This window comes from Castanea sativa, chromosome 1 (genome assembly GCF_040712315.1).
Source record: "Castanea sativa cultivar Marrone di Chiusa Pesio chromosome 1, ASM4071231v1".
Lineage (NCBI taxonomy): Eukaryota > Viridiplantae > Streptophyta > Magnoliopsida > Fagales > Fagaceae > Castanea > Castanea sativa.
In genome coordinates this window covers 2406707-2527614 of record NC_134013.1, presented here as the reverse complement: position 1 = coordinate 2527614, position 120908 = coordinate 2406707, and the positions used below count along the sequence as shown (strand labels likewise).

Genomic DNA, 120908 nt, shown 5'->3' with positions numbered 1-120908 from the left:
TTAAATGGGTATAATCCTTTTCTTAATATGCACGTTTGACTAGTCATGAAAAAATCACGGAAACGAGTAGGCTAGAGACTTAGATCAATTTGAAGCAAACTCAATTTCTTGGAATTTTCTTAGACAGTTATGGAATATTACTTTTTTTATTATATAATTTTATATCATATTAGTTTTTTTAATGTTATTTCATATTAGTTAAGTATACACTTTACATGAAACTTCTAAAAAAGTATTGAATAACGTGTACATAACTATCTTTGTCATATCATGTCATGTAAATTATTTTAAAGGAATAATTTTAATAATATAATATAAACACTTTTTTACTTTAATCAATCTTTTCTTAAAATCTTTTCAAATTTTATTTTGGATTTATTATAGTCTAATATAGTCTAAGAGCTGTTTATCCAAAACAAAAGGTTTAAGAGCTTTATATCTCAATTACTTTCAACTATTGCTCTCCAATCCCAATTGTAATCCACACGAAGATCAATGAAACTCTAACTAACCATATCCTTTCATCTTTTCCTGCAATTACCAAAGGCAAATAAGTTGTCTTCATGTCAAACAAGGTGCACAGCATTTGACCCTCTTTGGTGTTTAATACTCTTATCTATTAGAGAAATGACGCATGGTTGCTCTCCAAGTAAGGCCTCGATTGGATGATCAAACGTGTTAATTCAATAAAATCAGCAAAATGTTTATTAAATAAATCAAAAGATATGTTGCAAAATTTCACTAAATTGAAAAATCAAAAGTGATCTTCATTGTTGGATTGCATTGCTCTCTAACTATTTGTTTGTATTTCTTGTTCTTTTGTTCATTATAAAATGGTTTGCTTGTAGTGAATGCTTATTACTTCATTTCTAACCAACAATTTAGATCACTTTTCTCATAAGATAACCATAAAGACAAAAATTGACAAATTTTTTTTTTTTTTTCTTCTAGGAAGACTTGAAGAATAACGCTATGTCGCTATCTTTGGAGGACTTTGACTTAGAGCTTTTTTACAATATTATCTTTGGTCTTTGACAATTGACATGACTACAAATTGGTCTTTGGAGTTGGACTTCTAATTTTGAATGATTAACTCCTCGTACGCTAAGTTTGTAAACACATCCAACCTTTTGCTAGTATTTAAAATAACAAACAAAAACAAAAACTAATTAAGATCGATCCAATCTGCATTTGAGCTGGTGAGTATAACAATTTTTTTTTTCACATAGACTATGGTCTTGCTATCGGGTGTTATTAGAACAATTATTAATAAATTATTTTAAGAAAGTTTAATACAACTTTTATGAAAAGTATAAAAAATCATTCAAAAAAATTACTTTTTTTTATTTAACCATAAATTATTTTTAAAAATAATTTTTAAACTAATACTTAAGGCATGTATTAACATTTCTCATAAATTATTTCAAAAATATATAAATCTATAATAGGTCACATAAAACCTCTGCTTCGCCAGACTACTTTGTGACCCGAAATCATCAAAGTGGTGCTGCAAGCCTATTTGCAAAGGCAGCATTAAGGTGAGTTAGCTTACACTACTAGCTGGCAAGTGGTCAATTCCTGGGCATTCTTGTTGTTCAGTTGACTCACCTACTCCACAGGAAACTACATTAGCTACTACTTTTCCCTCCACAAGTCACCACAAAGTCCAAAACTCCTCTAGATATTTAGGGCTGGTTGTTTTTGACTATTTTCACATCATTTTTTTACCCATCTTTACTTCCACAATACTTAAAAAATTATTAAAACAATATTACCAAACATACTCTTCTTTCCAAGCATTCATACGGATTAAGAATCCGCAATTTGATGACCCAATTAATGCTTCAACATTGACAAGTTTGTAGTTTTGTTACTTTTGTAGCTATGTATGGCCATAATAATTATAGGATAACTTATTTCAAACTTTAGGATGTATTTGTTTGAAGGTGAAATAGAGTAGATAAAAAAATTTGGATAGAAAATGAGAAAAACTTTTTTTTGAAATGTGTTTGATTAAGTGGGAAGGAAAGAAAATAAATGATGGGCTCAAGTGTTTTCTTTCCGAACCCACTAAAAAATTTTCTCTCTAAAATACTGAGAGAAAAAACTTTATGAAATAAGTTTCCAAAAATAATCTTGGAAACCACCACCAAGCCTACAGCATGTTGGCTTCTTCTTCTTTTTTTACTTTTGATTTTTTTTCTTTCTGCTACTAACGTGTGTTGGCTTCCTCTCTTCTCTCTTTTTTTTTTTTTTTTTTTGGGTACAGTGGTACCAACGTGTTGGCTTTGTTTTTTTCTATTTTTTCTTTCTCTGACTAACGTGTGTTGGCTTCCTCTTTTTTTTTTTTTAATTTGCTTTGCTTGCTTTTGTCTGGACATGTTGGCTCTTTTTCTTCTTCTTTTTTATTATTATTATTTTTTGGACGTGTAGATTTCTTTTCTTTTTTTTTCTTTTTTTTCAGTGCTCGTATGTTTATTTTCTCATTAATTTTGGTTAGTTTTTGTTTTTGTAAATTTATATAAATTTTATTTTCAATCAAACAAAAAAGTTTTCCATCCTTCCACTTTTCATTAATTTACTTATGCGGCAAAATGGTTATGTTATTTTCACATGAACCTACTATTTTTTCTTTATCACTTTCACATTAATCTATCATTTTTTTAATCTTTGCAGCTCGTTGCCAGCCATGAGAGTAATGACAAAGTGTGTGGAATAAGTTATGATCCTAAAATTATAAATAATGCTAGGGACAAACCTCTTCACACACTCATATCTATACCCTTGTGTGTCAACTTTTGATTAAATTTTAGCACTTTCACATGGATCAAGGATCCACCATATGTACTTGAAGATACTGGAATGCAATCAATAGTTGACACATGGGCAGAGTGTGTATTTGAGTGTGGGAAGCAGTGTATTCCTAGCACTAGTCTAAAATTATTGTTGAAGTGGACCAAGGATTTTGCTTTATCAAACAAAACTCCTCATATTTTTATAAATATCCACAAACCCCCTAATATTAAGATATATAGATACTTTCACTGTATGTGAAGTCTGCGGACCGATAACCATGTAAGATTCACTGTGAAAAGGAAATATACATATATTTGATGTTATAAGATACACTCTCCCTAAGTTACTCATTAATAAGAAAAATAACTCAAGTGGGACTTATCATTCATGTGTCTACCATAGATTCCAAGAAATGAACAACAAAAGAAGATAGAAGAATAATTAAAAGTAAGGGGGAGAGAGACAGAGAGGGCATCCAAACAATTTTGCAAAATTCCTTCCATTCTTTTGTATTGATCCCTTAAGTACCAGCTGTTACAGGTTTGACTATGGTACATGTTAAGTTGTTAACATATTACATTAAAAGAATAAGCAGTTTACTCTATTTTACTGGTACAATTCGTGGGGCATACTGAATCTTATACCACAAAAACAAAAACTTAAAAAGTAATTCATCCTGCAGTTTGTAACATTGCTACGTCCAGCCTCTAAAATGAAGAAAGGAACCCGGTTTGATCAATTGATTGAATGTAACTCTGTGCAGCTCCATTATGCAAAAAAGTGCAGTTACATGAATATGCTTTCAATTGTTTGTATCTTTGTACTCACATTCAAGATGCACAAAACTTAGAGATGGTTATGTAGAAGAATGTTTCACTTCTGAAAAGCAGATCAATGACCCTCTTGTGCTAAAACGCCAGCTCCATTGAGCAACAGCATAATTCAGAATTTCTATAGTTTCTGTCGTACGCGTATTTGTTGACTCAGTTCCCAGTGGAAGTAAACCTCTTGGAAATTAAGGTAATCAAATCTGAAGGGAAGGTACCGCTGTGTAAAATAAGATATACAATAAATGCTATATATGCAACTGTGCCAGTCGCGACCGCCAAACCAAATAGTAGTCCGGTAACTTCAGATACAAAAAAATCAATCAACAGATACCCATTGATCATCATTACCAATGCCGCCACACTCCAAGCCACCCTCTGCAACATTAATTGACAATATATTAGAAAATAAAGTTACGTAGGGAATTATTATCATTTGGAAGTCAATTAACCGAATGATAGACAAAGCCCTCAACTCCAATAGTTTAAAAGAAAAACTTCAACGCACCCATAACTCAAGTTTACTAGCATGCTATCCATGCAACATGAGCAGAGACTAGTTGGGGGGGAGGGGGGGGGGGGGGGGAATGTCAAGCATCTTTATCTACTTGATGAGTGAATTGAATCATATAATTTTAACTGAACAAACAACACGAACAGGGTAAATATTTCAAAATGCTTTTATTGGAAACTAAATGACTAGTCAAGCATGGAGATAAAGGTTTTATTAATCACTGGATATCTTGAATGTTTCAGTTTATCCAGCTAAAGCTAATCTAAATCATTAAAGAGACAAAATTGCAGCCTCTGCTTTTTGTTAGCTCCCTTCCTTTGACTGCCTTTATTGCAACCTTTTATTTTTCCGTTGATTCCTCACAGGCATATAAATGATCAGCCTATAGACGAAGAACCTATCTGGAAACTCCAAATCTCAACAGAGTCAGTTGTTTCCCTAATGGTTTATGATTAAAATATAAATTCCAAAAGCCAATATGGAGAGGAATACAGTTAGACATTAGCATTACCACAAGAAAAACAAAATCTACTACGCAAGAAAAATAGCTTCTGTAAATCCTAGAGTATGAGGGCTTAAACTACATAACTCTAAACAGTTTCTTGCTAAATATTAAAATATTTCAGCAGCTACATACCATCTGGACCAACACATCTTACAACAAAAACTCAAAAATTAATTGATATTTACATGACATGAATATTACACACATGTACTTCATAGATAAAGGACCGAAGTCAACACCACAATATACAACATCAATGATATTATCTTTCTGTGATCTATAAATTACTGAGTTTTGGTTTTAGCCAACCACCACACCAACTCACTAAGAAACACATGGTTGACTTAAAGAAAATTCAGGGGAGGAAAAGAAAAGGAATCTAGCACCAGAAACAAAACAACACAAGGCCACCTAACCCAAGAAAAAATATTGAACATGCTCAAACACACATACAGCTATATATAAATCTGGGTAGTATGAAACCACAAGCTTAAAGATAACAGAAGTAAAAGTATATACTTCATATTATTGCCTCTCTAAATCTCTCTAACACAGTCCTGGATAATGATCGTTAAATATTTTCTTCCTTTTTTATTTATTTTTTATTTTTAATGGGGGCGCAGGGGGAAGTCACTAAAGGAAAAGCATAAGCAAATGAGTTGCTGATGTATATATCTGTGGCCACATAAGCAAATGAGTTGCTGATGTATATATCTGTGGCCAATAGAGATGTGCGTAGACAATGAAAGGGCCAAGTTTAAGATAAAAACCTAAATGACATTGAGAATCTGAATACAAATTAATCTGATGAATATATACATTTTTTTTTTGGGAAACCAGATCATTATGTGAAGCAAGTCCAAGAATGATCAAGCGCATAGCCAAAAACCAATAACAATTGATGGCTGATAATTTTGACATGTGAAGTAATTTCATCATGCTTCTCCCTTTGTTAATATTTTTTCCATACATGAAAGTTGACCCATATAACCACAAGGTGACAAGGTTGCATGCAAGTAATGGACTAAAAGATGCCTGTCCTTTATGCCCATCCTAAAACCCTTGACCTAGGATTCATTGTTCATAACCACAAGTCTACAAGTTTACAGGCTAGACAAAAAACAGATGGCTGTCAACACAAAGTGAAAAATATTATGCCCAAAATGACAGAGTAGTAAAGTTCACAACTTACCTCAAGAACAGGCCCAATTTTGAAGACCCCCATGACCTGCTCCTTGGCCACCAAGGTAAGAAGGGGAATAAGCGCAAAAGGAATCTGTATTGACTGAAGCACATTAAGCCATTCATTCAGAATATCCAATGAAGCTTCAGATGTTTTAAATACAAGAGCTACGGCTATAGTTGGCACAATTGCAAAACTCCGTGTAATCACTGCCCTCAGCCATTTCTTGAGACGAAGGTTGAGAAAGCCTCCCATGATAAACTGTCCAGCATAAGTGCCAGTTATCGTGCTACTCTGTCCAGCCGCCAATAAACCAATACCCCAGATATAAAGAATCGGGAAGACTCCTCCTCCATACTTATCTTCAAGATATTGCCCTGCATTTATTAGTCCTATACTATTGGCTTGTTTACTGCCATAAAATCCCTTAGCAAAAACCGTTGTCACAAACAAATTGATGATGAAGGAGATTGAAAGTGCAACCGAAGACTCAATTGAGTAGTAGTTGAGTGCTTCTTGAACCCGGCCTTTCTTGTTCGGATCAATCTTCCTTGACTGTACCAATGCAGAGTGTAAGAATACATTGTGAGGCATTATGACACAACCCACAACTCCCACAGCCTGCCTAATTGTATTTGAGCTGAGTCTTGGCACCAAAATACCTACAAGGAGGATCGAGTTCAGTTACACCTATGGTTCCAACCAATGACGAAACTTATAAAACAAACAGCAGATATCCAATTAAATAAACTTTTTTACCCATAAGAAGATCTTTTCCACTAGGCTTTGTTTCTCCAAACATCCAGGCAAATGACACACCCATAGTTGCAATGAGAACTGCAAAAAGAGCTTCCAACTTCCTCACTCCATAGTTCTCAAGAAACAAAAAGATGAAGCTGTCCATGTGAGAAAGCAGGGGCAAATAATGATCCCCAGTTAATAAGCAATCAATTAAATTCAAAATTCAAAATCTACCACCTAGTTTTTTCTACATAAAGCTTGTAAATTGATGTAACAATGAATTTGATTAGCAAGACAATAAATGCATGAAATTACGTTTTTTAGATTGGTTATACATTAATCTACAGTACTCCTAGCATCACTAGATAATAAAGAAATCAAACTTACTTCACACTAATGTCTTGACACATGAAAAAACAAGTTCAGTCTAGGCCTAGGCCTTTGATGCATCTTGAGTCTTGACACTAGAGGTATCTAAATAGAGACATACTTTAGCAAAGGTGTTATTCCAAACTCCCAATAACACACAGCAAAAGCATCCTAGCTGAGACCTTTTAGTACAACCTAAAAAGCAAGGTGCCTGCCGCTGCCTGACTAAAAAGCAAGGTGCAAAATATGTGCCAAAGCAACCAGTGCATTGGGCATCACAGTTAACCATTTTTGGTCATGGGTCACTGTCCCTACAAGTCCAATGCATTGAAACACTGGACTAGGCCTTACCCAACCACACCCCATTTACATTCCAAGAAACTTCATAGCTATTTCTTTTTTCTTTTTTCTTAAAAAAATTAATTAATTAAACGTGGCAAACCCATAACAACAGGAATTAAACTCAAAAAACAAAAACAAAAACAAAAAAAAGAGAGAAAAAATAGTAAATACCAATCAGAGGCTGTAATTAGAACACCAGCCCAAATGGGCAAATACCCATTGCTTAAAATCTGAATAGCAATAGCACTCCCAATAACTTCTTGAATATCAGCTCCAATCAGTGCCAGCTCAGCCATGACCCACAACAGATACCCGGCCCAACCCGGATACTCTTCCCTACAAAGCTCTGCCAGGTGTCGACCCGTGGCAACTCCAAGTCGGGCCGACAAGAGCTGGATCATGAGGCCCATAATCGTGGCCCACAAAAGCAACCAAAGCAACGAGTACCCAGCTATAGCCCCAGCTTGCAAATCTCCCTCCAGATTTCCCGGATCCAAAAAAGCTATGCTCATCAAAAACCCAGGTCCAGTAAACATCCACAGCTTCTTCCATGAGAATGGCGGTGTCACCGCTAAATCCTCGCCGTCCGATTCTTCCGCCTCCTCGCCGATCAGGATTTTCTCTTCGTATTCATCGGACTCATGAGACTCCGATAGCAGCCGGTTCGTCTCTTCGTCGTTTTTAGAGTCTTCCTTGTCGTCCAGCTTTTCGACGTTCATGTTCTGTCGTTATCGGGAGATTTTGTGTTTGTTTTATTTATGTACAGAGGTTTTGGTTTGGGCCTTGGGGAAGCTAAGGTAAGGGACGAAGTTGTTTGTTTTGTTGATTTGAGGATGATGATGAGTCGTCGGATTCGTGGAGGTTTATGTTTTATTCTGGCCACTAAGAGGGTGACACGTCAGATTTGGGTGCGTGGCTTCACCGTCATTTTTACGGTGTAGAAATGGAGCACTTTTTTGTTTTTTGTCTTTTGATAATAGAAATGGAGCACTTTTATTTGTGGGATTGTGCGATCTGAGATGGATTTGGTGAAAGTGGGATTCAACAGTTGACTTAGCAAAGACAAATTAACAGTTGGTTATGTTGTCTATTTTTGTTAGTAATGTCTGGGATTCACATCCTCTAGAGCTCTTAGGGTACTTTATTAGTAGAGTTCATTAAATCATAATCACTCTTTAATGATTTAATGGTTTAGATTCTGCCATGTCAGCATTTCATTAATAATATTCTTAAAATAATAAAATAATGTTGTAAACAAAACAATTAAGATGATTGTTAATGAAATGCTGACATGGCAGAATCTAGACCATTAAATCATTAAAGAGTGGTTAAGATTTAATGAACTCTACTTGGTAGAGTACCCTAAGAACTCTAGAGGATCTGAATCCGTTTGTTTGCCCATTCATTTTTAACTATTTCATTAAATATTAGTTCTAGAAAGTTACAGGATGTAATAATTTCATTTATATATATATATATATATATATATATATATATATATATATGTATAAGCATTTAATTAAAAAATACATTTCCATCCATATGAAAAAATTCTATGATAATATTTGTGTGGGGCAAAAAGATCCTGGTGGGAACGTGGGCCTTTTGGGCCGTGTTAAGGCGCCGACTGCAGGGTAAGAAATTGTTAGTCTTATGGGTCGGCCCGTACGCCGAGGATCCGAGGATCCGGAGGATGAACTTACCCTCGGATGAACACCGAAGAACTCGGGATTTCATAGTGAAGATTAGGGGATGACACGGTTAAGGCCAATGGTAAAAGGGGTGAACCCTAGAACGCCCCGAAGCACGGTGTTGAAGAAAAGTCAAAGATAAAGGCCGCTACCTCCACATTAAAGACCCCGCATCTACCACCTTGGCCGCATTTATGGGGATGTGACACCTGAACATTGGAAGAGATACTTCTGGTCAATATTCAAAGGCACTGAGTAAAGAAATATATAGTTTAAGGGGAGGTGAGGCAACACGTGTACAAAGCATTCAAAAGAGTAGTATTTAAAGGGCAATTTAAGACGGAAAAGGGGGAGAACTTTTGTAACCTAAAAAGAAAAAAGACAAAGAGAGAGATATAATATAAGAACAGCCTCTCGGCTTACGTCCGAGGAAGCCTATTTACAATATTCCTTCTTGTTTCCAAGTACGCTGGCAGTCTTTGGTTTGTCATTTAAGTCCCACCCATTTCTAACCTAGGTTTCAAGCCCACACTCTACAAATCGTATTGTTTAAGGCTCATTGGGCCTGAGCCCATAACTGTTCTTGGGTCCAGGTGCAATTGTGCACTTACAATTGGCGCCGTCTGTGGGAACCTAGTCTAGAAGAGGTAGGGATATTATGGCAGGCTTAGGCTCTCACCATGCAGAGTCACAAGGATCACAACCGGAAGATCATTTCGAACGTCTTGAACATCGTAGGGATCGTGAGGGAAGCGTCCATACAGAATACCCAGGGGCTAGCCATACTCATGGAGGGGGTAGCACTACCCACGATGAGGGTTCTAAATCCATGCAGAAGGAAATCAATCGTTTAAAGAGGAAGTTACGCCGTGCTAAACGTAAGGTTTCCCCGTCCTCATCTAGTTCTTCTTCAGAGAAAGATAGGGGACTCGGTTACAGTTCAAGGTCATATTCCCCCACCAGCGCAACATCCTCTCGTGAGGAGAATGACCAGCCAACCCGCAGACGTAAGAAGCTTCGTTCTAGGGGCTTAGGCAACGATACCATGAGTAGGGCGTTGCACCAACTCTCTAAATCTCCGTTTTCACGGAGGATTGAAAGGGGGAGGCTTCCCAGGAGGTTCACACAGCCCACGTTTACCATCTATAATGGCCGGACTGATCCGGTGGAGCACGTGAGTCACTTCAACCAAAGGATGGCAGTGCACTCTCACAACGAGACTCTAATGTGTAAAGTCTTCCCCTCCAGCTTGGGACCTGTGGCTATGAGATGGTTTAACGGTCTTAAATCGGGGTCTGTAGGCTCGTTTGGGGAACTGACTAGGGCATTTGCTTCGCGGTTCATTACGTGTAGCAGAGTCCCTCGGCCATTGGACTCGTTGCTATCCATGGTTATGAAGGAAGGGGAGACACTGAAAGCATACTCCGACAGATACTGGGAGATGTTTAATGAAATAGATGGCGACTTTGATGAGGTGGCGCTTAATACCTTTAAAGTGGGCCTCCCTACTGATCACGACCTGAGAAAGTCTTTGACGAAAAAGCCCGTCCGCAGCGTACGCCGTCTTATGGATCGTATTGATGAATATAAAAGGGTAGAGGAAGACCAGCAGCAGGGGAAAGGAAAGGAGAAGGTTATCCCACAGGAGAGAAGGGATTTCAGGTCGGATAGATATCACAACAACAAGCCGAGGAGGGATTACTTCGGACAATCCGGCTCGGCAGCACCCCAGGCTGTAAATACTGTGTTCCGAGAACCAGTGCATCAGTTATTAGAAAAAGTTCGTAAGGAGCCCTTCTTCAGATGGCCCGGCAAAATTGCAGGTGACCCTGCGAGAAGAAATCAAAACCTTTTCTGTCAGTACCATCAGGATGTGGGCCACACTACCGAGAACTGTCGGACCCTGTGGAACCATTTAGAACAGCTCGTCAGTGAGGGAAAGTTAAAGCAGCACTTGTGTCAGCCCACTGGGCAGGTCAGTCAAGTTGGTTCAAACAACCAGAGGAACAGTTCATCTCGGCCAACATTGGGAACGATTAATGTTATCTTCGCTGCACCTGGTAGGACCGGCTCAGGTCCCACTAGGGTTATGACGGTTTCCCATCCGCAGGCCGAGGATGTGGGTAGTAGGCCGAAGAGATTAAAGAGCACTTTACCTGTCTTGGGTTTCTCCGAGGAGGATAAAGTAGGGACTATCCAGCCCCATGACGATGCTCTTGTGGTTACCCTCAGGATAGGGAATTATGATGTGAGAAGAGTGGTGATAGATCAAGGCAGCGGTGCAGATATCATGTACCCTGATCTATTTAAAGGGCTGAGGTTGGAGTTGGAAGATTTAACTCCTTATGACTCCCCACTTATAAGCTTCGAAGGAAGGGCCGTTGTGCCGAAGGGGCATATCCGTTTACCCGTTCAATTCGGCACAGAAACGGTTGAGGTAGATTTCATCGTGGTTGACGCGTATTCTCCATATACAGCCATCCTCGCCAGGCCATGGTTGCACGCCTTGGGAGCTGTCTCCTCTACTTTACATGTTAAGGTGAAATTCCCCTCGGGGGAGCATGTTGAGGAAATCCTCAGCAGCCAGGTAGTGGCTAGGCAATGCATATCGGCTACGGTGCTTCGTCAGTCAGAAATTGAGTCATCAACCTTGCCCATCCAGGAGTCATAGCAATTAACAGCTCCGGAGGCACCTGGAGCGATGACAGAAGATGAGGCTGTTTGTGAGGAGTTAGAGAAGTTTGTAATAACAGATGATCCAGAGAGGTTCTTCCAAGTTGGCATACGATTGCCACACCAAGAGAAGATGGAGTTGTTGAAATTTCTGAAGGATAATTTAGATGTCTTTGCGTGGGACCCCTATGAGGCTCCGGGCGTAGACCCGAACTTTATTTGTCATCATTTAAACGTCAATCCGGCCATTGTTCCAAGGAGGCAGCCACCTCGGCGATCTTCCCGAGAACATTCTGAAGCTGTGAAGGAAGAGGTTCTTAAACTCAAAAGGGCGGGGGCTATCAAAGAAGTTTTCTACCCTGAATGGTTAGCTCATACTGTTGTTGTTAAGAAGAAGAACGGCAAGTGGAGAGTATGTGTGGACTTTACTGATTTAAACAAGGCCTGTCCTAAAGATTCGTTCCCAATGCCACGGATTGATCAACTGGTAGATGCTACTGTCGGACATCCTCGGATGAGTTTTTTGGATGCCTTCCAGGGTTACCACCAAATTCCCTTGGCGTTAGAAGATCAGGAGAAGACTGCTTTCATTACTCCAACCGGGAATTATCATTATAAGGTCATGCCATTCGGGTTAAAAAATGCTGGGGCTACTTACCAAAGAATGATGACCCGAATGTTTGAACAGCAATTGGGGAAAACCATAGAAGTATACGTGGATGACATGGTGGTGAAGAGTAAGACAATACCTTCGCACATGACAGATTTGGCCAACACCTTCCAGATGTTAAGGAAATATAAGTTGCGCCTTAACGCCTCCAAGTGTTCTTTTGGTGTGGGGTCTGGAAAATTCTTGGGATATATGATTACTCATAGGGGGATAGAGGTAAACCCAGTGCAGGTTAAGGCTATTCAGAATTTGCAGCCGCCTCGGAACCCAAAAGAGATTCAAAAATTGACCGGAATGATTGCTGCGCTGAATAGATTTATTTCTCGGTCAGCTGACCGGTGCCGTCCTTTCTTTCAGTTGTTGAACAAGTGGAAAGGGTTTCAGTGGACCGAGGACTGCGAGGTAGCTTTCCAACAGCTTAAGCAATATCTTTCTCGGCCACCCATCTTATCTCGCCCTGAGGTGGACGAGGTTTTATTCGCTTATGTGGCCGTGGCTATTCATGCGGTGAGTTTAGTCCTTATAAGGAATGAAAATGGAGTGCAGAGACCGATTTACTACGTTAGTAAGTCCTTGAATGAGGCCGAGGTGCGCTATTTGCCCTTGGAAAAAGCGCTTCTGGCAGTAGTCCACGCCACGCGCAAACTTCCTCACTATTTCCAGTCTCATACTGTGGTTGTTTTGACCCAGTTGCCTCTCAAGGCTGTGTTGCGCAGTGCTGATTATTCTGGCAGAGTGGCAAAATGGGGAACCATTTTGGGAGCCTTTGATGTTAAATACAAGCCTCGCACCTCGGTGAAGGGTCAAGTCCTCGCTGATTTGGTGGCAGAGTTTGCTGAACCATTGTTAGAAGAAACTTCAAAGGAAGCACACATCGGTGAAAAATCAGTTGGTGTGATCACAGCCGTACCGCCCTCGGCCTGGAAAGTTTATGTGGATGGGGCTGCTAATCATAAAGGGTCTGGTGTTGGACTTGTTCTAATGTCCCCTGAAGGAATTGTCTTTGAAAAATCTTTGAGATTGGCCTTCTCGGCTACTAATAATGAGGCCGAGTATGAAGCAGTCTTGGTAGGCATGCAAATGGTACATAAGATGGGTGGCAAGGAAATCCATGTGTTCTCGGACTCTCTGTTAGTGGTCGGCCAAGTCATGGGGACCATGGAGGCTAGAGACCCCAGAATGAAGGACTATTTGGCCCAGGTTAAACGTCAGCAAGCTGAATTCGACTCCTTTGCCTTAGCTCATGTCTCTAGGAGTGGAAACACTCATGCAGATTCTTCGGCTACATTGGCCACATCCTTGGCTCAAGGTCTACCAAGGGTTATTCTCGTTGAGGATCTGGTAGAACCTTCTCTTGTAACTGCTAATGCACCTCGCATCCATCTAATAAGGCCTGGTCCTAGCTGGATGGATTCGATCATATCTTTTCTTAAAAATGACATCCTTCCTGAAGACAAGGTCGAAGTAGAAAAGGTACGTCGAAAGGCGCCGCGTTTCTGGTTGTCCGAGGACCAGAAGTTATACAAACGATCCTTTTCAGGACCGTATTTGTTGTGTGTACACCCTGAATCAACAGAATCATTACTGGAGGAATTGCATGAAGGAATTTGTGGGAGTCACACTGGGGGAAGGTCCTTAGCCCATAGAGCCCTGACTCAGGGTTATTGGTGGCCCAATATGCAGAGGGAGGCTCAGGACTATTCCAGAAAATGTGATCAATGTCAAAGGTTCGCCCCTAATATCCATCAACCTGGAGGGGTTCTTAACCCTCTCTCCAGCCCTTGGCCTTTCGCACAATGGGGCCTGGACATTGTAGGGCCATTTCCGAGAGCTGCTGGCAACAAAAGATGGCTGCTCGTAGGGACAGACTACTTCACTAAATGGGTTGAAGCTGAGCCCTTAGCCAATATCCGAGATGTTGATTCCAAGAAATTTATATGGAAAAATATTGTTACTAGATTTGGTATACCGCATACACTTGTCTCAGACAATGGCGTTCAATTTGACAGCAACGCCTTTAGGCAGTACTGTGGTAACATGGGCATCACAAATAGATACTCTACACGCTTATCCTCGAGGAAATGGGCAGGCCGAGGCCGTTAACAAGGTCATAGTCAACGGGCTCAAGAAGAGGTTGGATGATGCGAAAGGCAAATGGGTAGAAGAGCTCCCTCATGTCCTGTGGATATACCGGACCACACCGCGCAGGTCCACTGGAGAAACACCATTCTCTATGACTTATGGAGCCGAGGCGGTGATACCACTAGAATCTGGTTTTCCTACTCTAAAGACAAGTTCTTTTAGCCCAGAGAATAACCAGGGACTTCTAGAGAAAGATCTTGATTTACTTGAGGAACGGCGTGAGGCAGCTATGGTCCAATTGGCTTATTATCAGCAGAAGCTAAAACGAGGATATGATGCCCACGTGAAGCTAAGGCCACTTGCACCTGGTGATCTTGTATTAAGGAAAGTTGTAGGCACTTCTAAGAACCCAGCATGGGGTAAGCTAGGACCTAACTGGGAAGGCCCCTATCGCATTGTTTCAATAGCAGGCATAGGGTCGTATAGGCTAGCTGACCTAGACGAACGAATTGTACCACGTCCATGGAATGTAAATAATCTTAGAAGGTATTATTATTAATCAAATAAGCTTTTGTCAATTAATATTTCAAAGTTATGGCTAGCTCTCATATTTGAAGTTACAATTTTTAAGAGTCAAACAGAAACTTGGTGAAGTGCAGTCCTCGGACCACAAACCTTGTGGAAATTGATGTCTTGTCATTTGTTAAACAGAACCTTAGTTATGCCGGGTCTTCGGACCTCCTACTTTGGGAAAATTAACATTTGAAGTTACAATTTTTAAGAATCAAACAGAAACTTGGTTAAGTGCAGTCCTCGGACCACAAACCTTGTGGAAATTGATGTCTTGTCATTTGTTAAACAGAACCTTAGTTATGCCGGGTCTTCGGACCTCCTACTTTGGGAAAATTAACATTTGAAGTTACAATTTTTAAGAATCAAACAGAAACTTGGTTAAGTGCAGTCCTCGGACCACAAACCTTGTGGAAATTGATGTCTTGTCATTTGTTAAACAGAACCTTAGTTATGCGGTGAGATAGGACCTCGTACTTAGGGAAAATAGAGATTTGAAGTTAAAATTTTTAAGAATCAAACGAAACTTGGTTAAGTGCAGTCCTCGGACCACAAACCTTGTGGAAATTGATGTCTTGTCATTTGTTAAACAGAACCTTAGTTATGCCGGGTCTTCGGACCTCCTACTTTGGGAAAATTAACATTTGAAGTTACAATTTTTAAGAATCAAACAGAAACTTGGTTAAGTGCAGTCCTCGGACCACAAACCTTGTGGAAATTGATGTCTTGTCATTTGTTAAACAGAACCTTAGTTATGCCGGGTCTTCGGACCTCCTACTTTGGGAAAATTAACATTTGAAGCTATAATTTTTAAGAATTAAACGTAAAATTGGTTAAGTCATATCTTCGGACCACCATTTTGATCAAGGTTATCTCCTTATCATGTCTGGATGTTAATGCGTTACTGTTTATTAAACTCGGACCATAAGTTTCATATCTTTAAGTATTAAGCAATTTTTTGTGTAAGGAATGGTCCTCGGATCTTACATCCTACTAGAAACAGTGTTATGCATTATAAGGGTTTAATCGTTATATGAATTCTTCTTCTCTTTTTAATCAAGGCATTGTTTAGATATATTAACCATGTCACCTTTTATTAAATCTTTAATGATGTGTATAAGATTATGTGAAAGTTATGATTGTGCAATCCATGGAGTTAGATTTGTTTACTCTGAGAAATTCTGGTTATGTGCTAATGGCAATCTTTATAACAAATACAAAAAAAAATAAGGTAAATTATAACAGATACAACCCAAGTGGAAAGCAAATGAAATTGTTCTTCATTAATCAATTAAATATGCATTACATAGATAGTTCAAAAGTAGAAAAAGCGAAGCCCTAAGCTAAGTCCTAAGCTGTTGGAGGAGGATCTTGCTGAGAGGTACTAGTGCCCTCGGTCTTTCTCAACTCCAGCTCAAAAGGAGTCATAACCTGCTTTCCTTTATCTGCTGTCTTTGTTGGAACGACGTTGGGTTCCACTGTTTGGCTTAAATCCTTCTCTGCATCCCCTCCTCCTTCCTTCTCTTTGTTGGAACCAGAAGGTTCTGTAGGATCAGGAATTTGCTGTAGGACCACTGGGGGTAAAGCAGGAAGAGTTGTCTCAGGGGTAGGAGCAGCAACAGGAGCCTCTTCAATCTCCTGTATTTCTAGGGGAAGCCAAACGTTCTCGGACTTCCTCAAATCCGAAGATTGGGGAACTCCTGCTGCGTTTAAAGCTTCCCCCCATACTTTTTGACAGTATTCGCGGCATAAAGCCGCGAACTCCTCTGTCAGCTGCTCCTCGGTGGTTGCTACCCCTTCATCGAAACTTGCCTGCTTGGCAGCTTGAAGAGAGAGTTGGAAGGAGCTAGCTTCTTCCTTCATCAGCGCCAGTTGCTTCTTCAGATCCGAGCACTCCCTTTGAGCTTGGGAGAGCTCTTCATCTCTTTCACGAAGGAGCTTGCACTGTCCTTCTATCTGGGTCTTCATAGTCTTCAAGTTTGACTCGACCCCGTTTTTCTCTCTCCTCAGATCTGCTACCTCCGAGGTCAGCTTTTCGTTCTCGGCAAGGGCTGTACCCAAGGACTTCTCAGTCTCCATCCTAATTTCGAGTTCAGTTCTGGCTACTTTCCGAGCGTCTTCAATAAACTTTTCAGCTACAAAGACCTCCTGAATAGCGTGTAACAAAGTATGATGGAGTTAGGAATAATAAAAAATAAACTTACCTATAAATATTATTAAAAGTGGAATCTACCTAAAAAGGAGAAAAACTTACCAGCGCTAAGTCTCTTTTCAGTGAGAGAAATAGTTGTGGCTGGCCCATCTTTTCCAAAGTCTCCATGTCTTTGGGCAGCAGAAGAGGGCGTTCCAAGACCTCGGCCAGGTGGTGGGCATGGCCTTGTTGAACCGCCCTTATACTGGACTGGCAGGAGATGGGTGCGCCGTCCAGCCTTAGGTCGGGGGACCAGGTGGTCGGTGTTCGGCGCACTACAGCCTCATCCCTGATTTCCCCGAGTTCAACTGAACGGGCTCTACCCTTGCCCTTGTCCAGCTTCTGCTGCTGGACCGGTGGGAGTTGTTGGCGTGGTTTCTTGGGGTCTTTATTAATTGTCCCCTCATTATCCCCTTTTCTCTTCTTCTTGGGATCCTCGGCTGGCAGTTTTGGCTCAGCTGGAGGAGGAGGAGGAGGTAAAGCTGGGGGAACTTGGGATGTCCCCGTTTTCTTCTTCTCTGCAACCTTAGCAGCCCTATTGGTTAGGAGACCCTCCATTCTTCCCATGTCTTCTTCAGATTCGTCCTCGGGAAGGGCAACTACAAACCCTGCGATTCCAGAGGCCTCGGTGGCTTCTTCCTCCTCGTCGGAAAGTACTACAAACTGGTTTCCGCGAGGTCTCTCGGTGTCTTCGAGATGGAATTGATCTATCTCGTCGTCGAGTGTGTGTGAAGAAGACACCTGTTCTTCTGGAATGACAGCTGTTTGTGAATGCACGGCAAGGGGGATTGCTGCTATAGGCTGGTTGTACAAAACGGTGTTGGGAGCGTCTGGGAGGTCGCGGTCGTCCAGAAAGTGGGGCCGAGCTACGTTTATCCTTTTTCGTCTTCGGTCGCCCGCAATTATGGCGTCCTCTATCTCCTGGAAGTCTTTGGAAAGGGGAGTGTACCCTAGAATAAGGTGAGCAGCCCGGAGTTGTAGGTCTTCACTAACGAACACCTCGGAGCGAAGTACCCGGTTTAGATCTGCGATGTTACAGTGACTCAGACGAGGACGCACGTGTTGCTTATCTGCAGAAAAGACATCAAAACAAACAAATTTGGTCAGATTTACATAGATGTTTAACAAATTTAAGCAAGTACGAATATGCATTTCGGTGTGTGCTAGAAGAAGTTGTGTTGTGGGAAGATTAATCCTATGGCGTCGCACCTGGATCCCCCCACTGAACTGGGCAGTGGAGGCCGTCGTGCCAGTTCCCAGACACGATCAAGTAGTCGTCCTTCATGCCTTTGTTTGATTTGGGCAGACAGGAAATTAGCCTAACGGTGCTGGACCGAGATTTAATATAATAACCTACCTTAGAAAGTTTATGGGACTCATATAGGAACACGACATCGTGCCATGTGAGGTTTAAACCCATCTGCTCGTTTAGAGCATCTACACTACCTAGAACTCTGAAAACGTTTGGGAGGCATTGATCGGGACACAACCGATGGTTGCGGAGGTACTCCCTAGTTACAGGTTTCATTGGTAGGGTCATCCCACCCTCTATAAAGGCTATCGTAGGAATGATAACCTCTCCCTCTTTCCTAGAACCGGCCACGGCTGTTGCCGGGCAGTATTTTAACCCTACGTCGCTGGGAATATGGTACTTAGCCCTAAAGCCCTCCATCCCAGCGGCGGTATCAACTAGACACTTAAACTTACCCATTAGAAAAGAACGAAAAGTCAAACTCTAAAAGGGAGAGTGTTTGTAGTGACAGCCGAGGACAAATATCGAGGAGAAAAAGGTTAAGAATAGGAGCAAGAACTTACAAGGTTGAAGGTGTGCAAGTCTTCACGTTTTTCTGCAAAGTAAGGTATGATGGCTGATGTCTTGATGGGATTACCCCCTGAAGAATTAAATGAAGGCGCAGGTTCCCGAAGCGTCACGACGTGCGAAAAGGCGGCCTCAAAATTATGTTTGTCCCGCCTAAAATTTCGTGGAGTAATGAGGGCCGTTGGATGTCCATCTCACCGTTGAACGTGAGGGTCAAAATGTAACTGGCAGTAATAAATACGCGCGTTGTTCAAAATAAAACCGCCAAATGGTATTTTCTGGGACACGAAACGATTTCCACACGTGCCATTATTCGCAAAGTGAGTAGAGTAGGTTCTCGACGGATCAAAACCCTATTTTTCTCCTCGGACGTTGAAAATTAGAGTTTTGAGGGGCTATTGTGTGGGGCAAAAAGATCCTGGTGGGAACGTGGGCCTTTTGGGCCGTGTTAAGGAAGGCCGACTTGACCCTGGGGTAAGAAATTGTTAGTGCTATGGGTCGGCCCGTACGCCGAGGATCCGAGGATCCAGCCGAGGGTGAACTTACCCTCGGATGAACACCGAAGAACTCGGGATTTCATAGTGAAGATTAGGGGATGACACAGTTAAGGCCAATGGTAAAAAGGGGTGAACCCTAGAACGCCCCAGAAGCACCGGTGTTGAAGAAAAGTCAAAGATAAAGGCTGCTACCTCCACATTAAAGACCCTGCATCTACCACCTTGGCCGCATTTATGGGGAAGTGACACCTGAACAGTGGAAGAGAAACTTCTGGTCACTATTCAAAGGCACTGAGAAAAGAAATATATAGTTTAAGGGGGAGGTGAGGCAACACGTGTACAAAGCATTCAAAAGAGTAGTATTTAAAGGGCAATTTAAGACAGAAAAGGGGGGAGAACTTTTTGTAACCTAAAAAGAAAAAAGACAAAGAGAGAGATATAATATAAGAACAGCTCTCGGCTTACGTCCGAGGAAGCCTATTTACAATATTCCTTCTTGTTTCCAAGTACTGGCAGTCTTTGGTTTGTCATTTAAGTCCCACCCATTTCTAACCTAGGTTTCAAGCCCACACTCTACAAATCGTATTGTTTAAGGCTCATTGGGCCTGAGCCCATAACTGTTCTTGGGTCCAGGTGCAATTGTGCACTTACAACACTAGTTTTTAAGTAAAATTTGCAATATTTTTAACAATTCGTTGAATTCTCATAAATTAAACTAACTTGAAGTTCACGAGACAAGAATTTTCGTTATTGGTCTATATATATCTTTTTTAACTTACGGATTATATTTGTTAAAAGGTAAGGCAATAAATGGTTTTAAGAAAATAAATTGTCTTACTAAAAAACTTTATTTATTAAAATGTGAGATAAAGCATGACTTTAAATTGGGAGCGATAAAAGGGAGTGATGTGGGATTTCCACTAGATAAAAAGGGTGTATTATTATAACACCATTTCCACAGGAAAATACTTAAATTTGAAAGAATTACAAACCTACTTCACAAATGTTTTTATCTAATATATATATATATATATAGAGAGAGAGAGAGAGAGAGAGAGAGAGAGAGAGAAAATTGCAAGTTGCAACAATATCTCAACTTCAATTAAAATGATTGTGGTGTCCAGTGTCCACTACCTAGTATCTACTAATTCAATATATTAAAATTTAAAAAAAAAATCTTTGCACAGTAATGAGAATAAGATCCACTATCTCATCAAAAAAAAAAAAAAAAAAAGAATAAGATCCACTAAAAAAGTAAAAATGCCAAACAAACTAATTTGGAATGGCTTTTCGGCTTTGTATATTGACCATAAGAGAGCCCATGACCACTTTATTTATTCAGTTTTTTTTTTTTTTTAAAATAATGATGGGTGGCAATATGTGACACTTGCTAGCACAAACACTATTTTTTTAAGGAAAAACAAATAAATAAACCTAGTAATAAAACAACCGCAAATTTTTGCATATGCCAAAAGGCAAAATGTACCAACATGGGCACATGGCTTTCAAATGAAAATTCGTTCCTATGGCCTTTGTTTTTTTAAGTGCCATATGGCATTACATATTGATTTACAGTCCAAACTTGCCTTATCTCGAACCATTGCCATTGGATTAAAAGGGAATTTGATGGAATACTACTATTATTATATTCTTTCTCTTTATGCCCTTAGCTTTCTAGAATTTGTCATTTCCAAATTTCAATTGAGTTTTAATACTCTGTAAATTGCAATTACTTATCAATTATTTTACGAATAAAGTTTGTTGAGGTCCAAAATATCATAAGCATCGTGTAAAGGCCCAAAACATCATAAACATTGAAATTTAAAACCCGTTTGAACCCTCAAAGAAAAGGCAAGGACCAATCGGCGAATCAAGACCCACATAAAATAAGTAAGAGGAGGTCCAAACACATGAATGGGCAAGCTTTAGGCCTTAGAAGATAAAGGGAAAAGAAAAATGAAGCTCAGCTCAGCCTTTGCGAGGGAAATTTCCTAGGGAGCCTAGAAAGGGATTGGACCAGAATACCTTATGACTCCCAGAAACCTAGGATCCTCGGGATGTGCAGAAATAGACTAGCTGGGATGAGGACAGCTCAAGGGAGCATGCTCATGGACACAAAGAACAAAAATGGGTATTACCCATCAGCCGCCCATGGTTTAGAAAAAATACTGATGACTTAGGAATTAGCACTTCATGAAAAGAAGCCTAGTACCTTGGGGAACACAAAAAGGAGGACCATGAAGGAAGGTAGCTGGGGATCTTTCAGCCTGACAGAGGGGAATCTGCCCATTTACAAAAAATGACAAAAGGTAAAGCAGCTTAAAAGGTGGGTCTAAAAAACAACATTTAGAAGTTTTGGGAAAATAAGATTGAAAGTCAGCTCTTAAGATCTCCCAAAAAGGGAAGGTCAACTGAGGACTTTGGGGGGGCTTAAAAGGGGAAAATAATAAGAAAATAAAGAAGGGACCGGCCACCAATGTTATTGACGCAACATTGGTTCTAGTACACAGGGTAACAAATGGAGGGAATTAGTGGTTCAACAAAAACCCTAGGGAGGTACTACAAAAAGGGGATGGAGCCAATAGTAAAAACCATTCAGCAATAGAGAATCAGAGCAAAAGGCTCCTTGGAAAAACTTCTTTAAAAATCAAAAAATGAGAAAAGGGGGAAAACATTGTGAGGGATCTTAAGACAGACACTAGAGGATACACTTGGATTCAAAAGGATTCAAACCTCATAAGTCTTAGAAGCCTACAAAGAGCTATCTAAGTCTGTGACTTTTGAACTTATTTGGACCTTGTGACATATCCCAGTAGAGAAAATGCCCAATGTACTAAAACCCAAAAAATAATGAAATATTACTTATCATTCGGAGGATCCCTAATGTCTTATATACCTTTTATTATTCCTTTACTGTTCCTTGCTGTACAATATGTATATATTTTGTATGTGTAAGTGTGTATGTGTTGTAGAAATCATGTTTTGTGCATAACTTAGTTTGTAATTAGCCCAATACAACTGCGGTGAATCAAGCTCAGTCCACCAAACCACAAACATAAGGCCCAGGATCCTTGTTCCTACTTGGGCATGGGTATTGTCAAAAAAAAAAGAATTCACAAAGTTAAACGGTTTGGTTAACAGGTGCCCTGAGAGCATTTGTTAATGAACCAATTTATGAAAGTTTTGATACTACTTTTATAAAAAATAAAATTGTCAAAAAATTTAATTACTTTTTTCAGTTTTCATAAAATTTTCTATAAATATTTTGTAGACTAATATTCTCAGGATATCTATTAACTTTTTGCAAAATTAAAATGTTACCTTGTGGATATGTTAACCTGTTTTTTCCCCGACAATTTTTGTGATAAGCTCAAAACAAACCGGCCCAACAATATTGTAGCACAATGTGCCTCAAGGCCTAAACAAGGAAAGTTGAACGCCACGCCCTTTAAGATTGCTAGCCGAATGGACCCAACCCATATGGCAAAGTCCGTTTGGAAAATTGGGGGTGTGGTTTGGACTTTGGAGGACAAGAGGGGATTTTTCTTCATCTATTTTTTGGAGATCAATGGTCATATCACAAGTGCAAGTGAGCTTGGGAGTGCTTGCAAAACCCATGAGCCCATGGATAGTGCCTTGTGCACCCCTTCATCAATAGCTCAATATGTCTCAAATGTTTGTTCTTTCACCATTAATATCAACTCTCGTTATCATACAAATTCAGTAGCTTTGAAAATGTGTTAATTCTTCCGTAACAACAAACCAAACAGGATTAAGTTAGCCAAATTACCGTGGCCATTATGAAAACAAAGTATATTGTTTCCCCCAAATCCCATTGCTCAAAGCTTAAAATCCATTTATTAAAGCTAGCCCCCACTTCTTGTTAAAGGGTTCTTCAAAAAAAAAAAAAAAAAATTGAACCATTAATAAGTTTATCTCCTACCCTTCAAACAATAGTTAATCTAACACAATATAAAGTATTTGCATGTCACATTTCATAAATGTTAGAATGAGTTTTCACTTTTCATTGTATCTGGTAGTACGAAAGAATATTAATCTAAAACCTCTTGTTAGTCAAGTACTAATATATAAATTCAAGCTTGTTTAACAAGAAAGTGAACAAAATTTAAACATGTAATGAATTTGAATTTCATTCATGTTTGAAATTTAAATAAAATAAACTTTTTTTTTTTTTGATAACCGGTCAGAAACTTTTATTAAGCTTAGTAAAATAAATTAATATTAAAAGTTTATAATAATTGAGTTATTATCAGAGCAGACTTCGTAAGTTGAAACCGTCTTAAAAAAAAAAGTATTTATTTAATATCACCAAAATTTAAAACTTAATAATATTTTTTATATAAACAAACAAAATCTAAAACTTAATATATTAGAGAATATTTCAGAAGTTCAGAAAATAACTAAAATTTTAAATTTCAACTAATGAGTAATGTCATTGTAAAAAAAAAAAAAAAATTGTTAAACCAACAAAATTGACAATATATATACACATATATAGTGACTTTTTAACTTATAAATTAGATTTTCTTCTCAATAATAATAATACTACAAAATTTGTGAGGATAAATTGGCTGAAACTGAAATTAGCTCTCTTTCTCTCCTCAGACTCAAAAGTCCAGTCCAACCCTGAACAGAGACAAAAACCATGGGTATGGGCGGGACGACCTTACAGACCCTGAAGCTCGCTTCAATCCCTTCATTCTCTTCTTCGCGCTTCGTTTTCAAACCACTTCCCAAAACCCTAACCTTCTTAGCTCCTTCCCGCCGTGGCCGTACACAGAGACCTCCATTTCCACTCCTCGCCAGAGCTCTCTCAGCCGCACCTGCAGTCCAAACCGCTTCAGATGAAACCGGTGATTCACATTTTGCGCTATTCTTTGAGTTCCAACTTTTTTTTTTTTTTTTTTTAAATTTAAATTTTTGGTTTTTGATTTTGGTGATGAATGATGAAGCTGTGAAGCCTCAGTGGAAAGCAGCGATAGACTTCAAGTGGATAAGGGAGAACAAAGAAGCAGTAGCTTTAAACATAGAGAAGAGGAACTCCAATGCTAATTTGGAAACTGTGCTTCAACTGTATGACAAAATGACCCATCTTCAAAAGGTTGTAATTTTATACTCTCTTGTTTATGCTAATAACCATAATCAAACTTTGTGCATTGATTTTCTGTTTGAATTTTGGAAAATTCAATTTTATATTGACAATTCACTAGTTGTTAGTATGTGTGTCAATTTGTGCATGTATGTATATGTAAGTCTTTTCATTGATTAAGTTACACACGCACCCAATGGGTCTTGAATGAAGGCTATTGTATGAAGGCTGTTAGTAGAGAAAAAAACAAAAACAAAAAAGCATGGGAGAGAATCTTATGATGAGAACTTTTTTGGGTAAAGTTTAGGTGTAGTTCCTTTGGCATTGTATTGTGCATTCTCCAGATAGATTCAACCATGTATCCTTAGAAGCTGTAATTATACATAATGAAGTGCATTGGCTAATCTACGTATTTGAATCTAATTCGGGAACTTATAAAGAACTGTACTTTAAGTTTTGCCTTAAAAAAAAAAAAAAAAAAATTCCCTGGCTTTAGAAGATGTCGGCTTGATGTGAAATATATTTTGAAGTACAAATGGGCGGTGCGTTGAGCAACAAAATGCAAAGGTTCTTTGTTTAGATTACATCTAAAAATAAAATATGGTGTAAAAACAGAGAGCAAATTGTTTTCTTCTCAATTTTTGAGCTAATTGTCACTCACAGATAGCAGGAAGTTGAGCGGCTTCGTGGGGAAAGGAATGTGGTGGCAAACAAGATGAAAGGGAAATTGGAACCAGCTGAGCGTCAAAGACTCATAGAAGAAGGTATATGGTGGGGATATTATATTATGCATATATCATTTCCCTGATTTTGAAATGTGTTTCTCATACTGCTTTTATTTATGTATTTAGGAAAGAATCTGAAGGAAGGGCTTGTCACCTTGGAAGAAGACCTTCTTAAACTTACTGATGAGCTTCAGCAGGAAGCTCAGTGTATTCCGAATATGACTCATCCGGATGTTCCGATTGGAGGGGAGGAGTCTTCGGTGATAAGAAAGATGGTACCTTGTTTTTTTTGAGTCATTCTCTTTCTGACAAGGGATGCATGTTGTAGTCCAGTTTTATACAGTTTTTTTTTGTTTTTGTTTTTTTTTTTTTTAAATTTTCTATGTGCTTTTGTAGGTAGGTAGCCCGCGCAAATTCAGCTTCCCTGTCAAGGATCACCTTCAACTTGGAAAAGAACTTGATCTTTTAGATTTCGATGCTGCTGCAGAGGTACTCTTTCTGTTTAATCTAAGGTATTAAAAGTGTCCCTTAGTTTCTCCCTACAGGGTTTGTATCATAACTTTTAAGGGTTTTCTATTAGTAGGGTAGAGGTCTTACATATCTGGAAGTTGTGTTTGTTATGTAATCTAACAGGTTGATAAATCTGCAATACTTGGATATTCAGAAGATTTTACTCATAATTTTGGTTGTTGCGTCAAATCTAAAATTTTGAATTCCAAATAAATAGATTTGGTAACTTTTAACTCGAACTCAACAATTGACTGCTTTCCTTTCTAATGGGTATCCTTTTTTCTGGTTGTGCATATAGGTCAGTGGGTCAAAATTCTACTACCTGAAGAATGAAGCGGTTATGTTAGAGATGGGCCTCATTAACTGGACACTCTCGGAAGTCATGAAGAAGGGCTTCACACCCTTGACAACTCCAGAGATTGTAAGATCCTCTGTTGTTGAAAAATGCGGTTTTCAGCCTCGTGGAGCAAATACCCAGGTTTTTGAAATTCTTGCTTTTTATCTCTCTCGTCCAGATATGAAAATGCTGCCATAGTGTGTAGGAAAGGACATTATGTTCACTGTCATTGATGTATAAATTTGCTAATTATCTTGTTAAACATGTATCAGGTTTATTCTATTGAGGGTAGTGACCAGTGCCTCATCGGCACTGCAGAGATTCCAGTGGGGGGAATTCATATGGATTCTATTGTTGCTGAGTCATTGTTACCATTGAAGTATGTGGCATTTTCCCATTGCTTCCGAACTGAAGCAGGTGCTGCAGGCACAGCAACAAGGTAAATTATTAGTGTCATCCTTTTTTCTTCTATGATTAGCTACCTTTCACTATTTCCAATACACTTGAATAATGGTTCTACCAAATCATGTAATGCTAAATCCTCAATCAAATGCAAATTTCCTGACAATGATATGATAATTTAGTTGTTTCATAAAATTTTGAGCACATGACACTTGTACCATTTGAGATTGAAATGTGATCTCATATTTAGTTAATATTCCCTACTAATTGCATCACACTGGTTTGTTCAACGTGCTGCTGATATTATAGATCCTTGAGTATCCAAATATGCTGGCATGAAAAGTATGATTTTGTTTTTTACCTTTTCTTCCATCCAATGCTGAAGAGATAGGCTTTATGTGAAACGTGAACATCAAAATCATGTCAATAAGAATGCCTGGTTTTTCAACTGTAGAATCGGGTGTCGTCTTGGTGTGGCAGCTACTGCCCTTCTGCATGACAAACATGCATTCTTTGTCTAAATCTCTTCATGGTAGGGTTGAGAAGGCATTGGGTTTGGCTGACCATGATCATTTTTTATGAAGGCATCAGGGTTTGTTTACTGTAGAACAAAATTTAACATTGGAAAACTTTGAATGACTAAACAAAAGACGTGTTCCACAATAAGTATATATGACTTAGAGATTTGGCCTGTTAGTTTACTATGTCATCAAATAAACTTGTAATTTTTAGTGAGTCTTGTGTAAGTCCAAAATCATTTATTATCCTGATTAGTGCTTGAAAATCTACCACCTTGGCTCCTTACTGTGGTAAGTCATTTAACCATAAATGCATGCATGTGACCACTATAGTGCTTGGGAAACACTGTTGGTGGTCTTTGCTCAGGTACAAGTTGTTCACGTTATGATTGCTATTAGTCTTGTTTGTCTAGTTTAAACCTGTGGCACTAAATAAACTTCATGCATATTATGATAAAACGGGTGGAGATACTGCGCAGGGGTCTTTATCGAGTCCACCAATTCAGCAAGGTGGAGATGTTTGTCTTATGCCAATCAGAGGAAAGCGAATTCTACCATGAGGAGCTCATTAAAATTGAAGAAGACCTCTTCTCATCACTTGGATTGCATTATAAGTGAGGACATTCCTCAGCCTTTTATTGAGTTGTGTGCTGGTTGTTGTTCTAGTAATGTTAATCTTGAGTTTCTTGGCAGAACTTTGGATATGGCTTCAGTGGATTTAGGTGCACCAGCATATCGTAAATTTGATGTGGAGGCGTGGATGCCTGGTTTAGAACGATTTGGCGAGGTATTTCTATGGGATTTACTCCCTTTCTCTCTCTCTCTCAAATGGGCTACTGTTGGTTATACATGGGCACAAATTTTGCTTTCAAAATGTCGTTGCTTCTTGAGATATGCAAGAATATAATGTTGTCTATTCAGACAAGGGTACCATTCTATTAGCCATTCTTGAAATATTAAACCCCATTTGTAAATATTTTGACAGATATCAAGTGCATCAAATTGTACAGACTATCAAAGTCGTCGACTGGGGATCCGATATCGTCCATCAGAACCATCATCAACTAATTCTAAAAAGGGTAAAGGAAGCCTTCCTCCACCAAAGTTTGTTCACACACTAAATGCGACTGCCTGTGCAATACCACGGATGATTGTTTGCTTGCTTGAGAATTACCAGCAAGAAGATGGCTCTGTTATTATTCCCGAGCCATTGAGGCCCTTCATGGGTGGGCTTCAGATTATAGCTCCTAAATCCAGATAGGCCGAGGGAACAGTTATTTTTATTTATTTATTATGTATTATAGTTGCAGCATCTCGCTTTACCAATAAATTTTGAGTTAAAAAATGCAGGCAGTAAAAAAGGGGGAAAAAGAAAATGGTAAAGAAATGCTTCTTATCTGAGCTTGGCAACTTGGAGGCAACAAAGTGCATTTGGTTTAGCTTTTTTTAGCTTGTTTATTTTATTTGGTTATGTAGCCTCACTTTATTTGGTATAACTGTATACACCCCATTTTTTCATTTCCCCATTTTCGTTTTTGGAAAGTTTGCTGCATACAAAAACTATTTGTTGCAGAATGCATGAGTTTACTTGTAGTAGTAGTCATGAATTATTGGGAGACCTGCTTTATGAATTTATAACTATCGTGACTAGTGCTTACAGACATATTCATTATTATTGACGGTGAGTTTTCAGGATATTTAGTTGGGCCCCAAATAGCAATCAAATCATGGGTGCTGGTTTGATGAGGGGGCTATAGCAAACGAATTCGACCTGGCCCAGGGTGGATATATGTGTGATGGTTTAGTTTACCTGTCATGGTTGTTGTGAATCATTGGTAAATTTTTCCTCGGAAGTGGTCATGACTCATGACTAAAGCTGGTAAAGTCTTGATTGTTGAATGAGGATTTCACGTTAAGCCCCCAACAATAAATATTGAACCAAATTTCAAGAAAAAGACAGTATAATTTACTCAAAATTATCATGGTTTTTGTACCGACCGAGAATAGCAGGCCGACCCCTGAATTGCTAGGCCCATCCATTGGAATAATCTCGGCCCAGTTCAGCTCATATAGCTGAGCTGTGTGGAGCTAGCCGAGTAGATAAGGAAGTACTCAAGACATGCCCAAAACAAGAGATAATGCCTTGGGGGAATTTGTCGTCAAGCAATAATCGGTGTTAGACATGAGTTACTAGGAGGTCATGTCAATAGCAGGAGGTGGGTCTCCTTTGACAAGTGATATGATACGGAGAGACCCACTGACATGCTAAATATTCTCTCATCATGACAAACCCATTGAGAGAATGATATAAATAGGGGAGGAGAGGTAGGAAGAAAGGGTTGGAAAAATGAGAGAGAGAGATACGAGAAAAGTGAGGAGAAACATATCTCAGGGAGAAGAAAATTCTGTTCAAATTTCAGAGATTGGGCTTGACTTCTTGGTAGCCTTCACGGCTAAGCCAAGATCAACGTAGTTTAATGCCAAATTAAAGCTAGTACTCTATTAGTGACATAACCAAACACTTTTTGGATCTCTCATTGTGAGATAAGCCCAACCCAAAATATAAATAAATTGGGGGTCCAGACCCAACAGCTCGAGGTTATTAGGAACGGACCACTACAGTTTCATTTATTAATAATATTTATTTGGTCCATTGAGGTGATAGCTCTAAAAAATGTGATTAAGATTTAAGAGTATATACCAAAAATATGTGCGAGAGACATAGATTGTAACAGTAAGTTAGCTTGATATGTGAGAATATGGTATGCCAATTTGATGAACAAAGCCCTTGGCTTGCAGTCTAGCTGCACACTTCTTGTTATACTGAGAAGGCACAAAAGCATTGAATATTCTTTCATTCTAATTAAAAATGATTGCACACATGTTTGCAATTACACACTTGCTGAAATAGTAACTTAGAAGTCCATAAACCCAAAGAAAAGTACAGCGTCACAATGTTTCCAATCAACACAAATTTAAAAAGTAAACAGATTTTCAAGACTGCCACCGTCCTATTAACTTACATTTAGAGTTTCTTATACTACAATACAACTCGTAATAACTGAAACTCACAATATAAGTATATACATGAAGACAAAAATCTCTTCAAGCTCTCCTTAGCCTTATAGAGTCCTTAATACAAAGTCCACATTGTATTAACTATTGCTTTTGAAATATGAAGCAACTCTTCACATCAAAGAAAATAATACCCTGCTAGTGAAATCAGTCCATTTACACAAGTTTGAAGTAATAAAAATGGCCTAAGTATTTTAGAGGTCCTTTTGAGATAAACCTTAAGAGCATTGTTGCATTTTTGGGTGGAGGGGAGGAATGGAACCCTCTGGCCTTGGCTTGTAAGGAGAAATAAGGGACTTTTTTCCATCTTAATGAGGGAGCATTGACAACCCTTCGTTTTGCTTGTATTAGTTTTTGTATTAAATTAAATTTCAATATTAGAATTAAATTTCAGAGGATTAATTCGAAATAATTTGAATTGAACCTCACAAATTATAAAAAAAAATAAAATAACATTACAAGATTGTAGTTGATTAATATACAGATAAACTACCAATTCAACATGATAAATCACTACTAGTAATTTAGAAAACAAAAATTAACAAAATCAAAGTTGTCTTACCCATCTAAGCTAAATTTGTCCATATTTTAAAGTTATCAAACACCTATTAACAAATAACTATTGGCATATATAATATACCCTAGGGTAACATGTAAATGCATGACATATAAATCTACTCTAAGATGACATGTATAATCTATCTTAAGATGGTAAACAATTTTTTTTAGACAGCAAGATCAAAGGGCATAGCTAATTATGTGATCACATGACATTTACTAGGAACATAAGTTGCATAGGAAAATAAGTAAAACTTACTTCACTTCATAGCATTGCATTGCTTTCATTGCATAGAAATGCAATTCTGCAAATCATTTTCCCAAAGTATTTATCTTATGCAAAAAGACACAAAAATATCAAGGAACACAAATGTTAAACTCCTATAAAGTGTGAAAATAATATTATTTGATAGTCTTATTATTTTTATAGAGAAAATTTTATTTCGGAACAAGATGAGATTATAATTGCATTCTTGTGGCCTTTAGGGCTTTTGTGCAAAGTTTGAAAATTTTAGGGGTTGAAAAGTAATTTAGTGAAAGTTTGGGGTTGAAAGTGTGCTTTGGAAAATTTTTGGGATGTTGTGGGATTGAGAATGTATTTTGTGAAAGTTGGAGGGCATCTTGATAATTTTATGTAAATTTTGGGGTTAAAAATGAAAATTTAGAAAGTTTAGGGTAAAAAGTAATTATGAAAAGTGGGCGGATGGGTTTCTATGGGCCGAAAAAGAGGAATTGGGGGATTTGGAGTTGGGCTGCAAGGTTTAAAGGCATGGGGCTTTGGGTTTGGTTTAGTGTAAATTGGAGCAGTTGACTTGGGTCAAAATGTTCATGCTTAAGTGAATTTCAGACTGGGCCTAGTTTAAACAAGCATGGACTGGGCTTGGCTGGGGGAGCTATATTGGGTCCACAAGTTGACCAAATTCGGCCCGGTCCACTCTAGACTCTCTAAAGACATCTCCCCCACCAATTATAACTTAGGAATCTCTAATAGAGTAATAAAATCCTGCCACCTCTCATGTTTTTTATTTTCTTGATTTTTTATTTATCTTTTTAACTTCTATTCAAATCTTAAATCCCTCATTGTGACACGAACCTCACCTAGCCTAGACCTCCATGGTCGAAAGCTTCAAGCCATGCCTCTTTCACTCATTGCCACCACCAGCCACTGCTAGGGGTGGCTTCTCTATGTTCTCTCGAGTCTTCTGTTTCTCACTCTAGACTGTGCCTCCTCATTCTCATCTTAATTCCCTTTAGAGTTTAGACCTCTTCGCTCAAAATAATTTTGTATGTGCCCAAAAAAAACCTCTAAGATATACTGCTCCCATAACTTTCTTTCTCCCTCGAAAAGAAATAAGGTAATTAGAAACATGTGAATTGATCTACCAATGATATAAATAACATTTAGCATGCAACTATCTGAAGGAAAAAAGTTATGGCCTGTTTGGATGTTTAAAAAAGGAGGGAGAGTAGAGTAGAGGGAAGGGGAGTAATTTAATTACCTTGTTTGAGAGTTTTTTAAGGAAGGAAGGGGAGGGGTTTGGAGGGGTTTGAAGGGGTTTCAACTACCTCCAACCCCCTCATTTTTAATTCCCCCAAATTGGAGAGATTTGGAGGGAGAGTAGAGCACATAAAATTATTGATAAAGTAAATTACCTAATTTACCCTTATTATATTTATAAAATTACAATGTTAAAAACAAGGGGAAGGGCTAATTACTCCCTTCCCCCTTACTAATTATAAAAACATCCAAACAAGGTGGAGGGTAATCATTCTCCTCTACTCTCCTCCCCACTACTCCCCTCCCCTCTACTCCCCTCTACTCTCCTCCTTCTCTAAACTCCCAAACAGGCCATTAAAGAAAATTATAGGCAGAAAAAAACAGTCAATAAAGATACAAACGAATAATATTTTATGGAAGTTAAGATATTAATTATATTATGGAAGTTAAGATATTAATTATATTATGATAAAATGAAAAAAGAAGAAGAAGAAGAAGATAAATGTAGATCCCTATTTGTCAAAATTAAAGTTTAGAGTTGAATTAAGTTATGATTTTACATTCAAACTTCAATCTATTAGGGATGTGACAATTTTGTCTCGCCCTACTTAACCTGCCCTTCCCCGCTTTGCCCCGCACGAGTTTTTCTCGCCCCGTAAAGGGGATGAGGCAGGGATGGGGCGAGATTTAAACCCTTCACCACAAGGTGAGGTAGGGATAGATTTAGCATTTTTAGACCCATCTTGCCTTGCCTCGCCTCGCCTCGCCTTGTGTTGATAAGGGTTACAATTGTACAATTTTCATACTCTAAAATCCTACTATTTAAACAAACATATCAATATTAGCTTATTTTATTCTACCCAACGTGGATCGATCTCTAGCTCTATTTTGTTATGTGTTATACTATGATATTTTTGTTTTTGTTGTGATATTGTCTTATCAAACACTTGGATAATATTATTCAGTTTTTGCTAAAATTTAATTTGATTTGATAAGATAAATTTAGTTGTAATTTTAAGAATATTTTTATTAATGAAACAAGTTTTATTAAAAAAAATTGTAATAGTTATGAGGCAAATTAATAAAAAGTAGAGTTTTATGGGTTGAGGCGGAGCTTCACGGGGCCCTAATGGGGTAAGAAATTTTTTTCCGTTATGCAGGGATGGGGCAAGACAAAACCATGAGAGGTGGGGGCAAAGACCCCATTTTGGGCCCAGCCTGGCCTGCCTCATTGCCAACCCTACAATCTATAGCTATTTAGCTATATATTTGGGAGATTCTAAAAAGAAAACTATATACATGGTACTTGGAAGTTTTTTTTTTTAGTTCATTAATAATAAAGATAATTATTTATGTGAAAAAGACCAAATAAGCCCACACATGTGTAGAAAGGCCAAACTTGCTTCAAACTCCAAAGGACCAAACTGTAGTTTTGAGCACAAATAAAAAAAATAAATTTATCCCAAAAGCCCAAAATGGTGATTTTTGGCTAAAGAAACGCCTTATTGGGGTTGAATTGAATCAAATTTTCCCCCATTTCCTAATTTTCCTTTTTAGGCTTCCCCAAATCACGCTGCTTGCAATCCTTATCAGTTATCGAACAACCATTCAGTTAAGCAATCTCAATATCACATAAAATATAAATTCTAATTTCCCCTAAGCCATTTCCTTATTCCTCAAACCAATTTGGGGACCCATTTCCATGGATCATTTGCAATTTATTCATGAAAATTCACGTTCGTTGTTGGGCTTGCATATCATAGCTCATGCGCAACCATTAGATGATCAGCCTTTTGAAGCACGATAGATGTATGAATACTTCTCAGATAAGTGGAGCAGTAGTTTGTATGAGATTGCTGTTCCAAATCTTCTATCTATTTGGTCTCCAACAAAAGAAACCCAAGAAGCTAAAACTAGTGATCCAAGATTGCTCTCCCCTATCCTCCAACTTAAAACTGGACTAACTGGTGGGATATACCCCAAAGATATGTCTTGTGTTCATTTGGGGTCTCATTTGTATTTCCTCAGCTGTCAATTCGTTCTTGATAACCCACCCTAAGAAGTCTATTATTTTGATTTGCTCATGTTTAGCAAATTTAGACTTTTGGATGAATAATTTGAGGAATTTCTGAGGGAGGCTAATCCGATGAAGTGCGGAAAACCTGAAACCCAAACATTTGTGACTGATGAAAAATTATTGCAATAACTTTAAAAAAAAAATTGTTGCAATAAATTGATACCAATTATTTTTGCAATCTATTGCAATGAAAATTTCGAACTATTAGCTTATTGCAACGAAGTTATCATTGTAATAATTTGATATTAATTCTATTACAAAATATTCCAATGACAAAAACGAATATATCATTACAATAACTTGGTATCAATTATTTGATAATCTAATGCAATGACAAAATGAAATAATTATCTATTACAATAAAAATATCATTGTAATAATTTAATCTGGCCTATTTTGGTAAATTATTTGCAATTTATTGTAATAAAATTCGTGAAATAATAGCCTATAGCTACAACATATTCAAAATAGTAAATCATTTACTGCAACAATATATTTATCATTGCATCAAAATTATCATTAAAATATTTGAAATTTACTGCAACAAAAGTTTTTGTTGCACAAACTTATTATCTAAAATTTTATTGCAGTACCTCATATCAACAATTGTAACAATTCTAATGTTATAGCAATGATTTTTTCCATTGCAATAACCATCTTATCTTGCAGTGTCATAAGATTCTCTCCCATGCTTTTTTTCTCTACTAATAGCCTTCAAACAATAACCAATACATGAAAAACTTGTACTTAACAAACCCTATAAAAAATGGCTTCTTGAGCAAATTCCAACTTCATTTGCTCATCCTTGAGAACTTTGATTGCCACATCTTGATTAAGATAGCTACATTTATACATGTATCTATCCGCATCAATCCAATCATTTTTTAATGGTAAATAAAGACAATCAATAGCTATATAGGAAACATCAAATCACTAATGCCCCACATTGAAGAGATAGGGCAAAGACTGGGTCTAGTGCCCCAAGTGAAGTAGGCATTGGTTGGATTGAAACTTAATAGGAACCTTAGATAGAGACTCTATTCCACCTACACCTCCCATTCTACTTGAGATCTCATGAAAGTTGTGATTATCAAGCAATCTTTCTATCGGCTAAACCTTCTCTTCCTCTTCTTCCCCTTCTTCTCCCTCTACCTCTACCTCCACTAATGGCAGTGAAGATATTGTCCCTACTATAAGGTGGCAACATCCATAGGGAGTATCATCTTTCTATCGGCTAAACTTTTAAGTTACTATTGCAACAATGTTAACTTGTAGATGCAATATTTTGTCTAATACTACTATACATATTTTGTTGTATTAACACTTAATATAATAGAATTTTTTTGGTTTAGTTTGATGTGAGCTTTTTTTTTTTAGTAAAGCTTAGGTGTGGTTCCTTTGGTATTGTATCTTATGTTCTTTGTTAGATCCAACCATGTGGCCTTAGAAGGTAATTATACATAAAGAAGTGCATTGGCTAATTCACATATTTGAATTTAAATTTGGAAACTTATGGTGAATCTATGGTCTGGGAAGCGTGGGTCCGGCAATTTGGTCGCTACACCTATGTCGAACACTAGGGGACACAGCGTGTGGCCTGGACCCGGCTGCAGACGCGTCCCAAATGATTTTTTTTAATCCTCTGGCTCATCTCGTTCTTAGCCCACTTCTTCTTCCTTTTTTTTCTTCTTCTTATTCTTTCTCCTTTTCTTCTTCTTTCCTTTTTTCCCTCTCTCTAAAATGGGCTACTGCTAGTTATATATGGCACATATTTCACTTTCAAATTGTCTTTGCTTTTTAAGATATGCAAGAATATGTACTTGCCTGTTCAGACAAGGAGTACCATTAAAAAGAAGGCTTGATTATGAACACCCACCTTTTAAACCGGCGATTCACATTTTGCATAGTGTAATAGCCCTAGAATTTTACCTTCCTAAGATAAAACCATTTTGATTATGAACCCTCGCCTATTAAAAACTGTTCAATATATAGCAAACCAATTGGAGCTCTAATTTTCTTAATGTCATATGTAAGACTTCGAACAGACGAAAGATGCTTATACTGTCCATTCAATGATGATTACTATTTAGTATTTACCATCAAACAAAGATACAAATGCGTTCCATTTTTGTGTAGGAGAAATTGATCCTAAGTCCCTTATTCAAATGCAGTTATGAACATACACTACAAAAAACGCGAGCTATAGCCGCGTTTTTTGGCCGCGTTTATAAAAAAAAGCAGCTATAGCTGATCTATAGCCGCGTTTTTAAGAAACGCAGCTATAGACATAATCTATAGCTGCGTTTTTCGAAAACGCGGCTATAGGTCCTCCTCTAGCTGCGTTTTCAAACGCAGCTTCAGCCGAATAATTTTTTTTTAAAAGTGGGGCCTGGAGCTGCGTTTAAAAACGCAGCCAGAGGGGGACCTATAGCCGCGTTTTTTAAAAACGCGGCTATAGGTCCCTTCTGGCTTGGAGCTGCGCTTAGAAAAGCAGCCATAGGGGACCTATAGCCGCGTTTTTAAAAAACGCGGCTATAAGTCCCCCTCAGCCGAATTAATTTTCTTAATTTTAAAGACTTGGAGTTTGCAGCCAGTGGGGGCCTATTGCCGCGTTTTCCAAAAACGCGGCTATAGGCCCCCCTCTGGCTGTGCTTTTAGAAACGCGGCTCAAAAAAAAAAAAAAAAAAAAAAAAATTCTCACGTGCCCCTTCCTTTCCCACCTGCATCCTCACCTACCCACTCTCAATATAAGTGCCTTTTTTTTTTTTTTTTTTTCTTTTCTTACTTCATTCTTCACGCTTCACCCAGGTTCTTCTCTCTTTCCCTTTTTTTTCTTTTTTTTTTTTTTCCTTTCTTCACTAAATCTTCAGGTTGTTTTTTTTTTTTTCCCTTTTCTTTCTTCCTTCTTCACTAACTCTTCAGGTTCTTCTTCTTCTTTTTTTTTTTTTTCCTTTTTCTTTCTTCCTTCATTTTTCCAACGTAACTCTTTTTTTTTTTTTTTTTTTTTCTTTGTTTCTTTGGAGTCCCTGCATCTTTTTTTCACAACTCTTTTTTGTTTTTTTTTTCTTTGTTTCTTTCTAGCTACTTCTTCTTTTTTTCTTCATCTCAGTCACTCATTTTTCTATAGATCTAGTTTTTTTTTTTTTTTGTTATTTTATGTTTAGTTAGTAAGAAAATGGAGAAAATGCTAAAAATTTTGAATTTGTGCTATTGTGTCCCTGATATTGTGTTTATGTTTAAATGGGTTTGTGTTTCTGAGCTTGTACTTGAATGGTTTTAGTGTTATATTTTGGAGCAAATTGTGGTTGTATTGTTAGTATGTTGTGTTTGATTTTGAATTTTTTAGGTGTGTTTGTATTGTGAGTATGTTGTGTTTGATTTTGAAATTTTTGGGTTTGTATTTGATTTTGAATTTTCTGGGTTTCCTTTTAATTTTGAATTTTATTTTTGGTTTGAATTTTGAATTTCTTGGGAAAAAAAACATCCCGAATTTTTATTTTTTTTTGTTTTTTAAAAAACCTATAGCCGCGTTTTTCAAAAACGCGGCTATAGGTCTCAGACTATAGCCGTGGGTAAACAACGCGGCTTTAGGTCCAATCTTTAGCCGCGGTTGTAAAAACGCGGCTATAGACCCACAGGGGCTGTTGCTGCGCTGCTTAGGCCGCGTTTACAAACGCGGCTCTAGAAAACGCGGCTATAGGCTATAGCCGCGTTTTTGGGGTCTATAGCTGCGTTTTTGAAACGCGGCTTTAGACCCCGTTTTTTGTAGTGATATGGTGGATGTTTTTGTCTAAACTGTGGTTTTTGGCTCACACCTCTTTGTTTCAATAAAAAAGATTTTTTTTTTTTTTTTGAGAAACACACACACACACACATAGGGAAATGGGGATGAGATAAAAAAATACACCCACACGCCAACACCAAAACTGCATGTGACAGTTAGTGTCGCGGAGCAAGTGATAAACCCCTTTTTAATATCACACTTTACCGATGTAGGATGATTCAACAACACTGAGTATCTTTTTTTTTGAGAAAAAGATCTCTTGATTATAAAAAATAATAAATAAAAAAGAAAAAAAGAACTTTGTTATGCCATCCTTTTCCCCTACTTTTGTTTATTTAAAATGACACGTTTGGATTGAACAATTGATTCATTGATTTTTTTAATTTGTATAAAATACCTCATTATAAAGTGTCATTTATCTCAAAAATAACCATTATGCAAAAGGGTCACCATAAAAACTGAAAGCTAGCAGATGTTTTAGTATTAAATTGTTCCAAGAAATAAGTCCCCTCCCTGCACTGGTACTGCTACTTGGCAAAGGCTATTTACTTCCTCTATAATTTGAGTTTGCTCAAATTAACTCTTTGAATAGGATATGTATATGCCTCGTAATTGATTTGCTGACCCAAGCTACTTAATTTTGTGAGAGTGGTGATCAGATCAACCTGAAAGAGAAACAATTTGCATTCATGAGAAGTAAGAAGTTCCATCAATCTTGCTCAATTTCAAACAAAAAGTTGACAGATCTTTTTTGGCAATAGCACAATCAATATGGTATAAAATGTTTTGATTTTTCTTCCAAGTTATAATTAGGATAACTAAATTAACAGCATAAAGTTAAGACCTTTATATTGCCCTTTTGGTAAGGTGTGTTAAGAAAATGTTACTAACCTCATAATCTGTCTCAGATACTGTTTCTCGACTACGTTGATATTTCTGAACCCACGGAGAAACATCTGGATCGGTGGCCAATAATGCCTCAGTGGCAGCCTGATCTGGACCCAGGAATGCAGACATCACAGCTAACTGGACAGACAACAAAACAAACATCCGTGAATACTAATGACTATCAAATGGAACAGACTTACTCAAGGTTTCTTTAGCTTGAATATAAAGATACCCCAAATTTTATTTTTGTTATATGTTTCATTTTCAGCCATGACTGCACTTTGCCATTTGATTTGTTTATTGAAAGGAAAGGTTATATTAATGTCATCTATATATATCTAAAAGCTGAAGCGTAGCATTTATTATTACTACGTTCTAGTTAAGTCACATCAACGTTCACGTCATTATCTTTTTTCTTTCCAATTTTCCTAAAATTGTTTTTAACATTTATTTTTTTAATATTTACATTTCTCCAACCTTTCTCCCTCCCTTACCTTTTCATCTTCCCACTACTTCTCCAACCTTTCTCTTTCCCTTACTTTTTCATCTCTCCACCACCCTCTAAATTAATACCATTCTTCCTCTTTCCCTTCATCTTCATTTATTTTTGTCTCTTCTTATTCACACACTCTTACTATAAATCTGTCACTATCTCTACCATTCTATGCATAGTTTTTTCTCACAAAAAAAAAAGGTTGTCTCTCTCTCTCTCTCTTTCTCTCAATTTTTATTTTTATCTCTTCTTATTCAGACACTCTTACTATAAATTTGTCACTATCTCTACCATTCTATGCAAAGTTTTTTCTCACAAAAAAAAAGTTGTTTCTCTCTCTCTCTCTCAATTTTTTGGTGGATTTTTTATTTTTCTTGCATCTTTGCTTTAGATTGATATATTTATTTTATTTTATTTAAAAGTCTACTTTGGGTTAATATGATTAGTTTAGTTTTTTAAATTGTTTTTGTTTTTTTGCTCTCTTTGATTGTTAAATGTTATCATATTGCATTATAAAAAATTAAATATAGCATATAAAAATATAATGTTATTTTATTACATAGCATGATTTGGATAATTTGGTATTTATTCTATTACCTTGCATGATTTTTTATAGTGCTCAATTTAGATGTTAAACTAGGAGACTTTAATAATTTTTGTTTATTTTTTAATCCTTTGTAGTGAACAAAGTACTCTTAATAGTTGTATTAAAAGTACTCTATAATGTCATTTATTTAGATAAAAGCAAAGGTTAGTCAAACGAAAATAAGTAGATGGGTGACAAATTTTAGCTTTTGCAATTTCATTTTAATTATCATTATTATTTTATAACAATACATAGATAGAAATTTAATTCTTAGATTTAGCTAATAATTATTTGATAATATGTTTTGGATGGACGAAATTATAATATCTGCAAAGAAAATAACTTTAATAGATTATCGACAACAATTTGATTTCCTAATTGGTCCAATTAATCATTGCTAAGTTCTATTAATTTTTTTAGTTACGTTTTACGGTGTTTTGGATTGTAGACAGAAAAATTAAGATTTGAAAAAGTTTATTTAAAACTAAAAGAATAATTTCCAAATTTTATATTCTTTTTAATGATTCACAAAATGTTATAAATAACTTTTACTAAAAAATGAATATTTTCGTTAACTTGCCTTTTGAATTTTTGAGAAAAATTGTATTGTTTTCATTTTGGTACTACAAAAATTATATTTATGATTTTTTCTATAATAAAAAAAAAATGATTACGAAACTCTTTATTAAATTAGTTTAAATTGCAAAAAAAAATTAATAAAACCACAATCAAAATAATTATTATGCGCAACGCGCAGATTTGCGGCCAGTTTGTATTATAAAGAAAGTACAATGCATCCAAAATATGAGTCTTAACATGGAACGAACAACAATTCGTTCCATAGAAGATAAAAATCCCTACAATTAGTAGTAGTAGGTTTGGGTTCCAACATAGCTTACACCATGAAATCAGCTAAGAATCTTACTCTCAATTTGAATTTAACACATTTGGCCGTGGTTGCATTTTTGAGATGCTATGTTTTGGGTCACAAGTAATAAGTACAAATAATTATTTGGTAAAGAAATTGAGACCTGAAATACAATTGCAGCAGCAAAAAGTAGTATAGTTGAAAAAATACCTGGCGAGGACCAAAGCCAATAGCTACGAACTTGTCTTTCATTTCCTTCACACTTGCGTTCACCCATAGGGGAACCCTCCCTTCTGGATCTGGTTCTTGGGTGTCTACCCTTCCAAATTGCTTGTCAAACAAGCCCCACTGTACCCAATAACATTTGTATAATAGCATCAAATACAGATCCAATATTTTCTACTAAATGTCCTATTTGTCAATTAAAATTTAGCCATGATGATTGCTTTTACCTAACCAATTAAAGCAATTACAACCGAGAACAAATATTGCAGAAAAAATTTAAGATATTGAAAGAGTAGGAGAAAATTCCAACAAGCCCATTACCAACTTAGGGCTGAGAGAGAGAGAGAGAGAGTGGCAGTAAGTTAGCTTGATGTGTAATAATATGGCGAGTCAATCAGTGAACAAAGTCTTGGGTGCAGGCTTCTTAGTTGTACTGAACAGACACTAAAAAATTGAACATTCTTTCATTTTAATTATTAAGTGCAAGTCAGATTGTGTCTTCCATCTTGAAAAAATCAGAGTGATTGAAAAAGTATTGCTATTACACACTTACTGAAATAGAAACTTATAAGTCCATAAACCAAAAATAAAACACTTTCAAATTTAGAAAAATTAAAAAAATAAACAGATTTTCATGAGTGTCACCACAGCTTTTTTTTTTGGCTGGAATATTAACCACTTCGTAAGGCTGAAAATAGGCCATGAATGCATAGTATCTGGTTAAAGCTTAAAAAATGTCGTTAGTAATTGTTTGAGGACTACAATCTGATGTTGAGGGCATCTGGAAAAAGCAACTGAATTTCAAGAGTGTCACCACAGCTTTGAGCAATATGTAGTGCACGATGATATGGATGACATTGAGTACACCAGCAATGACACAGCAAGAAATGAGAAACAGACCTGTCCATTTGAACCATATGCAGTGTATACCAATCTCCCTTTCTCCTCATTCCCACCACATTTACGAATGGCAGAAGCTAGAAATGTGGACTTGAGGACACCTTGTGCTACATCAAATGAAGGTATCTGAGTCAGGAGCATCCACACACATGCAGACTGCATTCTTCATATTAGCTCATGCTAGACAGAAACAATGAATAAATGTTCAAAAACCTATTTTATTGTTCATTCTACAGGACACTGTACAACTAATACATGGTATGTCGATCTTCAAGTCTATGGTTCATAGTTCAAACTTGTAGATATTTAGAATGTAGAACCTGCATATTGGATGAGATCTGCGTAGGAAATGGGTCCACCCTTGGAATATGAATCTATCTCTTTCTTTGCGTCATCTAACAAATTCAAAGCAGCAGAAATCCCCTTGTTTTCAGGCCTTTTTAACTCTGAACTTCAGGCAAGAAAAAAGTGGAGAATAAAATTAATGTAATTTTTCAAGAAGCTAAACCAATAACACTTAAAGTGAATAAAAGGAAAATTTAGAATGGTTAAGTCATAAAAATAACAAAGAATCCAAAAGTGTTTAAAATTCCCTTTAACAACTTATATCCACCTTTTAAAAATAAATAAATAAGACTTTCCATCCACATCACATCTCAGCTCTAAAGGCCTTTGAGACTTCAATAACTGGGTAAATCAGTGGATTGGCACTTAAGAGGCTCCAGAAATGACAAAGAGTAAGCAGTAAAAAACAGTGTATATTTTCAGCTAACAGGTAGGTTTCAAGAGACCATAAATTTCCGATTCTTCAGTGGGAAATCATACTTATACTGGTTTAAGCTTGCATATAGGAAGTATCCACACTGCATTTTACCTGGGAAGCACGGGTGTGGTGTTTGGGCCGCCACACCAGCGTCCAACGCAACGCGACGTGAGGACGCACAGGCGAGGCTGCTGCTTGCGCGTTCGTGCCGCGTCGGACATTCAAAAAATATTTTTTTCAGCGCGATACGGCGCCGATTTGGGCCGACGCGCCCGAAATCGGGCCGATTCGGCCCAAATCGGTTTGTATCGGGCACAACACCGATACCGGCAAAATTGACCGATACCAGAGAAATCAGCCGATATGGCCGAAATTCAAAAAAAAAAAAAAAAACAGGTGCGAAACGCACCGTTTAACTTGACCGAAAAAAAAAAGGTGCAAATGCACTGTTTGGAAAAAACACCAAAACCCTATAACACATACATACACTCTCATTTCTCTTCAATTTTCACTCAGTCCATGCTTCTGCTCCATAGCTCTCAGCCAACCCAGCCCTCTCCCTCTTCATTTTTCTTGCGTCTCTCTCCCACTCTTTGCCTTTACTCTTCAGCTAGGCTCTCTCCCATTCTCTGTCTTCACTCTTCAGCTGTGCTAGGCTCTCTCCCACTCTCTGCCTTCAGCTGTGCTAGGCTCTCTCCCATTCTCTGCCTTCACTTTTTGAACATCATGGAAAGTTTATATAATGGAGTTATATTCTAGTTATTATTTACTATTGCTCTTAAATTTGGTATATGCTTATATAATGTGAAAAAAGTATGTTTAGTAATATATTAAAAATATAAATAAAAATATTTTTAATAATTTTTTAATCGCCGCACCTCGCTGCACCCGCACCCTACTTTTTCAAAAATTGCCGAGTCTCACACCCGCTCCCACACCCACACCCGAATCCCGAAACGCACCCGTGCTTCATAGCATTTTACTTTTTAGATTACAGGATTATACTTCGACATAAAATAGATAGTGCAATAAGTTGTACCTGAAGCGTATGGATCCATTTGCACCCCCAGATTTTGTAGCCTATAAATAAATCAGAATTACATCAGTACTGTCCTTTCCTCTTTTATTTGTAAAGGACTTATCCAGCATCCATGTAAAGAACTAAGGATTTTTTCTGACCTTATCATAAGTCATTGCATCATTCAGTGCCAAAGTTAATAAGGATGGAATAAGCTCAGCATTTCCCTGATACAACAACAGATATAACAAGTGATAAAATTCTAAAAAGGTATTATGACAGCGTCATCTTCAATCTATACCTAAATAAACATAACTACATCTTAGCAGTGCTTACATTTATAGCCGTAAAAAGTGTCCCCTTGAGACTTGCTGTAAAGAAGGAGATGTGAACATGGATCAGTAGCTCATTTCAGCATGAAAAGTAGTGTTTGATGAACTCACAAAGAAATTCAGAACGCTGTTTCCGTTGTATCAAATCAGCGGCACTAGCTTTTTCAACAAACAATCCTGAGCTTGCCATTAGTTCCTAAAAGGAAATCACTACTGTCAGAAACTCATCAAAACATCATTCTAGGTCAAAGTTTTGTATATCTACTTAAGTATGTGTTTTTGTGTTTGTGCAAATACATGATTCAACCAAGAGAAGAGTATTCAGATAATTGAAAGCTATTAGAAATTTAGAATCACCATTGTTTTGGGTAATGTCATTTTTTTTCAACTGCAATTTATTGAAGGGATAAGGCTTTATTGAATTGAGTGAAATTTCTAAAATAATATAGAGAAAGTTCCATTCTTCTTGTTAGATTTAATAAATTAGCAGTGAAAGTAAGTGGCCTCTAGCCGGCTTTATGGAATAATTTACCAGAGTTTGCTGGCTTGCACAACTAACCATCCTGTGAACTTGCCAAGAGCCTTGTGGTTTAGTGGCATTTTCCAGTTTCCTCTGTTTGGAGAACTTGGATTCGAATCCCCCCTCCCTCATGTGAAAAATAGAAGATCTTGTGAAGCCACTAGTAACACCACATCTTATAACATTTGAAAATGGTCAATTTAACCATTTTAGCAAGGTGGCATACTTCATGCAATCCACAATTTTCATTTTTTATGATTAAAAACCTCTTCAAATCAGGGGCACTTCGTATAACAACCCTTAAGTATACTCCATATACACATATATTGGGTGATCCTGAGACTCAAACTGGAGACCTCATGGGGGTTTCCCATGAGGCCAACCAATTGAACTAATCCGTGCAGGCTGCAATCCACAACCATGTAAGTATCATAGATAATTTTCATACTCTTAATGATCTCTTTTGTTAAGCTTACATTCAATGAAAGATGAAAATTTTCACTCAACCAATAATTGGGTACATGAAGTCAAAAAGCTTATATTTTTTGAGTGTTACTTGAAATTAGTAATCAAATAGACAAAGTTCATTCAATTACCACTATTTCAAAAACCAGAGCCAAAAAAGTGAAACTGGTAAAACAGAATTTATGATTCAAGTACAGAAGCAATGCTCTCACCATGCCAATGGTAACACCAGCACATTTAAGAATGTCCCTTCGACAAATCCGATCCTCATGCTCAGCAGTAGCATCAATTTCCATTTTATTACAACGAACTGTAACCTGATATTTCTTTACAATTAAAATAAGCAAGCACAATTGTAGTATCAAACAATTTGACACACACACACACACTTGACATAGCTATGTAACAACAATATATGATATAACTGTAACCCATTTCTCGTATAAATGAAAATGATGGAATAATAAACTCAAACACACTAAAAAACAATGTGGTAAGTACTTTCTGTTTTATAAACAATCACTTTCAGATAGGCATGGAAAACTCACTGCATGAGATGGGAATCTGTTGGTTGCAGTTGTAGTGAGAGATGGGACAGGAACAAGTGCAAGCAAAGGAGAGATAGTTGAGAGAAATGAGACCCCCATGTTGCCTTTAATTCTAATCTGATCTTCTGAGACAATTCTAGCTTCTAGGCACAGTTTTATAATATACGTGAATGGGTTTTTGGTTAGTTATAGTTAATTTGTGTAGATAGCGCAAGTGAGTTCATGATATACGTTATACTATCTTTGTTGTCCAACTTAGCTGTCAATACCTATGTAGGATCACGAAATTTCTTATCGTTTTCTCTTTAACTGTGAAATAGTGTTTTATAGCTATTAACTTATAAAATTCCAACTCTGAATTTTATAGAGCTTTTCTAGAAGATTCAAATTTCAGTATTTCCTTGTAAAGCTCTTTTTAGCTTTAAAAACTCACAGGTTAAGCTCTGCTTTATGCAGAGTTTATATGTATTAGTATTTTTTAAAACTTCAATTTGTCCAGGTACAATTGTATTTTTATCCACATTTATGACTGACCTGTTTTTCACCCAGAAATAATTTGGCAGCAGACTCGAACGCCCTCCATGAATAACCAACAATAGGGCCGGAGCCAGAGCTTTAAGTTAAGGGGAGGCTTTACTGTGGGTTGTGTGTAGCGATTTTAAATTTTGACTTTGTTACTATGGAGTTTTTTTTTTTTTTTTTTTTAGGAAGAACAAAATTATTTTTGTTTAAAATTTTTTAAATGATAGGGTTTTTTATTTTAAATAAAATTGATTAATTGAGCTTAATTTTTTTTTTAAGTTTTACTATTGGTAATTTTTGTTGTTGAGCTATTTTTTTGGAGCTTGTATATTTTGTTTAAGATTTTAGATTTATAAATTTTTTTATAGCTACTAAAATGAGGAAAATACTAGTACTATAAAATTTTTTTTATAAATTATTGATGTAATAAGTGGTTACTAGTAAGTAAAAAAATGATGTGAGTCTATGTGTGAACCAATAAGAATTTGCTACTAAAATAGTTTGTAAAAAAATTTGTAAGTATAACATTACTCTTAAAAGAATCAATAATATTATTTAAAGGAAAAAAAAAAGTACTTTTATATAACAAAATTGTTAAAATTAGTATATATATATATATATATATATATGTATGTATATATATAATAATAATAATAATAATAATAATAATAATAATAATTTAAAAAAAAAATAGGGGGCCATTGCCCCCTAGCCCAAAGCTAGCTACCTCCTTGCCGACAATGAGAAATTAACCATGACCAAATCAGATGCAGAATGGATTGAGCTTGACATGAATTGAAATAACCAAGATCATAGTAAATGACAACTATTAATTAATGATGGGTGGGGGCCAAAAGATTACTATTGTGACTAGAGGCCAATGCACCAGTGACTAGAGGATACCAGCAGTAGAACGGTGGCTCAAGGATTGAATATGCATGTAAAGACAAACATTGACAATAACAATGGACAACGACGAATAGTGGATTGTCGGCAACAACTCCAATGACTAAGAGAGTGGCATGGTTGGCCGAAGATATCATAAAAATAAAATGACACAGGAGACAAAAGATATTGATGAAGGAAAGTGTTGCGGTTAGTACTGATTAAAGAAATAGAGAATACAAAATTTTCATTTAGAGACTATATATAGCAAAATTTTAATTTGGAGACTATAATATCTTTGATGTGATTATATAGTTTTTTTATTTATATAAACTAATGTTAAGTTCTTTGAAAAAAATTCAAGGGCCATCTTTCTGTGACGATTACTGGGGATTCAAGTCAGTCTAGCATAACTAGAGAACATATTAAACAATGAAAAGAAAAATAAAATCTTAGTAATAATCATTGCTTCAGTTCAACTGGAGAACATGTTAAGTGTTTTTTTTTTTGTTGCTGCCGACGACCTGGCCGTGGATGTGGAAAAGCCGTGGAGGAGATAGAGAGAGAAACGTGCAAAGATAAAGAGAAAGAGACATGTAGTGGAGAGAGAAAATCAACCGTATAAATTTTTTTGGGTTTAGAAATAAATATGGAATGTATTAAATAAGGGATAATAAATGAGATTAATTATAATATTAACATTAATAAAAATATTTTTCTAACCGTTAAATCTACTTAAATCCAATGGTTTAAAAAATAACTCATCTCATATATACAAAAATAATCACAGTAATAGCAGTTTAAAGATATACAAAAATAAGATAAGCAAACAAAATTCAACGATAATATATATTTTTTAACAATTTACTAGCTATGAATGAGAGAGAGAATTATTAATAATCTATATATTACTAAAAGCGAAAGCGTAGCGTTTAATACTGCTGCGCTTACATTGAGTCACGTTTGCGTCCACATCATTATCTTTTTTCTTTCCATTTTCTTATAATTATTTTTAATATATTTTTATTTCATATTTACACTTCTCCAACCTTTCTCCCTCCCTTACCTTTTCATCTCTCCACTACTTCTCCAACCTTTCTTCTTCCCTCACATTCTCATCTCCCCACTACCCTCTACATTAATATCATTCTTCATCTTTTCCTTCATCTTCCTCTATTTTTGTCCATTCTTATTCACACACTCTTACTATAAATTTGTCACTATCTTTTTCATTATATGCATAGTTTTCCCTTACAAAAAAAGTTCTCTCTCTCTCTCTCTCTCTCTCACACACACACACACACACACACACACAATTTTTGGGTGGATTTTTATTTTTCTTGCATCTTTGCTTTAGGTTGATAATTTTTTATATTCTTTAATCTACTTTAGGTTAATGCAATTCAGTTTTGTTTTTTTTTAATTGTTTTTTTTTCTCTCTCTTTGATTGTTAAATGTTATCCTATTGCGTTATAAATGATTAAATATAGCATATAAAAATATAATATTATTCTACTACATAGCATGATTTGGATAATTTAATTTGGTAGTTATTGTAATTTGATAGCATGATTTTTATAGGGCTCAATTTAGATGTTAAACTATGAGACTTTAATCATTTTTGTTTATTTTTTAATCATTTGTGGTGGATAAAGTACTCTTAATAATTATATTAGAAGTACTCTATAATGCCATTTATTTAGAGAAAAGCAAAGGTTGGCTAAACAAAAATTATTGGATGAGAAACAAATTTTATCTTTCTCAATTAATCATATTTATTTATTTTTTAATCATTTGTGGTGGACAAAGTGCTCTTAATAATTGTATTAGAAGTACTCTATAATGCCATTTATTTAGAGAAAAGCAAAGGTTGGCTAAACAAAAATTATTAGATGAGAAAAAAATTTTATCTTTCGCAATTTTACTTTTATTATTATTATTATTTTATAACAATGTAAATATAGAAATTTAATTCTTAAATTTTACTAATAATTGTTTATTTGATAATCTGTTTTGGGTGGACAAAATTACAATTTCTACAAAGAAAATAACCTTAATAGATTATAAACAACAAATTATTTTCCTAATTGGTCCAATTAATCATAGTTAAGTTTTATTAATTTTTTTTAGTTACTTTTTTCAGTGTTTTGGATTGTAGGCAAAAAAAATAAGTTCGAGAAAGTTTGTTTAAAACTAAAAGAATAATTTTCAAATTTTATATTCTTTTTAATGATTCACAAAATTTTATAAATAACTTTTATTACAAAATAAATATTTTCGTTAACTTACCTTTTGAATTTCTGAGAAAAATTGTATTTTTTTTTCATTTTAGTACAACAAAAATTATTAAATTTATGATTTATTATTGCTCCTATATTACATTTATGATTATTCTTATAATAAATAAAAATACAATTACAAAATACATTAGTCTTTATTAAATTAGTTTAAATTGTATAAAAAAATTTAATAAAACCACTATAAAAATAATTATTATGCGTAACATACAGGTTCGTGGCGAGTAGCAACATAATAAAAAACTTTCTTTTATTTTTATTTTGTTATGAGATTAAAAGTTCACATATTAATTTGTAAAATTTATACAATAAAATTTGTAACGTTCTAAATATTGGTTCTAAAAAATTCTTTTGCTTTTAATTTTTTTTATGTGGTTTTTGCTTTTAATTACTGCTATGCTTATGCCAATAGCGGCAAATAAAAATACTACAAGTAAAGGAATATATATATATATATATATATTTTTTTTTTTTTTCTTTTCGTGGTAATAGCTTTTTTTCTCAACCTTTGTTCATGGGTTTAGACCTACATTGCTGGAACATTTGCACCTTGTTTCGTGTTGGACACAATTCCACACTATTTCCACACGCACAAGCACAAGCACAAGCACAATATCTCACTTGCACAAGAGAACTATGTGATAAAATTGGGACGAGGTACACGCATGTTATATAGATTATAGATAAGACCCAAGTCCAAATTAAGTCCCATATACTAAAAAAGTTACACTGCTTTATAAAGAACTCGTTCCAATCCAATGTGGGGTTCACATAAGAATCAAAATGTTAGGAACACACCCACACCAATACAAAAAAAAACTTGCATTTGTTGGAAAACAAGGCACATATCAGGGAACTAGAATTTCTTCTTAAAGGGGCCAAAGTTAACTAAGTTATGTTTCAAATGCGAAACAAACACTTAAAATTTGTCCCGGGCCACGATTGCTTATTTTTCTGGTGCCAATTAGAATAGAAAAAAAAATTGAAATCACTGATGGCAAGTGATAGATCGAGGCATTAATACTTTGTTTTCGTTTGCTGAATTCTTTTCAATGAAGAGTTGTAAAATAAACATAAATTCAAAGCTAAGTATGTAAACTGAACAGATATAAAGGTTTCTGGGAATGCCCCTATTTTGTTTGGATGGCATTATGGCCTCTCTCTAGCTACGAAGAACCAGCATGTTTAGAGGGTATTTAAATTACTAATAATCAAACCAAAGCAAGCATTCATGGACATCATAAAAATAGAAGATGTGTTAATTATATTAATAATAATAGAAGAATACATCTATGTTGTTCATTGTAGATACATTTTGGTCATTTGGTCATATATACGACTAATGACTAAAAGTAGATAGGAAGGTATCAGCCAACTTCTGACCCAATAGAACCTGAGACGCAGTATCCAAGTGCAGCTTGTCCGTGTTAAAGTGGGATCCCTTAGCATCAATGCACTTGACATTGTTAAGATTTATGCTCAGCTGAGCCTCTCTTACAGTTTCCATTAAGGCTGGGCCTTCTGCTGATGCAATCGCAACCTGCATACAGAAATACCATGCACAAACACACTTTTCTTAAGAATTTTTTCTAAACATTATTTAGTACTATTAAAGTAACCATAAAAGAAAATTAACTAACAATGAGTATAAAGGAAACAAAAAAAAATTTAAACTTGTTTCACAATTGTTGATATATCCTGTGAATGGTGCATTATAGTAATGAATTTATATAAAAGTGATGTTACTTTGATAATAATTTATCATTTTTATTAATATCTGTGAAAAAAGGTTATGCAAAAAGATTATGAAAAAGATCGTCTCTAATATTGTTTTTAACAAAAAGTCAATCGTAATAGTACTAGTTTTCTATTTCTATTGTGTTACTTTATAATTGCAGAAACAAAGATTTTGTTGAACAATTAAATATTTTCCATCACATGACTCAAAGGTCTACTCATAACAAAATAAATTGTAACTCTCAAACAAACACAATAGACCCTTCTGTAATGACTCTTGAGGAAAAAAAAAACATTTGAATAAAATACTACCTAGAGGTGTATTTCAAATGAATTTATTTTATGGTTTATATTAAATATTAATAAGCAATATATCCAATGTTACGCGACAAAAATTACATTATTAGATATAAAAAATAAAAATATGAATCGTGAAATTGTGAGGGTTCTTGTTCTTGAACTACGAAACACAACTAATTGAATGCTTAATAAGAACTTTTTGAACCAGAGTTGAAGTAAGAGGAATGAAAAACAAAACATTCTGAATTTTCAAAAGAATATAGTGTCTGAATATTGAATTAAGCTAAATTCAATTAAAGAAAAAACCATACCATGATTATGGGGAGGTCAGGAGAGTTCAGATCACGTCGAAAATCTTGGAACAATTTCTCCAATCTGCTCTTGTATGACTCTGCATCCGCTTTTTTATTTGTATCGCTCTCACCTTGATACCAAATAAGTGCTTGAATTTTCCCTCCACTTTGCAACGAGGCCTTTGTCCTCTCCACCAACCTTTTGTACCATCTAGTCCCCAAAGCCCATTGCTTGATCTTGGTTGCTCCTTTTGCACAAGGAACCAGACCAATCACCCCAAAGCTCGGGTCCTTGGCCAAGATTGCATTAGCAAAAGGCAATCCGGGTCCAATGCCTACAGTCTTATTATAGTCAATTTCCACATGAAGAGGCTCATGAGCTTGCACCCAACTCTTGTTTAAAGTTAGTTGGAGAATGTTTGGATTGGGATTGCTTTCAAAAGGGATTTTACCATCCCATTTCGGCGTGTTTAGACCTCCACGTCCAGCCATGTTGCTTTGCCCCGCTAAGATAAATATGTTCTTAGGTTTAACTTCTTCGGGGTAAACAGACCCAGCAAGAGCGACGAAGAAGAAGAGAAGCATCCCCTTGCTCATCTTGGAGGCAATAGGTTGCAATGGGGAAATATCCTTTGGATTCTATCTCTCTCGGGATGTCTCTTGAGCCATGTTGCAAGAAAGATAGTTTCTATTTATATGGCAGCAAATTTGTTTTTAGTTGCAATTTACAGTCTAGAGAATTTATTTTGAGCCAAACCTCTCTAACCATCTAAACAGACTACTTTTCAATCAAGCATTTTAAATGTCCCTTCCCTTTATTTCTGTGTAATAACACGACATGTTTTAAAAAGGAAAATACTAATTAAAGCCATTGTGTCAATGTGTTACTAAGATAAATATGATTGGTGCCACTTCAATAACAATATACTAACTAAATATTTAATTTTTTTATGATTAGTGACGCATTAATTATTAAATTTATTTAATAAAAAATATAATATCCATAACATCAATATTTTAAAGAATGAAGATATAGCTTAATTAGTATTCATTTTCAGGCTCATGTTGGTAACCAAGAAAACAAACTAGATAGCTATCAGTTATCAATCAAGAATTTTGCACAAAATTTTCTGTTGATGTCCTCCTCAACTATTATGCAAGAAAATAATTGTTATAAAGAAGAGGTTAAGAATACTAAGGTGCTTCATGCTTACCTGTTAAAATGACTTACTGATTTGTATTTACTATTTAGATGTGATTTATTGTAGCATTTTTTTTGAACCTCAGCTTTGTAACTAATGGAACAAACTAGTTTTCAATTAAGAATTTTGGCGGAATACAGCATATTTTAACTAAAATGCCAAATGTATGGTTTTAAAAAATGATCTATGAAGAAATTTGTAATTACTAATTACCTCTTGGTCACATTTCTGCCCATTCACCACATTTTTCCCCCTATCGTGCATAGATGCATTTTAAGAAAGAGACTCGTGACTTTGGGTATTAACATTGTTTTTTTTAATGAAATTAAAATACTATTATGATTAAAACTTTTTTTTTTTGAGGGTGTATAATGATTAAAACTTAATTACCAAATGTTCTCAAAAAAATCATAACGACTTTCATTAATTATTTTAATTGTCTATTATAAAATATTGGCTTTGATAAAATAAAATAAAAAATAAAAAACTTTTCTTACACAATGCACTTTGGTACGTAACTTAAAAATAATTTTTGTTTTTTCATCTTTACTATTTATTTTATAGTTAAATTTCAATTATATATTTAGAGTATCTTTTATGGTTTATATCATAGTTACCATAACTGACCAGACTAAAAACCTGGTTCACCGATTCATTGTCTTAATCTATGATTCATTAGCTGAACTTGTAGATCCAATAATTAATTAATATTTTTTATATATAGTTATAAAAATAGTTAGAAGACAAAAAAGAAAAAGAAAAAGAAAAGTATCAAAGAAAAAAAAAAGGAATTTGATAATGAACTCTATAAATAAAGAAGTTATAATATAAGGTTAAAAAAAAATCACATGACATATATTAACAAAATATGATCCAAAAACACCCTCATCCAAACAGGCTCTAAATAACTACCACTCCTTTTTTATTAAAAAAAAAAAAAAAAACTTTGTGAATTTGAATACTATAGCTGAATGGATAGATATAGATGTTACTACTTCGAACCATAAGTCTTTGTTAATTAATCCGAATGAGATGGATTGCAAGCAACAGAGGCCTTCTCGGTTTGAGTAGATGTGGATGAGTGAACCGGGGTATGGAGCAACAATTAAAGCGGTATGGCAGCAGGCAGGGGCTGATCCAAGGGGTAAGAAAGTGATAAAAAAAAATTGACAACTGTGGGAAAAGATTGACCAAATGGAGCATGACAGGTTTCCAAAATGTGAGAAGAGAGCTGAAGCAAAAAAAGAAAAAAACTTGCCCAGGCCAAGAGACTAGCATGTAGTGGGGGGTCGGTGACTTTGATGAAAAAATTGGAGAAAGAGATAAACAAATTCCTTGATAAAGAAGAACAGATGTGGGGGCAGTAGGCAAAAGTGCAGTGGCTGAAAGATGGGGATAGGAATATGAGGTTTTTTCATAGTAAAGCTTCACAGAGAGGGAGGAAAAATTATATTAAGGGGTTGTATAATAATAATGGCCAATGGTGCACTAATCCTAGCCAAGTGGAGGACATTGTTCTAGAGTTTTATCAAGCTCTTTTCACTTCCCAAAGGCCGGATAACTTTGATGAGATTTTGGCACACATACCTCGGGTTGTAACAGCCGAGATGAACAATGATTTGTTGGCTGAATTTAAAGCAGATGAAGTAGAGACCGCCCTTAAGTAGATAGCCCCTTTGAAATCACCTGGACCAGATGTAATGTCACCCATTTTTTTACCAACATTACTGGTCCTTGGTGGGTAGCAATGTGGTTGATAATACTCTATATTTCCTAAATTCGATTAATCTCCCTGCATCTTTGTGTCATTCATTTATAACTTTGATCCCTAAAGTTAATAACTCTGAATATATTTCACAATATCGCCCTATTAGTCTTAGCAATGTATTGTATAGAAATTTTTCCAAAGTGTTGGCTAACAGGTTGAAGGAAGTTCTACCCCACTTAGTGTCGGAACAACAAAGTGCTTTTGTGAAGGATAGGTTGATTTCTAATAATATTATGGTGGCTTTTGAAACCCTCCATTATATAAATAACCATAGTTCGAGGGAGACGGGGTATATGGCACTTATATTAGACATGAGCAAGGCATATGATAGGGTGAAGTGGCTGTATATGAAGAAACTGATGAAGAAGATGGGTTTTGGAGACACTAGGATAAATATGATGATGCAATGTATTTCCAAAGCTATCTATTCTGTCTTAATTAATGGGGAGTCACATGGTCACATCACACAAGAGGGCTGCGCCAAGGAGATCCTTTGTCTCCATATTTATTCTTATTATGCATGGAAGGCTTCCATGGTTTATTGAGAAAAGCAGAAGAGAATGGAGAAATAAAGGGTGTCTCTATTTGTCGAAGTGCACCAAAACTAACACACTTATTTATTTATTTTTTTTGTTGTGCAGATGACAGCCTTATTTTTTGCAGGGCAAAAATAAATGAGTGTGAGAAGCTTTTGGAGATCTTAGCCACTTATGAATGAGCATTCGGGCAAAAAATAAATAAAGATAAAACAACTCCATGTTTTAGTAAGTCCACTCCCTAACAAGTGCAAGCTTCAATTCAAGAGGCCCATGGAGTACCTGTGGTTAAACAATACGAGAAGTACTTGGGATTACCAAGTTTCATAGGGCGAAAAAAGGACAGCTTTGACAATATCAAGCAAAGAGTGTGGAAAAAGCTTCAAGGATGGGAAGACAAACTCCTATCAAAAGCGGGGAGAGAAATACTAATTAAAGCAGTGGCTCAAGCACTACCCACATACACTATGTCATGTTTCAAACTACCGGTAACTCTTTTTTCATGACATTGAAGCTCTCATTCGAAGATTCTTTTGGGGGCAGTGAGGAGATAGTTTAAAGGTGCATTGGGTAAGGTGGGAAGAACTGTGTAAGCCAAAAGAACAAGGAGGGATGGGCTTCAAGGATTTGTCATGCTTCAATGATGTATTGCTCGTTAAACAAACTTGGCAACTCCTACATGATAAATCCACATTGTTTTTCTGGATTTTTAAAGTGAGTTTTTTCCTACATTGTTCGATCATGGAAGCCATTTGTCCAAGCTCGGCATCCTATGCATGGAAGAGCATTATAAAGGGAAGAGATGTGATTAAGCATGGAGCAGTTTAGAGAATTGGTGATGGGAAGTCAGTTCATATTTAGGAGAATAGGTGGCTGCCCCAAAAACATTCACCACTAGTTTTATCTCCACAGGTAGGCGGGCTGGCTGAAGCTAAAGTCAATAATTTGATAGATGGAGATAGAAGATGCTCGAGGACGAAATTAATCGATGAAACATTGCTGGAATTTGAGGCAGATATGGTGAAAAGCATACCCCTCTGCCTTACTGAGCAGCCCGATGAATTAATTTTGCCTCACAGTGCTAATGGTAAGTACACAGTCAAGACGGGCTATCGTTTTTTGCAGACAAAGTACTAGAATCAACAATCGATACAGTCCGAACCTCTGATGCTCGAGCCACTGTGGAAAGAGATATGGAACCTCAATGTACCAATCAAAGTGAAGAATTTAATTTGGCAACCTTCAAAAAACTCCCTCCCTACAAAGCAGAACTTAGTCAGAAGAAAAATTCTTAACGAGGACTATTGTGATCACTGTCAAACGCAACATGAAGACACCCTCGATGCCCTCTACCTCTGCCCGAAATTAAAGGAAATTTGGCTCTCAATACAAGCATGGAATCAACGCAGGCTACAGCAAACGATGAGTTTTGTTGATCTCATGAGAGGTATTATGGCGAAGAATAGGGACCCGAACTTGTTTGCTATGGTAGTGTGGGTTGTATGGAAGAGAAGGAATGACATGGGGGTGGGGAAAAGCTACGAAAATCTCCCAAACCTTGTGCAGTAAGCTCACAACAGGTTAAGGTATTATCATAACAAGCAGTTACAAGTAAAGGAATCCCAGTACCTTATACCAACCTACAGTTGAACCCTTACCCCAATACCCAATTGGACTTGTTTTGTAGTGAGAATCTCTCCTTTTAATGCACAGCTCCCAGTACATGACTAACCAATAGAGCGCAGATTCCAGTATGCCACTTGATCACCAACTTCAGAAGGATGTTAGCTACAAAGTTTTTCAGTTCATCACACGATGAAAATCACGAAATTGCTTAGTCACAAAACCCTACAGTGTACAAATACAGCAGCTTCTTCAAGATGAACTAGGGCAAACTAGGTTTTCGATCACAATTTGCATGAACAACACTTTACTTCATACTTGTGCAACTGTGCAACTTGTGACGGCTCTTAAAATAAATCTTTATATATGTTTAGTGTTGTGAGAAAAGAAGGCCCAAACATACATTCATGGATTGGAATGAAATCAGATATGAAAAATTGATTTTGATAAATCTTAAAAGACACCCTATCTATCGAGCAGCTGTCGAGCCATGAGCTAAAACAACTTTTTAAGCCTCGATAGATACTAGCTATCAAGCTTTAAAATCCAACACTTCTTCATTTGATTCTTGGACAGACTTGCATGGCTTTAACACTTAAACTTGAAACCTTATTTCTTGAAGCATTAAACGCATCTTAGATCTACCCAATTACAAGTAAAGTGCGTTTTGTTAAAGGATTAGTCAATTACATAAAATATTGACATATGTTCCTAACATTATTCACATATGTCCTAACAACAGCGAAGGGCAAGTGATGGTGTCCTTGGCGCAGCGAATCCCCTTGCCTAATACAACCATAGAAGTTAAGGCGCTGACAGCAAGGCATGCAATGGAGTTGGCTTTGGAAACTGGTCTCAATAAGGAGTTTTGGAGGGTGATTCACTGATCCTCATGAACGCTCTACAATCTAATTCGTATAACTTTTCACATTATGGTCACATTGTCAATGATATACATCACTTAGCCTCTTAATTCTCCATTGTTTCTTATTCTCATGTAACGAGGCATTGTTATAATGTAGCTCACTCACTTGCGAGACGAGCAATTTCTTTTTCTTCATTACAAGTTTGGATGGAAGATGTACCACTAGAGATTGCAAATGTACTTCAAGCTGATTTTCATTGCCATAGTTAATAAAAGTTTGTGAGGTAGATTCTCAAAAAAAAAAAAATAATAATAAAATAATGGATAGATTAGACTTGAGGGGAAAAAAAGTGAACATTTAAAAAAAAAAATAATCTTTATTGACTTAAAAGCTCTTATAAAGACATAATAAATTCTTTTAAAATTTGTCTTTTTTTCTATTATGATTAGTGTAACTACTAACTATCAAATTATTTTAAAAAAACTATTATTAATAAAAAAATATATTAAGAAAAAAAAAACTAAAAACTCTAGAGTTACGGAAAATTTCATATAAAAATAGCACTGTCCTTATTTCTCACCCTTGTGCATTTGACTGCTTTTTTAATTACATAGTAAAAATTTCAAAAACTTAATTTTGCTGTGTATCTCAATCAAATGTGCTGGAAATTCCGGCTGTTTAATTTATAAGGGCCTAGAGAACTTGGGTGTAAAAATAAGTTAATAAACTTTTATGGGCTTGGACGAAATAAGGCCCAATACCTCGCCCAATACTTTAGTTGGATTCTAATATAGATATCCAGAAATCATGTGATGGGGGTTGAGGCCGAATGACAAATTTTCTGTACCATGCTTGCGTTATACATTAGAGTTGGGCCTATCTATATTGTCTATTGCAATGTAATTTCTAGGGCTACTTAGGTTGCGGTTGGGAATTGCGTTTCTTGTGTTGCGTTTTTTGCGTTTTTTTTTTTTTTTTTTTTTAAGACAGCGCTTCTGATTCTGTTCATTGTCCATGAATAGTAATATTAGCTTATGAACAGTACCAAGCGCGTAAACAGTAACTTTATTATCATTTTTTTTATTGTTTTCAGTTTTTAGCAAAATAAGCGGTATTCAAACGGACACTTAAGCAGAAATGTACATGTTCAAGTTTAGATATGTTCATAGTAAAAGTGCGATAGACTAGAATTGTATGACTAATTGTATTTAGAGCTTTTATTATTATTGACGATAGAGTATTGTTCTTTCTTAAGTAGACCACCTCCTTGCCAAATTTAATTTGCAATTAAAAAAAAAGTAATATTTACTTGGAAATTATTAGATGCTCTCGGAGTCCGGTGATGTAGTACCATGTTATTGTATTCTAGAAATAACTAATAATTACTTAATTTGTACTATTTTTTATTATTTAAATTTCGTTGATTACAAGGGAGCTTTCCACCAATGGTGAAACTCTTTTTTCTTTTTCTTTTTTTCTTTTTTGGCCATATCAACCTTTTGTTTTGTAAAAGAACGGTATTAGGGATATTGGAAACTTTACTGCATAAACTTTATAAATTAAGATGACATCAGTCATTATAAAAATTATTCATATATTTATTTATTATGCTGTTGAAGTGACATAAATCATATTTATTATCATATTAATTTGTAAATATATGTTGTTATGTAAATATATGTTTCAGTAAAATTTGCAGTAGTTAGTCAATTTCAAGTAACTACTTTAATCTGTAATTCGATTCAGTGGTCTCGGCTAATTGCAGTAGTAAGGCTGTGGTGGCCGTGCTTGGGCAATCCATCTTCCAATTTTCTTTCTTCTGCTTCATATTTTTCAGTGTTTCTGCTGGTTTTCTCCCCAAGTTCCCATCTATATAAATAACAAAGTTTTTAATTTTTAAAAAACAAATTAATTTATGCTGTTTGTGACAAAAATTGTGCTTGTAAGTTACTGTACAAATAAAATTAGGACCCAAAATCCTACTCTTTCATGATAGAGAAGAAGTACCATAATGGTTTTGGGACCTCATGCACGGTATCCATTCGTTTAAACTTACACTGGATGGCAATAATAGATGCGGCTTAATTGTCATGCATTGCACGGTATCACTCTTTTTACGGCTAGGGTTAGCAAAGATATTTTGTCAAAATATATAACGTAGTCTGATTCTAGGAGTCTTTTGGGTAAATATTGCTAAAAGTGAAGTTTTTTGGGGTTATAGTCATTGTTCCAAGTTATTTGGGAAAATGAGGAGAGAGAGTGAATTTTGGCAACAGTGTTGCCGAAATTCGAAGAAAAGTATGAAAGAGAAAATCGAAACTGAGGAGAGAGAAATTTTGGAATTTCGGCAACAGTGTTGCCGAAATTCCTTATGCCTAGCCCTGCCCGCTTCACTGAGTGCCCATGCGCAAGTGCCCAAAAGGAAAAAATAAAAAAAGTTTGTGGCAATCCCATTGCTAAAAATGGAGGGTAAAGAAAAAAAAAAAGAATTATGGCAATGGGATTGTCGAAATAGGGGGGAAAGAAAAAAAAAAATTTTGTGGCAATGAGATTCTCGAAATAGGGGGGAAAGGAACAAAAAAAAAATTATGGCAATGAGATTGCCGAAATAGGGGGGAAAGAGAAAAAAAAAAGAAAAAAAGAAGAGAATTATGGCAATGGGATTGCCGAAATAGGGGGAAAAAAAAAAGAATTGTGGCCATGGTGTTGCCGAAATAGGGGAAAGAAAAAAAAATTGTGGCAATGCAATTGCCGAAAATGGGAAAAAATTAAAAAAAAAAAAGGAAAATCAATTGTGGCAATGGCATTGCCGGAAGGGTAAACGACAAACTCAAGTACACTGAGTGTTTGATTCTTGTCTTGTCCGTCTGTCTGAAACATATTTAAGTACTGTTTGATTCTTATTCAAAGTACATAGATTCTAAAACATACATGAAAGAAAGTTATAAAAGAGAAAAAATGATTGATGTGTACCGTAAATAAAAAATAAAATAAAAATTGAGATTTTTGTAGAGATTCTTTGCAGTGGCATTGCCGAAATAAAAGGAAAAAAAAAAAAAAAAAACGTACACAACATTTTTATTTTTACAATAAATTATAGGTGGTTAGTTGTTGTTGGTTCAAATTTAAACCTAACGCTAAGATACTTTTTTGCCCTAACAATAACAACTAGTAACAACCTGACACTTATAATTTGTTTTGAAGATATTCACCTCTTCCTCTCATTCTTATTTTCTGCCTAAAATGATTTCATTCGTCCTTCCCAATAAAACCATATCACGCCTAAAATTTGGTTTCAGAGATTCTTTTTACTTTTTATCCCTCCTCCCTGTAACAAGTCTCCTCATCTTTTTGGCTTTTTGTTTTTTTATGAATTGTGTTGTGACAAGTCTCCTCATCTTTTTGGCTTTTTGTTTTTTTATGAATTGTGTTGTGACAAGTCTCCTCATCTTTTTGGCTTTTTGTTTTTTTATGAACTGTGTTGTATTTGGTAAATTTTTATTAGTACAATTTAAAGTACATAGATATTCTTATTCAGATTCTTATCCATGCATGGGAGAAATTTATGGAAGAAAAAATGAATGATGTGCACGGTGTAAACAACAAAAAAACAAAAAAACTAAGGATTTTGCAGAGATTCTTTGCATGCAGAGATTTATAAATGATTGATTTGCACTGTAAACAAAAAAAAAGAAAGACACTTTGAGATTTTTTGCAGAGATGGTCCTTGTTATATTTGGTCAATTTCTATTAGTACAGTTTAAAATCTAAGAATTTAACTTATACGAAACTTGTATCTTATTTAAACAGCACCAATATTACTTTAGTTTTCACGTTTCTTATTTTCCACTCTTTTCCCCATAAAAATTATACCAGCTTTCTTCTTCACTTTTATTCCCCTCATAATTCTATCAAGGATTTTCAATTTCCTTTTTAGGCTTCCCCAAATCACCCCTCTAGCAATTCTTATTAGCTATCGAACACCCATCTAGTTAAGCAATCACATTATCGCATAAAATATTGATTCTAATTTCCCCTAAGCCATTTCCTTACTCCTCAAACCAATATGGAGACCCATGTTCATGGATCATTTGCAATTTATTCATGAAAATCCATGTTCGTTGTTGAACTTGCATATCATAGCTCATGCGCACAACCATTAGATGATCAGTCATTTGAAGCACAATAGATGTATGTATACTTCTCAGATAAGTGAAGCAGTAATTTGTATGAGATCAATGTTTCGGATCTTCTATCTATTTGGTCTCCAACAAAAGAAACCCAAGGAGTTAAAACTAGTGATTAAAGACTACTCTCCCCTATCCTTCGACTTAAAACTGGACTAACTGGCGAGATATACCCCAAAGGTATGTCTTGTGTTCATTTGAGGTCTCATTTGTATTTAATTCAATCTTGATGACCCACCCTGAGAAGTCTATTCTTTTGATTTTCCCATGTTCAACAAATTTAGACTTTTACATGAACAATTTGAAGAACTTCTGAGGCAGGCTAATCCGATGAAGTGCGGAAAACCTGAAACCCAGGCATTTGTGATTGATGACATGATTTATGTGCTTTGAAGCATTGTTAAGAACTAGGATGTCAAAAGGTCTACATTATTTGAAGTTTGCAATGTCATATGGGATATATGGAGTGTCTTAAAAATCCTTCTATTGGCAATGTGGAAACTAGATGAGTAGGACATGTTGTTGTGGGAAGGAAGGCTGTTTTTGTAGCTTTGGAGCTGGGAAGAAAACGAATCTATCGTTTTGATCTTGACACAGTTTAATGGAATAACAGAGTTAGTTACCTTAACTATATTGATAGTCACTACTCTAGCAATACTAATTGGTTCTTGAACAAGAGTGAGTTCGTAAATGATATTCTCTATGGATGTTGCCACCTTACAGTAGGGGCAATAACTCCTCTGCCATTAGTGGAGGTAGAGGTAAAGGTAGAGGTAGAAGAGGAAGAGAAGGTTCAGCCGATAGAAAGATTTCTTGATAATCACATCTTTCATGAGATCTTAGGTAGAATGAAGGTGAGGTTGGAATAGAGTCTCTGTTTAAGATTCCTATTCAGTTTTAATCCAACCAATGCTTACTTCACTTTGCCCTATCTTTTGAATGTGGAGATTGGTGACTTGATATTTGAAATTTCAGTATTTTATTCCTATATAGCTATTGGTTTTCTATATTTACCATTAAAGAATGATTGGATTGATGTGGATAGATACATGTATAAAGGTAGCTATCTTAATTAAGATGTGGCAATCAAAGTTCTTAAGGATGAAGTTGGAATTTGCTTAAAAAGCCATTTTTTATGTGGTTTTTTAATTACAGATTTTCATATTGGTTATTGTATAAAGGCTATTAGTAGAAAAGAAAAAAAAAATAGAATCATTGCAATAGTTGATATAAGGTACTACAATAAAATTTTAGGTAATAGGTTTGTGCAACACAAACTTTTGTTGCAATAAATTCTAAATATTTTATTGATAATTTTGATGCAATAATACATATATTTTTGCAATAAACAATTTGCTATTTAGAATATGTTGTAGGTATAGGCTATTATTTCATGAATTTTATTACAATAAATTGCAAAAAATGAACCAAAATAAGTCGGATTAAATCATTGCAATAATATTTTCACTGTAATAGATAATTATTTCATTTTGTCATTGTAATAGATTATGAAATAAATTATACCAAGTTATTGTAATGATATAGTCATTACAGTTCCATGTTTGTCATTACAATAGATTGTAAAAGAATTAACATCAAATTTTTACAATGATAACTTCGTTGCAATAAGCTAATAGTTCGAAATTTTCATTACAATAGATTGCAAAAATAATTGGTATCAATTTATTGCAAGTTTCTTTTTTCATTTTAAATTATTGCAATAATTTTTCCTAATATATTAAAGCTTCTATTCCAACTGAAAATTATAAATTATTGCAAGTTATTATTGTTGATGCAATCATTTAAAACATTTAAGTTACAATTGCAACAATTTTAACTTGTAGATGCGATATTTTGTCTAATACTACTATACATGTATCTTATGTTCTTTGATAGATCCAACCATGTGGCCTTAGAAGGTAATTATACATAAGGAAGTGCATTGGCTAATCTACATATTTGAATTTAAATTCGGGAACTTATGGTGAACTTATGGCCTGGGAAGCATGGGTCCAGCAATTTGGTTGGACATTAGGGGACGCAACTGCAGGCGCGTCCCAAATGATTATTATTATTATTTTTAATCCTATGACTCATCTCATTCTTAGCCCACTTCTTCCTTTTTTTTTTCTTCTTCTTCCTCTTTTTCCCTCTCTCTAAAATGGGCTACTGCTGGTTATATACGACACAGATTTCACTTTCAAATTTTCATTGCTTGTTGAGATATGTAAGAATATGTAATTGTCTATTCAGACAAGGAATACCATAAAGAAGGAGGCTTGATTATGAACACTTGCCTTTTAAACTGGTGATTCACATTTTGCATGGTGTAATAGCCCTAGAATTTTACCTTCCTAAGATAAAACCATTTTGATTATGAACCTCCATCTTTTAAAAACTGTTCAACATATTTTTTACCAAACAGAAATTAGCAAACCAGTTGGAGCTCTAATTTTCTTAATGTCATATGTAAGACTTTGAACAGACAAAAGATGCTTATACTATCCATTCAATGATGATTACTATTTAGAATTCACCATCAGACAAATATACGTATGCATTCCTTTTTTGTGTAAGAGAAATTGATCCAAGTCCCCTGTTCAACTTCAATTATGAAGTATGAACATATAGTGGCTGTTCATGTCTATACTGTGTTTTTTGGTTTACACCAGCTTGTTTCAATAAAAAATATCTCTTGATTATAAAAAATAATAAATAAAAAGGAAAAAAGAACTTTGTTATGCCATCCTTTTTCCCTGCTTTTGTTTATTGAAAATGGCACGTTTGGATTGAACAATTGATTCACTGCTTTTTTTTACTTGTATAAAATACCTCATTATAAAGAGTCCGTTTGGATAGAACTTATTGCTGAAAACTGAAAACTAAAAACACTGTAGCAAAATAATTTTTTAATGTATAAAAAAACACTGTTCACTCTTTTTTTTTAACTGTTTATATGCCTTGGTGCACTGTTCATGTCCCATGAACAGTGCACCAAGCGCTGGTCTTTAAAAAAAAAAAAAAAAAAAACGCAAACGCAAGGCAAAACGGGGATCCAAACGGGCAAAAAGTTTCATTAATCTCAAAAACAACCATCCTGCAAAAGGGTCACCTTAAAATCTGAAAGCTAGCAAATGTTTCAGGATTAAATTGTTCTAAGAAATAAGTCCCCTCCTTACAGTGCTGCTGCTGCTTGGCAAAGGATATTTACTTCCTCTATAATTTGAGTTTGCTCAAATCAACTCTTTGAACAGGATATGAATATGCCTCGTAGTTGATTTGCTGACCCAAGCTACTTAATTTTGTGAGAGTGGTGATCAGATCAACCTGAAAGAGAAACCATTTGCATTCATGGGAAGTAAGAAGTTACATCAATCTTGCTCAATTTCAAACAAAAAGCTCACAGATCTATTTTGGCAATGTCACTATCAATATGGTGTAAAATGTTTTGATTTTTCTTCCAATCAGGATAACTAAATTAACAGCATAAAGTTAAGTCCTTTATATTGCCCTTTTGGTAAGGCGTGTTAAGAAAATGTTACTAACCTCATAATCTGTCTCAGATACTGTTTCTCGACTACGTTGATATTTCTGAACCCACGGAGAAACATCTGGATCAGTGGCCAATAATGCCTCAGTGGCAGCCTGATCTGGACCCAAGAATGCAGACATCACAGCTAGCTAGACAGACAAAAAAAGAGACATCAGTGAATACTAATGACTATCTAATGGAACAGGCTTACTCAAGGTTGCTTTAGCTTGAATAAAAAGATACCCCAAATTTTATTTTTGTTATATGTTTCATTTTCAGCCCTTGACTGCGCTTGCCATTTGATTTGTTTATTAAAAGGAAAGGTTATATTAATGTCATTTGTATTAAAAAGAAAGTACAATGCATCCAAAATATGAGTCTTAACATGGAACGAACAACAATTCATTCCATAGAAGATGAAAATCCCTACAAGTAGTAGTAGTAGGTTTGGGTTCCAACATAGCTTACACCATGAAATCAGCAAAGAATCTTACTCTCAATTTGAAATACATTTGGCTGTCGTTGCATTTTTGAGATGCTATGTTTTGGGTCACAAGTAATAACTAATAAGTACAAATAATTATTTGGTAAAGAAATTAAAACCTGAAATACAATTGCAACAACAAAAAGTAGTATAGTTGAAAAAATACCTGGCGAGGACCAAAGCCAATAGCTACAAACTTGTCTTTCATTTCCTTCACATTTGCGTTCTCCCATAGGGGAACCCTCCCTTCCGGATCTGGTTCTTGGGTGTCTGTCCTTCCAAATTGCTTGTCAAACAAGCCCCACTATACCCAATAACATTTGTATAATAGCATCAAATACAGGTCCAAAATTTTCTACTAAATGTCCAATTTGTCAATTATAATTGAGCCATGATGATTGCTTTTACCTAACCAATTAAATCAATTACAACCAAGAACAAACATTTCAGAAAAAATTTAAGATATTGAAAGAGTAGGAGAAATTCCAACAAACCCATTACCGCTTAGGGTTGAGAGAGAGAGAGAGAGAGAGAGAGAGAGAGAGGCAGTAATTTAGCTTGATGTGTAATAATATGGAAAGTCAATCAGTGAACAAAGCCTTGGCTTGCATCCTAGCTGTGCAGGCTTCTTAGTTATACTGAACAGACACTAAAAAATTGAACATTCTTTCATTCTACTTAATAAGTGCAAGTCAGATTGTGTCTTCCATCTTGACAAAATCAGAGTGATTTAAAAAGTATTGCTATTACATACTTACTGAAATAGAAACTTATAAGTCCATAAACCAAAAAGAAAACACAGTGTTTCAAATTTACAAAAATTTAAAAAGTAAACAGATTTTCAAGAGTGTCACCACAGCTTTTTTTTTCTTTTTTCTTTTTTTGGCTGGAATATTACCCACTTCATAAGGCTGAAATTAGGCCATGAATGCATAGTATCTGGTTAAAGCTTTAAAAATGTCGTTAGTAATTATTTGAGGACTTCAATCTGATGTTGAGGGTATCCGGAAAAAGAAACTGAATTTCAAGAGTGTCACCAGAGCTTTGAGCAATATGTAGTGCACGATGTTATGGATGACATTGAGTACACCAGCAATGACACAGCAAGAATTGAGAAGCAGACCTGTCCATTTGAACCATATGCAGTGTATAACAATCTCCCTTTCTCCTCATTCCCACCACATTTACGAATGGCAGAAGCTAGAAATTTGGACTTGAGGACACCTTGTGCTACATCAAAGGAAGGTATCTGAGTCAGGAGCATCCACACACTTATACACACAGACTGCATTCTTCATATTAGCTCATGCTAGACACAGTACACCTGATACATGGTATGTTGATCTTTACATCTATGGTTCATAGTTCAAACTTGTAGATATTTAGAATGTAGAACCTGCATATTGGATGAGATCTGCATAGGAAATGGGTCCACCCTTGGAATATGAGTCTATCTCTTTCTTTGCTTCCTCTAACAAATTTAAAGCAGCAGAAAGCCCCTTGTTTTCAGGCCTACTTAACTCTGAACTTCAGGCAAGAAAAAAGAGGAGAAGAAAATTAATATAATTTTTCAAGAAGCTAAACAAATAACACTTTAAAGTGAATAGAAGGAAAATTTAGAATGGTAAAGCCATAAAGATAAAAAATATCCAAAAGTTTTTAAAATGTCCTTTAACAACTTATATCCACCTTTTAAAAATAAAATAAGACTTTCCATCCACATCACATCTCAACTCTAAGAGGCCACAGAAATGACGAGAGTTAGCAGTAAAAAACAGTGTATATTTTCAGCTAACAGGTAGGTTTCAAGAGACCGTATATTTCCAACTCTTCGGTAGAAATCATACTTACACTGGTTTAAGCTTGCATATAGGAAATATTCACACCATATTTTACTTATACTAGTTTAAGCTTTCATATAGCAAGTATCCACACCGCATTTTACTTTAAGATTACAGGAGACAGAAGTCTACAGGTTTATACTCTGACATAAAATAGATAGTGCAGTAACTTGTACCTGAAGCGTATGGATCCATTTGCACCCCCAGATTTTGTAGCCTACAAATTTATCAGAATTACATCAGTACTGTCCTTTCCTCTCTTACTTTTAAAGGACTTATCTAGCATCCATGTAAAGAACTAAGGATTTTGTCTGACCTTATCATAAGTCATTGCATCATTCAGTGCCAAAGTTAATAAGGATGGAAGAAGCTCTACATTTCCCTGATACAACAACAGAAATAACAAGTGATAAAATTCTAAAATGGTATTATGACAGCGTCATCTTCAATCTATAAATACATTCTAATTTTAAAGTATACCTAAATAAACATAACTACATCTTAGCAGTGCTTACATTTATAGCCGTAAAAAGTGTCCCCTTGAGACTTGCTGTAAAGAAGGAGATGTGAACATGGATCAGTAGCTCATTTCAGCATGAAAAGTAGTATTTGATGAACTCACAAAGAAATTCAGAACGCTGTCTCCGTTGTATCAAATCAGCAGCACTAGCTTTTTCAACAAACAACCCTGAGCTTGCCATTAGTTCCTAAAAGGAAATCACTACCATCAGAAGCTCATCACAACATAATTCTAGGTCAAAGGATTGTATATCTACTTAAGTATATGTTTTTTTGTTTGTGCAAATACATGATTCAACCAAGAGAAGAGTATTCAGATAGTTGAAAGCTATTAGAATTACCATTGTTTTGGATAATGTCATTTTTTTTCAACTGCAATTCATTGAAGGGATAAGGATTTATTGAATTGAGTGAAATTTCTAAAATATTATAGAAAAAGTTTCATTCTTGTTGTTAGAATTTAATAAATTAGCTGTGAAAGTAAGTGGCCTCAAGCCGGGTTTATGGAATAATTTACCAGAGTTTGTTGGCTTAGCACAACTAAACATCCTGTGAACCTGCCAAGAGCCTTGTGTCTTACTGAAAATGTCCAGTTCTCTCTATTTGGAGAACTCCGGTTCGAATCCCCCCTCCCCCATGTGAAAATTAAAAAATCTTGTAAAGCCACTAGTAACACCGCATCTCTTTAACATTTGAAAATGGTCAATTTAACCATTTTAGCAAGGTGGCATACTTCATACAATCCACAATTTTTATTTTTTATGATGAATAACCTCTTCAAATCAAGGCCACTTTATATACCCACCCTTGCTGAGTAAACCCCAAATACACAAACTTGCCCATAAAAACCATATATCGGGTAATCCCGAGACTCAAACTGGAGACCTCATGGGGGTTTCCCATGAGGCCAACCAATTGAACTAACCCGTGCAGGCTGCAATCCACAAGCATGTAAGCATCACAGATAATTTTCAATCTTTTAATGCTCTCTTCTTATGTTAAGCTAATATTTAATGAAAGATGAAAACTTTCACATAATCAGTAATTGGGTACAATAAATGCAAAAGGCTTATATTTTTTTAGTGTTACTTGAAATGAGTAATCGAATAGACTGCTATGTTCATTCAATTACTACTATTTCAAAAACCAGAGCCAAAAAAGTGAAATTGGTAAAGACAGAATTTAAGATTCAAGTACAAAAGCAATGCTCTCACCATGCCAATGGTAACACCAGCACATTTAAGAACGTCCCTTCGACAAAACCGATCCTCATCCTCAGCAGTAGCATCAATTTCCATTTTATTACAACGAATTGTAACCTGATATTTCTTTACAATTAAGGTAAGCAAGCACAATTGTAGTATTAAACAATTTGACACGCACACACACACTTGACATAGCTATGTAACAACAATATATGATATAACTGTAACCCATTCCTCATATAAATGCAAATGATGGAATAATAAACTCAAACACACTAAAAAACAATGTGGTAAGTACTTTCTTTTTTCAAACAATCACTTTCAGATAGGCATGGAAAACTCACTGCATAAGATGGGTATCTGTTGGTTGTAGTTGTGGTGAGAGATGGAACAGGAACAAGTGGAAGCAAAGGAGGGATAGTTGAGAGAAATGAGACCCCCATTTTGCCTTTATTTCTAATCTGATCTTCTGAGACAATTCTAGCTTCTAGGGACAGTTTTATGATATACGTGAATGGGTTTTTGGTTAGTTAAGGTTAGTTTGTGTGGAGAGCGCAAGCGAGTTCGTGATATGCGTTATCCTATCCTTGTTGTCCGACTTAGCTGTCAATATCTATGTAGGATCACGAAATTTCTTCTCATTTTCTCTTTATGACATCGCGGTAGAGACTAAAACTTTACCTGTGAAATGGTGTTTTATAGCTATTAAGTTATAAATTACGAACTCTGAATTTTATGGAGTTTTTATAAGGCTCGTCTGGAGTTCATAAAGAAAGAAAATGGAATGGAATAAAATAATCATAAGAGAATGAAATAGAATGGAATGTATTTAAGCAAGGGAAATGAATGGAAAGGAATAAAATGAGATGGAATTAAGTAACTTTGATTAGATGTTTTAAAATAAATGAATGGAAATGAATGAAATTGAATACAATGTAACTAATCTTATTTGGGAGCAACATGAAGGGGAATGGAATGGAATCATTTTATGACAATATTATTATTAGATCCCTATTTTAAAATAAAGGGTTGAATATATAGGGGTATTTTAAAAGTTTTAGTAAAAATTCACTAAATCTAATTACATTTCCTCCTATTCCTCCCAATTTCGAGGAATGAAAATTTAAGGTTTTAAGGGAATATAGAGGAATGAGTGTTCCCTCCTATCCATTCTATTCCCTCACACTTAAACTCCCAAATAAGTCCATTCCCTCTATTAAAACTCTCAAATAAGAAAATGAAAAAATATTTTAAAATTATTCTTTTCATAAAAGTTCCAATTTTCAGTATTTGCTTGTAAAGCTTTTTTTAGCTTTGAAAACTCACACGTTAAATTCTGCTTAATGCAGATTTTGAGTATTATTTTTAAAAACATCAATTTGTCTAGGTACAATTGTATTTTTATCCACATTTATGACTGACCCGTTTTTCACCCAGAAATAATTTGGCTGCAAACTCCAACGACCTCCATGAATAACCAACAATGAACAATCTAAAATCTATATGTTACATCTGTTCCTTTGAATGGAGGTGTACATTTTTTTTTTTTTTTAACATTCTTTGAATATGTTCAAATTAGTCAACCAACTAACTATAGTATATTTTAAAAGTATTTTTAATAACATCCTCTTTGTTTATATAAAACAATATTATAATTATATATTTTTAATATTTAATATTATAATTATATATTTTTAATTTTTTATCAATTTTTTGAATCGTCATATAAGTTGGGGAAAAAATGCAAAAACCTTTCAGGAGGCAGGACGGTAGACCCACCCTAATCTAATCCTAATTTTCCCTTTCAATCAGTCAAGTGATATAACTTTTCACTTCTTTTTTTAATGTATCCTATTGCGAATTGTGATGGGTATATTATAAGAATGTTTTGACGGTGAATCTATGTAAAAGTGATGTTATTTCGATCACAACTTTCCACTTTAGCAAGTAGTGAAAAAGATTGTTTTATTAGCATTGTTGTTTCCCTTTAGCCCCGGAAGTATTGTAGTTAAACTCAGGCTAGAATACAGCACTATCTAAACCATAATGAGTTTGGTGCCAGGAAAGAAGAAAAGAATGGTGACTGCGAAGTAAAGAAAGGAAAAAGCTAATTCTTTATTGCGTTCAATGCCTACGAATGAAATACTACACATGAAAAGTGTACTTTATTCCTAACAAAGCAGAAACAAAGTATGGTATCCCAATGAATTCTCTATTCAACTCTTTTTTTTTATATAACCTGGCGAACTCCAAGCCAAAAAATGGTGCTCGGAAGGCCCTGTCTTTGGTGATCAGTCCCTGCTGTGCACCCTAATGCAATTGTTCTCTTCATCTGTATTTTACAATATCGGCCCCCAGCTTTCTTTATGCTCAGGATATACACGCCGGATCCCTATGCATATAATGGAAGCACTACCACCAGCTTGTATTGCTCCAACAAATTATATGGAACGCAATGTGCCACCACTGCATCAGCATAGGAATCATTTTGAAGAAAAATTGTTCTGCACAATCTGATCTACCTGATAATGTGAGAGGTGTTCACATTTGGTGTTTCCCTCTGACATAAACACTCTGGTTTAGGGTTTGTGTAAAAGGATTCTTCAGAACGGAATCTGTCCATGCCCCTAGTTCCAGATATGGGGCCTTTTCTCTTCCTCGGTGACCCTTGCCTGTGCAACCAATGTAACATATAAAAAACACATCTACGTAAAGCCAGGTGCATATGATTTATCATACCATAAACTATCTAGAAAATGGAAAATATTTCTCCACCATAGTGTCAAACATCAGAAGAAAAGGGAAGAGGGGGCACCAAAAAAGAATTCCCCGGTATCCTGTGGGCCAAAAGGTATTCTGGTAGCCCCCCCTAACACTGGTGAATGCTGCTCTTCAGTTGGGAGCGCAAGCTCTATAGTCTTATCCCTCCAGCAGGCTTATAGGAATGGTGTGACACTGTAGCCTATTAATCACACTAATCACTCAACCAAACATATGAAAAAAAATCCATCTAGTTCTCCCCGTAAATCCAATGAATCTCCAAAATTATATTCTTCCATAATCACAATAACAGCAGTTTAAAGAGGATGGGGGAAAAAGAATAGGAATGACTTGAATATGAGTGTCCCCAGGCTTCTGCTCTTAAGCACACCAGTAATGACTTGCATATGCAAGATCCACTTGAGAGGGGTAGGAAATTGCTAATGAAAAATATGTATGATGTATCAAAAGGGTTCTTAGACTGATCCCCTAAGGAGAACCATGGATTGGCAGTCAAGGATCAAGATATACAACCAAAAGAACAAATAGTAAATCCATTGTCTACAATGTAGCCACTGATAATTATAAAACCCAGTACATACCGCTTTTTATGTGCATCAATAATTTGATTTGAAATTTTCATTCTTTCTTTCAGAGTTGCATTCTCAAGTTTGTCAAACAGACGAACAATAGTTTTCCTGATGGACAAAGAGAAGAACAAGAACCACAATTAATTATATATAGCAATTGATAGAAGTATGCATAGTGGATAGAAAGTTATGTAATCCTAGACTAACTCCAAAAAAGAAACTGTCTTGCCTGAGAGGAACTATTGTTTTCCTATGTCCAAGAAAACGACGATGGCCTTCAACTGCTTTTGCCATGTTCCCAGAGTATGATGGAATAAATACATCGCTTTCAACAGATACAATGTAGTCAAGTGCAGCAAGCTGAGAGCCATGATTGATAAAAGGCTGAAGCTCCTCAACAGTTGCCAACTTTTCCTGCAAAGTGATCACAAGATGTTAATCTTTCTTTCTTTCTTTTTTGTTTGTTTTTTCCCCTGGGGTCCTTAGCACCCCCAACCCCTCCAAAAAAAAAAAGACATACAAAAATAAGAAAAGCAAACAAAATTCAACAATAATATATATTTTTTAACAATTTACTAGCTGTGTATGAGAGAGAGAGAGAGAGAGAGAGAGAGAGAGAGAGAGAGAGAGTTATTAATAATTGAATAAAAAGAGCATGATTTTGAACTTAAACTCTCCAAAAGTTGAGTTTGGTTCATTAGTGATCTAAGAAGTACAATCATAGACACTGACATGACACAACAAGGAACAAGGTGACATAGCCATTCTTGAAAAATTAAGACGCTAAAATGATGGAAATACGAGAATAAATTAACTGATATAAATCTCTAGGCATATTTTATTGATTTATAAGCATATTTTATGTTTATTTTCATTTTTAGAAATTAATAATGCCAATGAAAATCTTTAAAAACATAAACAAAAAATCAAAGGATTATTTATTTTATCTATAGAATCAAAGAAACTTTTTTAATTGGATAAACAAAATCCTCCAACACAATGAGGACAAGCATGCAAGAGGGTCCTCGACTTGTCCAACACAAACACGTGTTAGACTTGCCGGGAGTTTTGAAGTGTTCGTGCTTCTCACTTAGTGATTCAAGTAAGCTAGGCCAATAATATTATAGCAGTAGTCTCTTTTCTACATATCCTCTGATATTTTGTGAGTTTTACTTCAGTCTCTCCAACAAATTTCAGATACCATTAACATAAGAAAGTGAACCATGGATCCAGCTAATATGGTGTATAAAACTAACCTGCATGGTTTATTTAGTAACAGGACAACTGACATTATTCATTAATATGAGAATATCTAGCAAAGAATCAAGTTTAACAATGCAGCTTCATACCTTGCTCATTATATAGGGGATAGCAGATAAGCCATATGAGAATCACCCCCATATGTCTCTCCAGCAGCAATGTATATAGGAGTGTTTGATGGGTACCCAAGAGCAGAGAGAAAAAATCCAACCTCTTTAGGAGTTAAGGGGCATTCGCCTTTGGATCTTTGTTCCATAGAATCAATGTCCTTTATTTTCCAGTTATCATTGTTATTTCTACGAGGACAGAATAACATGAATATATATTAGAAAAAATATATGTTGGCATCATGTAGATAAAGGATTGTTCTATATATGAATTCAGAAAAATTAACTGATTGTTCAGGACAGCAAGAGTAAGCATTTCATACCTTAATGCCCTTAGTTCCTTAGCTTCAGCTGGAGACAGCTCCTGTGTGCAGCCACTAAAGGCAAGCATGTCCTTCTCAAACCGTAAATGCAGAGCAATGTAAGGGCCACAGGATCTCATCCGATCAACCAACAACTACGTCATAGATAAAAATATATATATAATGGTCACTGCATAGGACACAGTCGAGATAAAGCCACACCACACCAAAAATCAGGTGAGCATTTCAGAGAGGTTACTTTTCCCACTGCTTCAATTCGAGGTGCAAAACGAAGGGCTTCATAACAGGCACGACAGCGCAGTTTCTGAATGTCTAGAGGTAAGTAGTTATTTGCTAAGCGAGAATCAGATTTGGAAGCTGGAGTAATCTGAAAAGATATATAATATAATAAGATAAGATAGCATTGAAGGGGAAAAAACTGAAGAGATAGGTAAATAATAAGATGCTGAATTTAGAAAAAGAAAACCAACAAATGCGTGGACCAGAAGCAGTCAAATAAACATACCTGATGATTTAACCAGGAGGTAGTAATCTCCTCCTCATAGTATTCTACGCCAGACCAAATTCTGAACTCTTTCTTTGATTTAGAAGCAGCAGCCAATTCCTTAGGAAGCTTTTTTACAACTCTTACATCATTAGCCAGAACGTTAATAAAATGTCATCAAAAACATCTGAGAAGTGACTGCAAATTGAACAAATAAAAAGTATTGCATCATTCGTATAAAACACGACTTAGAAAAAAAAAAAAAATTTGGGGGGGGAAGGGGTTTGGAGGGAATTTCCTACCTATTGTCCTGCCAAAATGACTTCTTATCAAGCTCAGGAATTACAAGAGTGGCATTTATGATACGAGCTACAGTCACCATGTCACGTATCTGCAATTTCAGAACGACTAACTTAGCTCCAATAAGTAGCCATATAAATTATTCACCACATTCTATAACTATCAATGTTTGGGTAGAATGTTTTAGAATTAATACAAAGAAGAGAAAGAGAACAGGTGAAAGAAGGACCACAACAAGTGGGTTTCTCATAATTAAATGAAGTGTGTTTTTAGTCCCAGAGCAGGTAAAAAACACAGAAGTTTGATGCATTATATCAACATGACAGGCTTATAGTTGACAAACATTGCTGCAGCATATTTATAACATTGCATTCGAGAAGCCTATAGGTAATCTAGGTCCATGTCATCTCTCACATAAGATATATCATTATTTTTGAATGTCATGTTTAGTTTGAAAACACTAAAAGCTTCGACACTTATTAATGCATTAACAGCATAAGCATGTTTGAATGTGCTTATGTGTGTCTTTTAATTAGAGACATGTTTGCGAGTATAGTCGCTGTGAATGTACAAGAGAATGGGAGGAGAAGAACAAAAAAAGGCGACATTTAGAACCATATATTTGTGGAAAAGGATAAATCCAAATGATTATGAGATATACCAGTAAAACTCAACTCAACTAAAAAAAATCAACCTATTGACACCATATATATATATATACACACTGTCTCCTTGTCCAACTCCATCAAAAGCATCTTATGTTAACTCAGGCAAAATCATGTTATGGTCACAGCCCTAAGACAAGTTTACTTGACTATATGACTACATTACAGATTTTAAGCATATTAAAAAGCGTAAGGCTCATTTTTCATTCACATCTAAGCACTGATTATGCGTCACCACAGAAGGCCCAATCACCTAAGTTTCAGCCTAAATGCTTGACAGCCATTTCCCCTCGACGTTAGATTGCTTTTTGAGAGGAATTTGATGTCTGTACTGCACAACATCATGACTTAGTGCAACTGCCAGGGGTAGTTATTTCCGATCAGTTATTCAGATCAAGAATTAGAATGAGTCAGGCCACATAAAAAAGTTGATTCGGTTCTTGAACAAGTAAAGTATAAAATTCAGTATCTCTATTGAATTTGGTGTTAAATTGGCCTCATTGAGCTTAGGGACACAACCCCGCAACGTTGAAAGTTGCATGAATTGGTTAGCACGAATAAGCCCAACCTGTTTAAAAAATTGAAGCTTGGTTGACCGAAAAATAGCAAGTCAGGTCAGTTTGATAATGTGCAATCATGACACCATGAGATTTTGAACTACTGTGTGTTTCTTATTTGCTAATGTTGAAATCATAAAAACTGGAAAACACAATAAAGTCAAGGCAGAACCAGACCAGGCTTTTTATATCCCACTCACTATGTTTGTAAATCTACTACATAACAGAAGCTCTCTGAAGTGCAGCAAAAAACAAAATGATGGCACGGGACACATCTCCACATATTAATTAAGGGAGAGGAACACCCAAAGCCTTATTAAAATACATAGTAGAGAGTGCCCCCAGTTTGGAAAGGAAGAAAGTTGAGGTTGACACTCATAGAATAAGCAACTAGCGATCAACTATCCAACATATTAATTGGAAATAGTACAAAAGGATTTCATGCAGCGTCATTTCATTGCCTGCAAAAGACGTAAAAGCAAATGGGAACTTAGAACGACATTACAATAAATTAGACTGGGACTGTTTGTTTTATCCCAATTTTACCCACTTCCAAAACTTTGCACCAATCAAAGATGGAAACCCAAATTACTAGAACACATGCAATTCAAAAAGATGATATAATAACCAATAATAGACATGATACATATACACACAAATTACTATCGAGCTTATCACACGAGACAGAGAGAGCGCGATACACACCCCAAAACGCATCTGGTTAAGCCCACCATTTGCATGAACTAGAAGGTAACCTCGCGACTCTCCTGGAGCTGGATAAACAATAATAGTAGTAAATGAAAAAGTGTTTATACACACATTGATATCAAACACACCCAATTTATAAAAACCCTTGAGATCAGACGATTTTTCTTACGTGTATAATTAGCACTAGGCTCTATGCAGGGCTCAAATTTGCTAGTTGATGAATGCTTCCATAGCTTGTCATAATTTGAAATCTCTCTAGCACCAACCAACTGTCAAATCTAAAGGAGTGAAACACACAAAAGCTGCATGACTGCTTTGTATCAATATGTACACCTAATAACTAACTCTACCAGACTCAATCCACCATTAACAAGTATTACAGCAAACTCAAACACCAAATCCCAACAAAAAAAAAAAAAATCTAGCAATAAATCATCAACTGGTTGCTTAAAATTTTGGATTAAAATTTTTTTTTTGTAAAGTGATATAATGAGAAATTTCGTTGAACTAAACCACATTCGTTAATCCATCAACATCTAAATCAAACTCAGTACAAAAACAAATCAAGAAATTAATAAATAAAGAGAGAAACAGACTCAATCCACTAACAAATAACAAGAATTACAGCAGATTCAAACACCAAATCCCCTAAAAAAAAAAAAAATTAGCAATAAATCATCAACTGGTTGCTTAAAAAATTGGATTTAATTTTTTTTTTTTTTTAAGTTTTATTATGAGAAATTTCATTGAACTAAACCGCATTGCTTAATCCATCAGCATCTAAATCAAACTCTGTACAAAAACAAATCCATTAAAAATAAATATATTAAAGAGAGAAACAAACTCAATCCAACAAGTATTACAGCAAACTCAAGCACTAAATCTAAAAATAATAATAATAATAATAATAATAATAATAAGTATAAAAAGTTCAGAAATTCTAAAATTCTAAAATAAGATAAAATAAATTAAATTAAATCAATGATATTCTGAGGAATTTGATTAAACTAAGCCGCATTATTTGAATACAAAATCAAACAGAATACCAAAAAAAAACGAAAAATTAAGAAAAATAAATAAAAATAAAGAGAGAAACAGAAAACCTGGCGAGAATGAGAAGAGAGAGGATCTTTTCCTTTTGACAAATGTGGCGGAGTGAGCTCTCGAGTCCAGCTTTGATGCTTCAATTCATGTTGCTAAAACCAACCAAACCAAACCAAACAAATATGAACAGTAATTTATATTAGATCAGCAAAAATACCTAATCTCCATAACCTACCAACAATAACAAATAATAATTCACATAAAAAAAAAACAAATAATAATAATAATAAAATCCAGAAAATTAAATTCTCATTTTCCATTTCGATTCTACCTAATCTCAAAAAAAAAAAAAATCCAGTAACAGTGTATTCCAAAATATCGGCATCAGAAACTTTAACAGAACGATCGAAACGGTTAAGAGATCACAGAGAAGGTTTTAGAATCCCTAATTTGAGAGAAGCGGTTACCGTGGGAAGCTTGAAAGGATCAAAGAAGTTAGGGACTTTGGAGGATGAAGAAGAAGGGAAAAGGTGAACGGAGAACAGAGCCACCAGCGCTATCATGCACACGGCGTACATGAGCAACTTGCGAAGCAAATTTAACGATATCCATCTCCATCTCCGTTTCTGCATAGCTCTCTCTCTCTCTCTCTCTCTCTTCGTTTCTAGAAAAAACTAGCACTCTTCGTTTCTAGAAAAAACTAGCAGCTGTGTGCGTTGGTGTATAATGTGGGTTTTGAGAGAGACAGAGAGAGAAAGCTGTGTGCGTTGGTGTTTTTTTGTTTGGGGGTGTTTTTGGAGTAAGAGTAGTGGTGCTATTACTACTACTGCCACTGCAGCTTTCGACAGTTTCGCGTTGGGCGGTGTTTTTATAGTTGGCATAATGATTCTAGAGAGAGATTAGAGATATCAGATTTTTTTGTTAATTGTGAAATTATAAAAAAAAGTTCGGTGAAATTGGGAATGGAGGTTTTTTTTTTTTGGGGGTGGGGGGGTGGGGGTAAGATATTTCTTAACTTATTTATCTAATTTACTTATTTTCTTAACTTATTTATCTAATTTACTTATTTAGTTTTTTTTAATAATTTTTAATAAATAAACAAGTAAAAATAGTATGATAAGTGAATATTTGGATACAGCGTAGGAAAATTATTAAGTATTTTCAGAATAGTATAAATGTGTAGTCTTTTTTCTCACATAAATGACGGGTTCCACCATAAATTAAATTAGTGGAACTCATCATTCATGTAAGAGGAGGGAGTGTACATTTATGGTACTCTCTGAGTACACAATAATTTCTCTACCGCTGAAATGATTTTTCAATTACGTCCAATGTTTGTCAGTGGGTCTCGTGCACTATTCACGAGATCTACAAATCGCTTTTTTTAGTAAAACTTTTATTAAAAATGGGTTACACAATACTATTCATACATTTAAAAATTATTTTGCTACAGTGTTTTCAGTTTTTAGCAATAAGCGATATCCAAACAGACCCTAAGTGGGTTTAATTGGCGTATTGTGGTGCTATAAGAAAACTAAGAGCATGAAATTTCTAACAGCTTAGTATTTATTGTGATGGTTGCGATAAATTCTGTTTATATTAAAAATCAATTAATGTCTTATGTCTTAACCTAAAAATAAGACTAATAATTATGGAGTAAGTGGGTTTAATTGGTGTATTGTGGTGCTATAAGAAGACTAAGAGCATGAAATTTCTCACAGCTTAGTATTTATTGTAATGGTTGCGATAAATTCTGTTTATATTAAAAATCAATTAATGTCTTGTGTCTTAACCTAAAAATAAGACTAATAATTATGGAGTAAATGTCATATATTTAAATTTTATTATATTTAAAAAATAAAATAACTTAAACACCTTAGTAAGTTAGTGAAAAATATTGTTAAAAATTTGTGATTTTAGTATTACTAAAATGCTATTTTTTTGAAACTTTTTAAAAATATTACCCAAAAAAAAAACTAATTGAAAATGTTTGTTATTATCCATTTATATGAATCTATAGGAATCTAAATTATCTAACGAATTCATTCTAGAATAGAAAGACAGGTTAGCGAAAATATTTGGACTTCAAATATTTTTGGAAAATTTTTCGATAATGTGTGTTAATATTTTGATGATAAAAATAGCAAAATACTAATCTTTTTTTTTTTAGAGAGTTTCAACTTATGGCATCCGCTCTTGATAATAACTCCTTATTATCAGACCAAGACACTAATCAGTTTTTGGTGTAGGCAGATATTGAACCACAGATCTCTTACATAATCATCAAAGACTTTACTAGCTAAGCTAACTGGAACCCACTACTAATCTACTTTTTTTACTTATGAGAATTTTTTTTTTTTTTTTAATGAATAACATGTGTAAATTTTAAACCCAGCCCGTTGGGTGTCTCCAAATGTTTTTCATTCCAATAATAAAAAAGCAGCACGTCCTTCATGAGACTTGACCCCTTATTCACCAATGGGGGAGCATAAAGAATAAGATGTTGTAAGGTCAAATGTCATTTACTATTTGGCATGCACTAACAGCTAATTAGGTTCTCCTATCTTATTCTCAAAAAAAAAAAAAAACAATAATTATAAAATAAATATAGTTCAAGGGATTTTTTAAAAAAAAAATTGTAGCTAAAGCCTAAAATGTGGCATTAATATGTGATTTACTAGTTGGCATACTCTAAGAGCTAATTGTGCTCTCTTATCTTATTAATTATTATGATAAAGTAAACATACTTCTAGGTATAAAATATAGAATAGCAACAAATGTGGCTAAAAATCCTCAAATGTGGCGTTAATAAAGGTAATAATCAACCGCTAATCCAGTAAAAACGGTACTAAGGTCCTTTAATCTTGTGATGATTACGTTACTCACTGTTACAGTGTTTAGCCAACAGGCATTAATGCAACAATGCACTTAAAAGGTGCCGACTCTTCACATTTCAATTAAAAAGAACAGTTTTATCAACAACAAAAAATAAAAAAATAAAAAGAACAGTGATTAGTCTTCAACAAATTATATGGAATAATGGAAATAGTTTTCACAAATTATTTTTGTTGGCTTTTTTTTTTCTTGAATTAAAAGGGGTTTTGGTATGGACTCATAGACCTTACGTCACATGACAATAATATATAGAGAAATGATATGTCCACAACATTTTCACAATATTTTTACAACAAATCATAAGTGGCAGGTTGTTACTGGTTGTTATTGTTGGGGCAAAAAAGTAATCTTTGTGTTAGGTTCAAATTTAAACCAATAATAATTAACCACCTATGATTTGTTGTGAAAATGTTATAAAAATGTTGTGGACATAGCATCTCTCTAATATATAATACTATAGATATTATTGGGATTTGAGACCTTGATGAGTTATCATCTTTAACACAGCATATTCATTAAAACGTCATTACTCTAATGCTCAACTTCTACCTAATGTCATGCAATAGCCACACCTAATGTTGGTTTTCTTTTTGGGAGTTAATTAATAGTAGTATTTAATTAATTAGGTGGACATGTAACAAGTTTTTATTGGTAGAGTATAAAGTGAAGCAGAAAATGTGTAACAATAGATTTGAAGTTTCTTTTTGGCTTGTGCAATAGCTCTCAAATATAGGAGTAAATATTAGGACGAAACCACTAAATCTGTAATTCTTTACTGCGCATTTATAGCTGAAACCTTAGACTTTGATTTTTTCTTTTTTCTTTTTTGATGATCCTTAGACTTCGATTTGGATGAAAAAAAAAAAAAGGATAAAAGTATACAACTAATACAGTAGTACAAATTTACTAAGAATTTTGGCTAATAAAGAATCTGAGAATGTAATCCTACTCATCTAGATATGATACTGTATTGCCCAACAAAGCTCAGCCATCTCATGCCTAATTTCTGATTGGATTGAATTTTTATTGTTCTAGTGAAATATAAAATTATATTGGGTTGTCAGTTCTCAAGGCTGACTGATTGAGTAAATAGTCCAACGAAATCCTTAAAGGTTGACAAAGCCTCGTACCGTGAGGCCGTGAGGGTGAAAAAGCTGTACAAGTAAACACCATGTGTGTGTATATGTATAATATATTTACCAAAAAAAAGAAGAAGAAGACTACATGGTGTGGATCTCAAGAACACTCTTTGATTAAAGCATGTGTACGAGATTTTTATCAAGAGCCGTGTACACACGAGAACTGGATTCTCTCTTCCTCTTCTTTTTTTCTTTTTTTTTTTTATAATTATTTTATGTTTTATTTGTCTATTACTTTTCCTAAGTAGCCATTTTAATTAAGAGAAAGTTTATAATAAATAACTAACAAAAAATTTTATAATGGCTAAAGGTGATATGGGCATAAATAAAACCAATATAAGTAATTTTGTGAAATTTTGTGTCTATAACATTGCTCTTTAATTATTTGTATACTTCAAATTCAATTTTTCCAAAAGTCTGTTTTTTTAATTAATTTACATACACCAAGAATTTAATAATCAAGAAAATTACTGTGTAATTATAAATAAGTTGTAATTGTGACTATCCCTCCCCTTCAATATGGTTGAACTTGCAATGTCAAATATTATGTTATTAAATAAGTTGTAATTGTATTTCTTCTTTGAATAAAATTGCCAAAGATATTTAAGAAAAAAACACTTGCGTAGGGATGATCAATATGTGAAAAAGACCCCACTTAAACCTAACCATGTTGATAATGAAAGATGGCATAATTTAATTACCGTCCCAATAACATTAGTCGGTCCTAAGAATCATCTTTGAATTTATTAAATAAAGAATTAACTTTGATTCCTCAACCAACACGGTTGATTGGCTGACTAGCCCAATGCTGGTGACTGTAACCAGTTAGTTTATTAATAATACTTCCGTTTAACCAGAGGAAAAAAAAAAAAAAAAAAGGAAGGATTGGCCTAGTGGTAAGGCTTGATCCAACATGCCTTAGAGCATCTCTAGCAGATTCTTCAAATTTTTGTACTGTTTAGAGAATGAACAGTGACATTTAACTTTTATCTACCAACTTTTTCAAATACACTTTCCAACAGATTATCTATCTCATTCTCTATCTCATTTAAATATTATTTCTCCATTTATTGTTTATTCTTTTTTTAATCATCATTTATTCTTTTTTTAACAACTATATTTTTCAATGAGAAGTGTTATGTTCACAATATTTTATGCAATACTTTCACAACAAAATTTATGTGGAAAGTTCTTACTAGTTCTAATTTGAACCCACCACTGAAATTATTTTTTTACTCGTCAATATTAACTAATAATAATCTGTTACTTAAAATTTATTGTGAAAATATCGTAATAGTATTTTTCATTTAGGATTTTTTTTTATATTATTTTTCTTTCTTTCATTTCATTTTCATCCATACATGTTTCATTTCTTTTTTCTTTTTCTTGTTCTTCTCCTCCACACAACTCCTATCTTTATCCCCACTTCTTTTATTTTCTTTTTCACCTCAAGAACATTCCAGCACCACCACGTTTACTTCACATTAAAGAAGAGAGAGAGAGAGAGAAAGAGAGAGGAGAAAGACTGATGCTCGTCCGCCGCCAGTGGAGATCGAGGTAGCCGAAAAAATAAAGCCGGTGGAGATCGGTGTTCACCATGCAGCACTACCACGTCCGCTGCCCCACCGCCGCTCGTCCTCCTCCCACCACCAAGTTGGGTCAGATCGGCTTGTTCTTTTTTCTTTTTTCATATCTCATATTTGCTTGTTCTGATTCAACTTTATTTTAAGAATTGGATTTTGTTTTGTGTTTTGTGTTTGGATTATGTGAGAAACAGAGAGAATGATTCAACTTGATTAGTTGTTGTTTCTGATTTTAGATTTGTTAGATCGGCTTCTATTTTCTTTTGCTTGATCTTTTATTGTTGTTCTATTTTTTTTTTCTGTTCTTAATCTGCTGTTGTTGTTGTTTTGATTTTAGATTTGTTGTTTAAATTATATCAGTTTTATGAGAGCAAGAATTGTTTTGTGAGAGAATGAGAGAGAAAAAAAAGATATCCGGAGGAGAGAGAAAGAATTTATATAAATAGGACCTGGTATAATTTTTTAATCCAAGAAATGCAATTGCTAATGTACAGTAGCCCATCAAATTTGATGAGTTATTGTTCATGAGCCAAAAAAATTCCAGGTATAGAGAATCCATTGGAGACCATTTTTATGACCCCATTCTCTGTTATAGAGAATATTTTGCCTTTAGCTACACCATTGAAGATGCTCTTAGAGCATCTCCAGCAGATTCTCTAAATTTTTGTACTGTTTGGAGAATGAACAGTGACATTTAGCTATTACCTACTCACTTTTTCAAATACACTTTCCAACAGATTATCTATCACATTCTCTATCTCATTTAAATATTATTTCTTCATTCATTCTTTATTCTTTTTTTAACAACTACACATCTTCTGACATTTTTTTATTCAATATCTGATTATTATAATAGAAAAAAACATTTGAAGAATGAATAGTAGCCCATCAGATTTGATGAGCTATTGTTCATGAGCAAAAAAAAAAATTCAAGTATAGAGAAGCTGTTGGAGGCTAGTTTTATGGTCTCATTCTCTATTATAGGCAATATTTTGCCTTTACATATACCATTAGAGATGCTCTTAGGGCATTTGAGCTCCCTCACTAGCAACATATTGCAACTTCTTATGAGGAATTTGCAGATTGTTCACCTAACTTATTAATGTTTGTGGTGTGGAGTCTTAAAGGGAGCTCCCCTCTATTCATTTTTTATTTACCAAAAAGTATATAGGCTTCTTATACCCTTCCTGCAAATTGTTTACCTAATGCATTAATGATTGTGGTGTGGCGTCTTAACTCAAGAGCTCCCTCTATCCATTTTTTTATTTACCTATATATATATTATTCAAAACTTAGGGGGAGTGAGTATATAAACTCTGGATGTCTTTATTGAAAATACTAACAAGTATTAACTAGTTGAGTTACAATATTTTTGATAATCGTACGGAAACTAACATATACCTCTAAAATAAAATAAAAACGTAAACCTAAAAAATAAAAATAAGAAACAATATTATCATTAGATCTTTTTAGTTTTTATTTCTTTTGCTGAGGATAAAAAATAAAATCTAAGTGGGTGGCGATCAATTAGTGTATATAGATGATAAGAATTTTGAAAAGCATGGTTGATGGATAAGCATTCATATCTTTCACCAGACCCTTTTAATCTCGTGACAACCTCATTCTTTCTCCAATTTGTATCATACTATTTGCTTAAACTGCACTCGAGTGATGAGCCCCGATGTCACAAGGTGTAGACTAAAAAAACAGAATGGTGGAAACTGGAAAGAGAACAAAATTTTATGAAAAAGTTGTTGGGTACATCTTAACGTGTCCTGTCTATACTATTACTATATACTCTTTGTCTGAACAAAATAAAGACAAGGTGCCACTGCCACATTAGCTGGAGATGCAAAAGATGGAGAACGTCCTTGTATTTTTTTGGATGAATGATTTTTTGCGCTTGGGCATGAAAAACATGGACATGCATCCATAAGAACTAATTTTTCTTACATTAAAATGTGCATTTGTTTTGGTTTATTTGTGTATCTGTTCATGTAAAACTTTTAAAAATCTCTCACTCTATCTTTTTAGATATAACTTCTTCTTCTTCTTTTTCTAATAATTCCGTAGTTGCAATAATGAAAAGTGGGATCTGAAACATAAATAAAGATTGGTAATGTCGTTGACTTTCAAGATTGTTACCAATTTACCATACCAATATCACTTCATTATATATATATATATATATTACTATAATTAGTTATGCATCTTTAAGGAAATTAGCAAATCCAAGTTGACAATGTGAGTTTGGATTAACTTTATGTTGAACTTATTTATTAAAAGTTAACAAAATTATAACTCTACCTACAAAATATATGGCTTAAAAATGCTGCATAATTAAACAAATAGATTAATAAGTAACAAAAAAATACAATTGCAAGTTAGTATCCAAGGTTAAACCCTAAATAAATTAATAAACTAACAGGAAAAAAAAATCAAAAAATCAAAACGTGAACTGGTACAGTGGTACCGTTGTGCAATCGTGATCCGTGACCACAAAAAAAAAAAAAAAAACTCTATATCTGTCTTGATATTGTTCTTTCTTTGTCACGTTCACAAAATTCGGAAGGTCATGTGAATTGTGAACTAGTATACTGTCCCCACCTGCAAATCACTTGTACACTAATGGTGACATTTTATTTTTTGTTTTTGCTGAGAATGGTGACATGTTATATGTATGGTCAAGATGCAATGTTATCAGATTTTTTTTTTTTTGTTTTTGGTGAAAAGACGATTCAATAAAAACAGCTAGAGAAGAACATCAATTTCAAGACAAGTCTTGTTAAAATACATCCAATTAAGGTCATCCTCAAAAACATCAACCATGTCCGCAGACGCACTATCAAAAGTTAAAAAATCAACATCTAAACAAAGTTATCAGATTGGTGAGCTGGATAAATTGATTTTCCTAGTGGTGAAGCTAACATGTTTATCATTATGACGTGGATAACTCTATAATAAATAGCACATACCTATTTAAGGCCATCCTTTCCTTCTCCCAATATATCGTTTTATCCAAACAATGTGCTATAGGTATGTTCATAATTTAGGGGTTGATATTTTTCATGAAGTTTTCTTTTTAGTTAATAGTTTTTTAACGTGAAATTCAACCATGCTAAATATGATATATTATTTCAATGTAATAATAACCGACAGTGAAAGTATAACCGAACACGCGCCTAACTGGAATTTAGGATAACATTCTCACTTAAATATAGAAAAAAAAATGAATAACTCAAGTAACATTAGTTTGATGTCGACCTAAATATATTCAATGTTACATTAGCAGTTTCTCAAAAAAAAAATGTTTACATTAGCATTCTCAACATTTTTTTTTTGTTGATAATAGGAGTGTTTTTGAATTGTTTTTCTTATACTTAGGGGGGTCGAGATTAATAGCATATATAAAACCTTATGCCTCCTTGACATGTTATGTGATTTTAGCAACTTCCATAATTTATTAGCTATTGTGGTCTCTAAATGTTATATCCCCTTTAACTTGAAGGTCCTTTATCCTTACACTTATTATGTCTAAACAAGGTCGTTTGTTTACTGTGATTTTTTAAAATGATAATGATTGTTCATCCCACCAATAATACGTTCAACCAATTTCAAAATTATATCTTTAAAAACTATCAAAAAGATTTTCACTCTTTTATATTCAAAACAAGACATTAGTATGAGTTTACTCAATAAGTAATTTTAATCTCATACTTTGAATGCTTTGATGATTTTTATCAGTCTACACTTCACTAGATATATTTGAATCTAATTACAAAGCACTAAAATATATCAAATGTCGTTGACATGTTGATTTTGGCATTTTTTACAAATTTTATATGCCAAAAAAAAAAATATATATATATATATATATACACACACACACATACCCAAAAAAAAAAAAAAAAAACCTATCTCCTATAATCGAAAAGTAAAAGCTGTTGGGATCTTTAGATTACGCCACCGGGAGCCTCTGTATTCATGCATTGAGCTTAGGTTTATAAATGCCTATAAAAGTTAATGATGAATATATATATATATATATAAAAGTTAATGATGAATATATATATATATATATATATATATATATAGCATTATTATGGTATATTGGCATTAAGTATTAATAACTAAGTGTCATTTAAGAGATAAAAGTTGTTTTCTTTTTTCTTCTAAAAGCAAACAAGTCGTTTTCTTTTTTTGGAAGCATTTATGAGATAAAATTGGAAGTGATATATCCAATTCCAAAATTAACAACAAACCATTTTTTTTTCTTTCTAAATGAAGTCATAGAATTTTATTTATAACGAGAAAGCAAGGAATACAAACGGGATTCTCCTACCTACGTTCTTAACAGCCACGAAAATCCAAGACTACTTGTAGTTACTTTACAGTACTCCCCGTGACAACTGACAAATTAATGGGACCATATGAAACAACACAACACAACAAAACAAACATTTTAATTCTTATCCTATGTATGTATGTATGTACTTTAAGATCTTATAAAAATCTTATATTTTGGACACTTTGAATAGTAGGGTATAATTTTAGATATTCTAAAATATTTTTATAATCTAATTACATTAACTTTGAAATATGCAATTTCACTGCAAATTTCTGACCCAAGTAAATAAATAAATATTTATTGCTGTCCTTGTGGAATACTTTAGCCAAACTTTTTATAAAGATAACACGTGATGTCTACATGTTCATACTCATAGAACTTAAAACCACTCGTCCTTGCTCTTTTTCTTTTCTTTTTCATCATATAGTATTATTCTTTTATATCCTTTTGTTGTTTTCTTTTTAAAATTACAACTTTTTGACGTGTTTCTTAGGTAAAGCATCACATCTTATATAAGCTACGTGTCTTCCATATAATGGATGAGAAAAAAGAAGAAAAAAAAAAAAACTGATTTAATTCTTCAATGGAACCTATGATTATGCTTCTTTGTTTCTATGTCAATTGCCAAATAATAAGGTTAGAAGTTAGAACTAATTAATGGGTCAATCGTGCGGCGGTGATTTGTTGTTGTTACACGTGGCTGCTGATCTTTCCGTGTTGCAATCAACATAATTAAGACTCATCGGCTCCCTTGTCCTTTCACAGCTCACACTTATTTTCTTTGCCCTTTTTAATGGGAACAGGTCTTACCAAGAAAAGCACTATGCAGATGCATTTGCAACTAACGAATTATTGAACTTGATTAATCAATACCACTAACGAATTCTACATGTGAAGGCCTCTCAATAAGTGATTACAGTTAGAAAAGCGAGAAATCTAAGCATGCATTTGAGAATAAATAAAATAAATAAATAAAAACACCTAGAGTATTATTAATATTTAAAGATAAAAAAAATAAAAGTTAAAACTAAAATATTTGGTTCAAAAAAATTTTCCCTAAGAATTACAAAAGCAATTTTATTAGGTAATTGTGGAGGATAGAACCCAATACAAGAGGTTATACAAGAATCAGGTGCTAGTCGGACTATAAGCCATTTGCAAAACTATTACAAAATATTGTATAAGTTATTTTTTTTTTTATCTCTATGTATTAAAAGGATTCAGAAAATTAATTATGATTTCAAAAAATGTCGAAAATACTCTAACTATAATCCTTATTTTTTAAAAATAAAAAATGAGGTTAAAATTGTAATTCAACAAAATAAAATAAAAACTATCAAAGCAACTTTTTTTTTTGCAAAAAAGTAGTATACTTTCTATTTAAATATATCTCACGCACTTTTGATATATTTTTTTTCCTAAGAACTACCACATACTAAATTCAGCAGTTTACTCTATTTCAAATAATAAATTTTAGTTTCTTAAAACTTCATTCTTGTGTGACTTCACTAACAATTGATAAATTCAAATTGAAAAATTACACTAAACTCAAAATAAATAAATAAGTTTCATCGCATGTGCAAAGCCCTGCGATGAGGCTAGTTATTATTATTTGGATTTTAGAGGATAAGTATCAAGTATTTTTTTAAAACACTATAATGACATTTGGAAATGTTATTCAACATCTTGATTTGATATTGCAGCTCACTATATGATTTCGGTGTTATGATTTTGTTTTCTTAATCGAAAAAAGTAAGACTATTTGTATTTCTCTTATTACACGAGTTTTGCATTTCTTCATACTTTCATTACAAATTCTATATACAAATAATTTTTTGGTCCTTTACAAATTCTACATGAAACAAGTAAATCATTTTTCCTTCTCTGTCTCTCTCACTGAATTGTGTCTCAATTCCGCATCTATTTTGTACTTATTGTCATTTGTGTCAATTTCAGGGTCAACTTTATTTTAATTTTTTTTAAATGTTTAATTTGTGTATTTATTGTCATTTGTGTTGTCCATTACTTGCAAGTCACCGAAGTGGTTGCTTAGCCAAAGAGGAAAAAACAAACGTGGTGGCTCCTTTTCGAGTGCCATGATTTTATCATTTATGTCACCCGTACTCTTTTACTAATTTTTTGTGGCTCCTTTTCGAGTGCCATGGTTTTATCATTTATGTCACCTGTACTCTTTACTAATTTATTTGTTAATGTGATAAATGGATAGGGATCCACGCTAAACCACCTACCATGCTGATGAGTGATGAGTGGCTCTCCTTCCGAGTGGGAAGATAAAGAAAGAAATGAAGTTTCTAAATCTAAGGAAATCACATATGCAGTTTTTATAAACCAATTCAATATTTTCAGGGAACAAATGGTAGTTGCAATTTGCATTTTAATAGTAGTTTTGATGAGACTGGATGCATATGACTAATGCATTTGGACTCTTTGTTCTTGTAAGTTTGGCCTAACGAGTAAAATGTCACTATAATCACACTTAAGTGAAAAATGCAAATTTAATGACCTGTTTGGTACATATGTTTAAACACGTGTTTTTTGTTTTCAAACAATATTATATGCATTTTTACATATTTTTTCACCCATATGTATATTCAAAAAATACAAACAACGTTAGTAAAACAACGTTATCAAACGGCCCCAAGTCATCCTGTATCTTTTTTTTTTTATATCTTTTTTTTTTATAGGAGCGCTAATCCATTTTTTATTCATTAAAAAAAAAAAAAATGGTGGTTGCGGTATGTGTTTCTTGAAAATGAGAAAAACAAACTACAAAAGCGATGCCTTCTTCTTAACACGAAATTCCACTTTCATGAGTTTCATTCAAATCGGTCTTGGTTTGGTATAACTTTTTATTATTATTATTTTTTATTTACTCATTCTATTTTAAAAAATAAATAAAATAAAATAAAGTACGTTACATTTAAAAAAATAATAAAAAATTTCAAAACGTTATACATAAACAAATAAATAAAATAAACCCAGAAATTGTCAAGTCAAACTTAATAGTATTATCAAGACGAGAACGCATCAATGTTGGACAGTGGACTAAACAATTTCTTCCAAACTTGGAAAATTGTCAAGTCAAACAAATCCCCAATACATTACATGCGTTAGTAGTAGTTTTACCAAGACAAGAACGCGTCATTTTTGAACAATTGGGTAAACAATTTCTTCCAAACTTGATGTAAAAGTTTGTGTTACAAATTGTGATATGAAAGTGGCTTTATTTTATTTTATTTTAGAAACGTGAAAGTGGGTTCGTGTCTTTGAAGATCTATCCCACATTGAAAGTTTGTAAACCCTTTTGTGAGTGAAAAAAATTAATACAATAGTCATTGGTTAAATACCAATTATTAATAAAGTAATTGGTGAACCCCATGTGTGGTTTTAAAAGACACCTTAAGATTCTTTATTTCTTTTTAGTGATAGGTAAAGTTTATGGTATCCTCTCTTAATAATTGTTTTTTATCATTTTTTTTAGAGATAATTTTAATTTATGACATATGTGCAGAAAAATACCACGAAATTTCCAACCTGTGAGAAACAAAATATAGAAAAACACACGCCAAAAAAAAAAATCACATGCACAAGACAGCATTTACGTGATTCGGCAATTTGCCTACGTCCATGGAGTTGCAGGGATTTCACTATTATCAGGGGAAAAATACAAAGTACGGCTACAATTTTTTTTCCTCAAAAACGACAACAACAAACCCTAATCACAAAAAACAATTTTTTCTACATCCTGCGCCTCTGCTCCATTGACTAAGCCTCAAAAAATCTTCCATTAAAACTCACGCAACATTATTCGGATCGGGTCGTCAACCGGATCAAACACAACTAAATTCCACAAAACCCAACAATATGCTCTTGATAATTGTTTTTTATCACCAGATCAAGATATCAATAATTTTTTTGGTTTACACTGGGATCAAATTTTAGATCTCTTATTCGATTACAAAGAACTTTACCTGTTGAAATAACTCGAACCAACGACACACCTTAACGCTTGTATGTAAAACTTCATATTTATTATCTCGCATTAATTTTCTTACCATTCTCAATTTCATCAACGCTTGACGAATACGGTTGCAATATAAGAACTCATTGAGGGAACACTACGTATCCTAAAGCTCAAGCAAGTCTCAATTGGATTCTCTCATATCAATGTTTCTAAAATTCATTCGAGCATAAAAACCAGGCAGTGCAAACTTTGACAGTTTCCTTGCTCCCTATGACACATGAGATGACATAACTTTGGATGCTAACGATCAACACCATCACAATTCAACACGCCATTTGTTTTTTTACATTTTCTTCGTGAGATTGTAATTACCATCACCATGAAAACGATTTTAGTTTTAAAAAAATTGAATAAGGCCAAGAGTTTTTGGGTCCAAATCCAAATCATATCCCCACTAAAACCTGAAATCAATAAGAGTTGGAAATTTTAAGTCTACCAGTCACGTAGTGCGCACGTTAAGACTAGGTCAACTTTTCCATTCATCACATATATATATGGTTCTAGATTCATACTATCATTGTCATGCTTGTGTGAAAACCAAAAAACCTTTAAAAAAAATTTGTATTCATGAGAGTGTCTATAATCATAATGAGGTGTGCTTTGGAAATGTTTAATGAAGAAAACTGGCATGCAAGATTACCAGCATTGGCAAAGTCCAAACCAACCCAATTTGTTTCTCTCACTTTTAGACCTCTCTATTGGATTGTATGCGAGTCCTTGGCTCCTAGATCAACGAGGACTACTCTCATAAATCATAGTTAAAAAAGAAATAATATAGTATACAGATACGGCCAAAAGAAATGAAGAAAGAAAAGTGACACGATTTGCATGCCATGGATGGTGCTTGAGAGTTTCTTCTACTCCATTCTAGATTCCTTTCACGCTACATTTTAGTTTGATTTTTTTTTTTTTTTAACTTAAGAAAGTATCACGACATTTTAAATTTAAAGAATGTGTCATTTGATATACATTTAAATATGCAATAGTTAATTTAAACTAGTTATAATTAAAAAAAAAAATTAAACACACCTCCCAAAATGTATATGTAACGTAATGGAAGAGGAAATTAAGAAAATCCATAGAGAATAAATTAAAAATAAGTGCTCTTTTATTTATTTATTTATTTATAAGTATAACCATCATCACAAAAGTATTAACGTTCAATGAATATATACATGCTATGAGAAAGTGAACTCATGAGACCGTATCATAAGATATATTACCTCTGACTAGAGAGATTGTTAACTATAGTTTATTTACTACTCAAGGTTGGAATTCCTAGACAGTAAGTTAACAAATACAAAATTTTCCATAATCTTGTTCTAAGGTGGCATGGTGTAATTTGTGCTAATATATATATATATATAATTTGTGTACATAAAAATTAAAGAGTTTGACTCCAATTAGATTTTAAACTGGATTTTAATTGAAGTCCAATTTTACTCTACATGCCCATCTATTTTTTTAATTTTTGTAGTATAAGTAAATTTTATAAAAATTAAAGATTTTAAATCTAATTAAATTATAAATTTTATATATATACACACACAAATAAAAAACCACAACATATTTTAGAAATTTATGATTAAAAAAATGTATAAGTTAATACTATGCATAATTTAAACAATCAAAGAGTTTAAATCTAATTAAATTATAAATTTTATATACACACACACACAAATAAAAAACCATTACATATTTTAGAAATTTATGATTTAAAAAATGTGTAAGTTAATACCATGCATAATTTAAACATTTTTTTTTTAAATGTATAATTTGAACTATATAATTGTGATTATATTGTGTTACACACTAGTAAAAATAATGTCAATAATGAACTCATATAAAAATGATGTTACCAAAAGCATAATTTGCTGTGTCAGTTATTAAAAAGAAATTTTAAAAAAAAAAATGGGTGTCCCAAAAAAATTACTCTTATTTAGAAATATTAATGAACTACATGCAATTTTAGACACCTCTACCTACCCAATTATCATCACATGCATTGGATTGGATTGGATTGGATGTATACATTCTTTCTTTCGTGTACCCAAAATCATGAGACCCACACCGACATCAAAAGAGAGAAAAAAAAAAAAAGAAAAAAAAAAAAGAAAAGAAAAAAGGGTTCAATTTCAATCTGCAAGCTAAAGCTGGGGGCCATTTCGGTTTCGTATTAAGAATTCTAAACTGGCTTATTAGACGTTAATCTTGATTAAAAGTACAAGTTACAACAAATACCGACGTGTTGAAACGTTTATACTTTCTTCGTCGTCGGTATCAATAACAAATAATTGGTTGTTTTTGAGTGATAGTTCAAATAAGCTTTAAGTGTTGTGGACTGTGGACCAAACCCAATTTCTAGAATTTTGATAGTGTTGCCTTGCCTTTGTCTTATACTGTACATTGCATTTGTCTGTGTTTGATTGGGCCATTTGTACACACCACTTCTTCTGGGACCAAAGAAATGGAATAATGCAGCTTTTTATTTTTTGAAACCGGAATAATGCGGCTTTAACATGACATTACCATAAATAAAAAAGCAGAGCTAGTCCGTTATCAAAAAAGTTAAATAAAAGCAAGCTATAGTCCATTTAATTGATGTGAAGGGTAGGAACGTCACGTCGTTGTTGTATTTATGTGATTACCATTGTGATGATACGGTCCCTGTACCAGTAGTCCCTACTTTTTGTAACAGTATTATACGTGACGTGAGCTTCACTTATTGTATACGTTTATCTGTCTTTTGCTGTTGTCATTAAGGTGGAAATGTGGAATTTAATTTTTCTGTCTCTTTCTACTTTTTTTTAAAAAAATAAAATAAAATAATTTTTGTCTTGGGGTTGCGGTGTCTACACCCCATATCACACAAGCTTTACATGCCCTGAACCATGTTGGGCTTTTCTTTATTTAGTTTCAGCCCATGAACTCAATGTTTGCAAAATTTATTTTGCACAAGAATAGAAACTAGAGTGGCACAGCCCTAGTAGGCCCATTTAGGAGATCAAATCATCAAATTTATAAGTTATGAAAATTCCTAACCTAAATTTTGAATGGACTCCTTTAAACTGTTTTGTAGGAATCTTTTTCCAACCATTATGTGAAGATTCATAAAATCATTAACGTTTTATTAAATCATAATATGTATTAAATTATTTAAATAAGGTATATGATTTATTAAATAAATTATGTAACCAAAAATACATATGAATGGTTGTTTGAATCTTACACACATGTCCACACGAAAATATAAATCCACTTTTTTTATTTTATACTAATATTATGCCCATGCGATGCACGGCTTAATCAAAATTCATATGTAAATAATGTTTTTATTAATTTATTTAATATATATATATATATTTTTAACTTTTAAGTTACATAATGAATGCATGTTGTGTGAGACTAAGGTATCATAAAATGCATATATATATATATATGTATATATATAATTGAATGGAAGATAGTAGAGGTACCTAAATATATATATATATATATATATATATATATATAATGATTTTCAATAATACATTGAACTTTAAGGCTCAATTAATCACATATATTTAAATGGAAAACCCTTGAATTTAATAGTTAAAAACTATCCAAAACAATAATTGAAATCATGTTTAAGTAAAACCTCAATTCAATAATTAAGAACAATCTAAATTTTAAACATTTCAAAATTTGAAGTAGAGAGAGACTCACATGAGAATTTGATTTTTGTCTTTGAAAGCGTGGAAGAAGGCATGAAATTTGAGTGAGTTTCACCCTGTCAAGTTTAAGTTTAAACTTAAAGCATGGACTTTAAGGCTCAATTAATCACATATATTTAAATGGGAAACCCTTGAATTTAATAGTTAAAAACTATCCAAAACAATAATTGAAAATCATGATTAGGCGAAACCTCAATTCAATAATTATGAACAATCTAAATTATTAAACATATAAATTTTGAAGTAGAGAGAGACTCACATGAGAATTTAATTTTTGTATTTGAAAGCATGGAGGAAGGCATGAAACTTGAGTGAATTTCACCCTACCAAGTTTAAGTTTAAACTTAAAGTTTAAGTCCTGTCTATTGCATGCTACATATGTGTGTATATGCATGAAAAATTATGTAAATTTAACATTTATTGTATAAAAGATGTGGTGTAGTCTTACCCCTGTCTAGCTAATTCTTGTTATAATCCATTTGTGTAGCGTGTGCATATGCATGAAAAATGATCTAAATTTAACATTTATTGTAGAAAACAGGTGGTGTAGACTTACTCTTGTCTAGCTAATTCTTATTATAATCCCTTTGTTTTGCAGGGAGGGAGAGAAACGCTTCTTTTGAAAAAAAGAAAAGAAAAAGAAGTCAGCGTATAATATATAATAGCTAAGATATTAATCTTTGAAAGTGGTATCTCATACGGATTAATATTTTAATTGTGGATTTTGGTAGTTAAAAGTTAGCGCATAGTAGTTAATAATTAGAAGATTACTTTGAAATTTTTAAAACCAGTCTCTTAAAAAAGTTTTAGTGGAGTTTAAATCACGTTAATAAATTATCTTTCTGTTCAAATTTTTTTTTTTTTAAATCATGTTAATAAAAAGTTACTGATAAAACTATTATTAGTAAACATTTTTTAGGCTCATCTATATAGCTTCGTTGCCAAATTTATATAAACTCTTTTTTTTTTTTTCAAAGAATATAACAAAACCAATAACCTATAAACAACAATTTACATTTAATATAAAGAATATAATCAAACTTATTCATATTTTAAAATTAAGAAATTAACACAAATTATAAATTAAGATATAAATTTAGAAAAAGAACAAAGAATAAACCTATTTGCTTTCTCTATCACTTTGAAAGATGAAAGTGTGACTATGTAATTAAAACCTGAAGCAATTATTGTAGAAGAAAATAAATGAGTACAAAAGTTTAATATTATGAATTGGGTTAAAACGTGTATGAGAAGTTTTTATTAATTTTTTTTAAGTTAAAAAAAAATTGCTTAAACAAAATGAAAAAATAATAATGAAGAAAGAATGTATACTTGTCATGTGATTTAGGTATTCACATATTGGAATAAACTTCACTTCAAAATGGATATATATATATATATATATATATAGGTAGAGTTTCATTTGATATAGAATTTAAATCTTATTGGAATTAAGATTTCTAATCAATTTGTTTGTTGCTATCTCATTGATGATGTCGAAAATCGTCAGTGAGCTATATGGTCCTCATGTGCTCCAAGCAAGACCTGTACAGTGTACAATACAAAGGGAAGAAGAAGAATTTACAAAGGGTACCGGTGTTGTACCAGCCAAATACCCTCTGGCGGTCAAGTTAGAGAAATTTCTTGTTCGCAACTCTAAAGTGCCAAAGCTAGGGTGAATTAAGCGTACCTTGGTTTGCGAGGGTTTTGGAGTTTTTATAATTGCATAGAGTTGACATCCGTTTCTTGGTAGAGAAGGCATTTTCTTGTATGGAAGATCTCCATTAATATGCGTATGTCGCAGGATACTTTCCTTGTAGGGATCCCCTTTATTAGGGTTAATCATGGGGTGCAAGGTATTTCCTTATGTACATATTCTTGGAGGTTAAGTATAGCCATGCTAGACCCGTTAGCTTCTCATCCCGTCTAAGTGTAGATGTCGTTAGGTAGTGAGATGAAGTCATCGGCTTTGAGACTGATGGCTTCATCTTGCGTGAAGTCGTCAGCATGAATAATAGAGATGACGGGTTCTTAGAGACCAACAGCTTCTTTTATTTTACCAATTAAAAATTACCCCTATCACTCATAAATCCCATAAAAAGTGGAATAAAAAAAATCATATGAATAGAAAGAAAAAAGAAAACATTTTTTTTTTATGGTAAAATGGAAAATTTTCTTTTATAACCAAAAACAAACAAACAGACTTTTTTTTTCAGAAGAACAAACATTTATTATATATAGATACTATATATATATATATATATTTTTTTTTAAGAAGAAAGAGAAGGTGTTTACTTTAAGCTCAAATACATATTACCTTATTTAATTTTTTTTAAACATTATCTAAAAACATTTTTGGTAAATTGATATGAACAATAATTATCTAACAAAAAAATTCATGTGTGAAGAGGAAGATTTTGTTGTTGAATACTTATCTTTTTTTTTTTATTATTATTTTTTTACACGAAGCAATATAATTTAAATTTTAGGAATAGATGAAGATTGTTACTGTGGGGACTAACAGGACCTAAGTAAGTATTTGGGCATCGGGCTTTGTTGATGGGCGCTAGTTTGTTTTAGACCAAAAGCCTCCTAGAATTGTAGGTCTGCCCATGAGTCGAGAGTCCGAGGATTCGTCCGAGGACGAATATCTCCTCGGACAGACCCACGATGACCCTGGGATTCGCCAAAAAGATCAAGGCAGAGTTCTGGAAAAACCGTTGGTTAAGAGGGGGATTTAAGCACCCTCCAGACGCAACGGTGTGAGAGAAATATCTTAGAAAAAGGCTGCTACCTCCACATTAAAGACTCTGCACCTACCTCCTTGGCCGCATTAATAGGGGAGTGACTCCTGAATAGTAGAAGTCAGCCTTCTTGCTATCATTTAAAGACTTCCAGAGGGTGGTGGATGGGACAGGTGTCTAATAGGGTGATTTGTGTTACATGTGGATAAAGAGGGAAGAAGAAGAAGTATTTAAGGAGGAAAGAGAGTAAAGAAAGGGGGGGACAAATATTAAGAACTGTGACATTTGAGAGAAAAAAAGAGAAATAATATATAAGTTGTCCTCGGCTTACGTCTGAGGAGGTTTATTTTGCCCCATTTGTCTATTATTTGCAAATACTGTAATATTTTAGCATGTTCATCAAGTTTCAAATATCACTAAACTAGATTGCGAGCCCACACTCTACAAATTTCATTGTTTAAGGCTCAGTGGGCCTGAGCCCACGTGTGTTTTTGGGTCCAGGCGCAATTGTGCACTTACAGTTACTGTTTTTTGTTGTTTAAATAAAAAAAAGGATTAGATGAAGTGTTTGAATTATAATCAAATTAAATTTTTTTATCAACTTATAAATTATAATAATAAAAGGATTAGATAAAGAGTTTGGATTGTAATTAAATTAAGATTTTTATCAATTTAGAAATTATAGGAGAAGAAGATAAGTACAAAAAAAAATTTATTTATTTTTTCAAAATTTTAAAAAAATTCCTGCAATTTATTGCAGCCACTTAGCGCAACCATAACTTCTAAGTCCAACTTTAAAAGGATTAGATGAAGAGTTGGATTGTAATCAAATTAATATTTTTATCAATTTAGAAATTATAGAAGAAGAAGAAGATAAGTACAATTTTTTTAAAATTAATTTTTTTTTTTTGCAATTTAGTATAGCCACTTGGCGCAACCATAGCTCTTAAGCCCAACTTTATCCAAAAACATTTTTGGTAAATCGGTATGAACAATAATTATCTAAAAAAAAAAAAAAGTCACGTGTGAAGAGGAAGATTTTGTTGTTGACTACTTAGCTCTTTTTTCTTTTTTTACGGGTATTATGTTGTTTTTTCTTTACACGAAGTAATATAATTTAAATTTAAAAAAAAGGAATAGATGAATATTGTTGCTGTTTTTTGTTTTTTTTTTTTAAAAAAGAATTAGACGAAGAGTTTGAATTATAATTAAATTAAATTTTTTTATTAACTTATAAATTATAATAATAAAAGGATTAGATGAAGAGTTTGGATTGTAATCAAATTAAGATTTTTATCAATTTAGAAATTATAGGAGAAGAAGATAAGTACAAAAAAAAATTATTATTATTTTTTAAATTTTAAAAAAATTTATGCAATTTAGTGCAGCTACTTTGCGGAACCACTGCTTCCAAGTCCAACTTTAAAAGGATTAGATGAAGAGTTTGAATTATAATCAAATTAAGATTTTTATCAATTTAGAAGTTATAGGAGAATAAGATAAGTACCAAAAAATATTAATTATTTATTTAAAATTTTAAAATATTTTTAGCAATTTAGTACAACTACTTGGCACAACCACAACTTTTAAGCCTAACTTTAATTATATATTTTGCTAAAATATATATAACCTTACGCTCAACTGGATTTGTTATTGGGTCACAAGTCTTTATTTTTGGGCCAAAAAATTAAAGTAATGAGAGAAGTAGATTAAGAAAGTTCAGATTAACACAAAAAGAGTACTCAACATCACCAAAAGCCCAAAAATATAAAGCCCCAAACAAGGCCCACGAAAAATATGTTCTCAGAATCAGAAACACACTCTAGGGCTAGGGTTTAGGGTTTTGCAGAGAGAGAGAGAGAGAGAGAGATGAGAGAAATAGAGCTATCGTTGAACCAAACCCAGAAAATAAGATTGAAGAGAGCGCTCGAAAAGCTCGAGTCTTTGTCTTCAAAAGCCAATTCCAATTCCAATGCCTCTGTCTCCATTTCTGACTCCATCCCTGTCAACCCCGAAGATGGCGTTCTCAAGTACCTCTCTCTCTCTCTCTCTACGCTTTACTCTCAATTTTCATTCTATGTATATATGTATGTATGCATTTGCTATTTATGTAGCTATTTTTATCTTTTTGTTGAATTTTTTTAAGGGGACATGGAACTTTGGACCTCAATGGGGAATTGGTTGCTACGCTCTGCGGAGTGGTGGAGCGTGTGAACAAGCTCGTCTATGTCCGCGCGTTGCGGGCTAGGTAGTTACTCAGTCACTCACTCACATTCACATTGCCCTGCAGTTCAATTTGATAGAATTGTACTTTTTTTTTTTTGTTGGTGTTTTGGTAATTATTAGGGTTAGTTATGATTGGGAATTTTGAATGATGATTAGGTACAAGCCGGAGGTTGGAGATATCGTAGTAGGGCGTGTTAGTGAGGTAAAACAGAACTAATTCCCAGCTCCCATTTTTTTTTCCTGAATTGTTGTACTTTATGACATTGTGCTTATTTAATGATGTGTAGTTGAGGGGGCATGTAAGCATGAAATATACTACAATGTGATTGTAGGTTTTGGTTAGTTCGATTGGTAAAGTCTCTTGTTATAGAATAGGCACTTGGGTTTGAATCCCGCCTACACTATAAGCTAATTAGTGTCTTGGTCTGATGAAAAAGAATAATCATCATAGAGCAGGCGTCATAAGTACAAATCTAGTGTATCTATCCAAAAAAAAGTGAGTAGATGTGAATTTGCTTTTGCCTTGGAATGAAAAGTTAGACACATTGCATGACTTTTTCTCCCCTTACTTTTAGTTAGAAGTTGCAGATTTGTATGGCAGGCCATTTTGTGACCATATCTTGTCACCAGCAGTGGCTTATTGCTACAAAAGTTTTGTCCAAAACCTTGTTATAACATGATTTTCATGTCTGATGAAGTTTTTTTCCCTCGGTGATTAGTCTATAAATTTAGTTAAAAAAAAAAAAAACCATATTCATGAATATAAGTAATGATCTTATTGTTTTTACTTTGCTATGATCATTAACGAAAATTATTTTATGTTCTTAAATCAAAATATATAGATGCAACATAAAATTCTACTCATTTCAGTTAATACATAGTAGTGGTAAATCTATATATAGCTTTGTTAAAGGATATTTCTTTTCTTTCTCTCTAACATATACTTGTTCAGGTTGCTCAAAAGCGTTGGAGACTGGATATACATTATAGCCAGGATGCAGTTTTGATGCTTTCTTCGATGAACTTACCTGATGGTATCCAGGTATCCTTTTAGTAAAGTGCATAACATGGATTAGTGGCAATGGTTGCTATTATAAAATGTGAAATCCTCCAATACTGATATATTGTCTCCAGAACAAGATTTGACAGCATATAAAGATATTAGTTATTTTTTTAGTCCAATTTAGATGAGCTTGTTACTCTTACCATTTTTTTTGTTTGTTTGTTTGTGTTTTTGTGTGCATGAGTTTTAAAGTTCTGTTATTTTTCCTCACCATTCGTAAAATGGCAGTGTGGTGAGCTTGACTGAATGATTTTCATGGGTTAAAGCTACATTTACATAAAGAGAATCAGTTTTCAGAAGCAGTGGATATTTTGTTTGCACCTTATGGTACTGTGGAAATAATCCGTTAAGCTGTCTGATAGTTTGAGTCGGATAACAACAGTACTCAGTGCTTGGTTTATTGAAATCAGACAGCTTTCGTATGGATTCTTAGTAGATTTTTTTTTTCATGTTTACTTATTAAAAAATTTTGAAATTGTGTACTTAACGTTATTAGGTAGAATTTCACCAATGGTGTTTTGTGTGGGGTGATAAATTTGTATGGTACCATACAAGTGTTTAGTGCAGGCTATGTGAGGGCATTATATGCTATAAATTATATTCAATGGCTATTATATTCAAGGGCTTGTATGAAGGCTTGTGTGGACCCAATCATCCTGGTCAAATCCCCACTAAGAGTTCCTTGGATTATTTGATACACAATTCTGGGGGGTGGGGTCATGTATCCAAGGTTTACTCCCCAGGGATAGGTCCAAAGGGCCTTGCCTTGGTGTGGTTCCATGTCATCAAGTCAGCGAGTCATTGTGACCCTGAAATGCTTACATGTGGATGAAGGATGGTGTATGTCTTGACCGTATATGTTCATAAACTTAAGCTACATTGGTTGATCTGTTTTTGTTCCCTGGATAAACTTGCAAGCCTCACTCAGATTTTACTCCTATGATTGGCAGAGGCGGCGAACAGCTTTGGATGAACTCAACATGCGCACTATTTTTGAAGAGAATGATGTTATTTGCGTAAGTCCTGTATACTTATCATTGACCTATTCCAGCAAGCATGAATTAATGATCAATCTTTTTTGACAAATTTTACTTTTTTCCCAGGCTGAAGTCCGCGGTATCCAGCATGATGGCTTACACCTCCAAGCAAGAAGTCAGAAGTATGGCAAGGTTTGTGTTCTTCATAATTTATAAACTTCTACGTTCAGATGTAGAATGTGAAGAATGAAACAATTGTTTGACTAGCCCGTTTTACATAGAAGAAGCACGAGCAGTTGAAACTCACGAAAAAAGCTCCAGATAGGTTCCTTCTATTAAGTATCTTAATAGTTGAAATTTGTAGTGCAAGGAAATAAAGTTTTTGTTTTATAAGATACAGCTTCCTAAAATTTAAAAAGCAAGTTTATTCCATCCCTCACTCTTATTTCTAGAACTAGAGGTTTTGCTTCTAGAGCAACTCTAGGTGTGCGGTGCATCAATTTATTCACATGATGAATTGAAGCAGCTAAAGGTTCTCTAGCAGTAATTTATTTTTCCGTTGATCAAGTCAATAGCTCCTAGTGTCTTTTTCTTTGTTGTGTCTGTGGTTAGTTCAGTTTCATAGCCTTTTATCTGTTAATGATAGTAATTTTTCCATGACAGCTTGAGAGGGGTCAATTGCTCACAGTTCCTCCTTATCTAGTTAGGAAACGCAAGCAGCATTTTCACCATCTAGAACAGTATGGAGTTGACTTAATACTTGGATGTAATGGATTCATTTGGGTTGGTGAACATGTTGAAGTCAAAGATGATATGGTAGAGGATCAAGTGAGTAAACCTGAGCAACAGAAATCTAATAAAAATTCCATTAGTCTTGAAGAGCAAGAACAAACATACACTCCAATAGAGACACGGCAGAACATATGTAGGATTGCAAATGCTGTCCGGGTATTATCTATTTTAGGCTTCAATATAAACATTGAAGTGATCATGGATACCATGAACCTGAGTAGCTCTCTGAATCTTGATATACATGAGATGCTTGGTTCAGAGTTCTGTGTTCTGGTTGCAGAGGGAGAGGCTGAACGGCGAAGCTTGACTAAAAGGAAAGGATGATTCTAGCATCCCTGTGGCTGTTATGTGCTAAGTGCTAACTTTTTAGAGAAGCATCTACCTTCATATCCTCTTTTTTTTTTTTTTTTTGTTTGTTTGTGGTTTTGCCCACTGTATTTGGTTAACTACTTAGACCATGAATATTAGGGCGCGTTTTTTGTCAATTGTGAAGGACAATTATGTATCGCGAGCAGAATTGTATTTGTCCAACACTACTTTTCCTATTGTGGGGGAAAAATGTATTTGTCCAGATCTTGGTAGTATAATTAAGCCCTTCTATTTCATATTGAAGATTTAATTTTTCATGAATATAGAAGTTAATACAGTGTCATGTCATTTTAATAAACTATCATTCATCATTTGATTGAATCGCGTAAGTATGTTACCCAATTAACTTGGCTTAATGCATGGAATGGAGGGTGAGCTTATAGACCTTTTGTGAGTTCATATTACATTAATGCTTCTTTTTATTATTTATTTATTTTTAAGAAACCACTCTCGATGATTTTCGCTTCAAAGAAGTTTGGTTAGGTGACATGTATAAACACACAAGAAAAAAAGTTCTCAAATAATGGTCTTCGGCTAGAATGGCAGGAGTTACTGCAGTGGAATTGAAAAAATAAGACAAGCTGACAGAGGAGAAATGTTGGAACAGGACTACAAAATCATGGGGCTGGACAAAATGTTGAGTTAATGTCCATGCATGCATAGAACTTCAAATAACTGGAAACACCACCACATTCCACATTCATCGAGAGCCTTCTTTCTGGCTCAATGATACTATCTCACCTTTACACTTATGGCCAAGAAGAACCAGACTTAAAGACCTCCATGATTTTACACTTCATATCCGAATGATGTGTTCCAAGCATCCTGCAGTCAAATTAGCATTGTACAAGAGTTAAGACAAGAACACGAAAGACTGAGTGCGCTAAAAGATAATGAAAACGACTGCGTTTTGGTTTACACGGTACTTTACTTTTTAGATATCACTTTTTTTTTTAAAATTTTATTTTAATTATCATATAGTTGGGCTGTGAAACCCAATTGGCAATAAATCTAATATAGGTTGGACTAACCCAGTTACAAACAAATGAAACAAGCCAGCATTTGGATTCATGATTCATCAATTTGAACCTAAACCATAGGCTCATTGTTTGTTAATTCATGTTTCAGTTGTTTAATTAGCTAATTTTTAATCTCTAAAATAAAACTAATTTTTCATTTTTTATTTTATTTTCTTAATCAGATATTAATCTGGAGATTTTTTTTTCATTGAAATCAACATATATTCCTCACTTTCAAATTTCTAATTGATTTGTTAAAAAATAATTGGTAGATTTTTTAATTATTTTTTATAAGGAATAACTAATCTATTCCTATGTGAAATGGTTGTAAATTTATAATAGCTATTTCTTAGTAGGTATAACAATTTTTGAAATTTATATACCTCAAAAAAAATGAAAGCTTCCATTTTAATCATCTTTTCAAAAATTTTAATATGTAACAACAGCTGATTTACAACCAAAACTAGGACTAAACGTTCCCTTAAGGGTTTTTTATTTATTTATTTATTATACTTAGTATTTTAAGAATCTTCTCTCCCAAAGATCGGGTAAAGTGAATCTAATTCTACATATTTTATGGTATATCTAGTATATAACATTCACTATGATGAGACGAGACAGAACATAATTGTATTTGTTCAAATTTGACTATTTTATATGTGTGTGTGTATATATATATATAAAACTATTTTTAAACAAATACATCTTAGTGTTTGCCTTATTCCGATAGATTGGAAAACTATTATTGTTTTTAGGGCGCCTTACTCTTCTTTCTTATTATCCAAGAAATTATTAAAGAATACGAAACGCATTACAATTACATTTGGTAATTAGCTATTCTCCCTTAGAAAAGAAAAAGGGGATATTCTAGTTTCTACAGCCAGATAAGATAGTAGTAACATTTATATTTTTGGCAAATTGATTAAAGAATGCTGTCAATGCATTACAGTTACATTAAAATTTTTTTTTTAGATATGATAGATCTGAATATATATAGTTTACGCTTTAGAATAATTGTCCCATATCATATGTTTTAGAACTAGCATTTTTTTCCTTTTCATAATAATGTAAATAAACAAGGATTACAGTTATATTAAAAAAAAAAGTTTTAGATATGATAGATCTGAATGTATATAGTTTACGCTTTAGAATAATTGTCCCATATAATATGTTTTACAACTAGCATTTTTTTCCTTTTCATAATAATGTAAATAAACAAGGACACCGAATTTCTTGTTGCATTACATCGAATAAGTTGCTAAAGGCAGAAAGATAAACAAGAAATATTGTTAATAATTCAAATATCTATCATACACCAATGTAGATTCTAGAATGTAAGCTCTGAACATTACATCAAAACTAAGTGAAACTCCTATTGTCTATGCAGCATGCACAAGTCATTGAAGTATCATTTATTTTTAGCAAATGAAAGGCTAATTTGGTGTGTTAGCACTATGCAGTATACACAAGTCATTGCTTAAAAACTACAATTCATCTTTAGGAGGTGATTGGAAGCAGTGTTCATCCCAATAGTACGGGTACTTCAATTTTGCTGCAGTGTGAGGCATGGACCAATCCTCGTATATAAACCTGAAAGCAAGTGCCAGAGTGCAAATTTTTTCTTAGAAAATAACAGTGAAAAAGGAAAGAGAACCAAGAATGAGACACAGAAAGCCAATCTACATTTTATAAACAAGCAGGTTCTTTGCAAAACAGAGAACTTTCAAAGTAGTGCTTTATAAAATATAAACACAAATGCAAATACATACGTACATGTTATGCATGAATTTAAGGGTGGAAAATGTATGTACATAGGCATGAAATTTGTGGATTTAAATATTCATATGCTTGAGAAACTTGTATCCATCCCTCTGATTTAATAAAGGTTCTAATTTAATGTTTTTATTATTTTTTAACTGGTAAGTAACACACACACCCAATCCACCACATTACCCATCATCTTGTACTTAGTACTTGCAGGCTGTCATTTGAGCTAAAACTTATTGAAAACATTATGTTACTAGAAACTACACAGATTAGATTGTGCAGGAACCATAAGAAGCTTTGTAGATGGTCTCAATACCACCATATTGGTCACAATTAAATGACCCTAGTTCAAATAACTTTCAAAGCTGATATTTTTTCAGTATTAGGCATTCCAGAGAAACTAGTTACTTGTATACTCCCCTAGATTTAACATGGTTTCCAACACAATGTTATTAAACATGTTCAGAGGTGTTATAGATGCTTCTCAATTATAATGGTCATGATGACATGATTCTAGGTCATATAAACGGAAATAAATTTTGAAGGGGATTATGAGGATTTTTTTTTTCTTAGTTTATTGGTAAGTTACACACCCACTAGGTCTTGGACCCATGACCTCACGCTCAGCCTAGAACTTATAACAGAAGGAGGTATTAGTTCAGGAATCTACTATGAAAGCCTAGATTACAGCGAGTATTTTTGGGGCTGCTGGATATCAGAGACAAGGATGCACTTGCAAGGATTATAAAACACTGGAGGCTCCATGGCATGTAATATGCTGAAGAATTGGCAAGACTCCATGTTTTTGGAAACCAGGTATCTCAAAGCATAGCCAATGTGAGAGATGCAACAGTTTCAAGTCTCGACCAACACTTAATTTTTAAATAATTAGGCCAGATCTACTCACCTTTGGTCCTCTTGATATTAGAAAGCAAAGCAAATATGAAAAGTACCTCATCACTGATAAGTATGCAGTCAGCAAGATATATAGGAATAGAGATTACATACACTTTGACCGGTGGACGGGATATAATAACAAGCATTTGCAAATCTTCATCTTCATTTGAATTCCATACCTGCAATGATGATTGTAAATAAAGTAGTAGTAGTAACAGTGATAAATTTAAAAATAGATTTAAAAAATGTCAATTGCTATCAACAAAAAGTAGATGGGAGCAATTTCAATAAATTTAAAAATAGATTTCATTCATCAAGCCAGAACTATGAATCTATGACCTATCCTGGTATCCACAACAGCACTCATCAAATTGCAGTTTAATAGCTTCACTGAGGCATCCCACAAGCACTAAAGCACACTAGAGCAATCTCTCTCTATCGGCTATATATATTTATCAAGCATGGATTCCCTGACTAAAATGTATCTATGTAACAAGACATGATGAGAAGTGTGTGTAAGACATATATAAGCAATTATAGAATTATTGAAATTCTAGAGGGATTCAGAATATCCTCCAAATTGTTCTTTGAACCCCACATTAACTAACATCTTCTGAATTACATCATTAGATAGCATCTTCTAATGCCACTAGAAAACATAAAACATAGAATTGTTTACCTGGTGAGCATCGTTAACAGGGATGTGAAATGTGCTATTAGAATATATTTTAAACCCTTGAGGCTTTCCAGGGTACTTCTCATGTGAACCTGATGCAAGATACAGAGTGCCACTTCCCTTTAGGACAACAAAAACTTCTTCGCAGGAATGCCTGTGAATCGGTGTACGTGATCCTGGTGCAAATGTCTGAAGCCATACCTCAACCTGCAAAAACCCAAAACTTGCAGTAGATAATGCAGGAAAACAGATGTGTTAAATCTTTACCTTGGCTTTTACAGAGATTATTGCCAAAGTTAATTCAAGCCAATGCAAGAAATTCACAGAATCTAGAAAATGATAATTTTGGTAGTTTAACTGCAAACAAGACAGGCAATATTATTATTTTAAGATAATCAGGAAGCCAAGCACATTATGTCAGTCCACCAATATAAAAAGATTTCATGCATCTTGTACTTGAATCAACCATACTGAACCTCTATGGTTGGTACATGGTTTTTGTTTATTATCCACTTGTTGAAGCTCCAAACATAATTTTCTCATTCATATATGAAAATATGAACTAGAAACCAGCAGTAAAAGTATATTCTCACAATTACTTTGTTAGTCAGATACCTCTTTCATCCCATGCAAGACTGAACCTGCAACAGTTATGTGGGACAAACCTCCCCTTCCATAGTTATCCTGTGGAAGCTCACTAATATTTCTTACCAGTGGCAATCCTGCATCAAAAGGAAGAAGAAGAAAAAAACACATAAAGGGGCAATCATCAATTCCTGTAGAATTGAAAAAAAGGTGGCATTTTTGAATAATCAATTCCTGTAGAATTGAATAAATTCACCTCATTTCTAACACTATAATCCAAATTCATATCATATAAGCATATGAAAGATTAGCTAGATATATACCCAGCATTCAATCTCAGAAGGAAATGGGAAAAAAAAAAAATCCCAAATGCCCAATATCCAGATGCATAAACCATACATAAATATCTCAATATTTATCAAACAAAAACCAAAAAAAAAAAAAAAGACAAACAAAAACAAAATCTTTACAAAAAAAAAAAAAATCAAAAAAAAAATTAAAACCATGAATTTCCATTACAACAGTTACGATAAAACTGAGAAAACGAAGTATTGTTGAAAAAAAAGTAAATTCAGGTTCCTGGGTATGAGTGATTGATGACCCAGAAGATAAACCAATGAAAAATGACAGTGCAAAAAGGAGTAAGAGTTAGAGCTACTGACTCACCCTTGATTGAGCACTGTGAAGCCTCAACTATTGCAGAGAGAGCGATAAAGCCAAAAAAGAAAGTGAGGCAAGGCTTAGCCATTTTTCTGGTTATGGTTCTAGCACTTGCGAATTGCATATTCTAAGGACTGTATGGTGAATATGGTCTCGTTGCGTTGCGTTGCTTAAGCTTTGCCAAATTTCATGAAGTCGTTTACTTTTTGTGGCAAACTTTTAAGTGGATCTAGAGGACTCTTTTTTTTTCTTTTTCTTTTTTGATAGGAAGAGAGGACTCTTTTTAGTAAGGTTAAAATAAAAACTGAACTAAAAGTTTTTGAGTATTGGAATTTTAGCCCATAAAATTATACATTTCATTAGCTTATAAAAATTATATTTGTTTGCATTAGAAGTCTTTTTATCCATATTTTTGGTTAAGTAAGCTTGTTATGTATATTTAGTTTGTTCAATCAAATGGTATCACACCATTTTCATTATATCGTATTAATAAATTATTTAAAGTTTTTTAGGCTATTACCGCACCTTCTTAATGTGATAATTATTTCACAAGTGTAAGTGCCTGTAGGGTGTGAGAGTAAGGACCAGGTCTTATGTGACACTTAACATATGAATAGAATAACCACGAATGCAAACGGGAATATAACTTCATGGATAAAATCATGTTCAAATCCCTGTTGGTGTAATTATAATTATCAAAAAAACAAAATCTTATACAATACATATGGATATGGTACTTCTATAACAAACAGCCCATTCTAGAAAGAAAGAAAGAGAAAACTTTGGGCTGATTGGGCCATGGACGGACTGCCCATTATCAGCCACAGTATTTAATTGGTTGGTTAGTTAGAGACTGGGCTTAAAATAATAGAAGCTGTGTGATTAGTAAACAAGTGCTAACATCATTCGCATCGGCACTGCCATATGTTGGCAAATTTTACTATTTTCGCACAAAAATCAAGCTTCATCTGGACTTATAAAAATTAATTATTGTAAAAATATTTGTAATAGTGCTAAAAAAAAAAATTAATTCTACCTTTAGAATTGCACTGTAGCTCAATTCAAAAAAAAAAAAAATTTTATTCACTTATTTTATCAATTTTTATCTCTCACTGGATTTTTGGGTTCTTGTTTTTATTTGGGTTTTGGGATATATTATTTTATTATGTATAAATATTATTTTAATGTGTTGTATTGTAAAATAAAAGTTGAAATGCTGAGAATATTATAAAATGGTATGGTATAATTGATAAAGTAATTTTTTAGAATGGTAAAATAATATGAGATAAAATTTTGAGATGTGAATGCTCTAAATGTTGTTAACAATGAATTTTGATGCCAAATCCAACATTAATGCTTTTCACACTCATCAAAATCAGTGCCCCCGAATCCAAGAATGATAAGATCGAGTGCGGTAGTTGAATGACCAAATAAGGCAACAATCAACAAAAAGTAGAACATAATATAGAGTAAGAAAAATTTCTTGATTATTAATTAATTATTGATAATAATATAAAGCTATATATTACTTATTGCAATATAAAGTAATCATTATAAATTTATCCATCATAATTGGTGATGAATATGTTAAGTGTTAACATCTTAAGTGATTAGACGAGGATTAGATACAATCATCAACAGACAATATCTTTTATAGATAGAACATGGAATTTTGGTTTTAAATTGTATATTTGTTTGTTTTTGAATGAATAATTGTACAACAACACATTGGTACTCATAGGAATTTATTATATGGTCAGGGACTTTAACTAATTGTTTGGAGATTAATTCCTTTGAGTGTTCCTAACAGTGAGTATCTTGATAATTTTTTTTAAAAAAAATCTTGAAAATGATGTTTTATATATATAACATCATTTTCAAGAAATTCTATTTTGATACTTTGCTAATGGTTGTTGCCTAGGACCCAACAAGAATTACTAAAGAATCATATGGATCAAACCCTTGATGGCCTGATAGCTTAACTAATCTTTTGTTTATATCTCCATTTCCAAGAAGTATTATATATACACCTGGGAATTTTAATTAGTTATGTGTCTATTTGATTTGGTACAAGAAAAAGATTAGACCTTACTAACAATTTAGAGATTGGCAATCTGTCTTGCAACTCATATTTTTGCTGAAATTAGAGAACAGGTTACTGGTTTTAGTAAGAATGATGACATTGAGAAGAACAAATACATCTGTAAATTAATTTTGGATTTTAATTTAATTTTATATGCTAAATAGATTATAGATATTGATTTAACATATATAGCTCGTTTAATTAATTGGTTATGTTAATTTGCTGTTTGTCTTTGTATTTAGTTGTTAGATTCTGTAATTATAGCTACAGGCTAGAGATAATGAGGTTGCTTAGTGTGGAGGAGTGTGGTTATCCTGTCATGTCGCAAGCCTTTTCTGATAATCTATAATATATATAATGAAATTTTTTAATGCTTTGTTAAGTTCTTTTGAAAGTTCATATATTTCATCACGTTATTATAAAATATATATTTTTAAAGTTGTGGATTTTAGAGTTAGAATTAGTTTTAGAATTCACCGTTTATATATATATATATATATATATATATATATATATATATATATATATATATATATATCAATTCAAGAATAAATAAACTCAGATTAAATTAAGTTTGACATTCTCTAAATAAATTATAATTAAATAATTAGACAAATCTATTTTGATTTTTTATTTGTTAATACTTATTATCATTTTTTTAGAAAAATGATTTTTTTTTATTTGATGGTTAGAGTAAAGAAGATTTAAACATTAAATATCTCGGTTGAAAATATTAAAAAAATATTAATTCAACTCTAAAACTTTTAATAATACTTATTACTAATTGCACATATTTGTATCATATATAATTTTCTTAATTAAATTTTCTCGTGTATTATAAAATTTATGGCTAGCTACTTTGATCAGTACTTGTAACAACATTTATTGAATAAAAAAGAAAACACATCAAAGTAATTGTCCAGCACTCCGGGATATATGTTTGTGGCCTTAAAAAAGACTGGTACGGCCATTATACTTGTATCATTATGTGCCACATGTAAACAGACAATGTGAAGCTTTAATACATTTTTCTATCATTGAATGGAAAGTAAAACCAGCAGTACTCTGAGTACTTTGAAATCCACGGGAAGTTGCTTCCCGGAAATTAAAAATCTCTACCTGTCAAAAGAATTTTCTATCTTCTCTAGTGACAGCTTAACAGTTCGAACTTGACAACTCATAGATAGGAATTAGGAAATTGCTAGGAATTAGGAACTTTATTTACCCAACTGTCACGTGGGTTTTCCATTGTGATTAATTTAATAATAATATAAGGAACTCCAAAATTCTAACCTAAAAACTCGTGGACTGACCAGTGACCATAGAAGAATATGAATTTGTAAACCTCAAGAAATTTCTTGGATCAAGACTCGGGCTAGGCACTTTATAATGGCCAAGTCATTCCAGTCTATATTTTGTCTCTTGGTTGTTGTATGGACTTTTGTTTTGTCACTATTCCTAGACAAAATTTGACAATCATAGTTTGAAGTGGAAAACTCAAAAACAACAAGAGAATGCATAATCAAATCTGAAAGGAACATAAATTAAACAACTATAACTTGAAGTGAAAAACAAACAAAAGAATGAAGAATTAATCAAATCTGAAAGGAACATAAATTAAACAACCATGATTTGACGAAGTGGCAAACGAACAAAAGAAGGAAGAATAAAATCTGAAAGGAACATAAATTAAACAACCATAATTTGATGAAGTAAAAACGAACAAAAGAATGAAGTAAGAAATCTAAAATAAACATAAATTAGACAACTATAATTTGAAGTAAAAAAAAACAAAAGAATTAAGAATCAAATAAAAAAATGAACTTAAATTGAACAACCACAATTTGAAGTGAAAAAAAAAACATAAGATGGAAGAATTAGATCTAAACTGAAATGCCTGTTATCTTTAAATTAAATGGTATGTTACAGCTTTTTCAACGAAAATGTATAAAGTTCAAATCTTATTCATCCTTTTTATGAACAAATTTTTACATTACAGATACATAATTTTCATCAAGAACAATTGAACAAACATGAAAAAGGAACTGTAGTAGAGCTGCTCCTCCATCACAAACTAAACAACAATACATAAATGTATTCAAAGAAATTCTTTCTTTCTTCTTTCTCTTTACTACTACATTTTTTTTTTCTTTCTGTTTTGTAAAAACCTAAAAGATACACATTTTTTTTTCATCTATTAACAAAAAAAGAAACACATGGAAAAACAAATCAAGAATTAATCAACCTCCATATCATTAAGCATTCACCATCTCTCTCATGGTTCTAGAGTACATCAAACTCTCCTCCTTCCGCTTAGTCCTTGGCCGAAGCAAATTGGACCAAAACCCACCTTTCTTCTTCTTATCATTATCATTATCAACCCTACTTTTCATTCTTGGAACAATAGCCAAAGATCTACTCTTGGTGAGTACATACTTGCCACTAAACAAGGAAGATTTCGAAGTACTGGAACTACACATTGTTGGAGATGAACAAGAAGAGGCCGAAGAAGAAGAATAGTAAGATGAAACAGAGCTAAGAGAAGAAGAAGAACAAAAAGAACCCGTGGTTGTAGAGGTTTTACGTGAACTACCAGTTGATAATTGAGAGAGTCTTTCGCTGAGACAAAGTGCACAAACACCCGGTGCTTGTTTGTGTTTAGGGTGCTTCTTGCACTTATCATTAGGCTTAGGCCGAGACATCACCTCCTTTGATTTCCATAGGCTTGCCATTTCTGAGTCTTTGAACATTGTCAAACTTTGTGGGTGTGCTTGTGAATATATAAATGCACATGTTGGAGGTTTCCATGATAGTTCATGTGGGTTTCTTTGGTTGTTCTTAAAAATTGCTTTCTTGACGGGATGTGAGGGCAGATTTAAAAGGTTGAAAGGAAGGACCAAATGAACGGCTGTGATGGGAGGAGAGGTGTTGTGGGGTCCATTGTAGAATGGACTTTGAGTCGGTGGATGTGTTGTGTGGGCCTGCATGTGTGGAAGGGCCAAGCTTTCTGTGGGGGCGGCGTGTGGAAAATCGTTGGTAAGTCATACTAAAAAAATTATTCAGCAAAAAAAAAAAGAGAAGAAGTCATACATGAAAGGGTATAGGCGCTGACACTTTCAAACAAATTAAAAACGAGCCATTTCGTGTAGGGAATGTGAAAACATACCTTTTTTTTTTATTGGTTGAGGAAAGTGAAAACATTGTATAAGACTAGTTGTTAGGGAAACACCATATTTTTAACAACAAAATTTAAATAGTATGCTATTACTAATTTTTTTTTTATGAGAAAAAAATAATTTTAATAATAAATTCAGATTAAAATTAATAACAACATATAAGATTTGTTATGAAAATATTAGTATGAAAATGTTATCAAATTATCAATATCGCACACCACGTGTATTTTTTGTATGATAGTAACTCATTAAAAATAAGAGTGAAATTTCTATCTTTAATTAAAATAAAAAAAATATTTATCAACATTGCCCTTCTTTAATTCTTATCTGAGTCCAAGTCTTTCTCCTTTTCCTTCTATAAAAAAGAAAAGAAAAGAGTCTTTCTCCTTTTTTTTCATGCCATGTTTTCTGCCGTGTATGTATTAAAATTTAAAAAATAATAGTTATCAATATCGCACTTCTTTAATTTTTATCTCAATTTTTATCTCAGTCCAAGTCTTTCTCCTTTTCCTTCTATAAAAAAGAAAAGAGTCTTTCTCCTTTTTTTATGCCATGTTTTCTGCCGTGAATGAATTCCAGGTTGGCTGGTAAATTTCTCAGTTGCTGTATAAAGAAAATTTAAGGTTTTTTTTTATTGTTATTTTTTTTAACTCAAGAAAATTGAGTTTGGGTACTTACTTATTTTTTAAAAGACAAAAGGATCTATTATTTTTTAAAATACAAAAAGACTTTTTGGTACTTGAATCAATTTTAATTAACAAACACAATGTACTCTTAATCAGTGTTATTTAATTCATAATCATAATATCTATTTATCTTATTTTTGAAAATTGCGAGTGACGGAAAGTAATCACATACATTTATATTTAGAAAGATACAACGTCCACAACATTTTTACAACAAATCACAGGTGGTTAGTTGTTATTGGTTCAAATTTGAATCTAACACTAAGATGACTTTTTTGCCCCAACAATAATAACCAGTAACAAACTACCACTTATTACTACCACTTATCATTTGTTGTAAAAATATTGTAAAAATGTTGTGGATGTATCATTTTTCTTATATTTATAGAGGACAATTTGAATTTGACATGAGTAGTTGAATGCTAAATCCAACTAACCCCATTACTCGGTCCTTGAACTAGAGTAGTTTTAGTATGGTATATTATTTTGTTTTACAACTTTTTATCATAATTTTGATGTGGCAGATTGTGATTGATTGCCTATCACTTATAGAGGAACACACTATTCTTCCTCCACCACTTACACTTTTCCTCGTTACAATTAATTGTAGTAAAGAAGTTTTGAGATAAGTTATGGTACTAGATTTTCTTTCTCCTTGAATTAAATGGGGTGGGTGAGTGTAGTAGATCTAAGGAGGGAGCAAAAAACTTAACCTCCTACAGTCCAACCTCCAACAGTCCAACCTGCCTATGCGTTTATACATAAGTCTATCAAATAACTATCAAAATAGATTATCTAAGATTTTCTTATAAGCATATACATTATAAAATTTTCAACAAAAAACATATCACTTGATTTTATAACTTGCTTTACCCTTCCTTAAAATTTACTATAACTTTTTAATGGAGTTTGTGATATGTTTTACGTTACAACTTAGATTTTCTCCTTGTTGTGTTTGTTTTTTAATATATATATATATATATATATATATATATATATATTTATATGATTAAGTTGGAAACAAACTTTTCTACTCTCATTGGCATTATTTTAATGTCTTTTTTTTGGCTCCACCATTTATCTCAAATGTAAGAACTTTTTATTTTATAGAAAAAATTTAGTTTATTTCTAGTAATTTTTTAATTTGATGTCCCCTTTTGTTTTAAATACATAATGACAAGTGGTACTGAATTTATTTTCATATTTTATTTAGTTAATGGGTGATTAAAAAAATAAAAAATTCTAGTTATAAATATACTGGAATATTTATAGAAATTCCAAATCCTTATAGAAAACCGCTTGGTAACATTATGCGTTAGTTGGTAGGTTTCTTTCGGTACAACCAATTATTCATCACCACGCGTCAGACCGAAAAGATTTATTTAAATGATGAGGAGCCGTGCAATATTGGGCCGTATACGGCCCTACGACAATTTTTGGTGCCTTTGCCAACATGCAAAGAAAAATAAAAAAAGGTCCAGTAGTCGAGTACAATTTGTCGACTAATAGCTTCTTCAGCTTCATCTCAACTTCCCAGTGATTTTCACGTAACTTCCTTCTTGCAATTCAGCAAAATAAAGAAAGAAAAAAAAAAAACTCCCTCTTGTAAGTTAAAAATAAAATTGTTACCATGAATAGGGTCACGATTGATATGTAAAATAGGTAATTTCGTGGAAGTTTTCATGGTGGCTCTAGTTCCAATTTTCCATAGCTGCCATGAATTATAACTCTAAATCTTATCCAAGTTTTCCACTCCACGAGTCCACTACATTGATTACTAATGGAAAAGGGAGCCCTTAAGATAAATATAAAAGGACTTTTTAGTTAAGTATCTTAGGGAATAAAGGTAAGTCAAAGAATAATAACTTTGTTTTATCATTAAGAGCAGACGCTATAAGTTGAAACTCTCTCAAAAAAATAAAATCAAGAAAAAAAAATTCGATTATGAGTTGAAAACTTGGGATTTGTTTAAGATCAGCTTATTTTGTTGAAACTGAAATTTTTTTGCTGAAAGTACTGCAGATAAATGTAAAAGTTGGCTAAAATAGTACATTGAGACTCGTGAATATTACCAAAAAGTGCAGTGAGATCCATGAATAGTAGCAAAAAATAAGCTGAATAGTAAAATAAGCTGGAGCCAATCGTAATTACTGCACACTTGATATAACACTTTTTTCACATAAAACTATATTTTATGAATTTATTTTGGGTATTTATAAAACGTTAATTAAACTCTAAACTAATTATATAAATAATTGTTTTTTTAAGTGAAACTAATCATTTATATTATTGAATCATAGGCTTATAATACAAGTAGAATACTTAGTTAATATTATCGAATATAATTGATCTTACACATACAAATTTCGCTTGTACTAAAAATTAATTAATATTTTAGCTTTATAATAAGAGCAATCATCATAGAATGGCACACTATAAATTTAAATTATACTTTATTTTTAAAAAACCAATAAATTAGGTATGCAATTCTTAAGAATTGTTTAAAAATATACAAAAATTTAGGAGTACTAGAGATGTACTTGGATGTTGGAATTAGGATACTATATGTTGAAGAAGTGGGCCAAGAATTTTTCACATCCTTAGCTATCGATTTCGAAGTGTAACCTGTCACTGCCAGTGCCAGGGACTAGAGCCCAAGGTTGGTAGAAACATGCAACTACTATTTGATCTGCACATCAAACTGGGACACTGATTTTATTATACGCGGAAAATCAGGTTCATGACAGTGAGATTGATTCCTTCCAGCCAGGAATGTCTCTCTTTCTTAAGATAAAAATTGAAAGAAGAATGTGACACAAATCCATAACGTATAAAATTCATAAAGGTATGTACAGCCGGTAGAGTACATTTGCTTCTCTACTTAAACTTGGTAATTTTGAATTTAATTTTTCTTTAAAAAAATTATTTGTGTTTTATATTTATCAATGCAATTAAAAGTTTGATTAAAAAAAAAAAAAAAGCTAAAATGCAAAACTGACATTTTAAGTTTCTTCAAATTTGGTTTCAATTCTTTAATTTTGCTTTTATTCATTTCAGCCCTTTAAGATTTATATTTATTCAATTAAAGTCTTTTCGTCAACTTTTGTTAATTTTTTTTGGAAAAAAAATCTAGAAAATATTTTTCAACAATTAATCGCATTTTTTTAATTTAAGAAGTTTGAAGAAAAGTGCCAAAAGTTGAAAAATTAACCACAACATGTTACAAAAGTTGAGGGAAAATCCTTAATTTAATAAACTTGAAAGTTGAAAGACTGAAATAAACAAGAGCAAAGTTAAAGGACTGAAATGAAGTCTAAAAAAAACTTAAAGGGCCAGTTTTGCATTTTAACAAAAAAAAAAGTGTTTGAATTTAAGTAGAAAACCTAATATACTGTACAAAGTGATCACCGCACGCCTTTGATACAATGATCATTTTATTAGTATAAGTGCTTGTGGGATGTGTGGGGATAAGGGTATAATTTCTATCTTATATAAAAAATAAAAACTTAAATTTAATAAAAAAATGTTTCTATTAATTGTCATAGTCATACCAATAACTTAAGAAATTTAATGAAAAAAAGAAAAAGAAAAAGAAAAAATCCTAATAACCGACAATGCTGTGCAACTACAACGTACGATTTCTACCTAGCTAGCAATCCAACAAGGAAAAAAAAGATTAAAAAACACCTCTACCTAGTCCTCTAAACCTCTTCACTAAAGAATAAAATTCATGCCTTCTTGTTGTTGTTGGTCTTCTGGTTGTTGTCCTCTATTATAGTAGAAGCACCATCAATGGAATTGGCACTTAAAAACGATGCAAGTCGCTCATAATGTTGCTCTTTAGAACGTTGAAGCAGTTGTTGATATTGTTGCATGAGTCCAGCATAATATTCGTACGCTGGTTGGTTCATGTTGTAGATTCGACCAATCTTACCTGATCCTGCTAACTCATGCTCACTCTTCTTCTCAATATTTCTAGGATCATCACCCTTCTTCTTTTCTATCTCATCAAAGCTTTTCTCAAACTCTGCATGCGTTTGCCTAGAAATTATTAGTCATTTTGCGTTTTTTAACTAGGTTTCACGACACTGTTTACGACCTAGCCAAATTTCAAAAAACGCGCATAAGCAAGTAAGTCATGGGTCCCACCACACTATTCATAGTTTAAAAATTATTTTACTACAGTATTTTCAGTAATAAATTTTCAGCAAAATAAACGGTATCTCTCTCTCATATTCAACCCTTTTTATCTCACACAGAAATTACTAATATGTCAAATTAACACACAACCCGTGTGTGTGTCTATATATATATATTTCTCCTTTATCCGACAAGACTAGGAAAACTTGTTCATCCAGGTTAAGAGTCCGAAAAGATTATAAAAAAAAAAAATGTAGCTCTTTTTGCATTCTTATTTCCAGGAAGATGCCTTATTAAAGTTCTTGCTATTGCCTTGCTCTTCTTGCTGTTTTTTAATTGTTGCGGGTTTCTTCGTAAACTCCACAAATTCGATTCCTTTTCCTTTTTATTTTCTTTTTTTATTCTTATGATAAAAAAAGTAATTTTTTTTAATAATCTTATCTAAATAATGAGGGGCTATTTGAATTTGCAAGTTTTCATCACCATCATTTTGTTTTCATCACCTATAACTCAAAACTAGTGGGTTTTACAACAGAAGGGTGTGTTTGGATTTGTTTTGAGTTTTTGTTTTCGTCACTCAATTCTCACTAAATTGAGTAATGAGTAATGGAAACTGAAAACAAGTTTTTGGAATTTTTGAGTTATGGAAACTGAATAACGGTGGTAGTTTGGTAATTTCCTGAGGAACACATGGACCCACAGCAGAGAGTAGTCAAATCCAAGCTTAGACCTTTTGCTCTCTCCAACACTCCACCAACGGCTAAACTACTCACATGCCTCTCTCCTCTCCCATCATACCAGACTTCTTCTTTTTTCTTTGTTCTTTGATTTTCTGTGCTCTTCATCATCACCTCGTTGTCTTTTTTTTTTTTCACACTAGGTCTGGGCTTGGTTTCTCTATTCTCTTCTTCTTCTTTTCCCTTTCATATTGGGTTTTTGGGTTTGGTTTTTTTTTTTGGGTTCTTTTTCTTTCTTTCTTTTTTCACTTCTCACGATCTTTTCTCTTCTCTTTTTTCCCTCTTTTAGTTCTTTCTAAGCTTTATAGTGTAATTTGTTGCGG

General features: G+C 33.8%; 6 protein-coding genes and 1 pseudogene across 11 annotated transcripts; 2 read left to right on the top strand and 5 right to left on the bottom strand.

The window, feature by feature from the left end:
* Positions 1 to 3279: 3279 nt before the first annotated feature.
* Positions 3280 to 8126, bottom strand: LOC142622468 (metal transporter Nramp2-like). Its single transcript, XM_075795933.1, has 4 exons — positions 7449 to 8126; positions 6585 to 6721; positions 5835 to 6487; positions 3280 to 4001 (listed from the first exon to the last, which is right to left on the bottom strand). Exons 1-4 carry the CDS (start codon positions 7994 to 7996, stop codon positions 3780 to 3782), a joined length of 1560 nt encoding a protein of 519 aa, XP_075652048.1. The 5' UTR covers positions 7997 to 8126; the 3' UTR covers positions 3280 to 3779.
* A 15909-nt stretch (positions 8127 to 24035) lies between these two features.
* On the top strand, positions 24036 to 28719 carry LOC142638572 (serine--tRNA ligase, chloroplastic/mitochondrial). Of its 2 annotated transcripts, XM_075812607.1 has the most exons (10): positions 24036 to 24344; positions 24444 to 24592; positions 25251 to 25344; positions 25432 to 25580; positions 25702 to 25794; positions 26114 to 26293; positions 26425 to 26591; positions 27552 to 27686; positions 27766 to 27859; positions 28058 to 28719. In XM_075812607.1, the coding sequence occupies exons 1-10, from the start codon at positions 24137 to 24139 to the stop codon at positions 28331 to 28333; spliced, it is 1545 nt and encodes a 514-aa protein (XP_075668722.1). In that variant the 5' UTR covers positions 24036 to 24136; the 3' UTR covers positions 28334 to 28719. The 2 variants fall into 2 exon arrangements, with proteins under 2 accessions (XP_075668722.1, XP_075668731.1); XM_075812616.1 differs by lacking the exon at positions 24036 to 24344 and having other exon boundaries at positions 24452 to 24592; positions 25244 to 25344.
* A 9670-nt stretch (positions 28720 to 38389) lies between these two features.
* Positions 38390 to 70087, bottom strand: LOC142615557 (thylakoid lumenal 29 kDa protein, chloroplastic). 5 transcript variants are annotated; one of them, XM_075788318.1, is made up of 11 exons: positions 69812 to 70082; positions 45335 to 45439; positions 44249 to 44333; positions 44142 to 44176; positions 43967 to 44032; positions 43827 to 43867; positions 42345 to 42475; positions 42025 to 42131; positions 41110 to 41247; positions 38956 to 39090; positions 38390 to 38729 (listed from the first exon to the last, which is right to left on the bottom strand). In XM_075788318.1, the coding sequence occupies exons 1-11, from the start codon at positions 69908 to 69910 to the stop codon at positions 38619 to 38621; spliced, it is 1053 nt and encodes a 350-aa protein (XP_075644433.1). In that variant the 5' UTR covers positions 69911 to 70082; the 3' UTR covers positions 38390 to 38618. The 5 variants fall into 5 exon arrangements, with proteins under 5 accessions (XP_075644433.1, XP_075644419.1, XP_075644428.1 ...); XM_075788304.1 differs by lacking the exon at positions 69812 to 70082 and adding an exon at positions 45671 to 45892 and having other exon boundaries at positions 45335 to 45448; XM_075788313.1 differs by lacking the exon at positions 69812 to 70082 and adding an exon at positions 45671 to 45891.
* On the bottom strand, positions 50714 to 52289 carry LOC142616002 (putative carbohydrate esterase At4g34215). The gene is made up of 2 exons (XM_075788901.1): positions 51723 to 52289; positions 50714 to 50914 (listed from the first exon to the last, which is right to left on the bottom strand). Exons 1-2 carry the CDS (start codon positions 52287 to 52289, stop codon positions 50714 to 50716), a joined length of 768 nt encoding a protein of 255 aa, XP_075645016.1.
* Positions 70088 to 71558: 1471 nt separating the features above from the next.
* LOC142621728 (O-fucosyltransferase 7-like) lies at positions 71559 to 79106 on the bottom strand (annotated as a pseudogene).
* A 21418-nt stretch (positions 79107 to 100524) lies between these two features.
* Positions 100525 to 104418, top strand: LOC142640402 (exosome complex component RRP4 homolog). The gene is made up of 7 exons (XM_075814479.1): positions 100525 to 100762; positions 100879 to 100980; positions 101115 to 101160; positions 101911 to 102000; positions 102972 to 103037; positions 103125 to 103190; positions 103662 to 104418. Exons 1-7 carry the CDS (start codon positions 100602 to 100604, stop codon positions 104112 to 104114), a joined length of 984 nt encoding a protein of 327 aa, XP_075670594.1. The 5' UTR covers positions 100525 to 100601; the 3' UTR covers positions 104115 to 104418.
* Positions 104419 to 106347: 1929 nt separating this feature from the next.
* LOC142640389 (auxin-binding protein T85) lies at positions 106348 to 109952 on the bottom strand. Its single transcript, XM_075814454.1, has 5 exons — positions 109770 to 109952; positions 109134 to 109240; positions 108522 to 108725; positions 107954 to 108021; positions 106348 to 106768 (listed from the first exon to the last, which is right to left on the bottom strand). Exons 1-5 carry the CDS (start codon positions 109885 to 109887, stop codon positions 106663 to 106665), a joined length of 603 nt encoding a protein of 200 aa, XP_075670569.1. The 5' UTR covers positions 109888 to 109952; the 3' UTR covers positions 106348 to 106662.
* Positions 109953 to 120908: the final 10956 nt, after the last annotated feature.

Bases quoted from the DNA above. Each gene is read 5' to 3' on its own strand.
- LOC142622468 (XM_075795933.1), bottom strand. From the start codon at position 7,996: ATGAACGTCGAAAAGCTGGACGACAAGGAAGACTCTAAAAACGACGAA. The intron at 6,488-6,584 runs GTAAAAAAGTTT...TCCTCCTTGTAG, and splicing joins TGGAAAAGATCTTCTTATGG to GTATTTTGGTGCCAAGACTC. The intron at 4,002-5,834 runs GTAAGTTGTGAA...TTAATGTTGCAG, and splicing joins AAATTGGGCCTGTTCTTGAG to AGGGTGGCTTGGAGTGTGGC.
- LOC142638572 (XM_075812607.1), top strand. From the start codon at position 24,137: ATGGGTATGGGCGGGACGACCTTACAGACCCTGAAGCTCGCTTCAATC. The intron at 25,345-25,431 runs GTATATGGTGGG...TTATGTATTTAG, and splicing joins TCAAAGACTCATAGAAGAAG to GAAAGAATCTGAAGGAAGGG. The intron at 25,581-25,701 runs GTACCTTGTTTT...GTGCTTTTGTAG, and splicing joins CTTCGGTGATAAGAAAGATG to GTAGGTAGCCCGCGCAAATT.
- LOC142616002 (XM_075788901.1), bottom strand. From the start codon at position 52,289: ATGCTTCTCTTCTTCTTCGTCGCTCTTGCTGGGTCTGTTTACCCCGAA. The intron at 50,915-51,722 runs GTATGGTTTTTT...TTCTGTATGCAG, and splicing joins CTGACCTCCCCATAATCATG to GTTGCGATTGCATCAGCAGA.
- LOC142615557 (XM_075788297.1), bottom strand. From the start codon at position 69,910: ATGGGGGTCTCATTTCTCTCAACTATCCCTCCTTTGCTTCCACTTGTT. The intron at 68,294-68,365 runs GTGAGTTCATCA...CCTTCTTTACAG, and splicing joins ACAGCGTTCTGAATTTCTTT to CAAGTCTCAAGGGGACACTT. The intron at 66,207-67,025 runs GTCTGCTTCTCA...TATTGGGTATAG, and splicing joins CATATGGTTCAAATGGACAG to TGGGGCTTGTTTGACAAGCA.
- LOC142640402 (XM_075814479.1), top strand. From the start codon at position 100,602: ATGAGAGAAATAGAGCTATCGTTGAACCAAACCCAGAAAATAAGATTG. The intron at 100,763-100,878 runs GTACCTCTCTCT...AATTTTTTTAAG, and splicing joins CCCGAAGATGGCGTTCTCAA to GGGACATGGAACTTTGGACC. The intron at 101,161-101,910 runs GTAAAACAGAAC...ATACTTGTTCAG, and splicing joins TAGTAGGGCGTGTTAGTGAG to GTTGCTCAAAAGCGTTGGAG.
- LOC142640389 (XM_075814454.1), bottom strand. From the start codon at position 109,887: ATGCAATTCGCAAGTGCTAGAACCATAACCAGAAAAATGGCTAAGCCT. The intron at 109,241-109,769 runs GTGAGTCAGTAG...CTTTTGATGCAG, and splicing joins TTCACAGTGCTCAATCAAGG to GATTGCCACTGGTAAGAAAT. The intron at 106,769-107,953 runs GTATGTAATCTC...ACTTGCTTTCAG, and splicing joins TCCCGTCCACCGGTCAAAGT to GTTTATATACGAGGATTGGT.